The sequence below is a fragment of the Dendronephthya gigantea genome, unplaced genomic scaffold (genome assembly GCF_004324835.1).
Source record: "Dendronephthya gigantea isolate DGI-Jeju-01 unplaced genomic scaffold, DenGig_1.0 000089F, whole genome shotgun sequence".
Classification (NCBI taxonomy): Eukaryota; Metazoa; Cnidaria; class Anthozoa; order Malacalcyonacea; family Nephtheidae; genus Dendronephthya; species Dendronephthya gigantea.
In genome coordinates this window covers 526,870-660,661 of record NW_021163099.1, presented here as the reverse complement: position 1 = coordinate 660,661, position 133,792 = coordinate 526,870, and the positions used below count along the sequence as shown (strand labels likewise).

Genomic DNA, 133,792 nt, shown 5'->3' with positions numbered 1-133,792 from the left:
TTATAATTCTAATGCCCATCACTAAGCTATATAAGCCTTTGGATGTGTAAAATGATCTCAGCTTTGAATATTACATATCTTTGCACAAAACCCTTTCTGCTCCTACGAATTTGACATATCTCCTAAAAGCAAAATTCTGCACAATAATTCCGCACAATAATAGCGTCCAGACTTATATCAAGACATAATGTGCAGCTGTGTACAAAACACGTTTTGAGAAAGGTTCTTGAAACGCACATCCGGTGCAAAATGAATGAGCTGTAATAATTCGTGTCATGCCATTAGATTTTATTCGATTGTGCATTTTTGCGCACCCGTGGGCTTGGAAATTTGATCACTCAGGCATTTAAATTATAACAATAGTTTAATTTCTAAAGGTTTAATTTCTTTTTTTATACGTTTAATATTTTTTTTATACGTCCTGCATAGCAAGTATCCTGTTGTTGTAATTGGTTGGCTGCATGAGCGCTTTCTAAAGAATTGCTATTACCATATAACATTAATTCAAAGTGCAAGGAATGATCATGTTTCAACTGACAAAGGAAAGAGTAATATATGTTGTAACACAGTTTTGAGGTAAAATTTCATGGAATGACAATGGTTTCATCAAATTACCTTGTGGATAATCACGCGTTGAAGAGTGGTGCAGGAACATGCAATAAGATAATTCTCTCGCGTTCTCAGTTTTTTATCAGTCAAAATGATTAAATATTAAATTTTACAAGTGATATTCCATATAGGCTGTCAATAAATTGCAAATGAAACAAAGTAAACAAGCTTTATTAAAATAATAAATTAATTAGACGGCACGCACATCAGACGCAAATAGGCAAAACAAAGCGGATTAATATATCTAATTTTGTATAAAAAACCTTCAAACCGTGTCGTGCTTTCAAAATGCATCCAATCTGAGTGCGTGCGTCTGAGGGGTTTTTTACAACATTTCTGTTGAAATGCTTACTAAAACGCTAATTTAGGGATGGCTATTATTCAGTTGTCCCCGACGAATTTCTTTTGTATAAGTCCAACAGCTTACGATAGAAATCCGTTGGGCCGAACTGAATATATCAGTGACTTTGATCGACGGAGTGCTTAATTTGTTATGCGTATGCAGTCGTCGATGTCAAAGTTCCGGCATATAGACAATCCAAATGTCATTCGGATTTCCTATGGTTTAAGTTAGTGATTCAAGATTTTTATAGTTTCAGTGGCGGATATTCAGGGTAAGTCTGAATAAACCAGACGCCTGTTCTGGCGTTAACTCCGGCGTGCCTTGCACGTGCCAGTCTTCAATAAAATTATAAAGCTTCGGAAGAGAGCTTCGGAAAATATCCTGTCTGGTATCCAATCAGAATCTGATTGGTTAAAAAAATAAACAAACGACGCATGTTTGTCAAACATCCGGGGGGGGGGTAAAGTTTAAGTTTAAGGCAAGTTGAAAAACCGGTTTAACCTTTGCAATCTTTTTAAAATTCTAGCCCATTTGCGTTTAAAACGTTCGCATAAAAATGGTACTTATAAATTTTCAACAGAAACAAACTTTAATTTTTTTGTGTCTTAACGTTTTTTTTTCAACTTGCCTTAAACTTTAACTTTACCCCCCGGATGCTTAACAATCAGACGTCATTTATTTTTTTAGCCAATCAGATTCGTTCCCCAAACCGCATTTCATGTCCCGCATGCTCCCACGATATTTTTCGGCAAATAGGCAAAAGTTTTGTACATTTTTTGCTTATTTTCATTTGTTTTTAAAAATATATTTTTAATGGAATCATGTTGTTGGAGTATCTAAAATGTATTTTTGATAATTTATTTGAGGGATTCTCGTTGTTTTGATGTGAAATTTTGCGAGTGAAATTGGTATGTATGTTTATATTATTACACGAGTTTCCATCCTTCCCAATAACAAGACGCCAATTCTGGCGGTTACTGCGTCGCGCGAATCGTTGCATGCAACTGTGCCCCATTTCCTGTCAATATTTATTCCTTTAGAAAAATGTTTCCTTCTTAGCGTTTCTAGTAAATAGAGCACTTCGTTCAGAATATAGGGGTAAAACTGCATTATTGGTGCTAGGCATATGTAGCTAACGATATACGTGAATAAGGCTGAGTTTGGAATCATGTACTCTAGCAATCTGTTTGTACTGAAATTCAATAGGATCGGTCTGGCCGTTTTTAATTTACTCTTGAAAGGAAGGTGCGGTTTGATTGAAAAATGGCATAGAATGGCATACAAGGCTTTCATAGCATACAAGGCTTTCATAGCATACAAGGCTTTCATGGCATACAAGGCTTTCACGATTCATGTATAAAGTTTAATAATAATGTGATCGTTGTCTGTAAACCCGTTTTAGTGTAGGTTTACCATGATCAGTGTGTGCTAGTGTATGCAGAGTGAGCATATCAAACAAGACAAGACGAGAATCCAGCATTATGATTACCTGTACGTATTTTCTCGAACGACAGACGTCTAGATTTCCTGCGCTATCGGCCATGCACAGCGACTCGTGTACGTGTTATTTTATATGACGTGTATCGTGCATGCAGTTTCCTGCTTTTGGTTCGCACGACCCGAGCTCGAATCCCGGCGACAACAAACTTTTTCAATTTTTGGTTTCAGTAAAATATTTCTTTTGTGGGGATTACTAGGCTTAGATTACTATTTGAAGTGTGTTTAGCACGAAGATATTTCCGGCGATACGAAATCAGACGAGTTCAAAATACGAGTATCTTAGTTGGCCTGCGCGGCCAGGAAGACCGGGTCGAAAACGTAAAAAACACGAAGAAAAAAAACAAAACACGTAGTAACGTAGTGCGCGACGCAGTAACTATATCTTATCAAACTGTGATCTTATTATTCGCGATCACTGACGTCACTGAACGCGCAACGTAACTGGACTATTTACTTATTATTTCAAAAAGATTTATTGAAAGTCAAGATTGTGCTTATCACAACATGGGGCGTCTTGAAATTGATTTTCAAACTACGTTTACCAATTCATAAAATGTCACATGCTTGTATATAAAAGTCTTACTGAGACTGAGCACTTGTAGCGAGAAGTGAATTGAAATTTAACCTATTGATGCAAATACAAGTCAACAGATGGGACTGACCACTGTTAAATATAGTGTTAACTCGTTTACACATGTCAGGACCGAAGAAGCAGCTCTGTTGCAACTCGAAAGGAAAGCAGTTGTTGGAGTTTGTATCAGAGAGTACTTCCTTGACGACTTTATTTTGGTATGAGGTTAAATGTTCCTTCTAGTTTTGCTGTATGTCATGAGTATAATGATATTAAGTGTATTTATACAGTATATAGTATATACTGATCATTTTTATATAAATACAGGTACTCCCCATACCCCATACCCGCGATTTAAGACTCATATTCAATTTCTAGCGCAAGCTTTGTCTCTTGCATACACATTTTATGTTTTATTTTAAAATATATACATTGGTTCAATAAGTGATAAATAAACCTATTCTTGATTAACATTCGTGGGGGACATTTCCTGCTCTTTTGTGTCTTCTTGTCATATGTACCTATCAATAATGGAGTAATCTAATCTTTGAAAAGTGATAAACATTAATTCTATTTATCAAAACATGAACCAGTTCTGCCAGGGTATTGACACAACTTTGGCTTGCTACTTATTTAATTCTTTCTTAACTAATATGAGCTATAGTTTATGTTTAGAAGGAATATTATGCATGCAACCTTAATTAAGCAACTTTGAAACTAAACTGCTCTTTGGTTTCTTTTTGTCAATGCCAAATACAATTAGGGCCATAGGAAACCAGGGGAAGAGAACAATAGCAATAATTTTAGATTTTGTCCAGCTAAAACTGACTGTCCCAGGCAACATACCTAAGGCACCCAATCTTTACCTGGGTATTTGCCCCTCGGTGAAATCTGATCATTGAAATGGAAAAGTTACATTAACATATTTTAAACTTTCAATTGTGTTTGTATTGTTTACAGTAAAAATACATTTATAAGGCATAGGAGGGTCAGTGGATTGGAACTTGAAAACTATCAAAGCATCATTAACCAGTTCTGTCAGAGTTATTGACACTGTTTTGGTTTGCTATTAAATTCTTTTATAAATTATATACAGTAGGTTATAGAATATGTTTAGAAGGAATACAGTATAAAGCATGCAACCTTATTTGAAGCAACTTTCAACCGAAATATTTCCCAATTGTTGTGAACAAGTTAAGTGTGATTTACCACCTTCTATATTTACCAACTGGACAAAATTTAATATTTAATCTTTGGTGATTTTATTTTAGACTGATATAGACATGTATACAGAACTTGTAAGGTAATTTGGGCTGTGATGTAGTTTGCTGGATTTCTGCGATTAAAATTTTGATATGGAGAGAATGGACATCCCAATTCAAGATGTGGAACATATATGTTAAGGAAAAGGTTTGAAACAAAATTATGGTACAATGTTTATGCTTCTAACTCATAGTTAATCACTTGGCAATGTTTGGTTGTGTTTGCCAATTGTTATTTTTTTACTCTTAAATTATAGCTTTTTGTCTTTATAATGTAAGTCCTGCTGTTTCTTCCATTCATATATTGACTTGTGTGCTGTCACTGTCAGTACCTATTGCATTTTGTATACTGTATATCCTGTTAAGTTTGTGTACTGTGTTATAAATATTTCCAGATGTGGATGAAAGTGGGTGATAGCTTTATTGCTGTGTTTGTTCGCTTGGTGTTCTTGGGTTTGATTCTTCATTGTGAACCTTGCTTCCCAATTAGAAGCTTCACTACTATTCCAGTAAACAATGAATCATGAATGTTATGAATCAATGTTTGCACATTGTGTTGTCAATCACAACCTTGCTTCCCATGCAATTTAAAGCTTCACTACATAGCTATTCTAGTAATCAATGAATCATCAATGTTATGAATCCATGTTTGCACAGTGTGTTGTCTATTGTTAATTTGTTATGGTACACAAAATTGACTTGTTTGACACAATCTTGTTTTGTCATTTCATTTTTTCTTATTTACCCTCAATATTAGATGCACTGTATTATATTGTGTGTCCTGTTGTTTCTTTTACCCTCTATTGACTTGTGTACTGTCACTGTCAGTATTATATATTGTGTTTGTATTTTATGTCCTGTTAACTGACTTATTTAACCATCCGTTTAGTTAGTGCACTGTATTAAATTTCTTGTTTAATGTTGTATGTCCTGTTGTATGTCCTTATGTATTCCATCCAGCTTCATTGTAATGTTATACTGGTAGCGAAAACTCCATCATTGCAAGCGAACAATTGTTATTAGTACTGCTTATAAAATTGCTTATTTTAAAACCTTTTACCACTTGGTGCCGTTCACAAGCATTATCTATAGGAAAGCGTCTATAATTGATATTTAAGCCGCTTATTGTTAAGAAATGTTCGAACAGTATCTCTGTGAACCATATACTGCACACAATTTAAATTATTGAATTAAGCTTTTTTAAACGTACAGTACCAATGCTTTTCACAAGAGCATACATCATGCCATTTATAATTTGTCTGCTGAAGGAATAAGTCAATTCCATATTTTTTCTTCAAAAGACTCTTATTGCATTTCCATTTTTTATTCTTAATTCAGACATGAGCTTTACAGCATGCCTCATTCTCTTTATCATTCAGAGGAGGTGCGCTGGTCATGGCACCTCTAGTCCTGAATTTAGACAAAGAAATGTGTGAATTGCATTTTTTCAACAATTCATATTTTATATCATAACAAACATATGCAGCTGGATTATATAACATACATATGTGGCTGGATTTGATTGATGAACTATTGAAATTTACTTATTTTCAGTGAGCATGTCATGAGAATTTCTTTGTATGTATACAGTAGTTACCAACATATATAACAAATGCGGACCTTGTAGATCGAATTGCCATTGCCTAGTCCTTTGTTTTGGAATTATTCTTCACATTCACTCTCAGTCTATAAGACAAGAAAAGGAAGATATTTTTATGTTTGTGCCAGACTCAAAAGTATCTCCAAAATGGAGCTCGATAAAGCGCAGTTTTTTAGTTAGGTATGATTTTTCTGCGTGTTCTCTATTAGGATTTAAAAATCAAATTAAATCTAGGAATGCTACCGCTAGAAGTAAAAGAAAAAAATTATAACAGTGCAAACAGCATTTACGGGCAAACTGGCTTCTTCAATATCTTATATTAACAATGTTGGGATTTTCTCCAAATTACAAAAGTTATTTACATTTCGTAAATGAGCGGCGAATTCTTCTTAGCTAATGTTGTCTACAAGTGCTACTTCGCGGGGAAGATGATCACACATATTATTGTACCTCAAGCATAATATCGTCAGAAGTTGAAGAAGCCTTATAGGGCCTTCTGTCGCTTTGATGCAAGTTACGCTGCTGCTGGCACCAGATTCAACGAATGTAACAACTTGGAGTGTATTTTTTGACGTTTAATAAATAATAATAACTATGTACAGGTATATTTACACATGTAATGCACGCCCTGACTATAGCGCAGCTAGTAAGTCGATCATGTTCCTCGTTCTCTACTTTCGAACTAATGCTGCTGCTTTTTTTGGTGTCACTTCTCGCCTCACACTTTCAACATTCGCTTCATTCCCTTTTTCTAATATAAAGTATCTTACCATGCATCTTTATCGCTGACGCTGCCAACCCCTCATAGATTTCGAAGCCGTCTCTATCTCTGCTTGGACTTCTCCGTCATCTTCGGTGAGTCCTAAAATCTGTTCAACTTGCTTCTTAATGTTTCTCGATTGTCCGTTATGCTTAGCCTTATCGTATTAAGCTCCAATGCGCTTTCTCTCTTAACGTCTTCTACGACGATTTTGGCCCGTGCCAAACCCTTGGTAGCATAGGCTCTTCGAATCACGACTTCTTCTCGATTCTTGAATCTGCTTTGTTATCCGACTCGAAGGACCACGTGTCGCGCAACTTCGCTATCACAACTAAAACCGAATGAATTTATTATATTTTACATCGGCTTCCTTTGCGCAATTCATACACGTCCCAGGATTACGCCCCCCCCCCCCCCGCAACGGGCTCAACTCTCTAACCGTTCTTTCCCCTTTCTTCATTCGTTTACGTTAGAGTGTGGGGCAGGCCGTTCCCTATCTCGTGATTGAACGTTCGTATGTGTGCGCGCAATTATTGCTATGCATGTTTACAGATTTAGTATCCTTCAACATCAATGAATGTATATGTATAATACACCACAATTGTACAGACGAACATGACAGCTGAAATAAGGCAAACAGCCATGTAGGGCTTTTCTTTTAAATGAAGATAATAGAGGTGATGGAGAACTAGAAGCGCCCTTCATTGCTCATTGCGACAAATTAACACTTTCATTTGCAACAGTTCATCGTAGTTTTGAAGTGCCACTGTGACTACTTTTATAATGTCTTGCAAATATTAGCGCGTGAAGTCATTTTATGACTCCGTCATGCGCGCATAAATTTCGTAATTTTAAGATCGCCATTAAAATCCGCCATATTGACAAAGTTCATGCAGAAGGCCATGTGTGACGTCATAGTCTTCACTTGCTACACGCGATAATATACTATATTATACAAACACTACAGACACAAGTTAGAAAAATATATTTCACTTCAATAATTTCAAGTTATGACTAGAGGTCAAATATAGTCGGCAGAGGGGTCAAAAATATGCATGCAATAAATACGAATGCAAATTATTTATACTGCTCCAGAATTTGCCTTGTGGATGAAATTAGTTTATCCAGCGAAAAGGTTGTAAACACGAATATTTACCTAATATTCCAAGTTATAAGTCAGTTGATTCACAATACTCTGCTTTACCGATTATTATGTATTGCAGAACATGTGTGACGTCATAGTCTTCACTTGCGAAACTCCATACCATGTGTGACATTTGTGACGTCATAGTCTTCACTTGTGAAACTCCATGCCACAGCTGCAAAGCAAAAGAAATACAGTTAGATGAGCTCAACACCAAATTGACAAACGTACACGCAAAACTAGCCATCAACGAGACACAATGGATGCACACAATTAAATCAATAGAAAATACAAAAATTGTAACTGCAATATGTGTGTGATATTATGCATTGAATGACCAATTCTATCAATATTTTCCTTTCAGATGAAAAACGTCTCAGCAATTGGGTGACGCTATCACTGATAAAAACAATCCGGTTGTACTAGCAGAGAAAATTCAAGGTTGGCATTGGCATATGTATTATAAATCATAATGCAGTACCGGCATACCACGCACAGCTCATTTTTTAATTTAAGACAACTTAGATAATGTTGTTGAAGAACTTATGGAGGACATGGAAATGTCTACATCTGATGATGAGTACAATGACTCTGAAGTCGATCTGACACTGCTGACCCACTATTGGAGCTTGAGTAACTGCAACAAAATTATGAGAAAACTGCTGGTGATGATGATGCCGCAACTAAACTGTAATTTATAATGTTCAAATTTCAAGTTGTAAATGATTAGACCAATTACCTTGCTCACAATCTCTCCATTCATTTTTCAGAATAAGCCAATGGAAAAAGAAAAGAGCATTGTCTTTCTTTCTCAACTACTGCTTCTTGTACAACATGGTCACATTTGCTTTAGTTCTAAACCACAAGTAAAAAAAAGTCGCTGTGGAACCATGTTGTCAGCACACATTGCAAGAACTGCAAGAAAAAATTTATCTGGAAAAGCCAACCTACCATTCTAGGAAAGTTTCCAGCTGGGAATATCCTTCCTAGCTTTGCTATCCTTTCTGCAGGTGCTAGCACCCCCAGAAAAGTACTTCAAGTTTTCAATAATATGGGAGTTTTATGCTACAATGAAGTGACATATTACTACCATGAAAGACAATTTCTCTTCCCCTCCATTGTAATGTATTGGAATTTCTACCAGAAAAAGAACTTCGATTCTCTGAAAGAAAAAGAAGTAGTGTTAGCTGGAGATGGACGACTTGACAGCAGTGGGTACTAGTACTGCACATGCACTATATTTTCCTGCACAATTGGAGTCATAATTCACCTGGTAGTTAATCAGGTAATTGCAAAACCAAAATATTCATAAAAGTAAATAAAACATAGGGCAATTACCACAATGTTTCACGAGGTACACTTCTATTCCACAGGCAAACAAAGCAGGGAGTAGCACAGCAATGGAGGCTCTAGGTCACCAAAAAGCTTTGTCATTTCTTCTTTCATCTGCTATATATCATTACAACAACATTTGTATCAGACCGTCATGCGACAATTACCGAGTGATGAGAAAGATTTGTCCAGAAATTTAAAAGATTCTGATTAAACTTGCAAAAGAAAAATGTCGTGAAGTGCTTGGAAAATGGAGAAAAGCATGTGTGCGGCATTTCTAATGAGCAGCTACATCTACCTTGTCTGGAATTGGTAATGTGAAATGGGCTAAATTTGAGTCTTTAAATTTTTACCACATAATAAACCAACACAAAAACTTTGCAAATAAAATTTACAACAAGTGCATGCAGCCACAGTGACATTTTGAAACATCGTGTTCTGTTAGCTAAGGGTATAATTTTAAATTTATGTTGAAAACACCAGAAAGGGAAAAGTATTTCTAGCCGCCAGTTTCAACTAATATGTCTACAAGTTCTGTTTCATTCGAAAAATTGGTGGAAACACTTATTAAGAAATAGTAAATCAGTTTGCACCCAAAATGACCCATTACTCACACACTGGATTGCTTTGCAGGTAGATTACAGATAGCAAATTGCCAACTAAAACTCATTCTTGAAATAGTGGGAGAGGCGCAAACCCTGTTGCATGCAAGCACCACTGTTAGGGGATAGGTTGGTACGAGTTGTTTAAAATACATCAAAGGTGATGTTAACGTACATGTTATATTAACTTGAATTTTGACCTAGTAACGACCAATGCGCATATAAAATTACACTTAATTTCATGCATAAAACTATATATACATGCATGGTATTACAACAAATTTATTGACGAAAATGGCATTTTGACATCCGGCAGTTTTTTCGTGATTCATGTTTCTACTTAATATTCCAAAACTCATTATTCCCACACCCGGACTCTCAAGAAATTCAAGAGGCTTTAATTAAAGATTCCGTTTTCCAGTACCTCATCCCTGACCCTCATTTTTATAATGCTGCGCGGAAATATTAATATGTTTCCCTTAGATTTGACAAATAGGCATATTGTTGCAAAAATTGCCCATGCACTAAACTATTTTCAGCATGACTGTAAGTTCTAGAGTGAGCAATTTTATAATTTTAGATAAACGTATAACGTTTGGTTATTATCGTTTATTATTAATTTTATGTTTGTATGTTGTAGCCTATGTTTCGCGTGTCCTGCTATATTATTGTTCTCTGTTGCATTGCTAGTTGCGTTTGTTGTAAATGTTTAAATTGGAGGGTATGCTCGTTGTGTTGTTTTTTTTTTCATTGTGGCTATGATGCTTTTTTCCGTTTATGCATGCATGGTAACACATTTACTTTTTAAACATTGCCATTATGTGACTATTATGTTCAATTGCATGTGTGCATCTGTGCCGTATATCGTTCAAACCAAGAGCTAGGATTCAAAAGTATTTATGATTGGAGCATTGAGGCTTATCTGGCAGAATGTCTAATGGTGAATTGTGTCCGTAGAAGTGTAATAATTACAAGACGCCTGTTCTGGCGTTAACTCCGGCGTGCCGTGCACGTGCCAGCCTTCAATATATAGCTTCTAAGCATACCATAAACTATACAGTTCATACTCATTTAGATATATGCCTTGCCAACCTAAATGTTATTCGATCGCGAAATCGAGTAGTACATCGTACTTTAAAAACTAGTATATTTCGCGCCAAGAGACACTTGCGACGACGAAAAATAGAAAAAAACAAGGCGCATTTTCAACTCCGTCGCTCAATGCATCATTTCGAATGAATCATAAGGATTCAATGCATCACTCAGCATTCAGGTCTTTTAATTCTATTTCGGATTTTTTTACACATTTTATAACGTACGAATGAACTTCGCTAATCCAACTGCTCACATAATAAAGGAACTCATGGAGATGGACATTTTCTTCCTTTAAAGGTACGTATAAATTAAATTAAGTCACTTTAAGAAGAAATTAACGTAAAATTACATGGAAATTCATACTAACTAGATGACATCACGCTGTGCGTATATATAAACAGTTCGGCTTCGAATATCATGTCATGTATGTTATGTCTTGTACGCGAACAACGGTTTGTGCTTTATAGCTATTGAACTAAATCAAAAATCATCAATTCCTTTACCCGTAATAACTGTTATAATTGTTATCATTGATCAATTCTTCGAGGTAAGGCGAAATTACAAAAATACATTCAAGTGTTAATTTAAATACAATGTCAATGAAAATTTTATATGAAGCTGACGTGGCGTATTTCAATAGAATCGCGTAGTACGAATTATTTGTATACGTTACGGCAACTCTTTAGCTACGGCGACTTGAAATCATCCCAATGGTTAGAATTTTTCATTAATATACACAACACAGGACCCGATTTCGTACTTATTTAACGACAGCGGACAGCCAGTGCTTGAATGCATGTAAGAATGACGTCGTTTGTTATTGATATGCCGAGTACACTTACTGGCGAATATATAGACTTTATAGTTGAAAGTTCGACAGGACTTTATGTTCTTAAAAATCATATAAATCCTTGTCATCCTCGGTTTCTAACCTGAGTTCGTTTGATATATGTGTGCTTGGAGTTAATATAACTCATACACATAAAAGATGAGAATGTTTTATATCGTCTATATGATATGATAATTATACAAAGAAACGTAAAGTACAGTAACCTTGCCCTTAGAAACAGGAATGGATGTGTTTATATTGTCTATAGTCTGCTCTTAACAACGAAAAAACTGATCTTAGAAATGCTATATTAAAATTTTCATTTTAACCTGAAACTAAGAATGGGTTAAGTAGACAATATTATAAAATAAGCACTATTATACAGCCTGTTCTCACTCGAAGTTTGAAGTTCAAGTTTTTTAAATATATACCCCTAATTGAATTGTATGATTTTAATATTATGATAACGGCCGTCAAATATTTTCCACTCGACTACAAAAGGTTTGCATTTTTGATTAAATATCGCCAGAAAACACGTACATTTTTCTACTAAAATAGTATGTTTGGCATTTAAAGAGTAATAAAGATTACGTATACAAAATCAATACACAGTGAGGTTCATTGTTTTCATTTGCAGTTTGAATATTCTCAGGTGATTTTTATTTATTTAGGCTGGAATTTTAAATTTTAATACTGTATATATGATATATATACTACATTGATACATATGATATATATATATATATATATATATATAATTATATATATATATACTGTATATATGACAATATATTTTAGCAATTTTAGCACTTCCGCCGGCCAGAGAGGTGTTATTTTAGCACTTTGCAAGTTGTAATGGTGTTGAATTTTTAAGGTGTCATTCAGTTGTTTCTTTTAGCCTAATTTGTATTGTATTGTATTTCAAATACAATACAAATTAGGCTAAAAGTAACAACTGAATGACACCATAAAAATTAGCACTTTGCAAGTTGCAATAGTGCTGAATTTTTAAGGTGTCATTCAGTTGGTAGCTACTTTTAGCCTATAATGTCAAATTTGGTGGTGTTAAATTAGCATCCAAATTGGTACCAAAATAGTACTTTCTATTTAACACCACCGCATTGTGTTGATTTGGCACCTACGGTGGTGTTATTTTAGCACTTTAAAGTAACAGTGTACACGCACCGCGGAGCTGCGTTTTGGAACAGTGACGGATCCAGCGTTGCATGGTCAAAACTAACTACAGCTGCAGCACAATGTAAACTCCGGTGTCGAATAGGAATATTAAAAATTATTGACAAACACGCTGTTTCGAATATCTATCGAAACACATTCACCCGATTCAATGCTTTGCGTTCGTATGCGTAGAATTAGATTCCACTATAGCAAGGGAATAAATACCTTGAAATGAAATTCCGTTCATTTCATTTATATAGAAGGATCACTTTTTGACAATGACTTCATGTGGTAAAGTAATCACTATTTCATGCAAAGAAGTTAAATCGAGACTACTTCCAGCCGTGTGCGCGTTCCTAAACAGCGATGGAGGAATGATAAAAATCATCGAGACGAAGCAAGATTTCAGGTCAATCGAACAGACCATCATGCATATAATCACTAAAAGCGAATACAGTATTTACGTCGACATAAAAGAAGCAGAGCATTTTGAACCTGGTTTTAAATTTTTAATACTCGTGAAAAAGAGTAAACGATTTATCACGGTTAATTACAATCTTTGTAGTCCTTCTGAAAAACAAATAAATAAAGTGGAGCCAACAGATAATATTGACGCAATTAAACAAATTTTAGGCCGATCGGCTATTCTCGAAGACTTCATAGCGAAAGATTCGCACTTACGTGATTTTGTTATGAATAAAAGTTGTGGATTAAAAGAAAGCAAAGTAGTTCAGTTGAAAAAGCTAAAAGTAGAACCGTCCAATGAAACAAAAAAAGCTCTCACCTTCGCAAAAAGAACGGTGACCGATAAGAATAAGTTTTCTAACTATGTGTCAGGATTTGCAAACCACCGAGGCGGACATATTTATTTCGGAATTGACGACAAGGGCATTGTTACTGGCGAAACGCTGCAAGAGAAAGATAAAGCCGATGTTAAAAAAGAGGTGGTCACGGTTATAGAAAAAATGATTTGGACAAAGAACAAGATAAAACCTCTCAAAGGAACACACTGGGAGATATATTTTGAAAACGTTATAGACGAACATGGCGAAGTAATGAATTCAACTTACGTTGTAGTGGTTTATGTTTCATCTTTTCGCGGCGGGGTTTTCATTACAGAACCAGAAAGCTATTATTTTGATGACGAAGCTCAAAAGGTTAGTTTATTTGGATCTTTTCAGAGTTACTATGCGTACTTTTTTTATTTTGGTTTATACTGTGCAACTTATTTTTTAACAGAAAACCTCCCGCACCTGTCCTTATAATTTATGTCCTATACTCTGTTTCGTTCCATTCGTTCCCGTTTCCCATATATATAGGGGAAACCAATCCTTTTTTTCTACTTCTGCATTTTGAAAGTGATTATTCTAGAAAGTTCACAATTTCTCGATATGATTATAAGCATCTCGTCAGATATATATTAATATAATTTTGAATGATACATTTCTTACAAATAGGAGAAAAAAATGGATTTTTGTCTATGGTGTAATTCATTTTGGCGTGGAGCGTTTTCCTTGCACAAAGTTTCAATAGAACCATCTGAATTAGGATATGTAACTTGGAGCTCAGAAGAGAACAGGAATTTTTTTATTAAGCTAAGTGAAAAGCTAGTTGACCACAGAGACGCGGGCGACTATGACGGTTTTGAGAAATTGTGCAAACTTGCTGAGACGGAGCAGTTTGAAAAGAGAAATGCTGGACTGGTTGTGAAAGCTGGGCGCATCACAATTGCCTACAAAAGCGGAGACCTTAAACAGGCTAAGTTACTATTAAATGAGTTTGAAGAAAGTTTAACCACATCGAAAGACAGATTAATTTTTCATGTTCGCTTTTGCCTTTCGCAATCTCTTGTTGCAAGGCGCGAAAAAAACTATCTAGTTTGCTACGAAAAAGGTAAAGTAGGCTTACAGCTCGGGCAGAATATCCCCCCTGGTCTTTGTCTTTTGTGGTTGTATCTGGAGTGTGCTATGAATGCTACATGCTTGGGCTTTCAAAATAAAGACAATAGTAAAAAATATGACGAAATGAAGCAAGAGGCTTTAATATACTTAGAAAATGCTGCAAAAATTGCAAGTACTCTTATTCAAGATAATATTCCTTATAGAATGACAGACTTTAAGCACAAACTCAGTATTTATAAAGCTTGGGTATTAATCAATTACTCAGTGACGGGTGAGGCCGCGGCTATTGCACCAAATGAAGAAGACTTAAAAGCTGCGAGTAGAGAATTACATTCGGTTGAGTCTATGGAACGGGATGGGAAAACCTTAACTGAATTTCGCAAAATTGAGCACCTTTTGGTAAAATGTGACTACTTTACAAGAAAATCAGAAGTTGTTCAAAATAAAACGGAGAAAATGAAGATATTACAGAGCGCTGTACTTGAAGCTACCGCAGCTAAAGCTCTGACCGAAAATAAATTTGATAACTTATTTGAATATTCTAAAGAAAGATGTGTAACTTTAGAAGAAAAACTAAATCATTGTAAAGAAAAAACATGCGGCGAACGAAAATTTGAAGGCTTGGAATACTAGCCTCATAGCATTATCTATGTATGGAACTTTCTTTTTATGCATGATAGTGGATACATATTTGCGTCATATATGAGCTTGTATATACAAACTTCTATCTGGTATAAGAATCTTTAAAACAGTTGCAATCTCCTCAGCATTGTATCATATTACTGCAATATATAATCCTTCAAAACCCATCTTAATAATGACTCGACTTAAATTTACGAGGCATCCTGGATTATCTGTCACAACTGTGATCCTATTTATTGACAGCTCTCGTATTCATACTTTGATAGTTTCTAATAATTTTTTTCATGTTATTTTAGAATATTTATGTATCAAGGGGGGGTGGCTGGGCCTTAATGAGCACGCGCATAATGATACCATAATTCTAGGTTTCCTCGATATTATAAACTGATATATGTTCAACTGATGTTGCATGAGTACTCCCGCGGCGACAGAAACGCACTACATTTATTTTCTTATCCATCGTAATGATCATAATTAACATTTCGCATACAAGTGTGGTTTCTACAACATTAATACAGATTTAACATTATAATTATACGAACATCTCAGATAAACTAATAATAAAATCCAGGGGTTAAAGATATTTCACCAAAATGTGAACGGATTGCTTAGCAAGATTGACCATATTCGTCTCTTGCTTCAGGAAACGCATAAAAAAATTCATATATTGGGTATTAGTGAAAGTCATTTGAATAAATATGTCACGAACTCGGAAATTGCAGTTGATGGCTATATGACGATAAGATCAGATCGTACATCTGGAATAGGCGGCGGAGTCTGTATGTATATTAGGAATGATCTTAACTGGCAAGAACGGGCAGATTTACAAGTTAGCGGCATTGAGGCATCATGGATTGAAATATTTATCCAAAAATCTAGATCAATTCTGTTATGTACGCTATACCGCCCACCTGATTCATCTAAGCATTTAATTAGTGACTTTGACTCAAAGTTTAACGACATGGTCAGTACCGCTGTTGCCGAGGACAAAGAAGTAATAATAACAGGAGATCTAAATTGTGACTATCTATCCCCATCTGACCACAACTCAATTAAGAATTATATTAGATTAAATGGCCTAAAGCAGGTAATAAAGCAAGCAACTAGAACGACGCCAAATTCAAAAACACTTATTGACATTATTGTAACTACACATGAGCAATACTTGTTAAAACAAATTGTTTACCCTAACTCATTAAGCGATCACGATCTCATTGGAACAATAAGGAAAATGAACTGTCGCAGATTTCAGCCTCGTAAGATTTACACTAGAAACTTTTCAAGATATAATAAAGAAAGTTTTAAATCTGATCTCAGCCAGATATCATGGGAAAACATCATTGGAGGTCACATAGATATAAATGATGCCTGGAACTCATTTAAATGCTCCCTGACAGCAATTATTGATAAACATGCACCTATATTGGAAAAAATGGTCAGAGGTCGAGATTGTCCGTGGTTAACCTCCGAGATCAAATCCAAAATACGGAACCGTGATTTCCTCCTGAAGAAAGCAAAAACAAGTGGAAAGGCTGCTGACTGGTTAGCATACAAAAAATTACGTAATAGTATCACATGTGCGATAAGGAAAAGTAAAGCAAACCATAATAGATCTCTTCTCAACGAAAACGTAAACACTCCTACAGTATTCTGGAACCAAATCAAACGGTCTTATCCTGTAAAAGAAGAGAAAACGATGACCACCAAGATTTTTGACATAAATGGATTTAAAACATCTGATAAAAATGCTATTGCCAACGGTTTCAGCACGTATTTCACGAATGTAGGAAAAACGCTACAGGCGTCCTTAGTCACCCTTGGAAACACTGTTTGGGAAAGTCACGATCATGCCAATTTATCGAAAATAATTAACCCAAAGGAATCACAATTCAATTTTGAAAAGATATCTGCCCACGACTTAGTTAACATTTTGAGGCAACTAAAACGATCCAAAGCTGCGGGTTATGATAATATCCCAACATCAATGATTAAGGACTGTGCTGAAGAAATTGCAGTTCCTTTAACCTATCTTATAAATTCGTGCTTAGAAGAATCTGTCTTTCCTCAAGCTGAAAAATGTGCAAAAATTACTCCAGTTTTTAAATCAGGTAACCGATCTTCCATGGACAACTACAGGCCCATATCGGTTCTTCCAGTCTTATCTAAGGTGTTCGAAAGAGTTGTTCAAAATCAATTGTACCAATACCTTGAGAAGAATTCACTCTTATCTAAAAACCAATTCGCTTTTAGAAGAAATAGGTCAACACAACATCCTGTGACTTATTTTTCGGACTACATCAGAAAACATATGGATCAGGGCGAGTTAACCGGGGCAGTATTTATCGACCTAAAAAAAGCTTTCGATACAATAGATCATGGGCGTCTTCTTTCAAAACTTCCATGCTATGGTATCAGTGGAAGAGAGCTTATATGGTTTGAAAACTACTTGTTTAAAAGGGAACAATTTGTTTCGTATGATTCGGCAAGCTCTGTAAGACAAACAGTTCTTACTGGTGTCCCACAAGGGTCAGTGCTTGGCCCTCTGCTCTTTGTGTTACTTATCAACGATATCGACATGCAATTACAGAGCTGCAAAATCCTTCTTTACGCTGATGATACGGTAATTTTCACATCCAATAAATCGTGTGAAACTATTCAATCAAATCTAAATGCAGATCTTACCAAACTTACTTACTGGTTTTCGGTCAATAAGCTCGTTGTAAACCTCAAGAAAGGAAAAACCGAATTTGTGTTGTTTGGAACAAATAAAAAGTTAAGTAAATCAACACAAGTTGAAGTAATGATGAATGGAACCAGCGTAAATGAAGTCGATTCGTATGACTACTTGGGTGTCCTATTGGACAAGTCTTTAAATTACAATAAACACATTCACAGAATTATTAAAAAAGCCTCAGGGAGAGTCAAGCTCTTGTCACGCATTCGACAAAATATTAGCCCATATGTTGCTGAGATGATTTATAAAGTGATGATAGAACCAACCATTTGTTATTGCAGCAATCTGTTTCTTAGTATATCTAACACTGCAAATTCCCGGATTCAACAAATTCAAGATCGTGCTTTTAAAATCGTTCACAGGAAAAATGAAACCGTAAACCGCTGGTGCTCTATAAGAAATGTGATGAAACAACATTGTGTACAAGAAGTCTTTAAAAGTTTAAATGGTCTCGCACCTGAGGTCTTTAACGGCACCTTTGAAAAAATTTCCCATCAAAAGGAAACAAGAGGGAACAATTCAAAATTGCGATTACCAAAAGTAAAAACTGAATCTGGACGAAAAATGTTTTCATTTCAAGGTGCTCTAGTTTTTAATGACTTACCGGAAGAACTAAGGAATGAGATATCTATTTTAAATTTTAGGCAGAAATGTAAATCGTTTTTTATGGATTCGTAGGATATTAAACAACCACGTCTATAATTGATAAGGACTTTTCTAATATCTACTTTATAAACTCTATTTAGACAATATATTAATATTTTATAATTTTATTATAGTTTTTTAATACTTAGTTTAACAGGTCCTTGAATGATAGCAGCTATACTCTGGTTAGCTGATCAAGTAAACCTGTATAAATATTGTATATTATTATTATTATTATTATTAATATTGCACCAAGCAATCCATCATACCTGACGGGGTTTTTTTCCAAGTTAACAATAAATATGAATGAATATGATATCTAATAATAGCCTCCAAAATGTCTTTAAACTTGAGCAATAGCTAAATAGCTAAAATAGCATAATAGCTAAAACCAGGGCGCTTATATATATAAGCGCCCTGCTAAAACCCAATATTCACCGGTTCTATAACCGGTTTTTGTCTTCCTGCGTACAGGCTGTACACATTTGCGGGCCTAGATCCTGCATATATGAAGAGTCTTTCCAATTCACCCCAATATAAAAAAGTATAAGAAACCTGAATTTCACGTCAAGCGTTATTGCAGAAGTGACCGCGTAAAACAACTGTGTTTCGAATTTATATGTTCCAAATAATGAAAACACTGAATGTTTACTGAATGGAGTGCAATTCGAACTAATCATCAAATATATACACTGCATTTGTGTGTTCCCTCCCAACTCCTTCCCAGCAGTTTTCTGAAGCGACAAATTTGTCGATTTGAACCAATTCTCGCGAGCCCCAACATTCTCCGTAGTACTGCAGTGCAAAAACCTAAATAAAAATTGAATGTTGCTTGATTATAGTTCGCATATTCAAATAATTATAGTGCTAAAACTGAGCAATCAAATTTATGTCACACGACTTCTTGAAAAAAAAAACATCGCGCAAGTCTATTTAATGTTATTGCAGATGTTTATATAAAGATGATCACCTGTGATCATCGTGGTTATGCGAGGCAAATTGTAATGGATTCGTAGCTATCATATTGCACCTAAAGGAATGAAATAAAGGTACGCGTAAATGAAATTAGCTAGATGTATTTTCTGCCAGGGAAAACAATTTACCTATTTTAATCATAGAACATAATAAGTTCCTGTTTCGTATGATTCTGTATTAATTTGAAAATTTGGGATGTAAATTAGTTTATCCGTATATGTTTCTGTAAAATTTTCCGTGGTAATAACAAATAACGTTTTTAATTAACGTGGCTGAATGGCGGAAGTTTATCTTCTTATAGCACGGTTGTAATTCTTGTCGATGCTTAATCGATTACTAAGAAACCACTAGCGTGAATTTTTTAATGGCTAAGGTAAATTACCTTGTAGCCTCCTTCCTTGGCTGCACGTGAACAATCCCTCACAGTTTTGCTCATATCGTGCCAATCTATTTCGTTCCGAAGATTCACGATCAATTTAGGAAAAGAATACTTGAAACATCCCACATATGCAATACCTGAAAGAAGAAATTCATATGCTCAATTTCTGCATTTACATCATTTATTCTCTTTGGTGGTATCCAAACAGAATTTTACAAAGCTCAGTTAGAAAAAGCATCGCCTTTTTGAAAACCAATATACATGCATAATTGTTCATTACTATTTTGGTCTAATTTCTAACTACTGGTTGCCGCAAAAGATATGGAGATTTGTTTCTCAAGTTGTATAAGCGCAGCAAGTAGATTTAAGATTGATAATATAAAGGCTTTTTTTTTCAATATACCTTTTTTATTTATTTACTCGATCACTGGCGTTTTCCTTTGAAATTCATGTAATCCGAGATGCGTATCTTAGTATATTTTGTTTTTGGAACATGCACATGCACATGTACGCAAAATTCAATTTAACAGTTGAAAATATTAAAATTATATGGAAATAAATCCAATACCGAATCCCATTTTAAGAAATCATGTTTAGTTTTTGTAAGTGCAACCTTCAGAAAAGTAAAATATAGAATACATAAAACACTATTGTCCCAACATAAAATTATATAGAAGCATGCAAGAATGACATATATCAATCTAAGGGGCTGTTTACATGAGTCCGGTTAACCGAGATTCAACGAAGCGTGCATGAGAGGACTTTGAGGTATTGAAATAAGTCTTAATATGACACCAAACAAGCACATGCTATTATTGTGGTGATTATACGACTGCCAGGATCATGTTATCTGCTCATTTCAATACCTTAAAATTATCTCATGCTTCGTTGAATCTCGGGTAACCGGGCTGATGTAAACTCCCCTAACGAATCACATGCATGTTGACATCTATGAAGGACAAGTCGCAGTGCTCGGGAGCTTTCGTCCAATTGGATAATGCTTTTCTATGATTTCTAAAGAACGAAGCTATGCTATTGATTGAAACAGAAATGTATTGTAAAGTTTAGCCAATGAAAATCATTCTTCCGAGGAGCTGCGACACAATACCCTCTATGAGTGAACTTTGAATCAACCTTTGAACTCACGACCTTAGAGTAGGATCATTACATGCACATGCAATGCTCTAACTTAGATTATCTAAAATAGCACTTCTTACAAAAAATTATATAATATCCATAATTATATAATATCCGATGTCTATGGCTGGGGACCTAGTCAATAATCGCACATGTGTTATTAACGCTTTTCAAAATGGCGGATTGGTCAATAAAACATTGCATAATTTGTTATATATTAAAAACAATTATACTATAGACATGTTGATGTACTGATTTAAAACATTTCAATAGCGTTATATAGAGTACAAATTGTTCCTTTTTCGCTTTTAAATCTTGAAAAGCAACCCTTTTATTTTAACAACTTTGGCTTGCGCTATGTTCTGTCACAATACCCTGGTGTAATTTCTAAACCCCAGGTGGAATTAGTACCCTCGCACGCTGCTCTGCACCGGCTCGGGGATTACTCGCTCAATAATCGTGGCTGTAACACATACCGATGAGACTGAGAAAACTTTCTTTTTTTGTTGTTTTCTGCAACAAAATGTATAGTTTTTGTTAGGAAATAATGTTGAAGCTAGTTAAGGCAGCTTATTATTTTATGGATTAAGGTTTGATTGAAAAAGGAAAAACATATGGATTTTCCGTAGCTAGTGGAAAGTCATATAACCACAATGCTGTGAAACGAAATATTGAATAAATTGTCAAGGAATGAGTATGTATGCATGTAGCTAACATTTACAATTAATGTGTGTTTATACCAGCTGCAATGTGTGTAAGAATCTACTGAATTATGTTCACAACTAAATTATATTATATGAGAATACCACTTCAAGCAGTTCATAATAATCGTAGTCCTTATCAGCCAGCAAACTTTGAGGATGTGATGTTTTTGTAGCATTGTTGAGTTGGCAATTTCTTGCGTACGATTCATTATCCTTTCTCCTGTAACTTATTGATTTACACCCAGAGAAATTTTCGAGGCAGAAAAAAGTGCATTCAAAGAGGTCCAATGTGTCATATTCACTTATCACAAACTTGGTTAAGCGACCGCCTGCGAAAAAATTATAAGAAGTATTAAACTTAATTCAACGAGTCTGACAAACGACATGTCATTCCTACATGCAGGCGTCCGGGAAAATACAGGATGTCTCAAAGAGCAGTAGTTACTTAGCTTTCTGCATTTATGATACCTTTCTAATTTGATGATCACAAGATATGCGTGGATAATTTTAGTGAAGTTAAAAATTAATTAGTGACGCGATTCAAACGTTTCAAAATATCTAAATTCATTATAACCTTGACGGGCAGGGGAGGAGGCATTGATTTTCGTGGGGTAAGCGAGTTTAAGGGGTTTCGAGCGGCAAAATTAAAAATTTTTGTGTTTCTAAAATTATTAAAAATAGGATTTTGCCCATGCTAAAGGCTTGAGGAAGATTGGAGGTTTGTTTTTTTCTCGTAAACTGAACTTCTTTTACCGGAGATAAAACCCGCGGCAATTTTCTATCTACGATTTCAACGTTTTTGAGAAATGAGTCCCCTCCCCCCTCTATTGGTTACGCCCTTATTGATGGGTGTATGCGCCAATAGGAATGTCTGGCCATTCCATTTCAACGGTTAAAGAATGCGGTTTTCTACCGCCAGATTTAAACACACTGTAGTTTGGTTACTTCTATGGTGCTATGACATTTTGTTTAATATTTATAGATCTTCTCTATAAGCCTCGGAATGCACGTTTTGTATTTTAAAATATTTTGCCGGAAAGGTTAAGGTAGGAATTACAGTTAATTTTTTGTGTGTTTTATGTTATTTAAGTTTAATAGTGTAAATTAATGTGGTATACGTTTGTCATATTACACTTGATTGTATTATTTGTGGTAAAAATAATTATTAATCTTGAAATAAACTTGCCTGAAACAGATTTTTTGAATAAGACACTGGACTCCCGAAAGTCAGCGTTCTCTACGGATCGTAACATCAGACAGATGTACATAATTTGGTGATAATCCATCCTCTGCACCCTTAAGATAAAAACTGTCGTATTCCTCACTGATTCAGTTCCCTACAATATATGTACGAGTCAATGAAAGAAGTTTGAGTCTACCCGGCCGGTCAACAATTTCAGATGCCATTTTTGCTTGCGCTTTTGCTTTTGGGGATGAAATTCGATTTATCACATGGGATATTAACAAGGGATATACTATGATATTGACGGGTCCGCAGAAGATCGTTATTGGGGGGTTGGGGGAAAATATCCATGCATGTTAGCAACCTGGCATTTCTGTGTCTTAATTTCCATACAAATTTATATAACTATACTCTTGTTCTTGTCAGCTACATTTAAAGCTCATGCAATGGCAAGAGCACTGCACTGGCATCGCAAAAGCGTAGCTAGATTGGATTCCTGCAGAAGGACCTATATAGTTGACTCATTTTTCCATCAACTGTTCCTGGCTTAAATTTGAAGCATGTATATAATTCCACTCGAAATTAAGACCCTTAAATCCTGTAGAATTTACCTGCATCGCCTGAAGTGCCAAAAATCAAACGTGTATGCTATATAGCTTAACTGTAAATCAATGTCACTTGCAATACCAAATAAAATTAAAACGTGCTTCAAAAATGTCTTCTAAATTGTCCCTTAACTGCATAATTCATACTGTCAGAATTTCAAAGAATGTTGTAAATTCTCTGCTTGCATGGGTGTTACAACAATATAGTTGATACTCGTCGTGTTCTCAATCTTATTCCCAGGGCCTTTTACTTGATCATATTCTAGCATTTTTGCATTAATGATTATATAAGTAAAGAAAATAAAGTTCGTTCTCGCTCATTACTCTTTCAAAGTAGGACGAACAATTCCAATGGAGTAGGAATTTCTACATTGGAAGACAACAGGAAAGACGTGTTGATTAAAACAGCGAATTCCGAATGATGTAACTACATATACATATCCTACTTTCTCTCTTACTCGTGGACGTACATAAAAAAAGCGGTTACGTTATCATTTAATGATCAAAACAAGAATCGCACTCTTCCGAATATTTTGTATAAGTAAGAACACAATTGATACTGACCGTCACGACGCGCAACCACCAAAAGTGAATTAACGAAACCTATACGAAACGTTTCTTTGTTTCATCAAATTGAAATAAAAAGTCTGCCTTTATTATAGTTCAGTTAGAAGTCCGAGTTTAAACAGAATTTAATTTATTTTTATGAATTTTTTCGTATATAATAGTGTTGTATTAATTGCATTTTTTATCATGCCCAGCACGAGATCAAATATCAAGCAATTTCAGGGTTTATTATAGGATAGCAGATTTCTTATTCAGGAACTTGCCGGTTCAATATACTGCAAAGCCTGCTTTCATGAAAAAATATGCAAATATTTCTTCTAGAATAATACATATTTTAATCCTATCGAGCTATTGACATTATTAGCAGACGTCCTTAATTCTTAATTTTCTCTTTAATTTCAATGAATCGCGGTATTTTTCATTGAGTATATCATGCTGTTTCTCTACATTTTGCAATATTTTCACAAATTTCCAGCTTGAACGCATCACAACCTTTCCAAATATAATACCTCTGTTAATCTGTTTAACGAACTATGAATTCAGTACCAGTTCGTCTGCACCAAAGGGAAATATATAGGGAGGTGTTGCTAAATTTCCTTCGTGATGAATCTGCTTTTTGAAAGATGATACTGTTGTAACACAGATTTCTCATAACGATATTGATTACTTGTACCGGGAGCCATGCAGATTGACGAAATATTTTAACAACACTAAAATTTCTTGGGAAAATAACATAGAAGTGCGTGAATATTTTATTGCTTCAAAATATTGCATGTATAGCTTGCGATATTAAAGATTTTTTAATTAACTTGTGGGCGTTTAAATTTTCCGATAACAGATAAAGAAGATTTCCAACCCACGCTAGGATATCTAGTAATTAATATAGTATAGCCGGTTTTAGATATTTGAAGCTAGCGACGGGTTTTATTACAAGTGCTTTGAAATAGCTACCAATAAACTTTGGATCTAAAAATAACTGTGTTATAATTAATTTTCGATTTCTCAATTTCGTTTACAGTTTTGAAAGATTGTGATGCGGCGGAAAATCTCCCCCGACAATTACAATATCAAGGCTGTGTTTCAAGTTTGATTTCCAGAAGTGAAATAAATTTTGTTTTGGGGCGGTATGATCCAAACATGTTCTTCGACCAATCAGAAACCACGTTTTAGACGCCGTGTTGTATTGAATATACTCACACGCGCATATGCAAATCGGTTACAAACACTAGCAGGCTCTGAGTACTCCGAATTTCAGGAGCAGTAATGGAGTGGAACAGAAAAATGTCACGTGAAAGTTCGGAACTGTTCTGATTACCCGTAGTTTTAAGTAGAGGCACCTAGAACACGACACGTGACACGTGCAATTTTCACGTGTTTAAAGTGACGGTAATTGATAATATGTTTAACCTTGATGCTAGGGCTTGGGAGCAGCCCTAAGTGTTTTTTACAACGACTATATAATTATAGTGTTTGTAACTGATTTGCATAATATCTATTCAAACTAATTTGTATGGGGGTATACAGGGTGTGCATGTGACCGAATTCACATAATTTGGTTATCGTAATACGTAATCACGTAATTTCACAAAAGTTATTTTATAATGTAGCTATCTTCAGGGGTCGGTTCTAGGCCGTATCAATCCCGTTTAGCTTAAACGATTGGTAATTCAAATTTAAATAACACCCTTAGGTCTCTCTTAAATGAGTCAATCTAAATACTATGCACTGAATATGTAGTTGTAAACAGTATCGTTGTATTAAGGTTAAAAACATTTATAGTTTGCTTGTTGAATAAAACGATATAGACTTTCTTTCTATTTTGAACTTAAGCACGATTTAAGCTAAACGGGCTTGATACAACCGGCCTCAGAGCCGTACCTAGACCGCTTACTTGAGAAGGGGAAGGTGTATATTCATATATTCTCGTTTAAGTATGATTTGAAAAATAGTGTCCAAAGGAAATCAATCGGACATAGAACGAATATATGAATATGCACCCCCCCCCCCGGATTTTAGCTTCCACCTATGCACCTGTTGTAATACATGATTATACCATATTTATTATAATTATACCACCGTTGTTTAAGAAAAACCAAACAACGAGGTAAACAACGAAATATCTAATCATAAACGACACAATTTCAAATGGATAAAAATTATTATTCCAATGAGATAACACGTTGTCTCACTCTGCAGGGGGTCGCGCTGGCGACATCAAAATTTCGTCACTCTCGCGTGATTCGCTCTCGACCAATGAAAAGCTACGAATACCAAACTTTGAAAAGTGGTATATAATAATATATTTCATCGAATATATTATAGGTATTAATGTTTCCATCATTCAGTACAAAAATAATCAGAAACTAGTGTAAACATTGACCGTTCTATTTTGCTCCATTATATATTATGGCAGCAATTAAGTGATGGCTTAAAATTGAAGTTTCAAACGATTAAAACAGTAAAAATCTTCAGAGACAAAGAAAAAACCTGAGTTGTTATTCTATTCTGTGATATGCAGTCGAGGGCTAAAACTTTTATACTTATATAGGGTGTATTTTGTAGATTTTTACTTTTTTAGAGTTTATTTGTGATATCAAAATGCAATTACACTTTCAAAAACACTTTTAAAGTGAAAGTAAAGGTGTAATAGCTTTTCACAGTTGGTTTATGCGTTTGTATAAAAAGCTGAAAATTATACAAACAAACGGCATACCAAGCTAAAAATGATACAAATACAGCTTATCCTTACAGCGAAACAAATACGATATAAACAAAGTAAACACACACCCCTTAAAACACTTATAAGCTTGCAGATTATGAGTTATTTCTCTCATACCGCTTTGTCTTGACTGTATCCATGTTCTTCTTTGCTATCTGCTTTGCTTCATCTTGTTTCTTCTCGCTTTATTTTGCACAATGTTTATGAAACGTCAAACGGTTTTACAAAAGAGTTTACGAAATAACAGTTAAATTGTTGTCGTTCTCATTAAGATACAAACTTTTTGTTTTAGTCAATAAGAACGCTGTTGATTACCAGTGGTTATCGCGCATGCCGGCATGTGCATAACTTACAAAACCACCCAACGTCGACCGTCCGTGACATACATTTTGGACAACTTTGGATTCCGCTATGACAATGTTCTCCCGGGTTCCGCGTGTAATTCTTATAATATCCGAGCAGAATTAATATCCTCGTAGGCGCTCTGCGCCGCTCCGGGAGTAGAGAACTTAAGCTTCGACTTTTAAAAGGCTGCGGCAACGCCAATGTCGATAAAAAGTGGAAACGAAATTTAAATCATTAAGCTCTATGCATATGATCAATGGCGACGGCAGCTCTTTGCAGCGTACACTAAAATAATCTTATAGTAAAAAATGGAAAAATGCAAGATGTTAAGACCGTAAGGGATATGATACAAATCGTATATAATATCTGTGATTCATCGGACAAAGAATTTCTGGCTTTATAGATATCAGTCAAAAAATCCTGAATTCCCTTACGCGATTTACGGAAGATTTTCACTTGAAGATGTTGACGAAGCAGTGTGTTTGGCAAATTCTCGTGTTATATAGAAAGCAATATATTCCTGTGCTTATACAAAACCTATATATAAGAATACCTGGCCAGTTTGGAAGCATTTTGTATGCTTCTTAAACGGCTGGTGTATCCATGCCGGTACTCTGAGTCTGATATGATACTGCATTTAGGTAGACCAGTGTCGGAACTCTGAATGATAACAAACACCATGCTGGGCTGGAATTTCGACAACCACATGCAGCCATCGAATTTTAGATTGCAACTTGATGTCTCAGTCTTCAGTTACTCGAAGTTTACGCGATTCACAGAAAAGGTGCACCACTGACTAACTGTTTTGGTTTTGTTGACGCTACAGAACCATTTCACGCCTAGTTAAAAATTAAAAATATGTTTACAATGGCAAAAGTGTGTACATTTTCAATCTGTGGCTCAACCATATGGACTAAAAGGGCATAAATGTATGCATGGCCCTGTCTTTGAGTATATTTTTAACACGTACATAACATTCTTAATTGCAATAATGAATTTTAGGTCTTCTTAGGTTTTAGCAATGCAAACCAATCAATTTTTTTTTATCTTTCTAACTTGTTTTTTTTATTTACAGAGGGCAAGAGACATGATACAGGAATGATGGCAGATTCCAGCTGCTTCAGCGCCTGGAGGCTTATGATATCTCAAGCACTGGTCAAGTTATGCCAATATATGGTGACCTTGCACACCCTCTAAGAGTAACCTTCAGGCACCATATATATATATATATATATATATATATATATATATATATAATATATATAATATATAATATATATATATATAATATTATATATATTATATTAATTATATATATATATATATTATATATATATCGTCGTTGTTGACCGACCTTGTACTAAGGGTGGTATACTTCTGTGACCTTGAAGATTAACAATGGACATGAAAAGAGAATAAAATCATAGTGAACTACGGTAATTCGCAAATCCCAAACGAATCGAAGTATTCAGAAAATGGAGATCTTAAATGCCCAAATTTACTGCATATTATATAGGATGGAGTAAGTATATGATTGACGTTCACCTCAGCCTGTCAAGTATGAGATTGGCTATATTGTTACTGTATTGATTATCAGCAAAGCGGATATAGAAAGTATAGTTCACTTTTGTCGATCTCACTATTTTAAATATCAAATTGCCTATGCAGATATAGTTACTACACTGATTATCGAATAAATAATGATAATTGCACTGAGTGGAGTGCAATTTGGTTTGAAATCAAACTTGTGATTACAAAATCGCCTGACCGCGAAACGGAAAAGAGATTTGTAATCGCAAGCTTGATTTCACACCAAAATTGCACGACCCGAAGTGCAATTTCCACTTTATTATATTCATTCTGAAATCATAAAAAAAATTAAATTCAAATAAAACGATTTATTTGCTGAAAGAACCGTAAACGGTGTAAAATGTAAGTAATTTTATTAACTATTATTTAATTAACTATTTTTGCCAAGACATTTTGCGGGGCATTTAAAAATTCAAAATAATAAAATTTTGTGCCATTTTCCCTGGAAATTGATTGGATAGTTACACTGAAATACTAAATTTGATTAGTTATTGTGGTGCAGCTAGAGCTTCGATCTTATTAGCTTAAAAATGACGTGATTAATTAATGCTCAAAAATAATCAGATTGCAAGAAACACCATTGATTTCTAAATAAATATCTAATTGTTTTAAATACATTCCGCATGGCGTATCAAACTTATACGCATTGTAGAATGTAACTTCTTAGTCAATTTTGTCTTACCAGTATCAGTGTTATGATTGTTAAACTGAATTTGTTAAATTTTGTAATAACTTTCATTTATGTTTACATAGAAAAGTGTCACTTATAATCATGGCAAGTAATATTAATTAATTGTATACTACTGTTCTTAATTTTTCCAGTTAAATTATGTTCGTGCACGGTGCTTCTTGTTATTTTGCCTTCGAATTCATTATAATGAATTATATTATACCTGCACTACAATGTCACACTGTTGCCCAGGGGATGGTTGTATGAAAGCCGGATTACGCTTTACGAAAAAAACACATGTGAAAACCACATGTGGAATCACATGTGACTCACATGTGAAATTGGAACAGTTTAATCACATGTGGTTCACATGTGGTTGTATCACATGTGGTTCACATATGAATCACATGTGCTTCAACACATGTGAAACACGTGTGGATCAGGAGAAGCCACATGCAATTCACATGTTACTCAGTTTCGAGATAAAATTAAAATAAAATTGCAATCTCCTCGTAGAACCGCCTAGAATGTCGTTGTAAAAAGTTTGAATTTTGAAACGAATGCGCAACCTCGTTCCCAGGGATTTCGCCTAATGTGGCGTCACACTTGTCGGTCGTTGGGTTATTACACCGGTCGGAGATTGGCCTTAGATTTATAAATATTTGGCGAATGTATTATTATAACGAGGGCGAGTTTACTATTAGCTCATAGCCAACGAGGCTGAGTTATATTATTGTTTTATTGTAAACTATAGCATTTAATAAGAAGCAGAATTTTGATATACTGTAAATAACCTTATATGTCGGCGTATATAGACAATCAAATGAATCCACAAGACATCTTCTGGATTGTCTATGATGTCGATTAGCAAATACGCCATACATTCATATTACCATGGGTAATAAAATCAATATTATTGGTTAACAAAATCACTATAATTGAAGTCTTTTAACTATCCATGATATTGTACATGTGAGCCGCATATATACCTTGGTATATTTTCACATGTGAAGTACTTGTGATCACATATGAACCATATGTGTTGACAGATATTCCCCATGTATCTACATACGCATCACATTTGGTTCACATATGTATCACATGTAACCACATATGCATTACATGTGGTTCACATGTGTATCCCATGTAAGGTATGCGCATCACATGTGGTTCACATGTAGACTCCAAATAACCACGTATATTCACATGTGAATCACATATGATCACATGTGAACCACATGTGATCACACGTACCCACATGTGAATCACATGGGAAACACATATGGTTTGCATGTGTTTTTCTCGTAAGGGTATATACCGTGCATATAGTTGTTTTTCAATTGTTAGCCTTAAAATCAGGTTCCTCTTTAATAAATTTGGTTCCAAAGCTGAAATTTTATTGCTTTTCAAGCATTTTTAGAACGGTTGAAAAAAATATTATTCAGTGGATAGTACTATCCGGTTTTCATGCAGTTCTACCAAAAATATATGAATAAATTAAAATTGTCATCCCTAAAGTAAAGTAGTAAAGATTTTAATTTGAACTTCTAGATAGTCACTAATTTACAACGTTTGAACGAATTGATGTGTAATATAAATCATTATGCGAATTTATAGACAAAATTTGTGTTTTCTTTTCCAACTTCCTTCCAACAATCTTTCGAAGGGCCATATTTGTCGTATTGAACCATTTCTCGCGAACCCCAACATTCTCCGTAGTATTGCACAGCAAAAACCTAAATAGAATAATTATTTAAAATTGCAATAAATGAGAAACTGTTCGAACTATTTTTTCTTCTGAATATCAAACTAAATTTATCGCTACCTATACATTACATTTTACAATGTAAAGAGTTAAAGTAGGCATATCCAGGCACTTTATCATGCAGTCATACATCAGGCTTTTGTACGTATACCAAAAATTTGCAACACAACAATCAGGTTTTTTACTTTTTTATCATATTTGACTGATAAAAACTCTCAACGATTCATAAAATAGCATTCACCTTTGCGGAGAGGGTTTCTGAGGCGTGTCAGTGCATGGTTTTGTTTAAAATGATATGACATTTAATTAGCAACTATGTACCAGCATAAAAAACCCAAAGGTTGACAATATTATTTTTGTATATTTATTGTACCTTGTATCCTCCTTCATGAGCTGCGCAGGAACATTGCCTGACAGTTTTGTCCATATTATTCCAGTCAATTTGATTTCGAAAATTCCCAATCAACTTTGGAAAGACCTCATTTTTACGATCTTTAAAGCATCCCACACGCTGTACAACTATATAGACAGAGGAACGCAACGCTTTTAGATTAACTGGTTGATCGTACGTACCTCACAGCATATTGAAGATGCCGAACGTACTATACCGAAACAAAAAATTCCAACAGTTATACTATAATGATTTTTTACGAACGCCTGAACGCGTATTCTAAAACTCAACCGCGGTTGTCCAATACTGTTGCTAGCATACGGGTCGTTCGTTTCGTAAAATTTTTTATACGGATGGTAAAGTGGTTTAGGCCTTTCTATTCGTTAGAAGTAAGCAACCATTCGCACCATTGGTATCGAATAGACTTTTAGTTTACGATCCGTAAATAGACTATGTCGATTCGTAAACGCATTTTGTCGACTAGAACATGAGGCATGGAAACTAGCGTGTGTCTAAGGCGTAAACAGCCGTATCCCCAAACAGACTGTGTCCATTTGTAAATAGGGCAAGTTGTGTCTATAGGATAAGGCGATGAAGAGATTGTCGATCCGTACCATTGGTATCAAATGGACCGTTGGTTTACGATCCCTAAACAGATTTTGTCTATTGGTAAAAAGGAGATGTGCCAATCTACAGACCCCTTTAAATCTTGTCGATCCGTACCATTGGTGTCGAATGGACAGTTAGTTTACGATCCGTAAACAGACCGTGTCAATTCGTAAATATAGGGCATGATGTGTCTAGGACAGGGTTCTCAAAAGCTTGTCGATCCGTACTATTGGTATCGAATGGACTGTTCGTTTACGATCCGTAAACAAACTGTGTCGATTCGTAAATAGGGCATGATGTGTCTAGGACAGGGCCCTGAAAAAGTTGTCGATCCGTACCATTGGTGTCGAATGGACGGTTCGTTTACGATCCGTAAACAGACTGTGTCGATTCGTAAATATAGGGAAGATGTGTCTAGGACAGGGCTCTCAAAAGCTTGTCGATCCGTACCATTGGTATCGAATGGAATTCGTTTACGATCCATAAACAAAGTGTGTCGATTCGTAAATAGGGCATGATGTGTCTAGGACAGAGCTCTCAAAAGCTTGTCGATCAGTACCATTGGTATCGAATGGACTGTTCGTTTACGATCCGTAAACAGAGTGTGTCGATTCGTAAATAGGACAAGATGTGTCTAGGATAGGGCTTTAAAAAAGTTGTCGATTCGTACCATTGGTGTCGAATGGACTGTTCGTTTACGATCCGTAAACAGATTTTGTTCATTGGTAAATATAGGGAAGATGTGTCTAGGATAGGCCTCGGAAAAGCTTGTCGATCCGTACCATTGGTATCAAATGGACAGTTCATTTACGATCCGTAAACAGGTTGTGTCGATTCGTAAATAGGGCATGATATGTCTAGGACAGGGCTCTCAAAAGCTTGTCGATCCGTACCATTGGTATCAAATGGACTGTTCGTTTACGATCGGTAAACAGATTTTTGTCCATTTGTAAATAAAGTAATTTAACACCATGCGAGTGATGCGACTAAGGTTTGTCCCCGAAAAGGTGTCGATCGAAAACAATTTGTGATAAACATACGTTTAAATTAACGCTGTTCCTTTTCAATAACGGCTGCGCCCTCCTTATGTCATTGTCGAATGGATTGTTTCGTCGCTATAGTAGCTACATATAACAAGTCTATTTTAATATCGTAGCTAGAGATTTGCCAGGCGGAAAACGACTTCTTATGATAAATATGAGAGCCCAACATAATTAGAAAATTATGAAAGCCATCAAAACAATTCAGAGTTTAAAAAAAGACATAATCATTTCTAACGTTTTGTCTTTAACTTAAAGACATCTCTATTTTATTAATAGACATATCTTGTGAAGTTGTGTGCTATATATAATGCATTAACATTCTGCGGATTTTAATAACAACGCATGTTATATTGCTCGTATTTTTCTTGAGAACGAAGGAATATCATATATAATTAGACTATTGTATTGATAGGAATATCTAGGGTACCATAATATTACATTGAAGTGATATCTAGCGGGGTTTTTTAGCAATGCGTGTTTTGATTTCATACTCAAAGGGAATCTATGACTATGTCTATGCGTATAGCGGTTGGTAAATGAAAGTTTTCTACTAAAAAAATATACATGCACTATTTCATCGTTGCTGGGGTTTTTTGAGAACGAGGAATGTTAGCTACATATAAAAATTAACACTCATATACAGGCAAATACAGGCAGTTATCTTGAGTGCTGCATGCATGTATTTAGTAAAGTAAAGCTTTGTGATGTAGACGCATATACAGTTATTGCATGCAGGGGAACATTGCATGCATGCAGGTTTTATAGAGCATGCTTGTGTTTGGTCGCTTTTATCGAGAATGCGCGTATATCGCTCGTTTTTGTCTTGAGAACGAGGAATGCTACATATACCTATATAGTGTTCTATTTTACTGATAGATATGCATGCATATCTTGTGCGCTATATATATATTGCAGTGATATACCTTGCGGCTTTTAATAACAACATGTTATATATTGCTCGTGTTTTTCTTGAGAACGAGGAATATTATATATCAGTAAATAGTCTATTTAATTGATAAGGCCGCATATCTTGGGTAAAATATATTGAAGCGATATCTAGCGAGTTATTTTAAAAACTCGTGTATTGGTATCGTCCTGAAAAGGGATCTAAGCGTATAGCGGAAACGGTGTTATTTACGATTGGTAAATGCACGTTTTCCATTCGCACGGTTGGTACGGATGGTACGAATCGACAGTCGTTTCGTGTATGGGGATATCGTACTCCACAGGGGGTTGAACGTATAGCGGAAACGATGCTGTGATGAATTTTTTACGATTGGTATATGAACGTTTTTCTTTCGTACGGTTGGTACGGATTGAACGAATCGACAGTCGTTTCGTGCGTGTATGCGGATATCGTACTCCAAAGGAGCGCACTCGTTAATAAGTTTACAAATGGTAACTGGATTTTTTCCATTCGTACGGTTCGTACGTCAGTCGGGGTTCAGTCCGTTTGTATGTCCCGTTTTACCATCAGTATCGATCCGTGAAAAGTGTCACGAAACGAAAATTTAGTTTACGAATGGTGAAAAAGGTTGTCGATCCGTATGCATGCGACAGTATTGGACATGTATGGATGCACTCTAGCTAACTGATATAACCAGGAAGCAGCGTGATGTGGTATGTTATACCTTTCCTGACGAAGGCCCTCAGTTCGAAACGTCAAGAAGTTTTTTTTTCTATTTTTGGCAGTTGTTATACCACATTTGACATTCTAACTGATTTTCATTGATCAACAGGAGTAATGACAAGGAAAATATAAAAAATATTAGTAGTTTGGATAGGTGCAATTCCTGACGGTCGAAAACAAAGTTTCATTAATATCAGTGCATTCTCAAAATCAGTTTGAAGCTGACTTCAAAGACCTATATATTCAGAGGAATTTAAGGTTAAAATTTAATCGCTACAAAAATTCGCATTCATTGCTGAACATTGAGCATCAAAACAGGAATTGGCCAACTACACGCCAAAATATAAGCCCTAGCTGGCACTGCCGACTACCTCCCAATCATGAACAGCAGCAACTTTTATATTACATATATATATATATATATATTTTCTTATTTTATTGTCCTGAATTTAAATGGACCTTTGCAAATCCCATAATTTTATTTTAATGCTGGCAAATAAAATGCACCTGGATTTCAATTAAACATTATGACGGATTACACTGAAAAATATAACGTCTTACCGCATGGGTTTTTTACAAAGAATATATTATCCAATGCCATTTTAGAAAAGCTTGAAGAATTATGCTTGGTTTCAAATTCAATCTAAACATCAATAATGGTAATTAATTTTAAGTAAAGGATTTTCATTCAATCGTGTATGGAGGGGAAAATGTGTGGTTTAGAATGGGCCATAAAGCTTCAGTCAAAACAAATCCATGTATATTATAGTTTTTAAAATCAAACTTTGTTTTAAAATCAGAACTTTTGAATTGAATACGCTGGCTACTAACTATTAAAATCCTGACATGAAAGAACTTTAAGGACATTCAAAAGTACATATTTGTAATAAACATCGAGCTTTAGCAGTATATTTTATTTCTTTATCTGAAAGAATTTCATATTTGCCTATTTTTCTAGCTCTTCTGCTAGCTAGTAATATACTTTTTGACCGCGTATATACTAAAGTTGAGAAATGCAATTTGATAGGTTAAAAACTGCATGTGCATGATAAGACGATTCTTCAAAAGAAATTTGGTGCATGGGATGCACTCCTGGCCTGGCACTCCTGCAAACCAAGCTATTTGATATTATGCCATTAATGACCTAAAGAAGAAGAGTCTTACGAGACGTTCTTAGGATAAATCAATCACGCTTTTGCACTTTTAAATATTTTTATGTCATTACCTGCAGTTTTAGCACACAAGTGCTATGCAGCGTTTAAATTTGCGGTTGGGATTTGCGGATGATTTAATTAATATCGTTCGATCTCAGTTTAAAGTGGCTGTATTTTTTTATTTTTTACCCGAAACATTTGGAGACGACCCCTTTCCTTATGAGGACTATTTTTCAATAGCGATAATTTTCCCAAAAATCGACATTTTGCTTTTTTTTGAGAGTTTTCAGATAAATTAACCAGAAACAAATTGCTAAAATACAAATGAATAAATTGGCTTCACGCGAAGTATATCGAAAACACAGCCCCGACCCGTAAATGTACAGATTATTAGTTTTAAAGTGTTAGTTTTAGAACATTAGAATATAAATCAGAACTAACCCAGTAATTTGTTTGAGAAACATTGGCTATTGTTGCACTCGCGAAAATCCATTTATTTTTCTGTAGTCCATCTTTTGAAGTCCAAATCATTCTTCTATATCCTTGTTTATCTTTGACGTACAATTTAAGGTTTCCTGCTTCCTGTCCCTCGAAACGATATTTCCAAGAAATGCAGCGGCATTGCGAGGAGAGAAATTCCTTGCTCCTCAGGACAGCTTTGACGTGCAACTCAGTTGTATTATCTGTCTCAGCAAAAACGTAGTAATCTAAAGATTGAGTACAGTATGTCCCAATATAACCAATTATTACATTTTAGTATACAGCAATCAGGTACCAGGTAGGATGTTTGAAAGCAACACGATAATCTGAAAAATGTCCTAAACACAAACCCAGGACCGAAAATGAAAACGGCTGCTATAAAAATTGTATTACTTCGCCATCATATATTATTAATGGTTGCAGGTTTCGTTGCGCACAATGAATATTTAAATACTATGCATACTCCCAATTTGGGGTGTGTTCCAGTAAAGGGATCATGTCGGATTGATAATAAATGCATGTATGTCCGGGGGCTGACCTGAATCCAGTGTGTCATCTTTCCGCGGCACTGTTTTCCATCTGTAGCCATGCGATTCGTTAGGAACCCAATGACAAAAATTGCCTGCTGTGAACTTGCAATCATCTAGAACGAATACGAAAATTTTAATAATATATAATGGTTTTTATCAAAAAGTCACATTATAAATTGTATTCTGTGGTTGGGGGTATTTTACTCAGAACTAAAACACTCGTAGAACTCATACGCCACTACATCTCGGGTACTGTGCCGTATTTTTATATGTCACGTTTATAGGTATGACATAATGCGGGTTTCAAAAATTTCCCGCCATTTTCATCGTTGTGGTGAAAATACAAATGGTCTTTGGTTCGTATAGAGAACGAAATGAACGCTGGAAAGACAAACGAGAACACTTAAACGACATCTGTGGTTAAGTAAAATTCGTTTTGCCTTAATGTTTTGGCTATATGATTTCCTCTTTGTCATTATGAGAACGGAGTTTATAAATGAAAGTAAATTTTCGTCTATCACAGAACACATTCAGATTTAGAGTGAAATACATTTGAGAATATTAAAGAGTTGTGTCTTACATGCAAAAATTTAAAGCTGTGCCAGGTGAAATATTATCAACTGTAAAATCTTCCAACTTCATTAAATACGGAATATTCAGTCGAAAATTAGGTCTTGTGTAACTAAAAAAAAACTTTTTTAAACCGAAAAAAGTCCTGAACACATTCGAGTTTCCCTCGAATGTGATTAAAAAAAGAATATAATTATGTGGGTGTGAATAAACACATCGTGAGTGTAAATATCCAAGCGGTAATAGTACTCTCGCACGGTGCTCCGCACCTGCTTGGCTGTTATAGCAAAATATTCGCTTCACATATATTATATTCACTGTTATTTTCAGGGTGTTATTTTAACACCAAAAACAGGGGTTACGAGATTTAATCGAAAATAATCCTTTTTTTGGGGTTACAAATAACACCGTTTCTGGAGTTAAATTTTAATCCCCATTTTGGGGTTACATTTAACTCCAATTTTGGGGTTAAAATAACCCCGTTTTCAGGATCACGCTATAATACCCGGAAAGAAATAAAGAATCATACAAAAATTTGAGCAAAATTTTATTACTTTATATCCAATCTACAATATTTACAACATAAATACAACTTCATATTAAAGTTTCCTGATAAATCATCAGAAATCTAAACATTTTTCTTTTAAAGAACAAACAAATGCATTGTAAAAACTTTACAAATTATATCCTAAGGTAGGCAACTTCAATCACAATATCGAGATGTACACATGAAAACAATCCGAAAATACGTCAATTAATACCTAAAACTAATCTAAAATAACAAGTGAAATGAAATCTACAATATTTTTACTATATACTTCCTATGTTTCAACTTTGAAAACAAGTTATAGAAGCGAGAAAAATGCGAAAAGTTTTTGATATTTTACTTATTTTTGGAATAGGCCGATGCTGGACCCGCGCTGTAGACTTTTAAGAACGTTTGAAAATGACGAATTCGTAACCTCATTGGCTGTTTTTTATTCTTGCTGTTGTGACAGCCAATGAGATTACGAATCGATTACGAATCAATGAGATTGGGAACGCACGCGCACTATGGCGTAAAGACGCTAAAAAATAGTGCTCCGTGACATTTGAAATTTTTACACAATTACTGCTAAATTTTTAGAAACATTATTGCGTTATTACTTAAGTAAGGATATCTTTAAAACAACGTTGGTGTTATTTTTTGTTAACTTGGTGTTTTCGCGCATTTTGTGACTTTATCAAGATTTGGACATCGAACATTGGTCATTGGAGTGGTTACGCGTTCATTGCTTTTAGCGTGAATAATTTCCAGTGCTACTTCAACTGTGAATTCTGTGAGTTCGAATTGGTTATATTATATATATTTTTGGAACTTTTACGCAAATATTTTGCTATTCCTCGAGTTTGGACCGTTAAATTATATTTGCGAACGTTATTCCGTTAACCGCGTGCTACGTGATTTGGTAAATTGGTTGGTGACGAAGCACGCTAATTAGAAACTATGCCGCAAGAAAGCAAAGACGGAGAGCGCGCATTTCAATGTAATTTGTGCCCGAGACAATTTGGTTCGGAACGAGGACGGTCGCTACATTTAAATTCATGCAGGAAAAAACACGCAACTGGTGGAGCGAGTCAACAAGATGGACAAACATCAAGTATGCCTGGTTCTATTGTTGTCGATCCGGTTACTCCCTCAAGTTCTCAAAATAGCGGATCACCATGTGTTTGGGGCAGCCTCACTAAAGACGATCTAAAGCAAGTTGTTAACGCAGCCTATGAAGAGGTGGTTATTTGGCGCAAAAATCTGTTTATGTTGCCGAGTGGAGCTGCTGGAAAGTCATACGTCAGGGAACTGGAGAGACTTGTTAACGCTTGGAACAGTAACTCGGAGATCTTGCATGATATTTCTTTAAAACTTACTATGATCATGCCTGCTCTTCTCTTACAAAAACCGAGTTTCAAATCGAGATCGAAAGACCATGTGACTTGTCTGTCTCGGCGCATGGCTTTGTGGCAACAAGGTAACTTTGATGGGTTACTTCGGGAATGCAGAACCATCCAGTCGACACTACTGGCTACTAGAAAGGTTTCGAATGAACAGCTTTCCAAGACCTTCGCTAGCCTCATGTTTCGTGGCAAAGTGAACGCAGCTCTACGTTTGTTGGATGAACAATCATGTGGTGGAGTTCTTCCTCTTAATGACGCTGTGTACAAGGACCTCTTGCAGAAACATCCACCTGCACAACCTGAGGATCATTCCGTCATGATTGATGGTGAAATTCCATATGTCGATCCATCGTTATTCGCCAACATCGACGAGGCAGCCATAGCAAAAGCAGCATTGAGGACTCAAGGTGCTGCTGGTCCTTCAGGTCTTGACGCACTTGGATGGCGGCATATTTTGGTGTCTCGCAACTATGGAGATGCCGGCAAAGATCTACGATCCGCAATAGCGTTAATGGCGAGAACACTTGCAACCCAGAAGGTCGTTATCGGAGCAGATCAGACCACCAGCTTAGAGACCTTCTTAGCGTGTCGCTTAATACCTCTGGACAAGAACCCTGGTGTCAGACCGATTGGGATTGGAGAGGTTCTACGACGGATAATTGGAAAATCAATTGTCTTTGCCATTAAACCACAAATCATGGATAGCGCAGGAGACTTGCAGCTATGTGCAGGACAACAATCAGGCTGCGAGGCTGCTGTTCACGCCATGTCGAAGATTTTTGAAGAAGAAGAAACAGACGCTGTCTTACTGGTAGACGCCACCAATGCGTTCAATTCCATCAACCGCAAGATCATGTTACATAACATTCAGTACATTTGTCCTGCAATGGCTGTTTATACGTTCAATTGTTATGTAACAGCTTCAAGATTGTTCGTGCAAGGTGGTAAAGAAATTGCATCAGCTGAAGGTACCACGCAAGGTGATCCGTTAGCCATGCCGTTATACGCCGTCGCCATTACTCCACTCCTGCTCATGATTAAATCTGGTGAAGCTAGTGATGTAAGGCATGTTGCGTACGCGGATGACCTTAGTGGGGCAGGTAAGCTAATGCAACTGCGTGCCTGGTGGGAGAAGATTGCCGTGCATGGTCCGAGTCTTGGTTACTACCCGCGAGCTGATAAATCCTGGTTGATTGTGAAGCCACACCTGGAGCAGACTGCCATTGAGATCTTCGCTGGAACTAATGTACGAATTTCAAGTGAAGGGCATAAGTACCTTGGAGGATATCTTGGATCGAATGACGGAAAAGATAAGTATATTAGTTCTTTAGTTAGTAAATGGTGCCAGCAACTTCACGTTTTGAGTGAAATTGCCAAATTCCAACCCCAAGCAGCATACACGGCGTTTGTCTCGGGTTTTCGGCACAGATTTACTTACCACATTCGTGCCGTTCCAGGTATCAAGACCGCGATGCAGCTTGTTGACGACACCATCAACCTGAAGCTCCTTCCTGCGCTCCTCGATAACCGTAGCTTGTCCATCCATGAGCGACAATTGGTTTCGCTTCCAGCTCGTATGGGAGGTCTTGGTATTCCGATCTTTAACGACATCTGCGATGAAGAACATTTGAACTCCACAACCATCTGTCATCTTCTCTCAAGTAGAATCATCCACCAGAATGGTACACCATCAGCAGAACATGGAGATTCCATCCACGATCTTCGCCGTGAGATTGCAAAACAACGTCAAGCTAGGAACTCGTTGCTGCTACAGAACTTGAGATCGAGCATGAGTGAAGAGCAGATTCGAGCAAATGACCTCGCCCAGTTGAAAGGATCCTCAGCTTGGCTAACTGCTCTGCCACTTGCTGAAGAGGGCTACATCTTGACCAAGCGTGAGTTCTTTGATGCAATCTACATGCGTTATCGATGGCCTTTGAAACGCCTTCCATCTTTCTGCGCTTGTGGAAAATCGTTCACGGTAGATCATGCCCTGTCGTGCCTGAAAGGAGGTTTTATCCATCGAAGACATAATGAGATCCGTGATCTACTTGCTGCTGCTATCGATGACGTTGCTTACGATGTTTCAATTGAACCTGCTCTTGCTCCTTTGACTGGCGAGGTTCTTCCATCCAGTGCTAACTCAGCCGATGACGCCAGAGTGGACATTGCTGCGAGAGGTTTCTGGCAGAGATGTGAAAAGGCATTTTTTGATGTAAGGGTGTTTAACCCATACGCCTCTACACATCGACGCCAGACGTTGAGCAGCTCGTTTAAAGCCAACGAACGGGAAAAGAAGCGACATTACAACCAACGGATTGTTGAGGTCGAGCATGGCTCCTTCACACCGGTCGTCTTCAGCGCCTTTGGCGGATGCGGAAGAGAGACCCAACATTTTCTTTCCTTCCTGGGTGCGAAGCTGGCTGACAAGAAGAATCATTCTCCATCTATGGTGGTTAGCTGGTTACGACGAAAGATCGCCTTTGCTTTGCTTAGAGCTCGCGTGGTGTGTGTTCGTGGCAGTCGAAGTTGGAGGACTGCGTCCATCACATCAACTAACGACATTACGTTGTCGGAATGGAACTCCAACATTAGCGAGTAGTCTAGTTAAGTTGTTTTTGTAAATAGTCTGTAGAACTATTATACTTAATTTTAATGCATGATTGATTATTGTAAATTTCCCTAGTACTAATAATGTGAATAAATTATCACTTTCATGAGATTACGAATTCGTCATTTTCAAACGTCAACATGCAGCGCGGGTCCAGCAACGGCCCATTTAAAAAATGAGTAAAATATCAAAAACTTCGCATTTTTCTCGCTTCTATAACTTGTTTTCAAAGTTAAAACATAGGCAGTATATAGTAAAAATATTGTAGATTTCATTTCACTTGTTATTTTAGATTAGTTTTAGGTATTAATTGACGTATTTTCGGATTGTTTTCATGTGTACATCTCGATATTGTGATTGAAGTTGCCTACGTTAGGATATATTATACTATATATAATTATAATACCTTTTCATCCTATTATTAAATATATTTAACTCATATATAAGTCCTTATTTTCCTTTAGACTATGAGAATATGAAAAATGTTTTTCATGTCTACTGTTCCATATCAAGATATTTTTAGCGACCTACATTAATAGTTTTGTATTGAATTATTTTGTCGACACTTGCTGAAGGTTTTCTGTTGAAATATTGAAAATATATTACACACCAGCGCAATTGTGTTTGTATCCTGGATGGCTGAGCAACTGTGCACTTTCTTCCAACAGAGAATTACAGACAATTTAGCTCACGAACTGCAGTTTAATTTATATCCACAATCGGCAGGTAAACAGTCGCACTCCGAGAGGCATGAAAATGATATTCAAGTACGTACATTGCCGTTTTTAACTGCATACAGCAAATCTGCCAACCTTTCTTTGACTTTTCCTCGTTCAATTCGGTTTTAGTCGTAATTTATCTTTAAAAATACAGGCAATTCTCCCGTGGAACCAGCAGTGCTTGCGAAGGTTTTGAAAAATAGCTCGTTTTGCATGATTGCATCAGCTTGATCACGTGGTATAATGTACTTATTTTAACCCCCAAAATGGTGTTACATTGCGCGTAACCCCCTTACGTGGTGTTATTTTAAGTCCAACTATGGAGTTATTAAGCTGGAATTTTGTAACTCCCCTATTACACCCCTAGAATCCCTTAAAAGTGGTGTTAAAATAACACCCTGAAAATAACAGTGTTGAATACAGTCAGTTCGCTCGCGGAAGGTAGAAAATAACCAAGGTAAGTTAATTGATCGTCAAAACGTTGCGAAACGGCCGTTCTAATGATCCAGAGGTTGGCAAACAGTGGGGAAGTAGCAGGGTAACGGCAATTTTAAGTTTTGTACTTTTACTGTATGTACTTTAGAGTAAAAGTTGTTATCCCGTTAGGCATGGGTAAAATGCCAATACGTATACACATGCGCCACTCCAATATCTGGCAATGATCTAAAAATACATCTAAATATTGGATAGTTAGATACCTTCTCCAGATTCGCACATGGTATTGAAATCCTGCGAGAAAAATGGTAATAAGAAGTCAAATAATCATGATAAGAAACGTTTTTCATGTCGTAAAAGAGAAATTTCGGGCAACCCTTATTTGCCTTATTAAGCTTGTCTGGGAAGGCAATTCGGCAAAGCAGCACTGATAGCAGCGCTATTGGCTATCAACTCTTGTCAAATATATAATCTCAAAATGTAAAAAATGAATCCTGAACACAATTCATACTTAAATCAAGACTTACAGTATATAATAGCATCGAAAATAGATTTTACTCACCTTTTCCGGGTTGACCAGGTGAACATGATCATAGGATGTGTTTTCCACCAGCTTTTTAGGCTTCTCGCTCACCACATAGTGCAACATTTCGCAGTTTGATTTATCCTCAGTCTTTTTGTAGTTAATTGATCTGCAACAAGGTTTCGTGGCACATTCTAATATGCAATCTATCTTTTCCAAAACGCCCTTAGTCTGCCAAACTGTGGTATTCAGCCTGAAACCTGAACATGTTGGCGGAATTGTAAAGGCCCGTTTACACTTACGATTTTTGGTGCGATTTTATGGGCGATTTTCTTCTTTTGATGGATGTGAACGAGTAAATTATTTACTGATGTTGAAGTAAGAGCTCTTATACATCACAGCATTGGTAACTAATTACTCGCTCATATATGTTAAAAGAAGAAAATCGCACATAAAATCACTCCAAAAATCGCAAGTGTAAATGGGCCTTAAAGTTCACTCCCAAATGTAAGTTAAAAGTTGTTCCGTTGATTATGGCTGACGGGGTTACGGACAGGCATTGGAATAGGCAGAGGTGTGTAGGTGTGGGCCGCTGTTCCAACATTTGTTTGGACAGGGTTAGGGTTAGGGTAAAATATTTTTCAATTTTAATGGATTTTGCTTTTGGTCAACGTCCATGTCAATCCACATCAATTCTGAATTTTGTGTTCTCGTTATTTAGTTAGCCGTTACCTTACCGAAAATGCTTTACTTTGATTTTGATGCCGGGCCATATTACAAGCAAAGTTACTCTGAGGAATAGTGAATAATTGCACACTTTTTTAAAATGACGAATGATAACAAAATTTCTATGAAAAAACACGGAATTGCTTTTAATTAGATATAGAAATATCTGTCTATAAAGCAGGTGAACTAGAACTATCAAGAATGGTGCAATATTAAACGTCTGACATGCCATAAACATCAAACGCCTATTTGACAAAAATTGCCAGTATTGACAATCTGACAAAAATGTCACCATTTTACCACAACTCAACAAAATGCAATTATTTTATTTCTGCTATAAGAAAAATTTGTGTGTATTCGGCCCTGGAATCTCATGAGTTTTCTTGTTCGAGAGTCGAAGAACAGGGATTTTTTGTTTGCTTAAATAAAAAAACGATATAAAAGTTTTCGCATATATTCATACGGAATAATTATTATGCAGAACAATACAATACATGCAGTAGAACAATGAAACAATAGAATAAGCTATAATGAATAACTTTCCTTGCTTGCGGTAGAATCCTGCTATATATAGCAATTCTGTGAGTTTTTCGCATTTGTCATCATATAGTTGTGACATGATGTATTAATTATTGTATACGCCGAATATATGAACAATTCTATAGTAGTGACGAGCACATCGGGTATAGATGGGAAAAGTAGGCTACAGACGAGAATAAGTATTCGACTTCTTTAGATGGGTATTCAATAATTATATTAAATTAACGCGTTGCAGTGTAATTTTATTTCAAAACACTTTCTTTTGATTAAAAAGTATTTCAGAGTATACGACCTTTCTCAAGATAAGATAAACAATTTTCGACGTTGGGCGGTTGGGGTATATATTGTAAATGTAAATTAAAAATGGGAAAGTCTGGCATCACTTTTCCCTACTCGCTCCTATATTCTGTTATGTAAATTGTATATGTTATACAGCGTGTCTCAAAAAACCCGAAAACTATTGAAATCACTAATTGTTAAAATTTGAATGCCGTGTTCACGAATTTTAGCCCGTGGGGATTTAATGCAACTTATAAAATGCTAAATAAGAAAAATTTGAAATTGTGAATAAAAATTATGATTAAATCTAAATTAGCCTTGTTATTGCTTCGAAAGAAATGGATCAGCTGACCGTGGAACAACGAGTATTTATTATTATATTATTATCCCAACAGAGTGCTTAGGTATTCAGACTCTAACAATTAACAATTACTGACAATTACAATGTTATGGGTGATTTCATTAGTTTTCGGGTTTTTTTGAGACAGCTTGTAGTGTTCGTGTTATTACTGAAAAAGGCTTTTGTAGCAATGTTATTGCAATGCGAATCATATTTCATAAATTTCATTTCCCTATCAATGACGTCTTAAGCATCGATAACTGGGGTGAACATAATTATATATTCATTATATACATCTTCGTTGTACAAAAGTATCGATAGCGGGAAACCGCGGCTTAAGAATCAGAAGCGTCGATAGACCTGCGCTTGCATGTGTGGTATAGAAAATTATCTGGCTTTACATTTGGACAGAAGTGACAGAATATTCCGATATTTATGCGGTATTAACACAATGGGACATTACCTTCAAGAGTTGAGTTATAACAAATTGTGGTTGTGTTTTCTTGGCCTTGTGAGTTTGACAGATTCATCAGAAGTGTATATAACACCAGCGAACTTATGAAATTATTCATTTTGTTGGTCGTCAAATCCGCTCATGAATCGATATGATTGTCTCTGAAATAAAGAATAAACACTTATTTACTGACGCCAAGGGAATTAGGGAAACAGTGCATGTGCTTTGTTGACCCGAGACCGCCGTTGTTGAGCAAAGAGCGTTCGAGGGTGAATAAAACACGCTACTTTCCCGAGGTATCAGTATTATATCTAGTGTCAAATGAAAATAAAAGACCAAAGGCCAAAGAAGAGCCAATTCCCAGACATTAACTGTATAGATTAGAAAATAATACAATATAAATTCAACTTTTTTGCTTTATATATTTATATAAATGGTTTACGAAATGGGCTTGATTTTTCGGTACCATGCAGCACTTTTATTTGCTGATGATACTAATATTACAATTAGTGGCGTTACCACAAGCGAGATTCAAGATAAGTTAGAAAAGGGAACTGAATAAGAGAAGGGAGTTGATATGTGTCTTTCAGCCAACAAATTAACGTTGAGTAGATGAATGCATCCCCTGGAAAGATCAAGTTGATAAAGTGACAAAAAAAAGCTGCAGAGGGGATAGGAATGCCTTGCGCATGATGATACGTTTAAAACCATTTATAATGCTTTTGTGTAACCTCATTTTCATTATTGTGCGCTTGTTTGGAATAATTATTCGAAAACCTTGCAAACAAAATTGCAAAAGCTTCAAAACAAAGCTGGTCGAATAATTGCTGCAGAACTCCCTCAGATATTGTTAGAAGCTTTCATGGGACACCCTAGAGGCTAGGAGAGAGAATCAGTTAGAAAATTGTGAAAGGTAATCTAGATAATTATTAATAATGAAAGGTAATCTAGATAATTATTAATTACCTCCTTCTTCACTTGTCTAAGCCAGACACTAACATATGCTTTAAAAAGCAGTTCTAGGTAATGGGGCTATTACTTGGAGCATTATCGAAAAGAGAAAATAGAAATCTTAATGATGTCTTAACCGGCATAGTATTCACATTTTTGTAAATAATTAATGTCTTAAAGTGCTTATATCACTTGTGGGATCTTTACGGATTTGAATAGAGCTTCAAAAATTAGTTTATAAGTCCCACAACCCTTTTTGATATGGTTAAATAGTTTCGGAAATATTTACATCTAAACATGACGATTTGCCTAAATCTCCGTGGTGCTCGAGGGCCTGGGACTCAAAAACCGAGTTCTTTTCAAACATAATATAATCAATTGTAATTTTATTTCAATCTTCCAAGACGTAAAATATATTGAGAAAAACTCGCCCAGTTGCTACAGCCATACACAACGCACCGTTCCCGCATTTTTTTTCTTGAAAAGCGCAAACTATATCGCCAGTGAAACTCTTTATGTTTACATTATAAAAGACGGCGTGTTTGCAAATCATTCCTGAGTCCCAGTCCCCACAACCGACGTATTTTCGAAACTATTTAATTATATCAAAAAACGTTGTAGAACAACAAATTTTTCAAGCCCTATTTAAATCCGTAAAGATCCCACAAGTGATATAGGCACTTTAACACACGGCCATCTATAATTGAAAATCAACCTTTGTGTCTTTAAATTTCATTTTATTTAATGTTGTATAATTTTGACCTTCCACGGGGAAACATAAAAGCCTGAAGGCTTGATGCGCGTGATATGATTGACGCAAGATGAATTATTAGATCTATATACTCACTAAATCACATTATTTTATACTTTATATGCATTTTGCGAGCTGCGACAAGATTCGGGTTAAGCGTTAGAATCCTTCAGCCCCCACAGACAAAATCAATGTATGAGTGAAGCCGTAAACATAGACGTAAACATGCAACACGGCTGTGAACCGGGACCAGCTGTAAACGAAGATTGACGATAAATGGCCGACCTTCGATAATAATATCATAGGCTAAGGCGATGTGATCGATCACCGTCTCAGTTTGGTTGAATTTCAGCAACTGGATACATATTCTTTGTTAAACTAAACACAAGAGATTCCATTGTATACTTTTGCTTTTACTCTTTGACCCGCAAACGATTGAATTAATTAGCGCAAGGATCAAGTTGTTTACAGATGATAACTGACATTAATACAGAATATCACATACGCAAAGTTTGTTTGAATGCGAACCAACGTAGAAACATGTTTTCATGCTGTCAAAACTACTTTGATGTAAATACTGCATGTTTGTTTCGATGTTCATTTAATTTAATTGGCAGGGATTCGTTCAAGTGTCTATTAACAAGTATGTCAAATATTCACACCTATATATGTATACACGTGAAAATCCACATTTAATTTCAATCCCAGTAATGATTGCGCAGTAATATATAATTAAAATATTTAATAAAACGTAATCTCGGATATTCGAGCTAGCATACAATATTCATTTTAATATCGGGTTTTCTCTGTTTTCATACATTAGGGAGGTTAAGATCTACTTCCACTACCAGTACCGATACGAAAATACTTGACGTATTACAGTTTGGCAGGACGGAAATTTTAAAGCGTTAAGATTGTGACTTCCGTTAGAAGTAAATAAACACGGCGGAGTATAGCGGCTGTATTCACATCAAAAACTCTAATCACAATCCTTAAGTCTCACCAAACAAAGCAGAAACATTATGCAACTAAAAACTAAATAATATTATTAGAAAACTACTGCAGAAAATTACAATAATACAGTAAATATAATTCAGTACTTCGCCTACCTATACACTTCCATTTTCAGCGCCAAAACGATACTCGCGACTTCCAGTGTTGTCACATTTTGAACGATTGTTACATCTGCGCATGCGCGTGACTGATTACAGAAATATTAAAGCACAGGTATTAATCATTGCATTACCGGCGTTCAAAAAACGATACATTTTGGAAAGAAAGCTTTTTGCATTTGAGTTTCTGACGTGAAATTTGACGTTAATAATAAAATAATAGCATGCAATGGATATGGTAATTTATCCTTTCATGTCTGCATGACGCTCAGACGAAATCATGAAGCGCACGAAATAGCATTTGATTCAGCTAAAATTATATAACCCCATTACAAGCCTACTATTCTAGGATTATTTCTGTGTAACACATTCTGCGCTTCTTCTATAAAGTTGTAACGTTGCAAATGTTCAATTAATGTTGAGCCAAGTCCAATGAGATTAAACGAAATTCCGGCAAACGTTTTAACGAACGGTACATCAAACCGATGAACGCTTTTGGAACAATTTTCGACGTTTTTTCTATGCGTTCGAACGGGCAATTTCGAACGATAAACGATTTCGAAAATCGTTTCAACGAACGCTTGAAGCGTTTGAACGGCAAACGAACGGATAACGAACGATATTTTTCAACGAACGAAATAGCGTTAACGTATGTTTTCCCGTGGAAGGTCACCATTAGGTTCTTATCTGATTGGTTGAGATGCTACCGTGTATAAAAATTTGTAATTTCAAAAACGGTAGAAAATACTTTATTCTCAAAAATATTCATCAACAAATTTTAGAAAAAAAACAAGTATTGGCTACTTGGGAGATAAGCAACGTCAACGACAAAAGATTACTAGCTTATTAACTCGCATTGCGCAATGCGCAAGCGAGTTCTTAAAATGGGAAGCGTTCTTATTAATATTTTTATGGTCGAGAATTTCGCGACCCGCAAGGTGCGATAAAGTGCGCTGACCTGTAAGCCACGAGCTACGCAGGCGTGGTTGCTAAGCTAACGTGCATGCTGCACTGCTGAGTGCATTCGTTCATGACGTTCATCGTTTTCTTGTGGACAAAAGACGATAAAAATTCAAGATATTTCAAAATGTGGCTTCCAAGTGCCATATTTATCTTAACGCTCACCTTACATACAACTGCACACGCCGAGCACAGTAGCTACACTAAAAGATGCCGAGCGTTTTCGAAACGGGGTGTTCTGTTGCTCTCATGCTTTTCAACTTCATGTTGAACCAAAGTTGTTTAATATCGCTATGAATTCCCTGATCAAACTGAATACAATCTCAAATCAATCTCACGAGTTCTCACGAGTTTTCACGCCCGTTCCGTTGCATAGCTGAACAACTATGGCAAGCCCAAACACACGCCTGAGTAAGCGTCTTTTTTGTCATAGCCCTAGCTCGACTCAAGCAATGCGAGTTTAATGCCTAGTGGGCATCTTGTTGTATTTAAAATTCAAAGTCGCATTACAGATGGCATTAGAGACACCACAACGGATGGAAAAAAGCGTATTTTTTATTTTATTGTAAAACGAACCGTTTTGTTTCCTTGAATTAGCGCAAAACGAAACTTCGCTACGTTTTGCGCTAATATATCGACTTTTCTTCAATAGATAAAATGTACGGTACTCGTTTACAATTTTCAATGTATGTTTTGTAGCATTATTTGTGGATATAGAGTTCTTTTCTTGTCGCAGCATTTCAATATCGTCTTCCGATTTCAAAAAAACATGTACGTTTCAGGGGCAGTTTACATGAGCCCGGTTACCCGAGATTCAACGAAGCGTGAGATGATTTTGAGGTATTAAAATGAGCAGTGATCTTGAAAGTCGTATTACTCGTATAATCACCACAACAATAGCATGTCCTTGTTTGGTGTCATAAAAACTTATTTCAATACCCCAAAGTCCTCTCACGCTTCGTTGAATCTCGGGTAACCGGGCTCATGTAAACAGCCCCTTAAGGGTGTTGGCCACTCTCTGTGATTTCCAGAGTTGCGTTGCTAGGGAAAAAAACAAAACAAGACCTAGGTGTATTTTTAACTCCGTCGCTCAGTAATAATTTTTATAAGTAATAATCTGGGATCAAGATCAAACCCATCTTAGCAAGACACAACATTTGCCGGGTACATATGTTGCCATCCATAGAAATATTTTCGAGAACTAACTACGTAAGAATAGAAACAAAAGAGTTACGATAACCATACCTTTGTCTCTTCGACATTCAAAGAATACGGCCTCAGTGTTTGATGAGCATTCTTCTCGCTTGAAACGTCGTGGACAAATTTAATGTACATCCATTACAGTCAAACCCATATTTTTCGCAAAGCATGACGGTTAATTTGAGCCTAGGTTTTTCAATTTTTAAATAATCTCCTCTTAAACATGATTCATGTTTCGAGAGCTAGGCTACTTTGGTTGACTTTAACGTTAGCCTATGGCAGCTTTCATAATATTGGCTTTAATTCTTTCTCGAGTTGTCCGTTTAGCGCATTGTGATGAATCATCACGTACGTATATAGCCTACATTGTCACAGCCAGACGTTCTGCATACGATGTAAAAAAGCGACGTTTTGCAGTTGTATAAACAGAACGTAGACCACGTCTAGAACTCCCATATGTTTTAACTCCCATATCTATTTTCAATGACCCATTGTAGTGTATTTATGGCCGCCGCCGTCGTCGTCTTGTCCTCCGCTCTACATGCTTAAGGTCCCCAATTGCAATGTGTGGTGAAATATGTGTGGCGAGAAAAAAACTTATACCTTTCCTTATGGACAACAAACTTCTGTTCGAAATTAAGTAACGTTATAGTGTTAAGTTTATCCCTCATTAATTATATACAAACATGCTGTATCTATGGCGTTAAAAACATTGAGGTATACATAACCTTAGAGGACTTTTATAAGGTTATCTATATATTAACAACAGTTCATGGATTACATCTCAAAACCGACAAAGCAAAATACGTTTTAATATGAATTTAGCCGTTGTTGATGCATCACATAATTAATCCCGTCACTCCGGAAAATTTACTAATATACTAATATATCAAATTACTTGAACTATTTTGAGGCTCTCACACATCCAATATTTAACCCACACAAATTAAGTTATACAACAATGCACGCGAATGCGTTAACAAGTACGAATAAACTTAAATACAAGAAAAATCTATTATAATCGTATTAAGATCAGTCGTTCTATAAGACTTGCTATGATACATATTTTTGGTTTTCAAAGTAATCAGCCAACAGTGAAAATTTTGATAAATTTACAAAACAGTATATGCAACTTACGGTATAATGCAACATTCAATATACGGTATCTCCAGTTCTCTGCTATAGCTTGTATGGGCAAGTTGTGTTCGTCTATCATCAGTATACTAAAAGCATGCAGGTGATTAATTAAACTGACATGTCTAATTAGCTACTAAATAATTTATCTAATAGTCATTATGCATTTGCTCATTCAAACTTGTCATTTTTTTGAGTTTTAGTGTTCATGCTAAAACCTCCCGCCATCGATCATATCTTGCCAGGAATAATTGCATACAGCGTGCATGACAAAACCTCTATAAACATTGTTTGCATCCAAACTTATTTAAAAAATTAAACCATCTTATATATATATAGCCGGATCGATCGCACACTATATGAGAATTATTATATGTTTTCTATATATATTCATATCCTGAAAACCGTCCTGAATATATATATATATTATGCAGGAGCGTACAATAATTATGCAAATCAAAGGCGCAGAGCGGTTGCGATAAGCTGTGGTTATTTCTTTTACTGTCTCACTAAACGGATATTAATAATTATGATATCTAGACTCGAAGTCACGTTGTTGAGGACGCTGCCGATTATCAGTTATTATCAAGTGGCGTCGTCGCTTCGATCTTTGCGTCTAAAATGTTGGCACCCAAAGAGCCGGATATGTTCTTTTTTTGTGCACAATAGAATTTTTCATTGATCTTCTAAAGTCAAAAGGCATCCCAGCTCTCTCTGCGTAAAACACCACAGTCAAAATATAGCGTACATACATAAAAGCGATATCGAAGCGGGATGGCGATAAAGGTTGTTGTCTTTGAAGCATCTGTTTCGATATCAGGCCAAGGGAAAAACATGCGGGGATATTTGGCTATATATATCTACAAATTTGCCCTGATGTTCAAATTTCTTGCTGCAATCAGTGTAAACTGAGTTGCTTTTCTCGCCTTCTTGCAGAATCTCTTGTAATCCCAATTTGGTCCTCGCAATTCTATAGTAATACGTGTAAGTCGTGCATATTTATCAAGAGTGATGTGCGTGCGTGCAAAGTGCTTCAGTGCAGGCGTGATTAGGCACTGCATGACATGAATTAATAATTCAAGACTGACACACTACGCGGTCAACTCTTTGACACAAAGTTTCCTAACGTGTCATCTGGCTTTCGGAGATTTTTTATTATTTGCTTATTGTGTCGTGAAAAGGTTCGGAGATTTTTTGTTTGCCAAAACTGGTCTCCGGCTTTATATGTCATTAAATAACCAAGCAGGGTTGAATGCATTCGAGGATCGTTTTAATTTCCTAACGCAAACATCTGGAACAAATTATCTAAAGGCACATTTTCTGTTTCCTTAGCAGCGAGAAACCTACTAAACACAGTCAAATTATAGATAATTAAAGCCGCAATTTTAACTAGGAATAATTTCGCAGTTTTCATTTGTGGTATCTTTTAACACCTTTTTATTAATTTTACTCCGTGGTTGACTCCTTTTCTTTGTCCGGAATCGTTGCCGTTCGATCTATACATATAAACTTGAATTGATTTACGCAGTATTTTTCCACGATTAAATTCCGGCTATTTATTCAAAGTTTAGTTGCGAAAATTTGTAAAAGAAGAAAAATATAGGCTATATAGCCATGCGAAGCTTAAGTTGGCAAATTTTGTATACTTTTGTACTATGTGGGCGTAACTAGACTAGCAGCAATCAAATTTTAGGCAAGTGCGTTCTGTTTTTTAATACCAAATGATTTTTGTACTGTAAATTTTCTATGGACATTTTCTTGCTAATATACGGCGAAATATGCACACTCTAGTCTAGTGCATAATTATGGCAATTAGCAGTGACAATGAATTTAAAGTGCCTATATCACTTTTGGGATCTTTACGGATTTGAATAGAGCTTGAAAAATTAGTTTATAAGCTCTACAACCCTTTTCGATATAGTTAAATAGTTTCGGAAATATTTACATCTAAACATGACGATTTGCTTAAATTTCCGTCGTGCTCGAGGGCCTGGGACTCAGGAACCGAGTTCTTGTCAAACATAATCTGATCAATTGTAATTTTACTTCGATCTTCTAATAACGTAAAATATTTTGAGAAAAACTCGCCCAGATGCTACAACTATACACAACGCACCGTTCCTGCATTTTTTTCTTGAAAAAAGCAAACTATATCGCCATTGAAACCCTTCATGTTTACATTATAAAAGACGGCGTGTTTGCAAATCATTCCTGAGTCCCAGTCCCCCTAACCGACGTATTTTCGAAACTATTTAATTTTATCAAAAAAGGTTGTAGAACTTATAAACAAATTTTTCAAGCCCTATTCAAATCCGTTAAGATCCCACAAGTGATATAGGCACTTTAAGAATAAACGAGACAAATTGACATACGATTGCAGAAAGACAGTAGAACAAAATTTGAACAACTTGTGCTAGAGTTAAAGTTCATAAATAGCAAAACTCGAGTGGTCGCATCCATAAGAATTTGACATTGTACAGTAATACGATTCCAAAATCGAGTACGTCACACACGAGATCGAGGCGTGAGACATAGTCCATCCAAGATGGCGTCAAAGTTTAAAATCGAATGGTATGCAAAACCACGCGGGACACCACGCCAGTCAGAATTACAATGCCTTCTTCTTCGTGGAAATTAAGCAACTGACCATAAAGAAAAAGATAGCGGATGTACATTAAACTAGAATGCATTGCGGTGGAAAATCCTTAAAAAAGCGAGTTGAACACGAGGAATTATTTTCCTCATTGTGATAAATTTCTATGTCTTTAAGTGCTTTTCTTACCATCTTTTTTGTGTTATTTATTCTTGATGCCTGCAATGCATTCGGGTCAAATGTACATGCGGCCATCTTTTTCGCTCTGGTCATGAGCAGCTATGAGCAGATATAAGCGGATTGAAGTTTTTATTATAATTATAAGTTATATTAATGTTATTATTGATAGAGTCCCTCCTTTTTGTCTTAAGTTGCAGACAGACTGTTGCAGATAGTTGCAGGAATGTCGATATGTCTGTTAATAGTATTATCATCTGTACTAAAGCAATCTTCTTTGAATTCACGCGAGTGTTTGTTTGTGCTCGTCCCAATATTTCAGTTTTTGTCCAGGCGAAGGTGTGAAAGTCGTCGTATTTGTGTAGCGCGGGTAGGGATTCATGGTCGTGTCGTTTTGTAGCGTTCTTGTGTTCAGTTATTCGGATTTTCTTTATGGCACGCGGTCTTGTGACTAAAATGGCGTGCGCTGATTGATTCTTTGCCAGCCTGGAATCCCCCAGTATTAGACCGTTGCTGTAGTAACGGTCCAACTCTCATTTTTGTGAACAAAAACAAGCTTGCACTTTTACTTTTTGACACGAAAAATATCGCCAGATAATGGACGAATAAGAGCATTATTTGGTACATGGGAATATTATATTCATTCATCTTTGATTTTTGTTTATATTACTGTAACATTCTTATTTAACGAGTAAAAAACAAAGTTTTGAAAGCCACTTCAGTGCACGTGTATGCTTGGCGACTGGCTGGTGAAAGAGTCAGCAAGAATGCTGCAGCGCATTGTATAAATAAATAAACTAAATACTGTATGCCATATAATAAATCCCTTATTAACCGAATACGTTCTGTCCATGCTGAAAAAATATCAGACCTCGGTCTTTTATGTACGGACCTTGACATCGCTCGGTCCGTACTGTCAAGACCTCGGGCTGATATTTTTCTATGGTATGGACCTCAAATTCGGTTAATAATTGGTATATATATATAATTAATATATATATTTATCACATACTTGTGCCTTTATCAGGGCGATAACAGGGTGACATAAAAACGATATCGTTACTGATATCGCTTTTTGTCACTGATATCGCTTTTTGTCCCGCTGCATTTGCCGCTGTCAAAACAAAGATGGCTGACTCGAGCAGTTCGAGGTTTGTTTCAGTCAATGTCGATTGCTTTATAGATCAAAAAGAAGTATGTGATAAACAGGTTATCACAATCGAGACGAGGTGATATCAGTTTTATCGCTTTCAGGACGATATCATAAATGTCCCTCGTTCGCTGCGCTCACTCGTGACATTTATGATATCGTCCCTCAAGCGATAAAACTGATATCACCTCCCCCCTCACGTGATAACCTATACATATATATATATATATATATATATATATATATATATATATATATATATATATATATATATGTTATTTACCGGCTGCGAGGTCTCGAAATTTTTTTAATTTTTAACCTTGACTTTTTTGACTTTATTAAACACAAAAAATACAACAAATTTAATGAATAAACTATAAAAATTTTAAATTCTGCAAGCAATTTTAGAATTTTAATACGTCAACAACTCCTTATAAGGATATCCTAGTCGGGAAACAGCCAATGAAATGGCAAATATTGTTACCATTACAACTAAATCACGGCGAATCGATTAAAAAAACAACGTATTGACAAGCGAAAAAAGGCGTAAAAAATCCAAAAAAAGAGGTTTTTCGGGTATGTTTTTTATTTTTAACACTCATTTAGCCTTTTCCAGAAAGGTTTTCACACATTTTAGCCGTACGTTGCTTTGGTTTTGTCGTTTTGCTTGCATTTTTCACAGCGGGCCGGATGCAAAATTCCGGCCCGCTGTGAAACGCTTCTCAGCCAATCAGATTGCTTTATTTACAGAGTTAAAAAATAAATAAATATATATATATATATATATATATATATATATATATGTATATATACATATATATATTTATATATATATATATATATATATATATATATATATATATATATATATATATATATATATAGTCTTTTGCAAACACTCTATTAAATTTATTGTTACACCTTTTGGAAACACTTTTATTAAATATTATGTTAATACGCTTTGCATTTTGGATTACAGTTCTCTTTAGTAAAATAATATAAATGATAAAAATATTAAATTGACATTACTATAATTGTGTATGCTCTTCATTTTAACCAGTGGCGGATCTAGGGTTAGGCAGAATAAATTACAAGGCTTAATTCTAAATTCAAAATACCTTAAAAACAACGCAATTGGTCATGGATTTCTAAAGAATATTTTTAAATAAAAATCTACCAATGCGATACCGATTTTGAGCTGCAGTAATTTATTCTACCTAACCCTGAATCCGCCACTGATTTTAACACTGTATGCGTGTACCAGTGAACTCTATATATTATATGGAAGGCTCGCTCTAGTACATTGCGTAATCTAAAAGTGAAGCCGAACATGGCGGATCATCAAGGCTGCTTGGGTACCGAACCAGACCTCCGCGCACGAAAGGTTAAAATTCAATATGGCAGCAACGTGTAGGAGTTGAACTCGGTTAGTTTTATAAACACAACACAATTATATGGCATAAGTTACCTCTCTAGAAAGAATAACATTGCTATAGGTAAGGTTGTAAAAATTGTATGTATTCATTTTTAAAAACGTCGTTTTAAAAACTTTGTAACGTCCGAAATGTGAGTTTTTTTATTTTTCGTCAAGTTTTATAATTCGTGTTTTGAATTTCCACGCGCGGTTTGCGCATTTTACGCTTCGTGGAGGCCTGGTTCGGTACCCAAGCAGCCTTCATGATCCGCCATGCTTGGCTTCACACTTTGAACTGGAGCGAGCTTTCCGTGTTTAAACTAAATCACTTTTTCAGCAACATTTTTTAAGAGTTGCACACATTGAATTTAAAGTTCACATTAATTTTTGTGTAGCACAGCGTATTAAGAAAACCCCAACGAGTATAGCATTATAGTATAAGAAATACTATTATCATTCCTTCTGGCCTGGTATAGGATAATGAAAATGTAAGATGTTCATTTAAAGGTGGGAACAGATCTACAAAATTTGAAGTTGCACCAATATAAATATTACGATTTTACCTCGTCACCTTTGTATGTCTCACTCCTCTCTTTTAGAAGAAGCGCGATTGATTCCATATCCCTTTTTAATTCTGACAAATCATTTTTTATTATCTTCAATTCTGACTTCATCTCGTCATTGTCTGTTTCCTCTTCTATTTGAGGAACCCACTCTATATTTGTGACGCTTTTGATCTGTTCAGGTCTGAAAAACTTTGGAAGTTTTAATAGCGATTCTTCAAACTCAATGTACAATCGTGCCTGAAACGTAAAATTAGAATTTAGAAACTCAACAAAAATAACAAACTCTACTTGCAAAAAAGGAACGCAAATGGTATTCGTAGCTTATAGTAGTTGCAGAAATTGAATCCCACCAAATCCCAGGACATGGAAGTAGGAAGGAATAAAAATTAATAAATGACCGAAAAAGGAAACCCCAAAACGCAGGAAATAGCAAGTACTGTGATGTTCCAAAGTGGTCACATTCTGTCGAGCCATAATGTCTTTTATATAATTTTGTAAAATAATTTTCAACTTAGTTTTCGCTCAAATTGAATATCTGAAATGGGGACGAAGTGGGGACGTTTTTAACACAGATATAACTATAATAACTTTAGGCTGCTTAAAAGAAGAGTGAGTGACTTTAATGCTTTCCGTTCCGAGACTTTTAAACCTACTCGATGAAGACGTTTCTCTTCTTCACTTCTTCTCATCATTTCTCCGATGTCCCCAACTGCTAATCCAACAAACACATTCATGACGACAATGCTCATAACAAGAAAGAACAACACCAGGAACATGCATTGAATTACATAAACGGGCGATTGGTCATCCACAAAAACGTCACGGTAATCAATCTCTCCGCCCATCATGATCAAGGTTGTTAGAGCAGACCAAGGTATAGTACTAAATGCATGATCCTTGCTTCTTAGCAACAAGAACGTCATCGCAAAAGCAACAATAAATAGAATTACAACTGGCAAAACCTAAAAAAGAAGCAGAGTAGAATAATAATGGCATGAAATTAGTTAATAACATATTTCTAATGACCCAGCAAGTACAATTAACTACAGGGTAAACAAAAACTGAACTAATCAATTTAGCAATCGCGTTTGTCATCAACCACTAGATTTACTCCTTATAGACTTGTTATTTATGGTTGATGGTTGATGTTTCAAAATGGCCCATACATTACACGCAGTACAGCTCGGCCAATTGGAGGATCTCAAAAATACTAAAATTAGGAAGCTTGTTCTACGAATCGTAGAATGAGAAATCCTCACCGTGCGAAGTCGATAATTTTGTACAATTGTGACATTGGTATGAGGTCCAAAAAACGTTAGGACATTTATATACAAATTTGAACGAAAATTTGAACGACTTTCTTTTCTTCTGTTTTCCAAATTTAAAAACCAAACTCTCCAACTTTAACTAACACAGGTAACCGATACCAGGCGCTCACGCCATAGTATATGAATCATCATAAGGTTGGCAACTCTCGCCCAATTTTTTACATTATTTTACGAACTAAACTTTTACTGTACACACAAACTAACACATGAAAATTCTCACTTCATTGCAAAAATATAAAGAAAAAACTAAATTTACGTGAGGGGTGACTTCACTTAGGCATTTGATAAACAATTTTTGTTTTAAAAGCCATTGCAAATATGATAAATTTGCGAAAGTAGAGCCGTCAGGATACCATCCGCTATACCATGTCACAGCTAGCAAATACGCGATATGATCAGTTGCAGTCAGTTATTTTGAAATTTACGTTAATCAGCTAGCTAATTAGTCAGGTAGCAAACCTCGTTGAATTCAAAGCTCCTGAGTAACAATTCTATTGGTAATGGAACCTATCAACCATATTATATTAAAAAATTTAAAAATTGTAATATACCTAATGCAAGTAATTCTGAGCTAACAGATGCTAAATGTGATAATGAATAAAATCCGCTGTCTGCCATACCTTTATCAAAGATAAGAAAACTTTCTTTGTTAAAACGACGTATATACCAAAAATTGGTAGCCGTTTTAAAAACCAAATAAAATTAATCCAGGCAAGGAAAATAGAAATTGCGCCAGCCTCGATTTGTGATTTGGTTTTGATCTCATTAATTGGCAAGAGAAACACGAAAGTGCAAATATACAATATCCATTCCAGCATGTTGTTGAGACCATATTCTTTTATGTAAGTTGGCAGGTTAGTTAACAGCTAAAACATATATGGCAATATAATTATATTATTAAGAGCTCGTGCAATATTGTAAGATATATTTCAATAATACGCGATATAATGATTAAACTAAAGCAAAAAACTCGTGATTTTACGAAAAAAATGAATGTGACTACTTGACGCATAGGGTCATGTCGCAGTCCTCGGAAGCTTTTGTCCAATTGAATAATGCTTTTCTATGCATTGCTATTGGTTGAAACATAAATGTATTGTAATAAATGTATTGGCAATAAAAATCATTCTTGCGAGAAGCTAGGACACTACCCGTCGCATAATTCCTAATGAGAAAGAATGTGATAAACATGGAACCGCCTAAAAATAATCCTATATAAACAAAACCCTTACACATATTCCATCAACCCAAGTTAACAGTAGCATAGAAGTGGGTGTTGGCAACTAGGGGAGGAAGGTAGGTGGTGCTATGACCTATATCTCTTTCGAACGAGCGGTTAACAACTATAGGTATATAATTATATGTAGAAAGCAAGCCATAGTCACACTGAACCATGCAGTAATCAAATACCAGCATTTAATCGACTTTAACATCCTTCCTTATAAATAATAATTTGACTACATTTATTTTAGCTTTCCATGCATGGCCAGTGACCAAATTCATTAACCAGTCAAATAAACGAACATAACTTTAAATGTGGAAAGGGTGTAGATTTTAACTGTGGAAAGGCTGTAGCATGTAAACAATTGTAACTTGGTCACACCTGAAATGATTCCTTAATTAGATTTGCCGAACACAACAGCAAAATCACCACAGTAAGAAAGATCATTCCCGGTGAGTGCATACTAAAGGTATCTGAAATTTTGAAAGCATTGGGTTGTTTAAGACGCGTCAGTATCTGCAATAAGGCGTGCCATCAGTGGGAAATAATGTCGACGTATTTAGGAAAACACGCTCATTTTAATAATTTTTAAAATTATACCTTGTGCGTACAATCCCACGTGTGTTGTAAGAAGTACCAGGAAGACAAAATAAAGAAAAGCATTCAGAAAATACGTTCCTCGCCCCACTGAAAAATTCAGCTTTTGACGCAAAAATTCGCGAACAAGTGGATGTTGTAGGCATTTATGGCGTTTTTGACGAACGAACGAGTGTATGACAGCAATATAACTCCCTGTAGACCCTGTTGGTTTAATATAAAAGAATCAGTAATAAGCTAATCTACCTTAACGTAATATACGGATAACTTAAACTACAGTATCTAAGTTTTCATCAAAAGTTCCAAAATGAAAAAATGATCATGGGTGAAACTTTGATTCTATATACTCCCAACATGACGTCGGGGGAAATAACTCGGGGGAAAAAAGCCTGACAAAAGCTTGGCATATTGATGCGAGGCTTGATGCCCTAAATATGAAGAGAAAATGGAGATGACGGAAACTATTGACGAAAGTTAGAGCTGCTGTAATTTATTCTTGCTCACCCTACATCTGCCACTAACTTACTTGTTGACCCCTTGCATGGGCACCACTGACTGATCTGAGATGGGCACCCCTTTCATTTTGATAAAGTATAGCTGCATTGTAGCTTTATCTTGCACCAAATGACTTTTTGTATGCTTGATCATGTATCGGGAGACGTAAATTAACAATTGTAAATTGTAGTTAAATAATAAAAAGAATGAAGCGTACCTTCTAAAGGAGTAAAATCGTATGTGTAGCCAAATGATTTACTATCGTATATATACGCATTGAAAACATGTGTAACTCAGTGCCACAGTCGATTCTCGCCAGCTATTCATACCAAAATTTTCGTCCGAGCGAATAGCCTGAAGAGAATTAAAACAGCGTTATGTTCATTAATAACTGAAATTTCCCCTGTTAGTTGCTAAATAAAGAACACTACTAATCAAACATATTGAATCTGATTAAAAAATTATGACACCAGGAATAATGATATTGGGTAATGTAACATTAATATAACAATAAAACATTATATTGTTATAACAATATAAGATTAATTTTATTGTTATAATTGTGGAAATCCTCCGCATCACTAAATTTAATTACTTGATTAACGATATTACACTATGCGTAAGGTTTTTGTCCTTAATTTCGTCGTGGATAAATAAAAAATTGTTCTTAACAACCAGCAAATTTGAGACCATGATGCCTGAACCGCCTCGACAAAGGCTTTATCATGATTTATCATCTTAAAAATATCTAGTCAACGATTTTATCCTCAATATTTTAGAAAGTTCGATTAATAATAATAAATCTTCCTAACCTTTGTGAGTCCATCCCTGCCACAAGTTTTCAAGATCCCATCCACGATAATTTTGTACACATCATCACTGCAATTTGTGTTCCTTAGCAAGTTTACCCCATTGTACTCATCGAATGGTTTTACTCCAACTTCAAATAGGTAGTTCAACAATTGTTTATGACCATGAATTGCTGCTATTTCTGCAGGAGTACTATCATCTCTATTTTTCACATTCAAAAGACACGGAAGACGCTGAAAGACAAGCTTAACCGAAGACAATGAACCAGAAGCCACTGCTGAATGAAGAGCAGTCCAACCTCTGCTGTCACTGGAAAAGCATGCAAAATAAATCAACGTTAACAAACGTAAACGTGAATTTGGGAGCAATTGTTAACATTGATTTATTAAGAAAATAAAATTTGATTAATTTGGCAAATAGAATAAGTAAGTAAAATAATTCGACCTTAATTAAACAAAATAATTCGACTGAATGAAAGTGGTTGGAATGCTTTGCAATAATAAGTTCACTGCGTTTAAACTTGTGTTACGTCTGCTTGTTTTCTAGCTCTTTTTAATAGGAGCTAAAGCTACAACTTTCTCAATATAAATCTATACCACACCCTTTTTTACACAAACCATCATTACCAACTTTTTATATGCGTGGTAAGATACATATTTACATATACATATATTAATTTACATTAGCCTGGAATGTCTACAGGTCGTATTGTCTGCGTTTACTCAACTAGGACAGTTAATTTTCTTTTCCTAGCGCTTTTTTGCAGCAATTTAATCATGAAAGCAAACCTATCATTTAAAGTACGTACCACATTTTGCTCCCTGGTACTTTCTTTTCAAACAAATATTCCAGTATATCATTTCTTCCCTTTGCAGCTGCTGCATGGAATGATACCATCTTCGTAGGTTTTTCTGGAAGTTTTTCATCAAAATTCGAGCGTACTTCTCTCGTGGCGAATTCAATAGCTTCGAGGGAGATTTTTTCGATGCATCTTTCACACGACACGCATGACAGTATATAGTCGCATTCTGATTTTTTCTCATGGTAATTATAACGAGCACTCCATTTGGCCAAAAGAGCTAAAGACTGAAATGGCAGATATAATATTACATGATTAATTTTAAGGAAACTTTAAAAAGATACATGCAAGGTAATACGACAGGGAAGGAAGTTAGAGTTAACAAGCACATCTTTTTCGGTATTATTTTTTTTTGCTTATGTCCATATAATCCGTTGTTCGAAATAGATGTTGTTCAATGCAAACCCAGTAGATAATAATTGATTATAAGCCTTCTTATTAACTTAACGGTTAATTAAAGATTGTTTGATGATAACACAATTTATCCGCGTTTTCTACCATTATCCGCATGCAGGGATTCTCCCATGTTTTCTATCTTTATATCAGCAAGAATCTATCTGCATCCGCCTATCCGCACCCGTGTTTTCTACTAAACCATTATATCATAAAAAGCCCATCATTCGCAATATCATAACATATAATAATTATAAGGTGAGTAGCTCGACCAATCACATTGCAGAATATCTCATGCATGCATATAGAGTGAGCAGCTATATTATAATCTTATAAATATACATATTACATACTGTCAAAATCAATACTGAACTGAAATTCCATACCTCGCCTTCATTTGAAATAGCAGCATAGTGTAATGCAGTACAGTTATTTTGGTCAACTTTATTCAAAACGTCACAAAATTGGTTTTTCTACACGGATAATGGAAATGGAAAAATCTATAGCAAATTTTCAGAAGTTTGTATAAACATCCGAATGAATGCATGATGAAACCTTAATTTACCTTGTCAAGTAAATTTTCAGCTGCATTTAACACGTATTTCAAAAGTTTAGGATGTTTCGCTGCATAATGGAGAACACCTCGGTCCAAACTGTCAACAGACTTTAATGACGTGCATCCGAATTTCGTTTTCAAAATCATTGAAGTTAGATCGAGATTGTTTTCTTCCACAGCGCTATAATATTTAAAAAATAAACTAAATTAAAGTAACATAAAACGATTGTACCTAGTACAATAAATTAATAAATACTTCTGTGAAAAAGCAGGTAAATTTTAGGAATGTAAGAGTCATGCAGTATTTCAGTCGTATTTTTGAGAATTATGCCTTTATGTTGACGGCATACAGAACGGACTACAAGCCAAAAGCATTGGGTTCCCACATGTTGCGAGTGATCTGACAGTTCTGGTAAAACATATTTATTATTAAATTATTCCTGAATAGACTTTTTAATTTCAAATTTCAAAATGGCGACTGGCCATTTCTCACAAAGCGATAAGAGAACAAATGCCGTCCTTGTGTCAATTCACTTGTGCAAAAATACTAAAACTTGATTCTCCGATAATCTCCTCGCTTTCGGCTAATAATCGCTAAATATTAATACTAGCTTTTTAACCTGATAAATATCCCTGAAATAATGGATTCATCACTCGTGTTTTCCATTGTACTATCTTTCAGATTCAGGAGGAAATTCAGCAGGTTTGCCATGTTATTTCTTACGATGTGACTTTTTAAAATATGGCTGTCGTCTTTCTCCAGCTCGATTGATAAATGCTCTGTTGAATTTTGAATGTATCCGTGAATATATCTTATCATTTCCGTATTGCTGCTCAAGATTGCTGGATAGAATATTGAATGACCTTTACTACGGTATAAATGATCCTTCGTATCGAATAATTCCGTCTTACCTAAAATGCATTTCCGTGATTAGAATACTTCTACATAACAATGAAAATTGAAAGTTATGACTAGTTGAAGACGAAGAAATCCATATGTTCATATTGCAAATAGGGTGAAAATCATTTTTACTGATAAAGAACCATAATAATTATAGCTAGCTAGTCTATTTTTGTACACCCGTGGCCCTATATGACATTAGACAAAGTGGTACAGTTTCGTTTTTTCATACTATTTTTCACTCTGACGCCAATTTTGTAAACGATACCAGTGATTTTGATACTCTATTCTTATACGATTAATTACATAGAGAGTAATTTCATAATAATATATGCATGTAAACTAAGGCCAAGCTCAAGTCTTTTTCAATGTTTTCTTAGCTTAAAATGGCGAGGGGTTACTTTATGCATGTATTATAGTGTACGAGTAATAGTTCCAGAAAATGTTGGTTCATGCATGCAACATACCAATCGTCAGCATTTTCTTAACCAGATCAAGATGGCCACGACTAACGGCTTGACTGAATGGCGTTTCTTTATCATTACTCTCACTGTCGATATATGCGCCCAGTTCTACCATTCTCTCTGCCAGATCCACTTCATCAAACATTATTGCCATAAGCAGTGGTGTAACACCGTGAAGATTTTTGTGGTTAATTAGCAGGTTAAACGTGGAAGACTTGCTTAGAATTTCTAACTTAATAATGGCATCTTCCCCCTCCAGGTAGTGAAGTAGATTTCCATTAACGCCACTTATGCGAAATGGTAGTAAGGTTAAAGAATCGATGCGGTATTTTTCCCAGTTTTCCTTTGGCTGCATTTCTTCCAACGTTGATTTTAAGCTTTCGTAAAGTTCAAGCAAGTACCGGAAACAATCAAGATCGTAGAACATCGCCTGAGCAATAAGGCATTCCTCTCTGAATGTTGAGAAATAAAACCCAGGACAATGTAAAAGCATTTTCGCTTTTCTGCGTTTGCCTATACCTGCAAAGAAATACGTAGCTATATTTAGCATAAGTGTATAAAATTTAAAAAAGTTTCATTGACAACCAATTATACTACAACCGGGATCTTCTAATTAAAAAGCTTGAGGTGATTGACAAAAATCAAGACCGATATCTATAATAAACATATAAGTTTTAAATACCTACGTGGTGTCCTGCAAGCTAAAAAACTGATAATCCACAGTGTTAGTAGTATAGCTTCTCACAGACAGCAAGTTTTCTATTGCAAATTATTATATGACAAGTTTTAATTGCCAATTGCACGTGTGTATGTAAAACAAAATCTCTGTGACATGCTTTCCTTTGAAAACTTTTATTTGCTTGTGTGAACCTGCCGACAAGTTTACTTTGACAATTTAGTTTGCAGCCAGCGATGTAATCGTATAGCGGACAACGTGAGCGCGCCATTGCAAAATAGTATACAGTCCGCTGATCAGTGCTCACATTATGTGACAAGTTTTCTTTGTTGACGCATACAGAAATTTGAACTTGAACAATTTTTTCTATAAAAGCTTGTCATAGAAAACTGGCTCATCAGTAAGAGGCTTCGCTACCTTTTTGTTAGCTCATACCAAGGTATAATAATATAATCATGTAGTTTTAAACTTACAAAATTCATCGAAGTAGTTTTGAAGGCTTTTCAAATCCTGGTCTTGAATAGCCTTACTCAGCTTATTAAACACTGGGTTGCTGCTGTTGACGTATCCAATGCATGTGTAATTGAATTTTACAATTTGAGGACCTCCGATTTTTTCCTTGTTATCTGCTTCAAGTTGATTAGCGTTTTTCTCAGCGTTTTGTGTAAGCAAAAGCAAGGAAGGGTCCTCAATTTCCTGGCTTGAATTTTTTTCCAACGCCATTTTCTTTTCAGTTTCAAAATGCTAATGTACAGGAAGGGAATAGAGAAAGTCAAAAAAGCTCACTGTTAATTTAACTGGGAGAAGCAGTTAAAAAAACCAAGCTTGGTAGCAAAATAAAAAACAAATTCCGAATAAACCGGACATCTGTAGTCGAAAGTCAAAATATGAATCAAGCAAGAAACATTTTTCGACAGTAAATTTTCGATTTTATTTAAAAATCATCTTTAGGACTCTTAAGATCTCCTGTTTATTCGGAATTTGTTTTTACTTTACCTTTGTAAATTGTCGGCTGGTCTAGTAGATTAGCTACATGAACAATTAAACAAAATACCGTCGCACACACTTTCTGTTTTCAATTTTCGGTTAGACCTTGTTTTCTCGTGGTACAATAATAACGATTTGGCCTTACAATACTAGGAGGACATTGGCAGACTCAAATATGACCATGCAACCACGCGTTTGGAGACTAAGATCGAGAGGTAGCTACATACATAAAGCATGCCATATTATATAAAGTCTGTTTATTGACCGGTAAAAATTGTCTGTGGAAATTATAGTTGGTGAAAAATAGTGACTGTGCATAAAAGCTATAGTAAATGTGAAAAGGCAGGCTAGGCAACACCTGAAACATATTCATTAAAGCCTTCAACGAAATCTTGAGCAATTTTTATACTCTTATAACAGTACACTGTAAACCAAAGGTTATATATTATTATATATTAACATATATATAACATATATATATATATAGCTAGTATACATACATATATAATACATATTTATTATAGTACATATAGTTACTTAATTACCTTTGTTGAAATGCATGCTTGAACCATTGTGTGATTCATATACATACATGCATTTATATCATTCATTTTTATATAATTATCATATATACACCTCTAACATTTATTTCAACACGATATAGAGTTACAGCAAAAGCTGATGTGCAATGGTCGTGTGTTAAAATTACAAATTACTTATAATAATAATTAATTCTAAGTATGTTACCATTATTTAAAGAACTATCAGTTAAAATATCAGCGAATTAATTCTGAGCAGATAGACGTTAATTATTGAAGCCATATTAATATACGATAGCCCAAAATATAAAAGTCTAAATTGAATCCTCTTGAAATATCTTTTGGAGCCCCCCTTTGTTCGATTTAGTCAAGAATTCCAACAAAGGTTTTCATTTTAACGTATTTCATGATCGGAAACAGTGAAAAATGCATCTTAATAATTATCAAGCAAACAATCAATTCATGTTGGCGTTATGCATACATAACACAAAAAGTCTTTGCATATACTAAATGTAATAACAGATGGTTGGCGTTTCTGTGGTCAATTCCTTAGGTCTAAATCGTAAAACTTTACGACTATACATTATAATGATATAGCTAGGATATATTATGAACACAAATGCGACGGCAAATCTAAGACGTAAACCCCACTTCGGGCAAACATTGATCAATGTACGGCCACGACAATTTTCATAAAATTAGACATCATGATGCATTGCATAACTTACCAGAATGTAGATGATGAGATGAAGCTTCCTTACATTGATGTTAAGGTTGTATTTGCCTGGTTTAAACATGAAATAGGAACAAAGTTCTGCTGATAGCAGTTTTTCAGATGAAGAGTCATTATATACATCGTTACACCTTAAACAATAACTTCATTGAATAAGATTATGCAAAACCTTGTAAGTATACATAATAGCTCATCTATATTCCGGTCCAACAAAGATTTTTTAATCAAGAAATGGTTAGTTGACGTAAAATTTTTGTTCGTTGTTTGTTTTTGGGCCTACTCAATACTAAAGAGCTATTTCAACTGTAAGGCCATACTGTATGTGCAGACGGTGACGATCTGCTGTTTTACGATCAGCGAGATGATTTTTACGACTGAGTTTTACGATCGGCGAGACGACTTTGGGATATCAGTCAAAAAAGGTCTTTATCATACCAAAAAAGCGCACCAATGGCAGCATATTCTATGATTATAATCATTTCAATACCTCAAATTTACTTCGTGCTTCGTTTGACGTCGCATGTAGCAGCGATCATGAAAGCAATTGAACTTGAATCACGAGTTGTCTGAATGCTACAGACTTTATTATTGTTATATAAGACGTGTATAATACTTTCTGCAGAATATATTAACTGAAATATTCTGATTGATCATGTTGGAAACTGCCTTCTAGTATAATGTTGGTCACTGCATGCATATATACATCCTGTATTTGTAAATACGGGAATATTGGAGTGCTTATGCGCGTGCGCAGTACCAGTTTGGCTGACAACCGCATGCCAATCTCGTACCCAGAGCCCGCGTTCCTTTTGGAAGGAAGCTCAGGGCTCTGGCATAATCCATTTTATTCTCCACAAATCGTGGGGAAAATAGCAAGTGCGCATGTGCAACGTATTTCAATATGGAGGACATGAGTAAATTTCACAGTTCAATCGACAACGCGTTATTAAAACTTGGTAAAGCCGAAATATCACTAAAAGAAGCACAATACGAAGCTTTAAAAGCCATAGTCATCAACAGAAATGACTCATTAGTAATATTGCCAACTGGTTACGGAAAGTCACTGATTTATCAAACCCTGCCATTCATATTCGACTATTTAGATCCCTCGCCATCATTGCCTGCTATCATTATTGTTGTTTCGCCATTAAATGCACTCATGCAAGAACAAGTGGAAAAGCTAAGTGAGAGAGTGAATACGATTGTTCTGCAGGCGAACGATAATATTAAAGAAATACATGCCAATTGCCAAATAGTGTTCGCTCATCCAGAAGTATTTGTTTGTGGGTACTTTCGTTCGTTTGCTGCTGCCATGAAAAAGAGAGTTAAAGCGATTGTCATTGATGAAGCCCATCTTGTTGTGGAATGGTAAATAATTTTTTTTTTACTCATGCTTTCGTTTTGCAATAATAAAGTAATGTGTGCTATCTTTTCCAAAATACTGAAATGCAATCTTTTTTGTGTCATATAGGAAATCCTTTCGCCCAGCATACACCAAAGTCTCAATACCCTTACAAAAATGTTCTATAGAATATTCCATTAAAATTTTTTACTGAATATCCTATAGAATATTCTAAGGGATTTTGGAACCTATTCTATGGAACGTTCTACAACACGTTCTATAGCACCTTTAATAGAATATTCTATAACATATGCCATGTTTTATAGAATACTCAATAGAATATCCTTCAGAACATTCATTAGAATGTTCTATAGAATACTGGTATTCTATGGAACATTCTAACACATATTCTATGACATCCTATATGAAATGTTCCATAAAATATTTTCAATCTATGGAATATTCCATTAATGATCCTATTGAATATGTGATGAAATGTTCCATAGAATATGTATTCTATAGTATATTTTATAGGATAATCTATTAAATATGCTATTGGATGATAAATGGTATATTCAACATTCGTCCATGTTTCGACTTTGAAATATATCACTTTATAACAACATAATCAAAACTTCTTTCTGCCAAGAGTGAGACATACAAACAAATAAAATATTCCCAATTATATGTAACAAATTTATTTATTTAAAGTTCAATTGATGCAAAGATTTAATGAAAATGCCTTGCTTAAATTACATATAAATAAATCTAGAGATTAAAGAAATTGAAATACATATATACAACAAAGAATAAAAAACAAGTCCTATAAGTGTCCATATAACTTTAATCTGCATGTAGAACTCTAGTTCTGGTAATTAAGTCTGTCAAATAACCATTTTGTTTCGTGGATAAAACAACTGCAGCCGGTTGTTTGAAGGCTGTTTAGCTTAAATTGTAGTTAAGTAAAATTATATACATTTCACACATTTTGAGGAGGATTCAATTGAAATATTATGCACTAAGTAATTGAAAACAATATGGTGTTACTGAAATTGAAATATTTTAGCTTGGTTTTTTTATGAATGTATAAATTTATTCAATATTTTCTAGATAAAATTATTACCATACTGCAGTTTTCCCACCAAATAAAATGACTGTGCAAGAAAATAGCAAAAATATAACTAGGCTATTATACTAAATATATTTACATGTACAGAACATGTAAATAGTAGAAAATGGAATGTCATATAGTTACTGATGTCCAGATGCTTTCAACTTGGTTTTCTCAACTTGCACAATATTATTAATCTTTGGTGCCATAACTTGTCATATGTCTGCCTCTTTTCCCTCAAACCTTTTTGCACTATACTTTAGACACAGCTAGAAAAGGTAAAACTCATCAATAACTGAACCAAGATATGTATATAAGATATATTAACTTAGACCAGACATAATTACTAACAATTATACTGCTTACCATATATACTCTTAACTTTCTCTGGCTTTGGTTTTGCATCCTTTTCTTTGAATTAAGCTAGGCATTTGAAGCCTTTCCAGTGATGGAAAGTTGTTCTTGCATCCACGGCACTGCATAAACAAAACCTTTCACATTTAGTATTGCTTTAATAGAGCTCCATTTTGACCTTTGGTTAGTGTGATGCTTGGACAAAAGGAAATCTGTAAATTTTAACAGTAAACACACAATTAAACACTTGAGACCTAGCTTATATTTAATTCAATTTTAATGATATATAAAATTTATCTAGAGCTAGTGCAAATGTCTTGACAGAAATAATTTTTAGTTGGAATGGCTCTATTTATGGTGGTATAAATAAAAGGTGTAAATAAAATGTTCAAATAAAAAGTTTAATCTAAAGGTGAATAAAAATTTATGAGATTAATTATAATGGTATACAGTACATATGTTGCCTATACAAACATATAGCATTTATAGCATATACAAAGCACACTCACCACTGAATTCCAATACTTTAGATACACATGTTGTTGTAGATGGGTCAATGAACTTTTGATTTTTTTTTAACTTTAGAAATTTCTCATTGCCATAGCCTTTCTTTCTCACGATCCTGGTCACCTTTCACGCATTTACAAAATTATCCATATCTTCTGATTCTCCTCGCATACTAAAGCGCGTTTCACCACCCTCCTATGATTCCTCTTTGACAAATTCAAAGAATGCGTATTTTATGTTAAAATACGAAAGAAAAACGCACTAAATTCTACCAGTATCAGTTATAAAACGTTGAATCAACGGATGAAAAACTACAGACAAATACGCGCTCAAAATTTGAAAATAATGCGTGGCGGTTAAACAAGTCCCACATAACCTTGCAGCCTTGTTTGGGCAAAACGCCCGCCATCTAAGCTGCGAACGGGCATATTATGAAACAGATTTGACTCATATGAGATATGTCATATGTGTGAAATATTCGTGAATTGTCTTTACAAAACGAATGATTTCTGCTGAGAATTTTAACTTTAAGACTTTAAAAGTATGTCGAGAGAACCTTACAAAAAATGCGAATATAATTCTCGACCAATGAATAGTGTAGTAAAAATGTTATATTTTAAATTGCATAAAGGTCTGATTCTGTATAACATATATTCTATAGAATATTGTGTACAGCATATTCTATAGAATATATTATTGGATATTTAATGTGAATGTGCAATAGAATATTCTATAGCATCTCTAAATTCTATAGAATATTGTGTACAGCATGTTCTATAGAATATATTTTACTGTGAATGTGCCATAGAATATTCTATAGCATCTCTAAATTCTATAGAATATGGCAATGGAATATGCTATAGGATAAGAAGTCCTATAGAATATTCTATGGGATTTAGAATATGTTATAGCATATTCTATAGGATTCTATAGAACATTTTCGTAAGGGTATTGTCGAGCTATTTCCCACATGCATCAGTTGTAGCACTGACTGCCACTGCTACTTTAAGCATGCAAAAGGAAATAAAGGAGTGCCTTGGAATGTCTCAGCCAGCTGTTATCACCGTAAATCCAGATCGCCCCAACATTAATTTTGCCTCATTTTCTAGACCAAGCAGAGGCAGTGATAAATTGCTTGAGATCCTTGAACCACTTGCTCAAGAACTTCAAACCAAGAGACATGACTTCCCATTAACTCTTATCTATGGTTCTCTTGACACAATTAGTGAGTGCTATTTGTACTTCAGTCAAACATTGGGTACTAGTCAATATGATCCACCTGGTGCTGCTGCCTTGGCAAAAAACAGATTGTTCACACAGTTTCATGCTCAGTACCCAAAATTTGAGAGAGAAAGAATTGTTTCAGAGCTAGTGAATGGGGAGTCCAGATTAAGATTGTTATTTGTTACCGTGTCATTTGGAATAGGAATCGATATTAATAACATAAGGCGGGTTATACACATTGGTGTACCATATACCATCGAAGAGTACTTTCAAGAGGCTGGACGATGTGGAAGAGATGGCTTACTATCACAAGCATTGATCTATTTCAATAGTTTTGATTTATCAGCTGCAAAAAAGGAGATGTCAGATGTCATGCGGAAATTTGTGCAGGAACCCAAGTGCAAGAGAGAGATGATCTTACATCATTTTGGCCACAAAATGCCCAAACGAGACTTACCAGATCACACCTGTTGTGACTTCCACTGGAGATATTGTGAGTGTGATGACTGTGTGGTTAATAGTGCACAAAATAATGAAGACACCCCTATGAAAAGCAAATATGAAAGGAATGTTAATGACAAACATTTATCTATATGTACATGTAGTAAAACATCATTGACTGACATTGAAAAAGTAGCATTACATGATGCCTTGGTAAATTATCGATTAAGTCTACATGGATCTGGGCCTTCTTGTGTTGGTGGAGTGAGCTTGGCCACTGGTTTCAGTGTTGATCTTATTGACATGATTGTACAAAATGCCAAAGAACTCACATCTATTGAAGAGATAAAAGAAAAATTACCAATATTTGATGATGAACATGCCAAGAACATTTTTGCTATTCTTTCTGAACTTAACAGAGGTAAATTTCCCCCTTTATAAATAACTCTATTCACATTTATATAAGAGCATATTGTTCCTTAATAAGTTACTGTATATATAAACAACGAGTTTGATCCAACACAAGAAAAACAGTATGAAAAACAAGGACAAAGTGCAAGTTTTTTTTATCATTTTGAAGGTTTGGAACACCTAATGAGACACTACAAACGAGTTGTTTACACAACATCTCAAACTAATATGTATTTTGAAAGAAAACTGAGGTGAAAGTTGGCTTAATTTATGTAAGTTCTTCCTAGCTAGGGTATTCAAACAACAATTTTCTTTGTGTTTTTCTCATGAATTACTATAAGTTTTAGATATATAATTATATATATCAAATATTGCACACATGCTGAATAAATGTAATGAATTATTAATAACCTCATTGAAATCTTAATCATCTGTTGCTCTGTTGAATTTTGAATGTATCCGTGAATATATCTTATCATTTCCGTATTGCTGCTCAAGATTGCTGGATAGAATATTGAATGACCTTTACTACGGTATAAATGATCCTTCGTATCGAATAATTCCGTCTTACCTAAAATGCATTTCCGTGATTAGAATACTTCTACATAACAATGAAAATTGAAAGTTATGACTAGTTGAAGACGAAGAAATCCATATGTTCATATTGCAAATAGGGTGAAAATCATTTTTACTGATAAAGAACCATAATAATTATAGCTAGCTAGTCTATTTTTGTACACCCGTGGCCCTATATGACATTAGACAAAGTGGTACAGTTTCGTTTTTTCATACTATTTTTCACTCTGACGCCAATTTTGTAAACGATACCAGTGATTTTGATACTCTATTCTTATACGATTAATTACATAGAGAGTAATTTCATAATAATATATGCATGTAAACTAAGGCCAAGCTCAAGTCTTTTTCAATGTTTTCTTAGCTTAAAATGGCGAGGGGTTACTTTATGCATGTATTATAGTGTACGAGTAATATAGTTCCAGAAAATGTTGGTTCATGCATGCAACATACCAATCGTCAGCATTTTCTTAACCAGATCAAGATGGCCACGACTAACGGCTTGACTGAATGGCGTTTCTTTATCATTACTCTCACTGTCGATATATGCGCCCAGTTCTACCATTCTCTCTGCCAGATCCACTTCATCAAACATTATTGCCATAAGCAGTGGTGTAACACCGTGAAGATTTTTGTGGTTAATTAGCAGGTTAAACGTGGAAGACTTGCTTAGAATTTCTAACTTAATAATGGCATCTTCCCCCTCCAGGTAGTGAAGTAGATTTCCATTAACGCCACTTATGCGAAATGGTAGTAAGGTTAAAGAATCGATGCGGTATTTTTCCCAGTTTTCCTTTGGCTGCATTTCTTCCAACGTTGATTTTAAGCTTTCGTAAAGTTCAAGCAAGTACCGGAAACAATCAAGATCGTAGAACATCGCCTGAGCAATAAGGCATTCCTCTCGAATGTTGTGAGAAATAAAACCCAGGACAATGTAAAAGCATTTTCGCTTTTCTGCGTTTGCCTATACCTGCAAAGAAATACGTAGCTATATTAGCATAAGTGTATAAAATTTAAAAAAGTTTCATTGACAACCAATTATACTACAACCGGGATCTTCTAATTAAAAAGCTTGAGGTGATTGACAAAAATCAAGACCGATATCTATAATAAACATATAAGTTTTAAATACCTACGTGGTGTCCTGCAAGCTAAAAAACTGATAATCCACAGTGTTAGTAGTATAGCTTCTCACAGACAGCAAGTTTTCTATTGCAAATTATTATTATGACAAGTTTTAATTGCCAATTGCACGTGTGTATGTAAAACAAAATCTCTGTGACATGCTTTCCTTTGAAAACTTTTATTTGCTTGTGTGAACCTGCCGACAAGTTTACTTTGACAATTTAGTTTGCAGCCAGCGATGTAATCGTATAGCGGACAACGTGAGCGCGCCATTGCAAAATAGTATACAGTCCGCTGATCAGTGCTCACATTATGTGACAAGTTTTCTTTGTTGACGCATACAGAAATTTGAACTTGAACAATTTTTTCTATAAAAGCTTGTCATAGAAAACTGGCTCATCAGTAAGAGGCTTCGCTACCTTTTTGTTAGCTCATACCAAGGTATAATAATATCATGTAGTTTTAAACTTACAAAATTCATCGAAGTAGTTTTGAAGGCTTTTCAAATCCTGGTCTTGAATAGCCTTACTCAGCTTATTAAAACTGGGTTGCTGCTGTTGACGTATCCAATGCATGTGTAATTGAATTTTACAATTTGAGGACCTCCGATTTTTTCCTTGTTATCTGCTTCAAGTTGATTAGCGTTTTTCTCAGCGTTTTGTGTAAGCAAAAGCAAGGAAGGGTCCTCAATTTCCTGGCTTGAATTTTTTTCCAACGCCATTTTCTTTTCAGTTTCAAAATGCTAATGTACAGGAAGGGAATAGAGAAAGTCAAAAAAGCTCACTGTTAATTTAACTGGGAGAAGCAGTTAAGGAAAAACCAAGCTTGGTAGCAAAATAAAAAACAAATTCCGAATAAACCGGACATCTGTAGTCGAAAGTCAAAATATGAATCAAGCAAGAAACATTTTTCGACAGTAAATTTTCGATTTTATTTAAAAATCATCTTTAGGACTCTTAAGATCTCCTGTTTATTCGGAATTTGTTTTTTACTTTACCTTTGTAAATTGTCGGCTGGTCAAAGCTAGTAGATTAGCTACATGAACAATTAAACAAAATACCGTCGCACACACTTTCTGTTTTCAATTTTCGGTTAGACCTTGTTTTCTCGTGGTACAATAATAACGATTTGGCCTTACAATACTAGGAGGACATTGGCAGACTCAAATATGACCATGCAACCACGCGTTTGGAGACTAAGATCGAGAGGTAGCTACATACATAAAGCATGCCATATTATATAAAGTCTGTTTATTGACCGGTAAAAATTGTCTGTGGAAATTATAGTTGGTGAAAAATAGTGACTGTGCATAAAAGCTATAGTAAATGTGAAAAGGCAGGCTAGGCAACACCTGAAACATATTCATTAAAGCCTTCAACGAAATCTTGAGCAATTTTTATACTCTTATAACAGTACACTGTAAACCAAAGGTTATTTTAATAATATTATTATTATATATTAACATATATATAACATATATATATATATAGCTAGTATACATACATATATAATACATATTTATTATAGTACATATAGTTACTTAATTACCTTTGTTGAAATGCATGCTTGAACCATTGTGTGATTCATATACATACATGCATTTATATCATTCATTTTTATATAATTATCATATATACACCTCTAACATTTATTTCAACACGATATAGAGTTACAGCAAAAGCTGATGTGCAATGGTCGTGTGTTAAAATTACAAATTACTTATAATAATAATTAATTCTAAGTATGTTACCATTATTTAAAGAACTATCAGTTAAAATATCAGCGAATTAATTCTGAGCAGATAGACGTTAATTATTGAAGCCATATTAATATACGATAGCCCAAAATATAAAAGTCTAAATTGAATCCTCTTGAAATATCTTTTGGAGCCCCCTTTGTTCGATTTAGTCAAGAATTCCAACAAAGGTTTTCATTTTAACGTATTTCATGATCGGAAACAGTGAAAAATGCATCTTAATAATTATCAAGCAAACAATCAATTCATGTTGGCGTTATGCATACATAACACAAAAAGTCTTTGCATATACTAAATGTAATAACAGATGGTTGGCGTTTCTGTGGTCAATTCCTTAGGTCTAAATCGTAAAACTTTACGACTATACATTATAATGATATAGCTAGGATATATTATGAACACAAATGCGACGGCAAATCTAAGACGTAAACCCCACTTCGGGCAAACATTGATCAATGTACGGCCACGACAATTTTCATAAAATTAGACATCATGATGCATTGCATAACTTACCAGAATGTAGATGATGAGATGAAGCTTCCTTACATTGATGTTAAGGTTGTATTTGCCTGGTTTAAACATGAAATAGGAACAAAGTTCTGCTGATAGCAGTTTTTCAGATGAAGAGTCATTATATACATCGTTACACCTTAAACAATAACTTCATTGAATAAGATTATGCAAAACCTTGTAAGTATACATAATAGCTCATCTATATTCCGGTCCAACAAAGATTTTTTAATCAAGAAATGGTTAGTTGACGTAAAATTTTTGTTCGTTGTTTGTTTTTGGGCCTACTCAATACTAAAGAGCTATTTCAACTGTAAGGCCATACTGTATGTGCAGACGGTGACGATCTGCTGTTTTACGATCAGCGAGATGATTTTTACGACTGAGTTTTACGATCGGCGAGACGACTTTGGGATATCAGTCAAAAAAGGTCTTTATCATACCAAAAAAGCGCACCAATGGCAGCATATTCTATGATTATAATCATTTCAATACCTCAAATTTACTTCGTGCTTCGTTTGACGTCGCATGTAGCAGCGATCATGAAAGCAATTGAACTTGAATCACGAGTTGTCTGAATGCTACAGACTTTATTATTGTTATATAAGACGTGTATAATACTTTCTGCAGAATATATTAACTGAAATATTCTGATTGATCATGTTGGAAACTGCCTTCTAGTATAATGTTGGTCACTGCATGCATATATACATCCTGTATTTGTAAATACGGGAATATTGGAGTGCTTATGCGCGTGCGCAGTACCAGTTTGGCTGACAACCGCATGCCAATCTCGTACCCAGAGCCCGCGTTCCTTTTGGAAGGAAGCTCAGGGCTCTGGCATAATCCATTTTATTCTCCACAAATCGTGGGGAAAATAGCAAGTGCGCATGTGCAACGTATTTCAATATGGAGGACATGAGTAAATTTCACAGTTCAATCGACAACGCGTTATTAAAACTTGGTAAAGCCGAAATATCACTAAAAGAAGCACAATACGAAGCTTTAAAAGCCATAGTCATCAACAGAAATGACTCATTAGTAATATTGCCAACTGGTTACGGAAAGTCACTGATTTATCAAACCCTGCCATTCATATTCGACTATTTAGATCCCTCGCCATCATTGCCTGCTATCATTATTGTTGTTTCGCCATTAAATGCACTCATGCAAGAACAAGTGGAAAAGCTAAGTGAGAGAGTGAATACGATTGTTCTGCAGGCGAACGATAATATTAAAGAAATACATGCCAATTGCCAAATAGTGTTCGCTCATCCAGAAGTATTTGTTTTGTGGGTACTTTCGTTCGTTTGCTGCTGCCATGAAAAAGAGAGTTAAAGCGATTGTCATTGATGAAGCCCATCTTGTTGTGGAATGGTAAATAATTTTTTTTTTACTCATGCTTTCGTTTTGCAATAATAAAGTAATGTGTGCTATCTTTTCCAAAATACTGAAATGCAATCTTTTTTGTGTCATATAGGAAATCCTTTCGCCCAGCATACACCAAAGTCTCAATACCCTTACAAAAATGTTCTATAGAATATTCCATTAAAATTTTTTACTGAATATCCTATAGAATATTCTAAGGGATTTTGGAACCTATTCTATGGAACGTTCTACAACACGTTCTATAGCACCTTTAATAGAATATTCTATAACATATGCCATGTTTTATAGAATACTCAATAGAATATCCTTCAGAACATTCATTAGAATGTTCTATAGAATACTGGTATTCTATGGAACATTCTAACACATATTCTATGACATCCTATATGAAATGTTCCATAAAATATTTTCAATCTATGGAATATTCCATTAATGATCCTATTGAATATGTGATGAAATGTTCCATAGAATATGTATTCTATAGTATATTTTATAGGATAATCTATTAAATATGCTATTGGATGATAAATGGTATATTCAACATTCGTCCATGTTTCGACTTTGAAATATATCACTTTATAACAACATAATCAAAACTTCTTTCTGCCAAGAGTGAGACATACAAACAAATAAAATATTCCCAATTATATGTAACAAATTTATTTATTTAAAGTTCAATTGATGCAAAGATTTAATGAAAATGCCTTGCTTAAATTACATATAAATAAATCTAGAGATTAAAGAAATTGAAATACATATATTATACAACAAAGAATAAAAAACAAGTCCTATAAGTGTCCATATAACTTTAATCTGCATGTAGAACTCTAGTTCTGGTAATTAAGTCTGTCAAATAACCATTTTGTTTCGTGGATAAAACAACTGCAGCCGGTTGTTTGAAGGCTGTTTAGCTTAAATTGTAGTTAAGTAAAATTATATACATTTCACACATTTTGAGGAGGATTCAATTGAAATATTATGCACTAAGTAATTGAAAACAATATGGTGTTACTGAAATTGAAATATTTTAGCTTGGTTTTTTTATGAATGTATAAATTTATTCAATATTTTCTAGATAAAATTATTACCATACTGCAGTTTTCCCACCAAATAAAATGACTGTGCAAGAAAATAGCAAAAATATAACTAGGCTATTATACTAAATATATTTACATGTACAGAACATGTAAATAGTAGAAAATGGAATGTCATATAGTTACTGATGTCCAGATGCTTTCAACTTGGTTTTCTCAACTTGCACAATATTATTAATCTTTGGTGCCATAACTTGTCATATGTCTGCCTCTTTTCCCTCAAACCTTTTTGCACTATACTTTAGACACAGCTAGAAAAGGTAAAACTCATCAATAACTGAACCAAGATATGTATATAAGATATATTAACTTAGACCAGACATAATTACTAACAATTATACTGCTTACCATATATACTCTTAACTTTCTCTGGCTTTGGTTTTGCATCCTTTTCTTTGAATTAAGCTAGGCATTTGAAGCCTTTCCAGTGATGGAAAGTTGTTCTTGCATCCACGGCACTGCATAAACAAAACCTTTCACATTTAGTATTGCTTTAATAGAGCTCCATTTTGACCTTTGGTTAGTGTGATGCTTGGACAAAAGGAAATCTGTAAATTTTAACAGTAAACACACAATTAAACACTTGAGACCTAGCTTATATTTAATTCAATTTTAATGATATATAAAATTTATCTAGAGCTAGTGCAAATGTCTTGACAGAAATAATTTTTAGTTGGAATGGCTCTATTTATGGTGGTATAAATAAAAGGTGTAAATAAAATGTTCAAATAAAAAGTTTAATCTAAAGGTGAATAAAAATTTATGAGATTAATTATAATGGTATACAGAACATATGTTGCCTATACAAACATATAGCATTTATAGCATATACAAAGCACACTCACCACTGAATTCCAATACTTTAGATACACATGTTGTTGTAGATGGGTCAATGAACTTTTGATTATTTTTTTAACTTTAGAAATTTCTCATTGCCATAGCCTTTCTTTCTCACGATCCTGGTCACCTTTCACGCATTTACAAAATTATCCATATCTTCTGATTCTCCTCGCATACTAAAGCGCGTTTCACCACCCTCCTATGATTCCTCTTTGACAAATTCAAAGAATGCGTATTTTATGTTAAAATACGAAAGAAAAACGCACTAAATTCTACCAGTATCAGTTATAAAACGTTGAATCAACGGATGAAAAACTACAGACAAATACGCGCTCAAAATTTGAAAATAATGCGTGGCGGTTAAACAAGTCCCACATAACCTTGCAGCCTTGTTTGGGCAAAACGCCCGCCATCTAAGCTGCGAACGGGCATATTATGAAACAGATTTGACTCATATGAGATATGTCATATGTGTGAAATATTCGTGAATTGTCTTTACAAAACGAATGATTTCTGCTGAGAATTTTAACTTTAAGACTTTAAAAGTATGTCGAGAGAACCTTACAAAAAATGCGAATATAATTCTCGACCAATGAATAGTGTAGTAAAAATGTTATATTTTAAATTGCATAAAGGTCTGATTCTGTATAACATATATTCTATAGAATATTGTGTACAGCATATTCTATAGAATATATTATTGGATTTTAATGTGAATGTGCAATAGAATATTCTATAGCATCTCTAAATTCTATAGAATATTGTGTACAGCATGTTCTATAGAATATATTTTACTGTGAATGTGCCATAGAATATTCTATAGCATCTCTAAATTCTATAGAATATGGCAATGGAATATGCTATAGGATAAGAAGTCCTATAGAATATTCTATGGGATTTAGAATATGTTATAGCATATTCTATAGGATTCTATAGAACATTTTCGTAAGGGTATTGTCGAGCTATTTCCCACATGCATCAGTTGTAGCACTGACTGCCACTGCTACTTTAAGCATGCAAAAGGAAATAAAGGAGTGCCTTGGAATGTCTCAGCCAGCTGTTATCACCGTAAATCCAGATCGCCCCAACATTAATTTTGCCTCATTTTCTAGACCAAGCAGAGGCAGTGATAAATTGCTTGAGATCCTTGAACCACTTGCTCAAGAACTTCAAACCAAGAGACATGACTTCCCATTAACTCTTATCTATGGTTCTCTTGACACAATTAGTGAGTGCTATTTGTACTTCAGTCAAACATTGGGTACTAGTCAATATGATCCACCTGGTGCTGCTGCCTTGGCAAAAAACAGATTGTTCACACAGTTTCATGCTCAGTACCCAAAATTTGAGAGAGAAAGAATTGTTTCAGAGCTAGTGAATGGGGAGTCCAGATTAAGATTGTTATTTGTTACCGTGTCATTTGGAATAGGAATCGATATTAATAACATAAGGCGGGTTATACACATTGGTGTACCATATACCATCGAAGAGTACTTTCAAGAGGCTGGACGATGTGGAAGAGATGGCTTACTATCACAAGCATTGATCTATTTCAATAGTTTTGATTTATCAGCTGCAAAAAAGGAGATGTCAGATGTCATGCGGAAATTTGTGCAGGAACCCAAGTGCAAGAGAGAGATGATCTTACATCATTTTGGCCACAAAATGCCCAAACGAGACTTACCAGATCACACCTGTTGTGACTTCCACTGGAGATATTGTGAGTGTGATGACTGTGTGGTTAATAGTGCACAAAATAATGAAGACACCCCTATGAAAAGCAAATATGAAAGGAATGTTAATGACAAACATTTATCTATATGTACATGTAGTAAAACATCATTGACTGACATTGAAAAAGTAGCATTACATGATGCCTTGGTAAATTATCGATTAAGTCTACATGGATCTGGGCCTTCTTGTGTTGGTGGAGTGAGCTTGGCCACTGGTTTCAGTGTTGATCTTATTGACATGATTGTACAAAATGCCAAAGAACTCACATCTATTGAAGAGATAAAAGAAAAATTACCAATATTTGATGATGAACATGCCAAGAACATTTTTGCTATTCTTTCTGAACTTAACAGAGGTAAATTTCCCCCTTTATAAATAACTCTATTCACATTTATATAAGAGCATATTGTTCCTTAATAAGTTACTGTATATATAAACAACGAGTTTGATCCAACACAAGAAAAACAGTATGAAAAACAAGGACAAAGTGCAAGTTTTTTTTATTCATTTTGAAGGTTTGGAACACCTAATGAGACACTACAAACGGTTGTTTACACAACATCTCAAAACTAATATGTTTTGAAAGACACTGAGGTGAAAGTTGGCTTAATTTATGTAAGTTCTTCCTAGCTGGGTATTCAAACAACAATTTTCTTTGTGTTTTTCTCATGAATTACTATAAGTTTTAGATATATAATATATATATATCAATATTGCACACATGCCGAATAAATGTAATGTTTTTAATAACCTCATTGAAATCTTAATCATCTGTTGCTCTGTTGAATTTTGAATGTATCCGTGAATATATCTTATCATTTCCGTATTGCTGCTCAGATTGCTGGATAAATATTGAATGACCTTTACTACGGTATAAATGATCCTTCGTATCGAATAATTCCGTCTTACCTAAAATGCATTTCCGTGATTAGAATACTTCTACATAACAATGAAAATTGAAAGTTATGACTAGTTGAAGACGAAGAAATCCATATGTTCATATTGCAAATAGGGTGAAAATCATTTTTACTGATAAAGAACCATAATATATAGCTAGCTAGTCTATTTTGTACACCCGTGGCCCTATATGACATTAGACAAAGTGGTACAGTTTCGTTTTTTCATACTATTTTTCACTCTGACGCCAATTTTGTAAACGATACCAGTGATTTTGATACTCTATTCTTATACGATTAATTACATAGAGAGTAATTTCATAATAATATATGCATGTAAACTAAGGCCAAGCTCAAGTCTTTTTCAATGTTTTCTTAGCTTAAATGGCGAGGGGTTACTTTATGCATGTATTATAGTGTACGAGTAATATAGTTCCAGAAAATGTTGGTTCATGCATGCAACATACCAATCGTCAGCATTTTCTTAACCAGATCAAGATGGCCACGACTAACGGCTTGACTGAATGGCGTTTCTTTATCATTACTCTCACTGTCGATATATGCGCCCAGTTCTACCATTCTCTCTGCCAGATCCACTTCATCAAACATTATTGCCATAAGCAGTGGTGTAACACCGTGAAGATTTTTGTGGTTAATTAGCAGGTTAAACGTGGAAGACTTGCTTAGAATTTCTAACTTAATAATGGCATCTTCCCCCTCCAGGTAGTGAAGTAGATTTCCATTAACGCCACTTATGCGAAATGGTAGTAAGGTTAAAGAATCGATGCGGTATTTTTCCCAGTTTTCCTTTGGCTGCATTTCTTCCAACGTTGATTTTAAGCTTTCGTAAAGTTCAAGCAAGTACCGGAAACAATCAAGATCGTAGAACATCGCCTGAGCAATAAGGCATTCCTCTCTGAATGTTGAGAAATAAAACCCAGGACAATGTAAAAGCATTTTCGCTTTTCTGCGTTTGCCTATACCTGCAAAGAAATACGTAGCTATATTTAGCATAAGTGTATAAAATTTAAAAAAGTTTCATTGACAACCAATATACTACAACCGGGATCTTCTAATTAAAAAGCTTGAGGTGATTGACAAAAATCAAGACCGATATCTATAATAAACATATAAGTTTTAAATACCTACGTGGTGTCCTGCAAGCTAAAAAACTGATAATCCACAGTGTTAGTAGTATAGCTTCTCACAGACAGCAAGTTTTCTATTGCAAATTATTATATGACAAGTTTTAATTGCCAATTGCACGTGTGTATGTAAAACAAAATCTCTGTGACATGCTTTCCTTTGAAAACTTTTATTTGCTTGTGTGAACCTGCCGACAAGTTTACTTTGACAATTTAGTTTGCAGCCAGCGATGTAATCGTATAGCGGACAACGTGAGCGCGCCATTGCAAAATAGTATACAGTCCGCTGATCAGTGCTCACATTATGTGACAAGTTTTCTTTGTTGACGCATACAGAAATTTGAACTTGAACAATTTTTTCTATAAAAGCTTGTCATAGAAAACTGGCTCATCAGTAAGAGGCTTCGCTACCTTTTTGTTAGCTCATACCAAGGTATAATAATATAATCATGTAGTTTTAAACTTACAAAATTCATCGAAGTAGTTTTGAAGGCTTTTCAAATCCTGGTCTTGAATAGCCTTACTCAGCTTATTAAACACTGGGTTGCTGCTGTTGACGTATCCAATGCATGTGTAATTGAATTTTACAATTTGAGGACCTCCGATTTTTTCCTTGTTATCTGCTTCAAGTTGATTAGCGTTTTTCTCAGCGTTTTGTGTAAGCAAAAGCAAGGAAGGGTCCTCAATTTCCTGGCTTGAATTTTTTTCCAACGCCATTTTCTTTTCAGTTTCAAAATGCTAATGTACACAGGAAAATAGAGAAAGTCAAAAAAGCTCACTGTTAATTTAACTGGGAGAAGCAGTTAAGGAAAAACCAAGCTTGGTAGCAAAATAAAAAACAAATTCCGAATAAACCGGACATCTGTAGTCGAAAGTCAAAATATGAATCAAGCAAGAAACATTTTTCGACAGTAAATTTTCGATTTTATTTAAAAATCATCTTTAGGACTCTTAAGATCTCCTGTTTATTCGGAATTTGTTTTTTACTTTACCTTTGTAAATTGTCGGCTGGTCAAAGCTAGTAGATTAGCTACATGAACAATTAAACAAAATACCGTCGCACACACTTTCTGTTTTCAATTTTCGGTTAGACCTTGTTTTCTCGTGGTACAATAATAACGATTTGGCCTTACAATACTAGGAGGACATTGGCAGACTCAAATATGACCATGCAACCACGCGTTTGGAGACTAAGATCGAGAGGTAGCTACATACATAAAGCATGCCATATTATATAAAGTCTGTTTATTGACCGGTAAAAATTGTCTGTGGAAATTATAGTTGGTGAAAAATAGTGACTGTGCATAAAAGCTATAGTAAATGTGAAAAGGCAGGCTAGGCAACACCTGAAACATATTCATTAAAGCCTTCAACGAAATCTTGAGCAATTTTTATACTCTTATAACAGTACACTGTAAACCAAAGGTTATTATTATATATTAACATATATATAACATATATATATATAGCTAGTATACATACATATATAATACATATTTATTATAGTACATATAGTTACTTAATTACCTTTGTTGAAATGCATGCTTGAACCATTGTGTGATTCATATACATACATGCATTTATATCATTCATTTTTATATAATTATCATATATACACCTCTAACATTTATTTCAACACGATATAGAGTTACAGCAAAAGCTGATGTGCAATGGTCGTGTGTTAAAATTACAAATTACTTATAATAATTAATTCTAAGTATGTTACCATTATTTAAAGAACTATCAGTTAAAATATCAGCGAATTAATTCTGAGCAGATAGACGTTAATTATTGAAGCCATATTAATATACGATAGCCCAAAATATAAAAGTCTAAATTGAATCCTCTTGAAATATCTTTTGGAGCCCCCCTTTGTTCGATTTAGTCAAGAATTCCAACAAAGGTTTTCATTTTAACGTATTTCATGATCGGAAACAGTGAAAAATGCATCTTAATAATTATCAAGCAAACAATCAATTCATGTTGGCGTTATGCATACATAACACAAAAAGTCTTTGCATATACTAAATGTAATAACAGATGGTTGGCGTTTCTGTGGTCAATTCCTTAGGTCTAAATCGTAAAACTTTACGACTATACATTATAATGATATAGCTAGGATATATTATGAACACAAATGCGACGGCAAATCTAAGACGTAAACCCCACTTCGGGCAAACATTGATCAATGTACGGCCACGACAATTTTCATAAAATTAGACATCATGATGCATTGCATAACTTACCAGAATGTAGATGATGAGATGAAGCTTCCTTACATTGATGTTAAGGTTGTATTTGCCTGGTTTAAACATGAAATAGGAACAAAGTTCTGCTGATAGCAGTTTTTCAGATGAAGAGTCATTATATACATCGTTACACCTTAAACAATAACTTCATTGAATAAGATTATGCAAAACCTTGTAAGTATACATAATAGCTCATCTATATTCCGGTCCAACAAAGATTTTTTAATCAAGAAATGGTTAGTTGACGTAAAATTTTTGTTCGTTGTTTGTTTTTGGGCCTACTCAATACTAAAGAGCTATTTCAACTGTAAGGCCATACTGTATGTGCAGACGGTGACGATCTGCTGTTTTACGATCAGCGAGATGATTTTTACGACTGAGTTTTACGATCGGCGAGACGACTTTGGGATATCAGTCAAAAAAGGTCTTTATCATACCAAAAAAGCGCACCAATGGCAGCATATTCTATGATTATAATCATTTCAATACCTCAAATTTACTTCGTGCTTCGTTTGACGTCGCATGTAGCAGCGATCATGAAAGCAATTGAACTTGAATCACGAGTTGTCTGAATGCTACAGACTTTATTATTGTTATATAAGACGTGTATAATACTTTCTGCAGAATATATTAACTGAAATATTCTGATTGATCATGTTGGAAACTGCCTTCTAGTATAATGTTGGTCACTGCATGCATATATACATCCTGTATTTGTAAATACGGGAATATTGGAGTGCTTATGCGCGTGCGCAGTACCAGTTTGGCTGACAACCGCATGCCAATCTCGTACCCAGAGCCCGCGTTCCTTTTGGAAGGAAGCTCAGGGCTCTGGCATAATCCATTTTATTCTCCACAAATCGTGGGGAAAATAGCAAGTGCGCATGTGCAACGTATTTCAATATGGAGGACATGAGTAAATTTCACAGTTCAATCGACAACGCGTTATTAAAACTTGGTAAAGCCGAAATATCACTAAAAGAAGCACAATACGAAGCTTTAAAAGCCATAGTCATCAACAGAAATGACTCATTAGTAATATTGCCAACTGGTTACGGAAAGTCACTGATTTATCAAACCCTGCCATTCATATTCGACTATTTAGATCCCTCGCCATCATTGCCTGCTATCATTATTGTTGTTTCGCCATTAAATGCACTCATGCAAGAACAAGTGGAAAAGCTAAGTGAGAGAGTGAATACGATTGTTCTGCAGGCGAACGATAATATTAAAGAAATACATGCCAATTGCCAAATAGTGTTCGCTCATCCAGAAGTATTTGTTTGTGGGTACTTTCGTTCGTTTGCTGCTGCCATGAAAAAGAGAGTTAAAGCGATTGTCATTGATGAAGCCCATCTTGTTGTGGAATGGTAAATAATTTTTTTTTTACTCATGCTTTCGTTTTGCAATAATAAAGTAATGTGTGCTATCTTTTCCAAAATACTGAAATGCAATCTTTTTTGTGTCATATAGGAAATCCTTTCGCCCAGCATACACCAAAGTCTCAATACCCTTACAAAAATGTTCTATAGAATATTCCATTAAAATTTTTTACTGAATATCCTATAGAATATTCTAAGGGATTTTGGAACCTATTCTATGGAACGTTCTACAACACGTTCTATAGCACCTTTAATAGAATATTCTATAACATATGCCATGTTTTATAGAATACTCAATAGAATATCCTTCAGAACATTCATTAGAATGTTCTATAGAATACTGGTATTCTATGGAACATTCTAACACATATTCTATGACATCCTATATGAAATGTTCCATAAAATATTTTCAATCTATGGAATATTCCATTAATGATCCTATTGAATATGTGATGAAATGTTCCATAGAATATGTATTCTATAGTATATTTTATAGGATAATCTATTAAATATGCTATTGGATGATAAATGGTATATTCAACATTCGTCCATGTTTCGACTTTGAAATATATCACTTTATAACAACATAATCAAAACTTCTTTCTGCCAAGAGTGAGACATACAAACAAATAAAATATTCCCAATTATATGTAACAAATTTATTTATTTAAAGTTCAATTGATGCAAAGATTTAATGAAAATGCCTTGCTTAAATTACATATAAATAAATCTAGAGATTAAAGAAATTGAAATACATATATTATACAACAAAGAATAAAAAACAAGTCCTATAAGTGTCCATATAACTTTAATCTGCATGTAGAACTCTAGTTCTGGTAATTAAGTCTGTCAAATAACCATTTTGTTTCGTGGATAAAACAACTGCAGCCGGTTGTTTGAAGGCTGTTTAGCTTAAATTGTAGTTAAGTAAAATTATATACATTTCACACATTTTGAGGAGGATTCAATTGAAATATTATGCACTAAGTAATTGAAAACAATATGGTGTTACTGAAATTGAAATATTTTAGCTTGGTTTTTTTATGAATGTATAAATTTATTCAATATTTTCTAGATAAAATTATTACCATACTGCAGTTTTCCCACCAAATAAAATGACTGTGCAAGAAAATAGCAAAAATATAACTAGGCTATTATACTAAATATATTTACATGTACAGAACATGTAAATAGTAGAAAATGGAATGTCATATAGTTACTGATGTCCAGATGCTTTCAACTTGGTTTTCTCAACTTGCACAATATTATTAATCTTTGGTGCCATAACTTGTCATATGTCTGCCTCTTTTCCCTCAAACCTTTTTGCACTATACTTTAGACACAGCTAGAAAAGGTAAAACTCATCAATAACTGAACCAAGATATGTATATAAGATATATTAACTTAGACCAGACATAATTACTAACAATTATACTGCTTACCATATATACTCTTAACTTTCTCTGGCTTTGGTTTTGCATCCTTTTCTTTGAATTAAGCTAGGCATTTGAAGCCTTTCCAGTGATGGAAAGTTGTTCTTGCATCCACGGCACTGCATAAACAAAACCTTTCACATTTAGTATTGCTTTAATAGAGCTCCATTTTGACCTTTGGTTAGTGTGATGCTTGGACAAAAGGAAATCTGTAAATTTTAACAGTAAACACACAATTAAACACTTGAGACCTAGCTTATATTTAATTCAATTTTAATGATATATAAAATTTATCTAGAGCTAGTGCAAATGTCTTGACAGAAATAATTTTTAGTTGGAATGGCTCTATTTATGGTGGTATAAATAAAAGGTGTAAATAAAATGTTCAAATAAAAAGTTTAATCTAAAGGTGAATAAAAATTTATGAGATTAATTATAATGGTATACAGAACATATGTTGCCTATACAAACATATAGCATTTATAGCATATACAAAGCACACTCACCACTGAATTCCAATACTTTAGATACACATGTTGTTGTAGATGGGTCAATGAACTTTTGATTATTTTTTTAACTTTAGAAATTTCTCATTGCCATAGCCTTTCTTTCTCACGATCCTGGTCACCTTTCACGCATTTACAAAATTATCCATATCTTCTGATTCTCCTCGCATACTAAAGCGCGTTTCACCACCCTCCTATGATTCCTCTTTGACAAATTCAAAGAATGCGTATTTTATGTTAAAATACGAAAGAAAAACGCACTAAATTCTACCAGTATCAGTTATAAAACGTTGAATCAACGGATGAAAAACTACAGACAAATACGCGCTCAAAATTTGAAAATAATGCGTGGCGGTTAAACAAGTCCCACATAACCTTGCAGCCTTGTTTGGGCAAAACGCCCGCCATCTAAGCTGCGAACGGGCATATTATGAAACAGATTTGACTCATATGAGATATGTCATATGTGTGAAATATTCGTGAATTGTCTTTACAAAACGAATGATTTCTGCTGAGAATTTTAACTTTAAGACTTTAAAAGTATGTCGAGAGAACCTTACAAAAAATGCGAATATAATTCTCGACCAATGAATAGTGTAGTAAAAATGTTATATTTTAAATTGCATAAAGGTCTGATTCTGTATAACATATATTCTATAGAATATTGTGTACAGCATATTCTATAGAATATATTATTGGATATTTAATGTGAATGTGCAATAGAATATTCTATAGCATCTCTAAATTCTATAGAATATTGTGTACAGCATGTTCTATAGAATATTTTACTGTGAATGTGCCATAGAATATTCTATAGCATCTCTAAATTCTATAGAATATGGCAATGGAATATGCTATAGGATAAGAAGTCCTATAGAATATTCTATGGGATTTAGAATATGTTATAGCATATTCTATAGGATTCTATAGAACATTTTCGTAAGGGTATTGTCGAGCTATTTCCCACATGCATCAGTTGTAGCACTGACTGCCACTGCTACTTTAAGCATGCAAAAGGAAATAAAGGAGTGCCTTGGAATGTCTCAGCCAGCTGTTATCACCGTAAATCCAGATCGCCCCAACATTAATTTTGCCTCATTTTCTAGACCAAGCAGAGGCAGTGATAAATTGCTTGAGATCCTTGAACCACTTGCTCAAGAACTTCAAACCAAGAGACATGACTTCCCATTAACTCTTATCTATGGTTCTCTTGACACAATTAGTGAGTGCTATTTGTACTTCAGTCAAACATTGGGTACTAGTCAATATGATCCACCTGGTGCTGCTGCCTTGGCAAAAAACAGATTGTTCACACAGTTTCATGCTCAGTACCCAAAATTTGAGAGAGAAAGAATTGTTTCAGAGCTAGTGAATGGGGAGTCCAGATTAAGATTGTTATTTGTTACCGTGTCATTTGGAATAGGAATCGATATTAATAACATAAGGCGGGTTATACACATTGGTGTACCATATACCATCGAAGAGTACTTTCAAGAGGCTGGACGATGTGGAAGAGATGGCTTACTATCACAAGCATTGATCTATTTCAATAGTTTTGATTTATCAGCTGCAAAAAAGGAGATGTCAGATGTCATGCGGAAATTTGTGCAGGAACCCAAGTGCAAGAGAGAGATGATCTTACATCATTTTGGCCACAAAATGCCCAAACGAGACTTACCAGATCACACCTGTTGTGACTTCCACTGGAGATATTGTGAGTGTGATGACTGTGTGGTTAATAGTGCACAAAATAATGAAGACACCCCTATGAAAAGCAAATATGAAAGGAATGTTAATGACAAACATTTATCTATATGTACATGTAGTAAAACATCATTGACTGACATTGAAAAAGTAGCATTACATGATGCCTTGGTAAATTATCGATTAAGTCTACATGGATCTGGGCCTTCTTGTGTTGGTGGAGTGAGCTTGGCCACTGGTTTCAGTGTTGATCTTATTGACATGATTGTACAAAATGCCAAAGAACTCACATCTATTGAAGAGATAAAAGAAAAATTACCAATATTTGATGATGAACATGCCAAGAACATTTTTGCTATTCTTTCTGAACTTAACAGAGGTAAATTTCCCCCTTTATAAATAACTCTATTCACATTTATATAAGAGCATATTGTTCCTTAATAAGTTACTGTATATATAAACAACGAGTTTGATCCAACACAAGAAAAACAGTATGAAAAACAAGGACAAAGTGCAAGTTTTTTTATTATCATTTTGAAGGTTTGGAACACCTAATGAGACACTACAAACGAGTTGTTTACACAACATCTCAAACTAATATGTATTTTGAAAGAAAACTGAGGTGAAAGTTGGCTTAATTTATGTAAGTTCTTCCTAGCTAGGGTATTCAAACAACAATTTTCTTTGTGTTTTTCTCATGAATTACTATAAGTTTTAGATATATAATTATATATATCAAATATTGCACACATGCTGAATAAATGTAATGAATTATTAATAACCTCATTGAAATCTTAATCATCTTCAACATCATTCTCCAAATCTAAATCTTCATCCATACTGTCATCATCAACATCATCATCACAATTTGATAACGTATCCCTTGCCAAACGTTTCTTATGTCTTGTTAGCCACGTGTGTAACAAAGATGTATCAAGATTATTAAGCGGACTTTGTTGTATACTTGAAAATGCCTGTAAATTTCTTTTTGGAGTATGTTTGAATGGATTGAGAGGTTTAATTATCCTGACCATCTCTATTATGTCTTCTTTGGTAGAGGCATGGGTATGGCTGGTTGAATCTGGTGGAACACTGTTCATTTCATCATAAGCATCAACAATCTTTTTTATGCCATGTGAAGCCTTTGTACTTCTTTCAACAGCCTTGAGGGTCTTGTTTCCACACATCCCTTTAAGCATCACTTTGTGATTCTTGATCATCATTTCCATTGCAAGGTCATTTGCACAATTTTTTCCCAATCCACCTTTAAGATTGACAAATTGACCATGAATGAGACGATGAGCTGTTCTCTCTGTACAAAGAGCTTTGATGAGTGTTATCACACGCATTGCCTCAAAAGCATATTTAGTGCCTCTCTTTCGGGCACGAAAGTACAACATCAATAGTTTCCAGTTAATGATACTTCGCTCACCATCCCCTTCTTTTTCGTATCATTTAATTGCATTAGCATTATGCCCAGTTGGATGCACTGGGAAGCATAATTAAAAAGTCTGTCTTCATCAGGTGCACAATCAGTTGATGACTGACATGTTTTATCTTCTGTATTTGATGTGGTTTCCTTATAGGGCATGTTGGGAATGGCAATTAGCTTTCGTGGCCACAGGATAATTTCATTGATTCTTAGTCCTACATTTTGAGCATCTGGTTCAATAGAAATTACAAGCACTGAAACATTCATAGTGTCTTGGTTTACAACATTAACAACTTTACCAACTCCAATAACTTTGTACCCAGATGTAGTGTTTTGGAGGACCAATATTACAACTTGACCTTTTCAAAGAAAAGAAAAATACATTTTATGTTTGCATGCAGGTTAAGAATACAACTTTGTACTATAGTTAAAGTTCTGTACCTGATAAAAGCTCTGGTAACGAAGATGGGACTGTACAAGTTCTTGGGAGCTTTTCCTTGGCTTGAAGTCGTTTTTTCTGTTGTGTTTGCCATGATTTTTCAGCAGGAAGCTCAACCATAACATATTCATCAACAAATTGGCCAACGGTATTCTTCAAAAATGTTTCCTTCAAAATATTACTAGCATTCTCTGCTGGCAGCTCAATCTTGGATGGAGTACTATCTTCCAAACTATTCAAACCCGCAAACTTCATGAATGAACAGCAAATGTAGGCTTTGGTGGCAGATAGCATCAGATTTTCTGCACTTTTGTAGTTCTTTTTTACAGAGGAATACACATTGGTCATATGAAACAACTGGCGGAGATGGTACAGCTAGAGTTCCTATCTCTCTCCCACTCACAGGACTGGGTTTGTATAGTTGTTCCCAAATGTACTTTAAAGAGAGTATAAAGTGAAATAAGTACAATTTTGACTATATAGCTTTGAACTTTGACCATGCACTATATATAAATCTCTTCTTAAAAATTTTTCTTTGCATGTATATATTAACCTACCCCTAGAAAAGATTGCTTTGTGTGCCAAAGTGCTGGAAATTCAGTAATGTTTTGAAACTTGTCAAATTGTTGATCACATCCAAGTCTAGTTTTCTTAGCTCCTGTCACTCTTTCTCTACCCAATAAGTCGCCACACAATGGTACATTTACCCCCTTGAGAATCTTTTCCTTTTCTTCTGTACTGCACTTCTTGTCAGTACTGGATGACTGATATTTTGGAGAGTGAACATTAAGCAGAAATTCTTGCATATGATCCAAATACTTGCATACATCAGAATGCTTTGATTGATTAAATGGAAGAATTGGCAAGCTAATGACTGTAGATTTTACGGCCATTTCATTAGAGTACCTGCATGTAAAAAGCACATTTACTATATATTAAATACAGTGTATACATATTTCTAAATGATCATGCATTCAAAAATTTTGAAAAATCTCTATCAAACCTAGAACAATTTTTGGGAAAAATTTTGTTCAATTATAAGCTGTTGGAAATGTAATTAAATGGTTGAATTGCAATAACCCACTGGGAAGGCTATAACCAGCATTTAAATGAATATACATGCAACTCCTGCAATATCCTGGCATATAATATTTCAAAATAATTAAACAGTGAAGGGACTATAATTCTTTTTTAATCACAGTTCCTAAATGCAGTTTATGCAATTTGGAACTGCCTTAATTGATATGGCAAAAACCAACATATTAACCATATAATATTTGATTTCTAGTCATATGTTGGTTGATGTTTGGATGAATTATGCCACTTTTAACCTGACATTATAATGCTAACTTTGTATAAATACCTATACCTGTGAGGTATATGGATGCAGACATTCTTTTGCAAATAATACAAGCAAGGAAAGAATTCCACTAATACTCTGGATACCAGTACTGTGAAGTCACACTTTAGTTTATTTAGTTCTTCTTGAGATAACAGATATTCTTTGTTTTCAAAACTTTCAATATTGCTAACCAGTGGTGTTGTGTCATCTAGATTTTCAGATGCAAATCTGTCAAATGTGCAATACTGTGCCATCCAATGAATATCTGAGTTCTGGTGATTTTTCAGGATGATATTAGCCAGGATTTTAAAGTCTATATTATCAAAAACAATCCTCAGATTCTTTTTCTTCAACAAAATCAGATCACGAATGGTTGACTCACAATCACTTCCAACATCATCCATAAGGTTGCGAAGATTGTCCCTTGATTGTGTGACACCAAGTTTACCCAATCGCCTGAAAGTCTATTGCCAAAAATAAGAAAAATATTCTAACATTAGTTAGTTAATCAATGCTTATAACCTGCAACTACAGTATTAAGCTAATTAATTTATGTTCATATATTTTCACAAGTCCTTAATTTGACAAAATCTATATGTACCAGGCTAACAGTTATATAGCTATATATTTATCATTTTTAATTTACAGATACCTTCTCTGTTGCATGACCAGCTCCAATGACTACAGTATTCATTTTTTGAACCATTGACAACTCTCTGTTTCTGGTATTCATCAGAAGTGCATAAGCCATACAAATTGGTGGTACTTGTCGGCCATCAAGCATTAGATTGGGAGCAGCAATTGTAGTTAATACATTTAAAATATCAGGAGCTCTTTCCTTCATCTCATTCAAAATACCTGACCAACAAAATATTTTCGCCAGCTGAGAATGCTCTGATCTTGGTGTACGAAGAATTGATGCAAATTTTTTTGAGCAGAGGCTTTTGCAATCCTTATCGATTTTCTCCAGTATAATTGCTTTCACACATCGCTCGATAACTGGTATGCCCATGATCGCACTGGCTATTTCTTTTGGCGTTGTCTTCATGACAGCTGCACATAACTCTTGTTGTTTGGAAGGAGTTAATAGGGCCACTGTCTCATTCTGTGAGAATGAAATAAACATGAACATAGCCAATAATAGTAGCCTATGTATAAATTTAGTAGAAAATAGAAAATTAGTTGTATATGTACAAAATATATATTGCATTTACCTTATGCAGCACCATTTCATTTAGAATTTCTACTCCTTTTTCCATATCAGTAGACCGATCTTTCTTTTGAAATAAGTTTGGGAGTACCCTTTTCGTCTTGGTTAGAGTCCGATTGGAAGGAGAGGACGGCGTTTGTAGTGGTATATTAAAATTCGGTGCAAGCCTGGATGTGATCTTGGACTTGGACGGCGAACAAGCCGGTGAGGCAGGCTTTAGACTGGAAAATCTCGACATCAGATCAATTCTACAGGACGGTGGCTTATAATTAAACTTAGGTGCAAGTGTAATTTTTGCAGCACTCTGTGGCCTGGCTGTATTCTTTGATTTTTTTAGAGGAAGGCCAACAACAAGTGACTGATCACTGTTTACAATGTTCATATTATTTTCCCCGCTTCCTCGACCTCTTTTAAATCGTTCCCTATCGCAAGCTGATCGATTCGCACTTTCAGTTGCCATGAATAAGCTTTTAAGCTCATGCTCTTTCTTGAGTATTGCCAAAACTTTCAGTTCACATGATCTGCAAACGTACCTTGCAAGCCCATCGTCTTCATGTAACATTTCACTTGGTGAAAATCTTTGCAGACATTTAAGTATGCCTTCTCTGCGAGATTTTGCACCAAACAAGTCGACACGGTGTTTGTCTTGACTAATGTCATTGTTGCAAACACGGCATTTGCTCTGAAAAGAAGCTGACCCTTTCCTTACAATTTTTCGCGGGGTATTCATCCCTTTTTGACAGTAGTTGTTATAATTCCAGGTTTGTTTTTATTTTGAAAGCGCGCGAAGAACGAAAATTTCAACTTTAATCTGATTGGTCACTTTTCAAATCTGGAATCTTGAGTATGCGCAGTTCAAACATTGCAACGACCAATCAAATGAAAGAATAAAATGGATTATGCCAGAGCCCTAAGCTTCCTTCCAAAAGGAACGCGGGCTCTGGGTACGAGATTGACCGCATGCGTATTTGCCACTAAAACAATAGCGGTACGAATATTTCGAAGCGCGAAAATAGTAAACTTTGCAGGGATTGTTTTCCCAATTGTGCACCTGTTTCGCTTGGGGAACAACGGATTCTGATAAAGTAGGTTTTTATCTATTGATTCATGTAATTCTACGAGGGGTGCAACGGAATCCGTTTTCTAAACACCTTTTGGATGCTCATCCTACGGCCTGTTTTGCTTTCCACGGTTTAAGCCAAACGCCCTGGCAGCATGAATCTTAAAACTGCATGTATTCTTTGTAGGAATGACGCACTCTAATTTATTTATAGTAAAAGCCTTACGACAAACATAAACATCACTAAGCTTTTATTTCGCTCATACTGCACAAAAATCTCCGTGTGAACCGGGATAATCTACTCGGTATTAAGTAATAAAAATAAACTTATAAAGTGATTATATTGGATAGCAATATGACTTCTTTGCGAATGGGCGCGCGTCATTATGAAGAATTTTTTTGATGAATAAACTTTTGAGTTCTCAAAACAAATTCTGCAGCAAGGAGCCGGCAGGTTTACTAAAGTTCCGAGCAATTCGCATGCAAACGCACGAAGTTTAAAGACTGTGTATTTTAGCGTTTTATCTGTTTAACTTGTTTTTCTAATAAAATAAAGCTCTTTAAATTCAGTTGCAACAGTTTAAAATCGGCCCTGTTGCAATATTTTATTGATCTAAGCCTGTAGCTAAGTGTTAATAACTGAAATGATTTCATTTGGTTGTACGATCATCAACAATTTCCTGGAAAAATTTAACTCGATATTTGCATGTACAAGGGAGAGCTTTAGCGGTGTAATAAACAGACACTCAAATATTGATATCAATTATTAATAATTGATTTACTAATGTATAATTATTTATATTGACATTGCAGTTACACACGTGCATGCTGTATTTAGAGGTGATTGACAAATTTTGCTCTGAAATCTAAGTGAAAGAAGAGAACAATTGCTAAGGTTTAAACACTTCTTATTTTTATATTTTTTGTTGTTCACCAACTTTACCGTTATGCGTTCTTCGACGTCGTATACCTACTTTCTTTTAAGGTGCTTTTTGTTACTGCAAATCTAACAGTGGCGTAGCCAGCCTGACGATTTAGTCATGCTATGCAAATTTTAGGTTATTATCATTATTCATTTCTTTAGAAATTCATTGTTTTCAAAGTCAATGATCACCAAAATATTAGCATAGCGTGACTAAATTGTCGGGCTAGCTACGCCACTGAAATCTAATCGGTAGATGAATTCCAATAATTTGCGTCTATGTGAATAGATATTCCAAGAAAAGCAATCCAAACGTGAGCGTTACTCCCAGGATGTGAAAAATCAGCGAGAAATTGTTGAGTACCTCAGCTGCTTTTTTCCACTCTTCATCTCTCGCTGCCATTTCTCGTTTTGTTTCGAAGAAATGCTTGATTGGTTTGTCAAAATTATTTAATATAGTAATTTCGTCGAGATTTCGCTTTGTCTTTTTTTTTACCATTTTTGAACAAAAGCCTGAAGAAGAAAAGCGTATATAGCTACAATATTTAGTATATATTCGAATTCATCGATCCCATCAAAAAGTTTAAGTGAAATAGTCAACTAAAAGGGTTTGATTAGGGAAGATTATGTACGTTTTTTTTCCACGAAATCGAATATTTGCAATATTATTATTTAAAAAGTGATGTCCAAAAAACCCAAAGAAAATAGAAGGACCCGCGGGACATTGTTTGAAGTTCCCGCATTGTCCGAAAAATGACATCTAAGCTTCGGCGGTTGCATTACTGTAATACAGAATTGCATGGAATTTTTTTTGACAATTTTCTACGGGAATAGGGCCCCTAACAGGATATTTGCTCCTGTTTTGGTGCTATATGGAACTGTTTTTGTTAAATTCACATTTCGGAAATATTCTTACGTGAAAAGTAGGAACCCGACTATCTTCACAGCTTAAAGAAGAAAGGGCATGTACGTAGGCTTTTATTGACAATTTGATAGAAGGATAATATACAAGTACATCATTTTTCTTTAAGCAACGTAGGGCAAAAACTAATAATTGAAATGTATGGACATACGTTCCATTAATCCCGACCATTTAATTCGCCCTTTCAGATTTTCTTTTCCATCATTCTTGGGTCGAAATTTCATTCGAAGGAGTTTGGCTCCATGATGCAAGATGTATTTCTGGGAAAAAAATTCACGTACATATGATAGAGTTGTACAGAATACAATTGCAACTACAAAAATCTAGGTTGTGTACGTCTAATTTTCCCAAAAGGGATATTTTTGTATTTAAGGTGTCTCCGTGAAATTTTAAGAATATTGAAACTTGTGATTTAGATTAAAAATTTTAGTACATTTCTTGCTAAAGGAAAAAAAATTTCCAGATATAATAACCAACATTCTAACACTCAGAAATTGTCCATAAGTATGACGTCATTACCGTTGTTATAGTAACAATGGTGATTCAATATGGGCAACATTTCATCTATTAACGCATTTTATTCGAAAAGAAGTTCAGTTATATTGCCCCCATTTTTATTTTATGAAATTCGAGGAAGATTAAAAAAAATTCTGTCGAGCAAAAAAATGTTTATCACGAAAAATCACGTCTTTAGATTTTTCGGTTTTTTAATATGTAATGATATTGCCTCAACAGAATTTTTTCAAACATGTTCAAATTTTCCATTTTTTTGTAAGAAATGTTTTTATAAAATAAAAAAAATTCGGGAAACCGAACTGGTTTTTGAGCAAAATGCCATACTGAGTCGCCATTATTAACATAACAACGGCAATGACGTCATACTTATGGACAATTTCTTATTATTCGAATGTTGGTGAATAATCTGGGAAACTTCATTTTTTTTAGCAAGAAACTTGCTCAAAAAATTTTAATTCTAAATCATGAGTTTTCAATATCTTTAAAATTGTTGGGAGCCACCTTGAAAAAAATACTGACCACCTATAGAGGAAGAAGGGTATTGTCTTCCTATTTCATACAATGTTTGAATGGTGAATATTGGTTTCAAAATTATGATTTGTATATTAGCTATTTCCCAATCGAGCAGGGTACTGGATCTAGTTGCTAACCGCAAAGCATCTATGGACTATTTCGAGGGACAGGAAATATAAGTCTGAAATAATTTGTCCCTCCAAACAGTCCATAGTTGCTTTGCGGTTCACGACTAGACCCAGTACCCTGCTCGATTGGGAAATGGCAAATTCAAGTCAGTCTCTTATTCCAAGTTTTTTTGGAGCAAACTAGAATACTGGCTTTCCAGTTACATATATCATGCAATCCACGTAAGATGATTTCTCTCATATAATAATAACTAGTAAAACGGATTCTTTGCAAATATGTCTATCTAAGCGATTGTGAAATTTTGGAGACCCATGCATCGTGCATGGTCACAATTATTATTTTTTTCAATAAATTCTGTGCATTATTGGAGAAATTCTGGTCGAATTTAGCCAAGTATTACGCCACTTGATGAGACGTGGGGTAGGAAAAGAGTGAAAAAGGTTGTAGTACAAATAATATACTTTCAAATATGTTTTGGGTAATATTTTACGTAATTGTTTTATTCACTATCAAAACTATAAACACTTATCCTCACCTTGATCCAATTTGGAACTTTTTCCTCGGTCATGTGATGGAATCGTAAAATAAGAACGTTAAGGAAGAAAGATATAGCCATTTGAACCATTGTTACGGCATAATATCCTGCAATGGCTGAAATGCTTCCTGTTGCTGGCATGTTTTCTGACACCAACAAGAAGAAAAACGACAGGGCGACAAGAATTGCCATTCCTATCATTATAAAATATTATTTTTAACTTCGAAATAGACTCAATAGACACTTTCCGAATTTACTTTAGTGAAAACAGAACAAAAGCTTAAAAACGAGGCAGGCTATGTAATATATTGTTAGTGGGATGGTTCTCATTGCCCGAGAACAAAATCGGGAAGTGTCTATTGCAAGCTCGTGATCTTTTGGTATACATGCATATACGATATCTTTAAGAGTTAATATAGTAATGATCCTACTATGTACAAGCTACCATACAGAAATTTTTTTAAATTGGCAGCCCATTTTCGCTTTTATAATAACTAATTTAATACAAACATTTTCAACATTTTGAATATTTCACAACCTAACTTCCCAGTTTTACTAGCTTTGTAATGTTCTTTCTAGCTAAGGCTATGAATACACGTAGTTTAAAATTACCTTTAGGGGGATATTGCATTTTTTCCGCTCAACAATTATCTGATAATATACAGTACAATAATGTCCGCAATTATTTTTACAGTTTGAAAAAGCCGACGCATCAATGCATGCAGTAATTACTCCGTTTTCCCATGTCACTTCGCTTTTTATTCTGATTGTAAATTTACTTTCGAAATAGATATAAGAATTCTCACTCACCGACAGTGATCCGTTCACTACAATCTTGAGGAAGGACAAATATGATTGAAGCTAAGAGAGCAATCAAGGTGCCAGGTATGATCAAGTACATCATGTAGTACAGAACACGGCGGCGAAGATTAAGAGTGAATACTACTTGGTAAAAGTTCTCTGAACTGTTATGTAACGGCGCCAATTTCTCTTCCAACGAAGTCCCAATAATTTTCCATTGACCATTTATTATGTATGATTTCAGATCAAATTTCTTCTTCTGAAAAACAATGGATTTCATTAAACCGTTACAGTAGAGAACTTGAGATTAATACTGCATGCGTGCCCAAAAACATTTACTTCGAGTGTTAGAAAAGTAATAAACGCTTACACAGAAAAATAAATAACACTCAAGACAATAAAAACCACTCGGCCGTACCGGCCTCGTGTTTTCATTGCCTTTCGTGTTTTACAAACTCTCGAGAACAATAAAAATCGCTTGGTGAACAGTCTTGTGAATTCAATTATTTTCACGTGTTTGGAAACCCCGGTAAAACACTCGCACTCGTTTATGAAATATTAAAACGCGAAAACTACATAGAAAGAAGGGATGGAAAGGATGATTTCCATCAACACGGAAAGTAATGATGCGTCTAACCACAAATGATGCGACTCACTGTGTCTGCTACGGTTTCTACCCACTCAGCAATACTGTCATTCATGCAAAAACTTAACCATTGTAACGCTACACTTTTGATTAAATATACCAATTGCTTAAACCCAGTTAACGAAAATTTTAAATTTATTCATTTTGTATTACTTCCTTACGACATCAATCAATTGCTTTTATATGCTGAACTTAGAATAATGTCGTTTAAATTTCAAAATACGGCCTTATGATTCAAGATAATTTCCCTCCATTGTGTATAACGGAAAATTTTATGCAGTTGGTGAAAAAATATTATTGGTAATCATCTTCTATTGATAATGCCTACCAAGCTCTTTATTCGTATCTCTATCGAATGATGTGTCAGCGAACCAAATACCATGTTACATTTCTGTGTGTCCATCGGATAATCTTCTACGTTAACTTTGCATGTGGTTTTTGGCATAATAGGAATACTACCAGAAACGTCTCCATCATAATATACTGTTGGTCGAACAACACTCAGTTTCAAGGGACGAAACTGGTGATCACTAAATTAGGCGAAGAATATTTATTATAGTTAAAGACCTGAGGAATAAAATATCGCGAGGATGAAAACTATACCGAACCCCATTTAACAATTAGACAACGAGTCCGATTAGCGAATGGTTAACTCAGGCTATGAGCGAATAGTTAACTCAGGCTTCGCCTTCGTTGACTATTCGCTCATAGACAACGAAGGCGAGTTGTCTAATTGTTTTAGTATGCACCCCTTACCTAAATATATTAATTTCGAGAAAATAATCGATACACCGCAATTACACCGAAAAATAATTCAATTTTATACGGTCGCGCGAGCGAAATTTTCCCAAGCGTGCACCATCACGAATAGACAATGGTTGAGTAGCCAATCAGAATGTAGGATTTGTGATAGACAATGGTAGGGTGTATACTAAATGACTACAGACCATTTTTATATATGCAGTCTTTCCCAAAAAAGTTCAGACAATATATATTTGTGTGGACCTTTTTTCGGGAAGGACTATATCAATATAGATATATATATACCTGTTATAAAGTGCAATGTCAGGTAGCCATATATTTTTGGCACTTATTACAATTTCTTTAATTCCACCAAACTCTAGGGGTTTCCATTTTAAATGCGGATCTTTCCAGGTCTATAAATAAATAACACTGAACCGTTTTTTGTTCACTTATGTATACACAGTATGATGTCACTTCTGATAAGAACAAAAAATTGGCAACGAGCCACCGGGGCGAAAAATTATCCGAAATTAACCAGAAAAATAGTTCGTTTTTGTTCTCTCGAACACTTTGGAAATTGTTAAAGCAAATTGTTAAAATAAACAAGCGATAACTGATCAAATTCGTTAACATTTTCCGTGACGTCATTCCCTGCGTCTGTCTTATTATAGAAGATAGCTCTCGACCAATGAAATTGCTTTAATTTTTAACGTTATTATATAACTTATTTTTCTTAATAAATTATACAACGAAGAAACACTAGTCAGTAGTTAACAATGGTTACCAAGTGAAGTACTGCGTGTGTGACAAGTTCTTGGTTCTTTTCCACCTATATCAAAAAGAATAACAAGAATATTTCCGGTCTATAATTGGTGGAGAGAGAGAATAAAAACATACACACTACCTCACTCATAGATTTTGACAATTCAAGGTTTTTCAATTGTCGAGTAAGACCATGATACATAACAAAAAAGTATAGCGGTGTGATTATATAATTACAAGTCATGTATCAGATGTCCTATAAATATATAACATTTAAACTTTGCAAACTTAATGAGCTTTTCTAAGATATTTATGTATAAAAGAAAAAAATTCGTGTGGAATATGAAATAAAAATCGTACGCACAAAGAAATTCTATACACAGAAAACTTAAATGACTATATCTAAGCGTCATAATTAATAGCTTACCAAATCCTCAATTCGATATATTGTCAAGCTAACGCTGACATTTGTTGGCGAATTTAAGCCAATAGAAGGTAGTATTCGTTTATCATAGCGACTTTGGTTAAACAAAAAGTCAACCAGCTTGAATTCTTCGTCGTTGGCTGAAAAAAATAAGAAATTTTTATTCCAATTTAAAAAGTTTGTTATAAACAATTTTGTGTTTACGGTCGGTTTTTGCGGCATCAGGTGCTGATGCACAAAATGTCCATAATAAAAAAATGATATAAAAAATGATCAGGCGAGACAAAATTGGTACCATAGTCCGTATGTCTGTCAGCGACTAAGTTCAACTTCTTTTTGAAGTTATTTTCAAGTTCAAGATATTTTTTCAAAGGTAACTTCAGAATGATATAATGAATAATTATATATTATTGAGTGTTGTGACTTATTTTATGATTCATATCTCGTTTCAGATGCTCCAAATAGCCTTTGAATTTATACATACTTTGACTTTATAATAATACACCTTTTTACTAAAGGCTGATTTCCAGTACGAAAAACGATACTCCGAGCCCAATATTGAGCGGAAAAGATTCTTTTATCCACGGCAATTCTTAACAAAGTCTAATTGTTGATCTTAAGCACGAGAAGTTGGAACTCCGCTGTTGAACTTAACTTTTCCAGTTGTGATTATCAGTTTTTTCTTTGTTTCCAGGATTAAAATAATTTTTTTTCATGCAGATTCGAAACAATAATTGGTATGAAAAAGACCCAAAGTTCGTGCCCAAAAACCTGAGATATCGGTATGTTGTTTTAAGCAGAACTCGTGCGCAGCTTGACTGTATAATATCATACCTGAAAAAAGTTCACAACCTAATTGCTCTGTGAAACACAAGCCATTTCCGTCATTAATTCGAGCATTTGGAAACACACCTTATATACAGTTGCAGTAAAATCATCATAATTTTTAGAGTAAGTATTTTATGCCACCACTTACTCGGCCGTGCGTCCTAAACACGTGAGCACCAACATGGCTGTGTGGTTCCTGCAAAGCATGCGCGACTTGGCGCTAACTTTGGGTTACCTCTTAGATAAGAATACTAGGGAATCATTAAAATTTTTTTCTATGTAACTCACAATTGAGAAGTCATGTTTTTCCACGTCCAAAACTGACATCATGAATTTTATCGATGTTAAACCATCGAAAATTTGGTACTAGGTACCTCACCTAGATATTAGGTACCTTACAGTTCACGTATTGCGGTTGCAGGCGGGTATCGGCAAAATAATGTCTACATCAGATCTGGCTCGAAAAGGTTCTAACTTGCTTTTTTACATCGCATTTTACAAGCTTAAAAATACATGAAAATGTGTTCTCCCATGCATGCAACGCGATAATTTTTTATTTACCAATGGTAATTTTCAATCACCATTATTTTCTTTTAGCTATTGCTATAATACAATGCTGTTCTTATGATGCAAAACTTAAATATTAAATATTCAACAACTATATATTTTTATTATTTGAACAGCTAAGTGGCGTCGTCTGCATCGATAAGTGTGTCATTTTTTTATATTACTATCCATTTTATTAGTTTTTGTATAGTTGTGTTTGTTCATGATCGAGCTGTATCTGTATTAGATTGTGTAGTTGTTTCATAAAATAAAAACAATCGCCATGTTGTCTTTGTCGAATAGAGCGACACTGACCTAAATAATGAATTGAAAACTGAACCTCGTTGAGCCCACATCTTGAAATCACCACTTACCGACCTGCATTTCATGAGTCATGACTTGCCCGGTACCTGTTTCATGTATTTTGTGTATCCTGTACACTACAGGGTGTCTCAAAAAAAACGCAACCACTTATTAAATATGCAAGAACATTAATACAGCTCTAAAGCGCAATGGATAAGCACCTCTGGGAATTGAAAATGGCTCTTAATCCTTCATTTAAAAATTAATGCTAAAAGTCATTTTAGCCGAACTATGGTGCAAACCAGAACAATATTAATATTTTTGCATATTTAAGTGTTACGTTTTTTTAGACACCCTGTATATGCATGCATGTAAATAAGTTCAGTTATCCCTGCAAATTGTTTAATTATTCATTCAACATTAAAATTATTGTTCGGATCTGTTGTTGGTTATCGGCTAAACCGTTTCAAATATTTACTTTACTTTAAAATGCATTTTTGTTTTCAACTTATATACGCTGATTCGCAGTTGATTAAGACCTCTAGGCGTAGTGCATCCTGCACGCTATACGTTAAGTGCAAACAAATATAAATTAGAAGAAATGCATGTGTTTTGACTAATACTCCTTTCTTTACAATATATTATATTATACAAAGCGATTTGACAAAGATCGATGTTCAAAATTCCAAAGTTTGTGGTAATTTTACCAAGCGGCGGATCTAGGGTTAGGCAGAATATTAATAACAACGCAATAAGTTACTTCTACAGAATATCTTAAATAAAAAATTGCCAATCCGATTACGATTTTGAGCTGTAGTAATTTATTCTGACTAACCCTGAATCCGCCACTCGCTTCGCCTTGATAACATACGCTGAGTTATTGCATCTTTACCAGGCAAAAAATCGAGCTGTTCTCTCTATAAACTATGCCGCGATAACAGTCATTATAAATTGACATCAAAGTCAGCTCACAGCCAAGTATATTATCTCAACGCATGATAACATTTTCTGCATTTCACTTCTTTCACATGTATGCGTTCATTCTGTTTCTTGGTCGATTAATTTCAGGTAAATGACAATGCGATAACTTGCGGTCTAATTGACAAATTTCTGGCGATAACTCAAGGTCCAATTTCCAACGGGAAAATCCACACATCGAGTGAACTCGTAAAATGTAAATTCTACTCATTATTAAATAGTTAAAAAGATGCTGGTCATAGACAGCAAGAACGTTACAGCATTAAAACCTCATTATAATATGAATAACATTAGTATACATGTCTATAGGGTTAGAAATTAGTTTAGAGAAGGGCAACCATCAACGAGAAGCGTTTATTGACGCGGCAGTCTACCTAATAACCTTACTACGATATAAACTTCGCTAAAATGTTATTGCACATATTGCTCATGCAATAATAAATTACCTTTTGACACAGCCGCTCTACTGAAAGTAAGCATGAAGAGACACAGTATGGTAAATAGCGATATTTCCCTGACTGTCATAGTCTTCTTGACCAAATTTCAAACTCTGCAATTCGCAACGAATATGAATACAATCAGCTAGCTTTAACACGGTCAATTGTAATTTCGTCTAGCGTCGTTTAAAATAGAATTAACGAAATAGGCGATTACATTTGTCATGGAGACTGAGCGGATCTAGGAGCATTGGCAGATGTACATTTATGCTAATTTCAGTGTTATTTTTATTATCGAGCTTGTAAATTAGGATAACATTGAATTGTTAATAACTCCAGCACGAAATAATCATAATTTATTTACGTTCATCGGTAACCAGTACCGTAGCCAGCCTGTCGATTTGTCCCGCTATGTTAATATTTCGGTGTTCACTGACAGTAAAAACAGTAGATTTCTATAAAGACATGAATAATCATAATAACTCGAAATTTACATACCGGGACAAAATCGTCAGGCTGGCTACGCCCCTTCCGGTAACGGAAGCGCGAAATAACATACGCAATTGCAAGTTGTTATCTTCTTTATAAAAGCTATACAAATTATTACACTAGCCTCTTGAGAAAATTGTTAACGATAATTAGGAAACGCTTCATGCAACAATTGCAAAAATAGAGCACTTTAAGTGGACTTGCACAAAAATGTTTTTTATTTTTATCTTGAAAAATATAAAAATATTTTTATCCCAGATTGCAAGCCGACTTGTTCTGAGTGAAAAAACACTCTTGTAGGAGTCTTCAATCACTACAGTTAAAAAGACCAGACATATCGAATGGTGGAAATTAAAATAGTAGATTTTTAAGAACACGATAACAAACTAGGTTTTAACTATAAAAGGATGGAATTGGTTTTATTTTGTTCTAAATTTTCTTGCCTCGTAACTGAACTAGAATGATTAAAAAACTTCTCGATCCGATCTATCTGAATTGAGCAGTCACTATTTTACTTACACTAAACGGAATACAAGACTTTTAGGTTCGCGTCCGAGCCAATTGTCCGAGCAAAAAGTCAAACATGAAAATTTTATCAAGTTGGCTTTATTGCTTTTTTAGATATCTTACTTTCGTAAGGGGAATGAGAATTTAAGTTTGCTAAGAAAAGTGACGAAAAAAGTTTCCCATATATTCAAAGTTATGGAGAGCAATACAATAGAACAATGAATTGCTCGGGTTTAAATCCAAATTAATATAAAAACTTTTCGTTTATTTCCCGTGTTTTTATATATATTTTAAAATATTAAGGATCGATTAGGGAGACATTAACTTTAGTTTTGCATCGCTTGAAATTTCAGAATAAACCCGCCTTAACACATCTTCAGAACAATGAAAAAAACATGAAATTTGACGCCACGTTTGCATGCCGCGTGAACATTTTGGAGAATATTTGAGGACACAAAAATAATCTCAATTACACTTGTGATAAAATAATATGCATTCTGTAGAGTATACCGCTTTTCGGTATATTGGACCATGGCCAAGTATAGCATTTTTCGGTATATTTGACTGTGGTAATGTTGAGACTCACGAGAAAAGCCACTGAGTGAAATACCAGTAGCTAAAGGGCTGTTCAAATGAGAGCCGGAACGGGATGTTTGCAGGGAAGGGAAGTTTTTAATCCCAACTTTATATAGAACTTTTTCCACTAGGACATTTTCACCGGCTCCATTGCTTTTGGTAAGAAAAGTTTACGCATGCAAGGCCTCGTAATGCGGGATCATTTGTCTTCAGCTGCAGATTTTCTTAACCTTCCATATACTATCAGACGGGAAGAATTTAAAATTGACATTGAGGGTTACATCAAAACTTCCTTTGAGGATGTAATGTATTTGTGTGTGCATCGTGCTTAAATTATTATAAAATATACCATGCAAAAAGGTCTATATTAATACAAGCTAGAACCGTCCATATTCATGAAACATATTATCCTCTCCCAATTGTCTAATAATCAACATTAAAGTTGTCTGGGTATAAGATTCGCTTTTTTGTGCAATTAATTACTATACCGAAACCTATTTTTCCCAGGTTTTAGGCTTCACATTGCAAAATTAATTTAATGACCAAAGACGTTTTTTAAAATAGATTGCGTGATGCAATGTGCAACAGTGCAATGTTGCAGATCAATTAATTACAAAAATATATTGAATTCCTCAAAAGGAAAGTGTGAAATGCTGTATGGTTTACAATAAATCAATTAATTAATTAATTAATCAATTAGTTGGATAAACATGCTAACAGCTGATGTCCACAAGCAATAGACCTTTTCAGCTTGTATGCAAATTAACCCATTTCAAATCACATGGTCTGAAATGACAAATAGTTAAGTTTCATTGATCTAGGCTTAAGTTAAATTAATTTGCATGCATGCTGAAAAGGTTTATTTGAAAGATCGTTTATGTACAATAAAAATAGTAATGGCCCGAGATTTGAGCCCTGTGGTACGCCACGTTTTACGATTCTTTTATCGGATAATGTTTGATATAACTTTACAAATTTTTGCCATATTAGAGAGATAAGACTGGAACAATTTGAAAGGTTTTCCTCTTATTCCATAATGGTAAAGTTTCCTTAGCAAAATACTATGATCAACACATTCATGTTGAAAAACCATTGATTTGTTATATTGAGGTGGGAGTCTGAGTGCAGTGTGATTTTCTAAAACCAGGTTGTTGTTGTACCAGTATTTCTTTTTTTTCTTGATACGTTCAGCTGTTGAGTGATAAGCTTTTTGATCATAATTATTTTAGCGATCCTTGATAAGATTGAAATTAGTCTGTAGTTACTGCAATCAGTCGGAAATCATTTGGAAATATGTTTGTATTTATAGACGTTTTGAATATTATTGAGAGTGAATATCCTATTATATCAGGTGAGCCTTTTTTAAAAGTTTGTAAGATTTATTTCATATCCTGTTGATTTAGAAACATCAATAGAGGATAGGATTTTGTGAAAGTCTATTACAGTAACATTTTGCATCTGGAAATGTGAGTTACAGTTGGCGAGATATGCCTCCAGATTTTTCCAGATTACTAGCTAAATTGGTTCCAATTTCGTTGAAATAAGTATTGAAGGTATTTGATATGGATGGAGCATCTGTAAACTTTGGCTTAACGTCAGAAATAATGGTCGATTTTGTATTTTCATTAGTAATTTCATTGATTGTTTTCCACATCTGCTTTGTTTAGTTTTCGCAGTTGTTAATATAGTGTTTGTAAAATAGTTGCCTTTACTCCTTTTTTCGTATTGTTAAGCTCGTTTCTTGCATTCTGAAAGGATTATGTGGATTTGTTTTGATCCAGTTTTTACTGCCTTTCTTTTCAAAGAGCCCTACGATGCATCAAGTTTTTAATTTCCGTTGTGACCCCTGGGCCATGTTCACTTCTTACTTTCCTAGTTATCGGCGGTGCATGCCTGTTGGCCACCGTAACAAATACATGTCTCCTCCATTCATCCTACATCTACATTTTATCCGGGTCATTCGTTAATGAGATTGTTTTAAAATTAATTGCCAAAATAATCTCGTTTGAATTTGTCAACTTTGTTGTTTTTAAATTGCCTCGTTTTGACGGCAATGATGTAGACCTTACCCTATTTATGGACGATACAACACTTTCAGAAGTCATTATCGTAAGTGCCCATATCTTAGGATCGCAAATTGGAAGTACACCTGAAAATGTTATTAAAATTATGGATAGTTTGCCCCTACACAAAAAATGGAATTAAATCTTAAGAAATGCTGTTAGACTTCCGTAAGAATAGGACTTTCCTGTACTCGTCTACAATGATACAACCTTGGAAAAGTCGCTTCATTTAAATTACTTGGTGTATGGATCGATGACCATCTTAAGTGGAGAGAAAAACTGACCATATTGAACCTTTGTGAAAACAATGAATTTCTAACAAAAACAATAACGATAATAGCATAAAATTTGCATACCATGACTAAATCACCAGGCTGGCTACGCCACTGTATGTAACAAGTATGACATGGGCATGCAGAGAGAAACAGAATGGAAAAGGTACAAAAAAGAGTATTAATGACAATTTACTCCGAAAAAGACTATGATTGTGTATTGTCGAAAGCTGGGTTGCAAACACTTCCAGTTGCGATGTGCATTAATGTCATACTTAACATGTCTAACTCTCAACACACTAAATTAGCATCAAAATTAATGTGGTATAGCAACTGCCTAAGATAGACAAAACACTTCTCGACGCGTACGTTACGACCTGTGGCCTTCGTCAGGAGAGTTAGTATGAAAATAAATAGGTGTGAACACAATGTCATGTTTTTGTATGGGAACAAAAAGAATAATATACAGTGATAAAAATAGGCCAATAGAAAAAAAATCAAAACAAATTAGAATAAAAGACCCCTGATCGGAAATAAAACTGGATAACGCAGCTATATAGAAGGCAAAAGTGAAGCCGGTAGTGATCGGAAAGGAAGTGATCCGGCCGCCGCCTGATTCAAAGGCCCCACTTTCGTATCATTTAATATAGATTTCTATTACAAAACCGTATTTTTTTGCATTTTTTGCTTTGTTCACGTCTCTATTCGGGCCAATTTTACAATCACAAACATAGAAGCATACGAGAAGAAATTTGAGCAAAAGAATTTGGAATATATTTCAAATTTCTTCTCGTATGCTTCTATGTTTGTGATTGTAAAATTGGCTGGGACAGAAACGTGGGCATGGCAAAAAACGCAAAAAAACTACGGTTCTGTTTTAGAAATCTATATTAAATGATACCAAAGTGGGGCATTTGAATCGGGTGGCGGCTGGATCACTTCCGGCTTCACTTTTGCCTTATAGATGCGTTATCCAGTCTTATTTCAGATCAGTGTAAGAGACACGTTGCTAAAAGAGACGCCTGATTGTTGGCTAAGAATAGCCCCCTTTGAGAGAAGCCTGATGAGCAACGAAAATATATTATAACCAACTTATTGGTAAACAAAGAAATGGAAATCATTTTACTCTAGGTAAATAAAGTTGTATCATCTCCCAAACAAACTTTTCCAGACAAGGCAAAGAGTCATGACTTACGCGGCATAATAGTGAATTGTTTTATAATTAATAGTTGTCAAACTGAACGGTTTAGGAACAATCGGATTGTTTTATTAATTGAACTTTTTAATCACTCTCTCAAGATACGGCTGATTAATTTTTATAATATTTTTTTATTATCTTACTATTTTAATACTATATATTATAGTCTAATTATTCTATTTGTTTAGTAATATACATCAAATTCAGTTTTTATCAAATATTTGATGTACAAATTCTGCTATTAAACTTTATTAAACATCAATAATTATTATTAAACATTCCCGCTCCCTTGAGACGTTGATTTTTCGCCATTGATGTGACGTCAAGCGTGGGATACGACAATAATTTTATCATCTTACCACACGTTATGACGTAATAGTGTGCGTCAATGGATAAAATTTAAAGACAGTGCTTTGAATAAAACAATGTCTTCATACTGGTGGCCAACAGCGGGCGTGTATCCAGGGGGCGTGAATGTGTTGTCTTGCGCCTGTTTTTTTTGACCGGGAGTGAAATATTATTAATGGAAGTAATTTACCACTGTTTTTTTAAAGTGTTGACACAGATATTGCGGTTGAATTTTTTTTTCCATAGGTTTGACAAAAAAACAGTTTGCGACGAACGTTCAACTGAAAAACTTTTTTATGTTCTCCCAAAATATATGCCGTAATGTTTCCTGAAAGTTTTGCCGTGACCCTTCTGGGCCGCCATAAAAAATTCGGTGCCTCGTTTCCTCATTTTTTTTTGCCGTGGCCGTTGTGGGCCACCGTAGAGGCGTTTACATGTAATCGATATACACTTAAAATTGAAACTGTCTGGTATTTTCTCGAAAAGAAATTTGCCTCGTCGAGCCAGTTTTGAAACCCCTTTTGTCGGGGAGAGAACTTTAACTGCAACAGCTAATGAAAATTAACGCAAAAGTACAACAGAAGTATCACAAGGCATGCGCAATAAATATTAATCCGGCGGAAATATTAATTTTGTGAATGCACAAAAAAGTGTACTTTTAATGCATGCAAAAGTAAACATTTAAGAAGCTCGCAGCTAATGAAAAATTTATGCGTTTTGTCTCGCATGAAGAAAGACGTAGTTCTAAATTCTTTCGCATTCTCCGTTATTAAAACATATACATGCGGGACATTTTCGGTGATTTCTATAATATGTATTTCGACGAACTCGCGAGAACATTACTGCCTGTCGCAATTAACTTTCAGATCTGACAAGTCATCAGTACTGCGATAACGCGCTAAATGAATATTACATGAATGCCAATGAATGTCAAGTCCTTCACACTGTCACCTGCTCTGTGTTAATGAACACTTTTTGAGGCCGCACACAACCTGGCAACAAAGATAGCTATAGAGAAAAAAAACACGTACGCTACGGTGAGTTTTAATAACCTTGTTTCTTACAAAATACAGGAATATATGTATTGCTTAAATACGAATACGCATTACGGTGTAAGAACATAATTATCAAGTTCATGATCATGCTAATGCTCATTGGACTATAAAATCATTGAGGTGTTTTAAAGTTATATCCTAAATTTCAGACGACAGTTATTCCAGTGATTGCCTTAGTCACAAATAGTAAAAAATGTGCAGAGTAAGTGCAGCTTTTTTGTGGAGAGAATTAATACGATTCTTGTAGGAGCGCACGCAACTATGGAAAATCGACGCACGCGAGATTTTGAGCGGGAATTGTTAGGAGCAATTTCTCTTTTTGGCACATGCAAACACTTTGGCACTTGCGCACAATAATATGTGAGTATGGAGCCGTCCGGAAACCAAATAATATGCGCGAAAAGTTATTTGGTGCCAAGGCGCTACACATTATTTTTGAGGCAACAAATTAGTTTACTCCGCAATAACTAATATGAAATCGTATAATATTACGTAATGTGTCATAACTTCTCTCGCTTTTTTCAGGCTTGAGAACTTAATTAAATTGATGCTAATAAACTAACTACACTGTTAACGTTTAGCGGCGTTTCCCGCTGGGTGATTAGAGCCCTGAAGAGTATGAAGTTCTATGTGCGGCCAAATGTGCATATAGCATGTAAATATTAAAATACCCACACTCATATTAATAGAAGAAAAAGTACCGCGAAGAGCGTAGTGTGATTGTCGTAAAACTAGGTGGTATATTGAGCATATAATTATACAATCGCCAAATAAAATTAACTTGAATTAATCACCAACGATTCCGTGTTTTAGGCTGGGTAGCTGGCTAATTTTTAAACAAATCCTCAGTTGGTTTACTCCAGCCAGATACCTCTACTTTGCAGGTGGCAGAACAGTGGCCATATAGAAGCTGTATAATTATTATGAGTGTAGATTTTTCCAAGGAAATTTTTAATCCTTGCGCAAATATAAAAGCGCAAGAAATGGCAAAATTCATGAAAAGGTTTTTTCACGATAGTGAAGGATTAGTCTCTGCATGTGATATGATTCTAATAATACGAATGAAAGTGATTTAGAGCGTGCACACAATGCAGCTACAAACAATTGAATAATAAAATTAATTCTAATCTAAAAACTTACATATGTTTTAATTGCGGTGTCGAGTGGCATTCATGACGCATTGAAATTGTTCGTTTTCATAACATAAAACTTTAGCAAAATTTATACAGAAGTTTTTTTTTGCATATTTCGCTTTTTGCTGAACACTTTTTAAAGGAACCGTTCTCGCTAATGTTTAAAAGTCAATTATTCCAAATTTAATAGATGCTAAATATTGCATTTTAAAACAGCACAAAATCTCTTTTATCGATCATTTCACAAATTGGTGATCACTGCATGCACCTTAAAATAATCCATGGTGTAGTTGTGCAGTGTGTTGTAACTTTTTTTATACTTTGTTTTACAAACATGCATTTATTAACACAGTTATTACAATTGCCGCAAGCAAAGGTACATATACGTTTAACAACAATATTTGTATAATTCTTTTGGGATATAACCTCGCCTAGATTATAGTTTATAATTCTGTTAGGAAATAGACTCGCCTATTTTAATCTGTACGCCGCAAATATTATTTACCTTATATTTCCTTTTGGCACCAACACTTGTACATATTCATAGCTCATTATCACTTCTTCTTAACACTCCTTAATTAGCTTGACACTAATCTTAATTGCTTTTCCGCCTCGCCTTTACTAACTATAGTATAAAATAACTTGTAACATTTGTGTAAGCATATACAGTCTCGCTTTATGCTCTCAAGAGAACATCTCTTCAAACTTTTGATTGTATCGACGAATTTCCATGTGAAACAAATTATATTATATCAAAATTATATTAGCGTCCTGAGAATTTCATACTAACTCACACGGCAACAGGTCATATACGGATACTCGCGCTAAAAATGTATAGCTAGTAGACCAAATTAAATCACGCTTTGCTACAAATTAACTTTATTACTCATTTTACAGAGCGATCTATTTCCTATAATCGGACTGGGCATATAAAAAATGAGTCAATTGCTGTATCTATTCCTGTTGAGTATTCTCCTGGTAAAACCAGGACTTTTGCGTGGCGAAGATAGCACGACTATGATTTGTTACAATTCAACTCTTCAAGGTAGGAATCTACCTATATTAATGGGGAAATAAAAATTTGGGGGGGAAATGATTACCTATCAGCAATCTGTGATATTGCCAGTGAATATATAAGCATGATAATTCCTATAAGTCAGGCATTATAGTTCATGTTTAAACTTTCTAAATTCCTTAATTCGGGTTTTCTAACTTCCTTAACTTTTAAGAGGGTTTTTTATATAAATGCGTTTGAAACCTTGCTTGCTATTCAAATCCTCTTGATGGTAATTTTGGAATTAACGCACATGCATAATTATGGGCGCAATAATTGCCTAAAATTTTACATAATAAAGATTATATGTAAATTTCAAGCCCGAATTGCTTGTCCTCATTCCTGTCATATTGAATTATAAAACATAAAACTTTGAACCCTTCATTGGGAATGATTATTTCCAAATTCTATACAAAAGCCGTTCAATAATAATAATGATAATATGCATACAAAAAAAGTTCATATGTAAATATTTATTGCATAGAGAAAATTCATATAGAAAAGTTATCCATATAGAAAGGGAACATAGAAAGGCAGTTGCGACAAAGTTTGTTAAAACTTTTCACACAAAAAAATCAAACAAATCCTTGAGGATTTAGGGATATCATAATTTTGTGATTCGGCACCGCATCCCCGTTTAAGTCATTGTAAAGTATAATTATATTTTAAACATGAATTGAAAGAGTTTGACAGAACTTCCGAAGCTTTCAAAAATTTCAGAAAACGGTATACGAAGCTTATAGCCAAGTTTGGCTGCGACGTTAACAAATCGGTCGGCTGATTTTGTAACCACTGTCGCAATTAATTTGTCCTAGATTACAGGCTTGACGCTGCAGTATTCGCAACTAGAGACGTTTTGGAAAAGATTGATTGCGTAATTGAATGTGCCATGGAACCATGTTGCAGATCAATTAACTACAAGAAGTCGTTGAGCTTTGAAAGCGAATCGAACTGCGAATTGTTGCACGATGTCGGCTATAAAAATCCTGAGAAGCTGCTGGGAAATTTCTCGTACGATCATGTTTATCTGATTAACCCGCAAAAGGTATGTAATGAATTCAAATGATTATTTCAAAGTCATGCATCCATAAACCCAACATCGAATGTCTCTTTTCCTATTGCAATTATTGAAATGGTTAGCAAGCAAGTTTCTTCTTCATGTCTTCTCCGCATTGTCTGTCTTTGTTTTATGAAAATTGGTATTTTAGTTACAGTTTTCTTCTTGTTTCATGCGCTTTCCTATAATGCTCATATTTTGAATTCAAATAGACTATTTGTCAAGGATGTCCTTGTTTTAGCGATGACACTGCACAATATATGCTTATATGCAAAGTTCTTGAAACAAAATCCCAGTATCTATTTCTCCTGAAATACAACAGGCCCAGTCTGTCCGCTTTACTGTATTAAGAAAAGCACCCTTCGATATTTTAAATCTCCGGCGCGTGAGATTTCTTCAAGAATTGAAAAACGAATCGCGGACCACTATAATTATGTGGAATCAGATTGTCAAGTGGTCATGCAAAAGTATGATTCTATGGCATGTTTGCGTAAGTGAGTTGCATGTGGATTTCCATACAAACTGCCCAAAAATGTTTGTTATGGACCTGTTTTAATTCATATCATTCATTTCTCTTGAGTGTTTTGGCAATTCATTTTCAACAATTATTTGCCAAAGGCAAGGGGAATATCACTCAATAAAATCAAAACAAAGTCGAGGTTTTTATTCCACGATATTCACCGAACCTGCATGAGGTGAATCATTGTTTTAGCATAATTAAAAAGGTATATTCTGAACAAACGAATCTCTTGTAGAAATTACATGTTTTACAAATGTAAACAAATAAAAGTTTTAGGGCGATTTAAATAGACAATGTTTTTCGCAAAATAAAGTTGAAAAGCGTTCTTAAAAGTAGTTTTTACCTTGAAAACAATTTTATGCCTTTTCAATAATCACCTTTTTAATTATACTGAAGACTATTATAGACTCGACTGTGTTGTTGTTCTGGCAACTGATCGCATTTTTTCCCCCTGCGTTCCGGCAACCGATCGCATTTTTCCCCTTGCGGTGTTTGCGGTTTTTGCATCGGTCGACCGCAACCGAACCGCGAACAAACCGCAATCTATAGGTTATATTTCTGGAGAGCACTGCATGTATTCTTGATATTTTACTTGGTTACTATACTTCTATAATGTAAAAAATACACACTCCTTATGGGTGTCTATTCGTTGATGTTGTCTATAAATTATATAGATATAGCTACGCGAGTTTTGAGCTTTCAAAACATGACAGCAACATGTATAGCTTTTGTTTTCAAGCTGTAAAAACTGTTTATAAAACGTTCTTAAAACATATTGTTCCGTAACAATGTTAAAAGGTTTGTTGAACTTCTACACTTTTAAAAATACCATGTCCTGGCATATATTAAGGCCTCGCAATGCATGGATATAATATGCGTCAACCATTTTTTTCCTCTTAGGATTTTAACAAAAGCTGCATTTTGGAAGAGAAAAGAAAAGGTATATGCATGGTAAATAAGTGTTTATATAAACATCGGTAGCTCAGAAATCAGTTTGTACTCAGCCTTCGACTGCATTGTTTACGCGCGCGGTCAAGTTCTACTGTCTGTACTAATTACTGTATTATAATTTATATTGATAAGTTTGGCAACTTAATTTCAAAGCGGACACGTACCTTGGGAGAAACAGTAAAAAAACTTTGGAACTGCACAGCAAGGAACACAAAAAATTACATAGAGGTAAATTAAGATACCTTTACTAAACTACTAGCCATTTTTTTGCAGTAAGCGGCGACACTGGAGGGATCGAAAAACCGGCATTTTTTTTACAAATTTGCTGAATTTTTCGCCGTGACTATGCGGGATGCAAGTTGCCTGATACCGGTTTTTGGTTTGAATCACGAATGCATTTTTTCATTTGCTTTTTAGAAGTTCGTAAATTGTAAAAGCCAATGAAATAATGCATTCGTGGTTTAAACTAAAAACCGGTGTCAGGCAATTTGCATCCTGCATAGTTATAGCGAAAAATTCAGCAAATTGGTAAAAAATTTGCCGGTTTTTCGATACTTCCAGTGTCGCACAACAAAAAATGGCTAGTAGTTTAGTAAAGGTATCTTAATTTACCTCTATGTAATTTTTTGTGTTCCTTGCAGTGTAGTTCCAAAGTTTTTTTACTTTTTTTGCCAGGTACGTGTCGGCTTGGAAATTAAATTGCCAACCTTATCAATATATAATAAGTAATTGGTACAGACAGTAGAAGCTAGCCGCGCGCGTAAACAATGTAGTCGAAGGCTGAGTACAAACAGATTTCTGGGCTACATATCATGGCCAGAAATTGCGGACATGGAATATGCAGATTGCCGCAGCAAATTTGCATATCTGTTCAAATATTATTCGTTTGCAGAACTATAAATTATATTGCGCATTCTTAAATTTAGCAAAATTTAAGAAAATCATTGCATCTTTGCTATTTGCCCTGGTTGTTTCTTTTAATTCGTGTCATATTAAAGATCCTGAGGTAATATTTTGCTGGTAAAGGTTTATGTCGGCTCTGCATTTTCATTTTATTTCTACGCTATTACGGTTTTCGTTTTATATGGTATTGAACGTGATAAATGACCAAAGCTTTGTTTTGAAAATGCAGGACGAATACTGCATGATAAAACATTTTGAAATACTATATAAAAATATTAAGATTAACTTGCTTTGCAACGAGCAATTAAGGCAAATTATAATCGACCTGCCTGAAGGTGTATTTTTAGCGTTTAGTACTGTGCACATTAGAGTTTACTATAAACTCACGAAGCTTTATTTTGACACCATATGCAAATTTAGGCGGAAGTAGAATGTTAACTATGTCCGAATTTTCTGGCTATGGGTTTAGACATATAAATTTACCGATAGACCTTTTTCATGATGACGTCAAACGCGAAAATTCTGATGTTACACTAAATTTGATTGACTCGATTATTTTGTAGAGAACATATTTTGTTGCCTTTTGTTAGCATCAATATTTGTTGCTAGCACCATAGTCTCTGGTGAGGCGGCAAATCAAAATAAATTTTATTTTGATATAGAGAACAAAATTTTTTACGCGACTTTTACAAATCTTGGTGCTACTGGTCGTTTGGGTCCACTTTCGCTCGGTTCTTATTATATAGATAAGGATCATGAGAAAATGGTAACAATTCAAAATGGTATACAGTACTGCATGGACAGTTCCCTACGATGGTACATACGAAATTACGGCAGTTGGAGCATCCGGAGGATATGACACATTTGGGTCGTCTAGTGCGCGGGGTCGGGGGGCTTACATGAGAGGAGAATTTGATCTGAACAAAGGAGTTGTGCTAAAAATATTAGTTGGACAAGAAGGTGTTAAAAATATTAAAAAACCTTCCTCAGGAGGAGGTGGAGGGACGTTTGTAGTTACAGCATCTAACACTCCTCTAATTATCGCCGGTGGTGGTGGTGGGACACAGAGGCTAGAAAACAGATTGTCAAACTGCGATGCAAGTACAAGTACTTCAGGAAAGAAAAATGCTTGCAATGTTGCATGCTCCACTTGGTCTGGCGGTGTAAATGGGAGCGGTGCTTTGGAGGCTGACGATCATTTCTCAGGTAATAAAATTTGATTGTCTGCAAATTATTATGAAACTTTCTACAAAATTTATACACACGTCATGTTTGCTTGAACAAAAATGTGTCATTACATATTATTATTTATTGAAAATGAGTCAAGAGTTTTGATTGGCCAGCAGCTGTTGGCGAAATCGTCATATCCGCTCGGCAGCTGCCCAAATTTGGACAGTGACGTCACTTCGTCGGATATGAAAAAAATTATTGCACGTTTGACGTCACTTCGTCAGATATGAAAAAAATTATTGCACGGTATGACGTCACGCTAATTTATGCGGCTTGTGCCAAAACCTAAAAGCGGGAAAATACGAATGGCTTCATCAAAGGAAAGGTTCAATTTTTGCAAATAAATAATAAAACAATTATTGAATTCGGTTCTCGCAGGATATGAGGAATTATCAAGGCCTCGGTTTGTGTTATCCGCCTCAGCCTTCGGCTTCGGCAGATAACACAAACCTCGGCCTTAATAATTCCTCATATCCTGCTCAACCTCATTCAATAATTGTTTAATCATGCAATCTTTCATATGTTAAGTTTAGTGTTTTTTTATTGTGCATTCTATGGGGAAAACTAAACCATTTTTCAAATAAAAATAAACTCATTAATTCAGAAATACGCGAGAATGGCCAATTCTGTCACTAACTTCAATCAAATAGGTAGTCTTTTATCGGTTGAAAGACGATATTATAGGCAGTCTTAGTTTGTTGAAAGACGATATTATTTTACAGAGGAGATTATTATTACATTTACAATACTTTGCGAAATATAAATCCAAAAACTGGGGGAAATAAGTGAACTTAATTTTAATCAGTTATACTTCGGAGTTTTTCGAACAGGATTAGTAAATCATAAGCATAATGAAAACGATTCTAACCAAACAATGGTCATGCTTTTATAACTCACTATTTTCCAGGAGGTGGAGGCGGTGGCTTTTACAGCAACGGACGCAGCGGAAAAGATTTTGGCGGGGTTTCTGGAGAGGGCGGAGAAGGAGGAAGAGCATTTCTTCAAGGAGGAGCAGGTGGTCGTGCAAAACACAATAATGCTGTCGGAGGATTTGGCGGGGGAGGGGGTGCATGGGGAAATGGAAGAGGAGGTGGAGGTGGCGGTGGATATTCAGGAGGAGCATCTGGTGATAATAAATGGCAATCATGTGGAGGAGGAGGTGGATCATTTAATAGCGGAAAGAATCGTTTGAATAAAGAAGGACATCTTGTTAGTGGCCATGGTTTTGTGGATATTAAACTTTCACCTTAAATTTGTACAAGATAATCATGTGCACGTGTGTTTGCTATGAAGCTACAATCATGTTCCGTCGAGTTTTTATGGCGATGCGTGTAAACAGCACTGCTCAAACGGAGTTGGTTAAAGGCTAAGAAGAATAATTTAACTTTTTTACGTTGACAATGAAGTTTTAGTTAAAATTACAAAAAATAGCTAAAATTGTTAAAAAAAGACCTTTTTAATATTTCTGGTTCAACTTTGGGTGAAATAAAATCATGTTAATTCTCGTTCTCTTAGCAGTTTATGTCCTTTTAGGTGGAAGTAATTTGTAAAAAAGGGTGGTCCGGGTTAATACTGTTACATAAGCAATTATGCACGGGCGTTGCACAACTAAACAATGAAACCATTGTGAAACAATGAACAATTCTTAATTGTTAGACACTTGACACTTGACACTCGGAAACGGTGAATAGTGATTATAATATAGTCATTAGTTGAAGTTAGTGTGGCAACTGCACGAGCGGGAGGCATAGTTTTAATACATTTCTATAAAAAGAAGAAGTTATTGTTGTGGTTCTAATCTATGATATATGTTACTGGGCTATTCCCCTTATGGCCCGACGATTCCGCTGAAAGATACAAGGATTAGGGAAAATTCGCGTCGCGTTGTGTACATACCAGGTTAATATTTTTCTAAACATCAGATATATACCAGTCTGCTTTAATGCGTGGCGAGTTGTGGCCGTAATATGAAGAACCATTTTCCGAAAAGCACATTTCTCGTTCTTGGCAGTATTTTTTTCTTTGTCTTCACAATCTATGACTAGATCAAGATATATACGGCTACTCCCACTTTCTTGCTTGCCCTAGCTCTATGGTATTACTTTAATATTTTTACGACTCATGACAGTGCTCATGACTAACGATAATTATATAAACTTCTACTCAGCAATGCATGTATCAACACGCAGTTTTCTTGTTCTGGGGCCGGTGGTATTAGAAGATTTTATAAAAGAGCTTAAAAACAAAGGAAAAGCAAGAGCTAAAACGTAAAATGGAGAGCTAAAGGACTAAAATAAAAATCTTCTGCAATCGTTGACAAGCGCAACAGCGAAAGTCTTTCAGCTCCCGGATGAAAAATCGAGTCTGCTAGTAGCGTTTAAGCTGATTCAACCAGTGGCGTACGGGAGATGATAATTGGGGGCACATGTTCGTGTATTCATGTTATGCTAGATTAATTTCTTTTGAAATCCATTGTCTTTACAGGTCTGTTAACATGACTATATGAATATGTGCCCCCCAATTGTCGTCTTTCGTACGCTACTGGATCCAACGGGAGCAGGCAACACCTGCCGAGGAAAGGATAATAGAATAAAAGCTGAAAACAAAAACTTAAAAGCTTCCGCAAGAACGTTGCAAGAGGATATTGTTAAAACAAGGAAAGGAAAGCAAGAGTTCACCGATACGAAGGAACAGTGCAGAGGCACACCTAAAACACCTGAAACCTCAAAATCTTACGACAGTCTGAATTTTGAAAGTGAAAGTGACCAAGACGATGATGTTATGTTGTTACCACCTACAGCTGTAGGAGAGCCAGCAGTTCGTCAATACGAATATATGGCACCCCAGCACAACCCCTACAGATGAAATGACCAAAAATAAAATCTTATTCATAGGTGATTTAATGATCAAAAATATAGATCCTCATAAACTGTAAAAGCTCAGTAGTTCGAAAATTAACATTTCGATTAAAAAATTAAGAAAAATCAGCTATGGTAAACGGGATGAAGAAATGGCAAATGATGTTCAAGCGGTTCACATAAACTGCTCCGGCCCCCACAGAGGCAATCATCATACACGCAGGCATGAACAATCTAATAACAGACACAAGTAACGAATGCTGTAAAAACATCAAGCGCTGTTTAAATTTACCTCATCCAAGACGAGTGATATATTCAGGGCCGTAGCTAGAAAATTAATTTAGGGGGGGGTTGTATATTCATATATTCTCCCTATGCCCGACTGATTTCTACTATACGCTATTGTTCCTACGGTATATAAACATGAATATTATGAATATACACCCCCCCCCCCCAATTAAGCGGTCTATATATATAGCTACGGCCTTGATAACATAACCGTCTAGCGATTGTCAACAAGAAATAATATAGTGCATGGAGAAAAACAATTATAGTAAGCAACAGGTACATGCGTGCATGTAAGGCAGTCAAATTTAGCTTTGACTTTTTAGCTTTGGAGTTGCGTAGCCGTAGTCTAAAGCTAGAAGGCCAAATAGACTACAGGTGTTTCCACATAATCTTCATAATATATAATCATTAGCATATACAATAACAGCGCTGTCGTTTAATTATAAATCTTCATTAGGATATAAAATGTTAGCTATAGAATGACATTTTATATCACTTGGTTTTAAAACTATAGTAATATACAACTGCGATATATGCATTCATATGTGGCCATGTTTAAAATTATTATCCCTTTGGCATTACTTGATTTGCTAGCCTTTGGAAGAACTGACGCTACTCTTTGTAAACCGAAAAACTATAGGATCATTATCACAGGTTAGTGCATGTACTAAGTGTTGCTCGAAATGTTTAAGAGAATGTATTATCAGAAAATACTTATGTATTTAGGTGGTCCATCATTACCCGCTGATGCGATAATATCAAGACACAACGTTACGTCATCGGTGGTGATGTTAGGATGTCATGCTTACTGCATAAGCGAAGCTGGGTGTGTTGGGTTTAACTACAGGACACTAAAAAGGGTAGAAAATTGCCAACTGACTAACGTTACAGACCACGGCGACAGCTTAAACCGGGGAGATTGGATATTATTGCGTTCTTCTGAAGCGGTATGTTAAAAGATCTATTACTGAAGTATTATATACATGTTGTGATGTAATAATATTGCTCCCATCTGTTTTTCTTCTGTGTTCTTTTAACTCGTGTCGGCAATTGCTGTTTGTAATTTTGACCACAAATATTATTAATTTCTTGTTAATTTCGCTTCTTAACGTTCATTAATAATTTTATTTGACATTTTTATGATCATATTGTTGGAAAATATTACCAATGCAATAATCGACATGCAGGTTCGATCCTCATATCAAAAATCCAAAATCGAGGCAAAAATTTATTTAAAGACAATATTATAAAGTCGTATTTTGTTTGCAAAAATACGATTTGGTTATAGGTAAACGGTTACCTTGATCATCTTATGCGGCAGCAACTCATTGCATTCACTTTGGGAAAGATTTTTATAGTAATTTTTTTCGGCATGTAGCTATGTTGCGTCTATGCGTCCACATTGTATCCTACAGATTGAGAAGAGCAAACTTGACGTAGGACGCTAAATTACGATTTCATGTTAAATACGAATATCGCGGCAAATCTTTATATTCATCTATTTAAAGATCATGAACTTTCTAAGATATAAAACTAATACAACTAACGACATCGCCCGGCATCGCGTAAATTAGATTGAGTTCATATAGCGTGTTAATTATAGATGCAAACATTCGCCGCAGGGTGCGAGTTGATTTTGTGATGAGTGTACGAAAGCCTTTGAACTTAAAATTTTGCTAGCAAAATGAACTACAAATGCCCTAAAAATGAACTAAAAATTTGAAGCCAGCACTCGGTAAGAAAAAATCGTCTTAATTAAACAACCTTGTGTACATACTTATAAGTCCTGAAAATTATCATTTCACAGCTGCCATGCAGATGTTTTAGAATTAAAGCGGCAGCAAAACAGAAATCTAAGAATGTGAACCAGTGATGCGTTTTTCATAATAATTTTATTACCAATTTCTGCGTTATCAAATCACATCGCGCTTTCATGTGACGAATCATAATGAGCTTTTAGAAAACATCAGTTACATTGCAGAATAACTTAAAATATCATCTGAAAATTACTCTTGTATACAATACATTCACAACAGGTTATTAAAATATAAACCAACAAACATTAACATTACTTTCTATTTGAACTCTTTATGCAGTGTGATGTCACATGTTTTATATAAGTCAGTCAATAGCTTGAGAAGGAAGAGGGTTAACAAACTTGTACAAAATAAGTTATTCAGTCAATTTTATCATGATTCGTCTTCTCACTGCAACCCAATAAAAAATTTGCATGGGGTGCAACAACAGCCCCTCGCAATTTCAAAAGAGTCACACGATTTCCTGAGTTTGTCATACCTGACCTTACTGTATTATCATGAAATTACACAAAGCTCAAATTCCTGCTTGTAACAATCTGAACAGATCAAAATCTTCAAAAGACAAAGACTAAAATTATTTTAAAGATTTATTTTTGGTAGGCTGCCTCATTTCCGAAGTGCATGCAGATTAGCTGGGAAATCCAACACACGTAAAATAAAAATACTTTTTATCAGCGTGTCAATACGATTTTGCCGTGCGTCGAATATTATTATTCTACTGAACACTTTTTTATATGTAATAAAACATGCAAAACTCATATTAATTATGGAACAGAAATAAATCATATCCCCTAAAGGCTAAAACTAAGCTAAGCGGATTTTTTCCTCTAGGAGTTGAACAACAATCATTCACCGAGCAAGGAAGGAAAAGGTATAAAATAAAACATTTGTTTAAAACTTTGATTAAAACTTTGATAAATGCAAAATTTTCAAATTTTAAGGTTCGTGCGTTCTTCCATTGAAGTTAGATAAATGTTGGAAATAGTATAATGGGCTGTTTTGAAAGAACATGCGGTCATACAAGCGAACCCAAAGCGAAACTCTATGTCACATATTAAATCTGCACATTTGATCATATAATTTTTATCATGTTAATTTGCGCATTATAAATTTTTATACTTATTATTACTGTTGTTTAGCACAGTATTTTGTCAAGATGTTTTGTAAACTGAAATAAAAAGGCAATATGAATAAGTAAATTAAACAACGGGAAAGGATTATCAAACTCCTGTACAAACTCTCCCCCTTTGTAAACGAACGGTCGCATTGCACATGGATTATTTTAACCTTGATTCTCGTTTGGGGTAAAAAGCTTTAGGATTGCAAGCCGTTTCTGACTTCTCATTTGTTTAATTAATGATTTTTCCTAATTTATGTGTATATAGCAGAATATTTTGTAATTATTCCAAACCGAGCAAACAATTGGGGGTGCGATCAAAGGGTGCGGTAAATGGCATAAAACAAGACTCGAACAACCTGGATTCTGTACCTTGATTCTGTTCATTATATGTTTATTCAAAATATCCGCGAAATGCGGGTATTTTTAACGGTTGATCCCAGGGCCTTTCCTCGTCTCACCTCCCTCCAGCCCAAAACTAGCCCAAAAGTCCCTAAAGGCTCTGGGAACGAGGTTGTTTGCACATGGCCTTATATAACTATATGCCTGCGGAATTGTTGAAATGTTATATTTTATGCCGGAAAATTTTTTTTAAAACCACTCAGCTATTTCAAAAAATAGGCAAAGGCCTTCCGTGACATGGGTTTTTAAGAAAATAATTTTTAACCCCTGAAGCTAACATAACTACTGCCTTTTGACAATCAGCAAAAATCAGCAGAACTACCTCTCACTTTGATAATAAATAATCCTGGGATTGATTAACTTCATCATTGCTTTAACCTATAAGTGGATGAAAAATAGCGGCGATGCAGAGATTTTCTATAGCTAAAATATTTGCCTCTGATAACAGAAAATTTGCATTTTATAGTAATGAATACGTTTAACGCAACTTTCTGCAATCTTGGAGCCACTGGCCGTTTGGGTCCAACTTTACTCGGTTCTTATTATATTGGTAAGGATCATGAGAAAATGGTAACCATTCAAAATGGTATACAATACTGGACAGTTCCCTACGATGGTACATACGAAATTACAGCAGTTGGAGCATCCGGAGGATATGACAAATTTGGGTCGTCTAGTGCGCGGGGTCGGGGGGCTTACATGAGAGGAGAATTTCATCTTAACAGTGGCGATGTGTTAAAAATATTAGTTGGGCAAGAAGGTGTTAAAAATATTAAAAGATATTCTTCAGGAGGAGGTGGAGGGACGTTTGTAGTTACAGCATCGAACACTCCTCTAATTATCGCCGGTGGTGGTGGTGGGACACAGAAACTAGACAACAGATTGCCAAACTGCGATGCAAGTATAAATACTTCAGGAAAGAAAAATGCGTGCAATGATTCATGTTCCACTTGGTCTGGCGGTGTTAATGGGAGCGGTGCTTTGGAGGCAGACGATCATTACTCAGGTATAATACCATGATCGTATTGAACCTCTTTTTTCTCACATGGGATGTAAACTTCGTATTTTTGTAAAATCAATTTTTTGTCTGCTAAATCTTGCCCATTAGGATGCATTGGAGGATTGGTATAGACAAAGAAATCCTGTGTTTTTTACTTTCCGCTTTCATAACTAACCTACGACACTTACATACCGCGAAAATTACGATTTTACTATCAATGCATATGAATTTCTGCGAACGCTAATCAATATCAACATTCGGACTACAAATATTGAATAAATGTGGAAATATAGCGTGTGCGTATCAGCGCCGAAATCCTTGTTCGATAATTTATTTGTCGAAATAATTCATTTGCAATTTGATACAGCTTGCTTCCGCCAATGCGGAAATTATGTGTGAAATTATGCGTCATCGGAATTTGTGTAGATCATTGTATAATTGTGATGTCAGCGAGTTCGCAGTTTTGTGTCAGTACACGTTTAGCCAAGCGAAAGATATATATTTAGTTCTAGGAAGGAGTAAGAAAAATATACATTCTGAACTTGAGAGCTTGCCGTTCACTGTCGACTTAGAACGGAGCCAGTTTTATATCACCAATATCTGACATTGAAGCAGTGGCGTAGCCAGCCTGACGATTTACTCATGCTATGCAAATTTTATGTTATTATCATTATTTATTTCTTTAGAAATTCGTTGTTTTCGCAGTCAATGAACACCAAAATATTGCCATAGCATGACTAGATTGTCGGGCTGGCTACGCCACTGCAATGAAGAACGCCTGAAAGAGAACCACGACTGTAGACAAATGACTTGATGCCTTCGATCTGTCCAGGCAAGAAGTTTTTTATGTTAATAAAACTTATTCTTAAACTCCGTAAGAGCACGTTGCCAAAGCTCCTCACTAAATACTGCCATCTTATTTGTAGTAGATGGTTATGAAAGACTGATGAGACGATTATTATGATCCATGTTGCATAATTGCATATCGATTTATTTTCCGCTAGATAATCACAATCATTATTTATCGCACTAACCAATCACAATCTATTAATACATATGTAGCTAATTAAGGCGCTGTTTACATGAGCCCGGTTACCCGAGATTCAACGAAGCGTGAGATGATTTTGAGGTATTGAAATGAGCAGATAACATGATCCTGGCAGTCGTATAATAACAACAACAATAGCATGTGCTTGTTTGGTGTCATAAAGACTTATTTCAATACCTCAAAGTCCTCTCACGCTTCGTTGAATCTCGGGTAACCGGGCTCATGTAAACAGCCCCTAAATAGCGTCGCCGTGATTCGTGCTGGCTAGAACAAGCTTTTGGGCGCTGGTGCATAGACGTTGCATCGTTTTTTTCAATGTCCGTCTATGTTACGTAGGCTACGCGTTATAAGCCTGCACGCGGAATGGGCAGAAGCGGTACGCCCAAAGCGTACGTACGGCAGGCACAGAAAATAAACACAGAGTGTTCAAAGTTAAGACTGGACATACTCACGGACGCAAGTTGGTCAGGGGCCGGTTGTACGAAAACTGGATTGCGCTTTTCACCGGATGGTAGTTTTTTCAATCGCTCTCTAATTTTTCGTCGCTCAATATAGCTTTGATTAAACTTGAGCATTCCTAAATTGCTGACCCTCTTTCATAACTGTCCGCTCCAAATCTATAATTTAATTGCCTTTAAGGTATATATACATGGGTTAAAAAATTGCTGTCCGGTGGATAGCGCTCGATAGCTAATTAGCCGTAATTCACCTAAAGAAATTGCACTCAGCCCCAAAAAACAGCAAATCGAATTGCCGACAATTCTTGTTTGATAATAATTATTAAATTAGTTTATTGCGACTGATGACATTAGCACGCAAACAAACAACTACCCCTTTAACAATTTACGTTTATCAAGGAGGTGGCGGCGGAGGGTTTTACAGCAATGGACGTAGTGGAAAAGATTTTGGCGGGGTATCTGGGGAGGGCGGAGAAGGAGGAAGAGCTTTTCTACAAGGAGGAGCAGGTGGTCGTGCACACTACTACAATGCTGTCGGAGGATTTGGTGGAGGAGGAGGTGCATGGGGATGGGGAAGAGGTGGTGGAGGTGGCGGTGGATATTCGGGAGGAGCATCTGGTGATAATAAATGGCATTCATGTGGAGGAGGAGGTGGATCATTTAATAGCGGAAAGAATCGTTTGAATAAAGAAGGATATCTTGCCACTGGTCATGGTTTTGTCGTTATCAAACTCTCACCTTAATTAAGTTTGTACAAATTAACTGGCGTCAATATTTGTCGATTAGATTACACTTTTCCATTCAACAACTACCACCTAAATAGGTTATTCAAATGAATGTATATCAATATAGAATGTTGATACTTTAATTTGGTTGTTTTCCATGATAATTGGTTCATGGTTTGAAATAACTTCAAGTGTACGGTCTCAGAGAATCACCACTACAACTATAGGAAAGTAATCCGGCAATTATATACTTGGCCGCAGCCCTCTTATATTCCCTCTTCATAGGCTTGCCAAATTGCCTCGAATTAACTCACATGCAACACTCAGAATGTTTGCGGATGACACTAACTTAACAACTGCATATGGAGTGGAAATGACGGCAAAATAAATAAAAACCAAAATAATGTCGGAATCGTTTTCGATAAATAAGCTAAATTTAAATATTGCTATAAAACTGAGACGTCGACGTTCTAATTGGATCAACTTATAAGATTTTTTTTGCATTTTTAAGCAATAATAATAATTTGTCATGGATGGATGCTGGTACATGACATGGCGAACCATGCGATCGAGCTAGGCCCCGTTGATGTGAACATCCTACGTGCTTTTCCTTCGCCTTGATCACATCTTGGATCTAAACGGCACCTCAGTCTCCTTCTTGTGCAAAAAAAGCAAACAAACACCCGAGGAGAGCATCCTGAAAAGCTTGTCTCGAAGGAAGAAACTCGTACCTTACATGCTCAATAGACCGCCATAAACCAGCGACAACAAGGCCATAATGATCTAGAAAAAAGGGGAAATCGGTTGCATTGCATAACGCTTTTCTAGATCTCATAACTGGTTGGTAGAACGGCTAAAAGTCTAAAACATGCTTCCCAAGGAGCAAATCTTTAACAGGTATCTCTTGCCGCGTATCGGAATCAGTTTGCATTTCGATTTTTCGAAAAGTATTTAGATATAGAAGCCGAGTAGAGCGAACGCAATCATGAATGAATTCCACCAAGACAAGACGCCTCGAACTGCATGGTAGATATTTGAGCGTTCTATATTTCAACATAATATTTACTTATGATTTAATTTTTTACAGCGACTTATAGACGCACAGCCAATCTTCAATCCCCGTCGATGTCTTCACTAGTGGACGGGTATTTAAAATACATAACCAAGTTAATATAAATATATAAAATACATAACAAGACTGTAAAGCATCTGGGGGTTAATAAAGTTTAAGGCAGGTTGAAAAAAAAACGTGAAGACATAAAGAATTTAAAGTTTGTATAAATATCTGTTGAAAATTTATAAATACCATCTTTATGCGAACGTTTTAAACGCAACTGGGCTAGAATTTTAAAAAGACTGCAAAGGCCAAACCGGTTTTTCAACTTGTCTTAAACTTTAACTCTACCCCCCGGATGCTTGACAAGCACACGTCGTCTGTTTGTTTTTCTGACCAATCAGATTCGTCCCTCAAACCACATTTCATGTCCCGCATGGTCCCACGATATTTTTGGGTAAATAGGCAAAAGTTTTGTACATTTTTTGTGCCTTTCATTTCTTTTTTAAAATATTTTTAATGGAATAATGTTGTTCGAGTATCTTAAATGTATTTTATTTGAGGTATTTTTGTTGTTTTGATATGAAATATATCGTTTCTGCTGAATATCGTTTCTGCTAAATGATCGAAGCCGTATAAGTAAAATCCTATATCTTGGTACAATTATATTGTCGCGTTTCGCCGCGATATATCTCAATCAGCTTTCACAAACAGACTCAGGAAAAATATCACAGTTTATTTACAAAACACAGCCTTATATACATTAACGCCCACACTATACTATACAATACATTTACAAACACAATACAAAACTGGGGTATCTTGCGTTCGTTTAATCATGCGTTCATGTTCACAACATCGCCCCCACCCAAACCATCAAATTGTCCCAATGATGGTGCACTCTCTAACTGTCCGTTTCCGAATTCCAAAGTTCTGACTGATCACCACGATAGGCCCATAGACGATTCCGATGAACCACTTTAAGTTTTCCCTTCGGGTTTCGTTGAATTCTATAAACAAGATCATTCAACCGTGTGATAACAACGTATGGTCCCTTCCAAGGCCGCATTAATTTAACGCTTCTTCCTCTCTTCTTGCGAGGATTGTACAACCAAACTTGATCACCCTCGTTAAATACATTTGTCGAACTGTCCACATCGTAACGTTTTCTCATCGACTCAAAGCTTTGTTCAAGATACTTTCTCGCGAACTCGTGTGTCACTTGCAAATTTTCTTGCAGTTCTTGAACGTAGGCAGAATAACTTTCAACAGTTTCCGGATCAGGTCGTCCACAAACTAAATCGACTGGAGTTCTAATTTCTCGTCCCATCATTAATCGTGCGGGGGTAAAATGGGTAGAAGCATGGGTTGCTGTTCGATACGCCATGAGCAGTAAGGAAACATACTTGTCCCAGTCTTTTTGGTGTTCAGCAACAAACAGGGAAAGTTGAGTTTTCAATGTTCTATTGTAACGTTCAACCATTCCATCGGACTCTGGGTGCAGAGGCGTAGTCCGAGTTTTCTTTATGCTGA

The 133,792-nt window shown here is 35.1% G+C and overlaps 15 protein-coding genes, 4 long non-coding RNA genes and 1 pseudogene across 19 annotated transcripts; 9 read left to right on the top strand and 11 right to left on the bottom strand.

Annotated features, from left to right (window-relative positions):
* The first annotated feature begins 2,939 nt into the window (after positions 1-2,939).
* On the top strand, positions 2,940-9,839 carry LOC114533342. Its single transcript, XR_003688043.1, has 4 exons — positions 2,940-3,241; positions 4,295-4,433; positions 8,154-8,479; positions 8,560-9,839. It is a non-coding gene; the product is annotated as an uncharacterized LOC114533342 (long non-coding RNA).
* Positions 9,840-11,307: 1,468 nt separating this feature from the next.
* Positions 11,308-15,375, top strand: LOC114533346. Its single transcript, XM_028554857.1, has 3 exons — positions 11,308-11,365; positions 13,084-13,980; positions 14,281-15,375. Exons 2-3 carry the CDS (start codon positions 13,102-13,104, stop codon positions 15,355-15,357), a joined length of 1,956 nt encoding a protein of 651 aa, XP_028410658.1. The 5' UTR covers positions 11,308-11,365; positions 13,084-13,101; the 3' UTR covers positions 15,358-15,375.
* A 15,845-nt stretch (positions 15,376-31,220) lies between these two features.
* LOC114533323 lies at positions 31,221-35,686 on the bottom strand. Its single transcript, XM_028554831.1, has 3 exons — positions 35,619-35,686; positions 31,758-31,903; positions 31,221-31,355 (listed from the first exon to the last, which is right to left on the bottom strand). Exons 1-3 carry the CDS (start codon positions 35,656-35,658, stop codon positions 31,221-31,223), a joined length of 321 nt encoding a protein of 106 aa, XP_028410632.1. The 5' UTR covers positions 35,659-35,686.
* An 8,057-nt stretch (positions 35,687-43,743) lies between these two features.
* On the bottom strand, positions 43,744-46,497 carry LOC114533321. Its single transcript, XM_028554830.1, has 3 exons — positions 46,360-46,497; positions 44,051-44,271; positions 43,744-43,782 (listed from the first exon to the last, which is right to left on the bottom strand). The coding sequence occupies exons 1-3, from the start codon at positions 46,466-46,468 to the stop codon at positions 43,744-43,746; spliced, it is 369 nt and encodes a 122-aa protein (XP_028410631.1). The 5' UTR covers positions 46,469-46,497.
* A 10,944-nt stretch (positions 46,498-57,441) lies between these two features.
* On the bottom strand, positions 57,442-61,705 carry LOC114533371 (transient receptor potential cation channel subfamily A member 1-like). Its single transcript, XM_028554880.1, has 5 exons — positions 61,509-61,705; positions 61,290-61,381; positions 60,307-60,552; positions 59,012-59,320; positions 57,442-58,595 (listed from the first exon to the last, which is right to left on the bottom strand). The coding sequence occupies exons 2-5, from the start codon at positions 61,368-61,370 to the stop codon at positions 58,344-58,346; spliced, it is 888 nt and encodes a 295-aa protein (XP_028410681.1). The 5' UTR covers positions 61,371-61,381; positions 61,509-61,705; the 3' UTR covers positions 57,442-58,343.
* Positions 61,623-69,167, bottom strand: LOC114533370 (serine/threonine-protein phosphatase 6 regulatory ankyrin repeat subunit A-like). The gene is made up of 10 exons (XM_028554879.1): positions 68,914-69,167; positions 67,133-67,403; positions 65,987-66,502; positions 65,239-65,530; positions 64,628-64,799; positions 64,449-64,535; positions 63,619-63,896; positions 62,813-63,119; positions 62,218-62,354; positions 61,623-61,709 (listed from the first exon to the last, which is right to left on the bottom strand). The coding sequence occupies exons 1-9, from the start codon at positions 68,980-68,982 to the stop codon at positions 62,259-62,261; spliced, it is 2,088 nt and encodes a 695-aa protein (XP_028410680.1). The 5' UTR covers positions 68,983-69,167; the 3' UTR covers positions 61,623-61,709; positions 62,218-62,258.
* A 552-nt stretch (positions 69,168-69,719) lies between these two features.
* LOC114533320 (ATP-dependent DNA helicase RecQ-like) lies at positions 69,720-70,799 on the top strand. The gene is made up of 3 exons (XM_028554829.1): positions 69,720-70,286; positions 70,390-70,439; positions 70,783-70,799. The coding sequence occupies exons 1-3, from the start codon at positions 69,820-69,822 to the stop codon at positions 70,797-70,799; spliced, it is 534 nt and encodes a 177-aa protein (XP_028410630.1). The 5' UTR covers positions 69,720-69,819.
* A 513-nt stretch (positions 70,800-71,312) lies between these two features.
* LOC114533354 lies at positions 71,313-72,289 on the bottom strand. Its single transcript, XR_003688046.1, has 3 exons — positions 72,235-72,289; positions 71,738-71,937; positions 71,313-71,640 (listed from the first exon to the last, which is right to left on the bottom strand). It is a non-coding gene; the product is annotated as an uncharacterized LOC114533354 (long non-coding RNA).
* A 1,479-nt stretch (positions 72,290-73,768) lies between these two features.
* Positions 73,769-74,698, top strand: LOC114533357. Its single transcript, XM_028554868.1, has 2 exons — positions 73,769-74,318; positions 74,478-74,698. The coding sequence occupies exons 1-2, from the start codon at positions 73,817-73,819 to the stop codon at positions 74,561-74,563; spliced, it is 588 nt and encodes a 195-aa protein (XP_028410669.1). The 5' UTR covers positions 73,769-73,816; the 3' UTR covers positions 74,564-74,698.
* A 181-nt stretch (positions 74,699-74,879) lies between these two features.
* On the bottom strand, positions 74,880-75,779 carry LOC114533374 (ankyrin repeat and SOCS box protein 3-like). Its single transcript, XM_028554884.1, has 2 exons — positions 75,338-75,779; positions 74,880-74,909 (listed from the first exon to the last, which is right to left on the bottom strand). Exons 1-2 carry the CDS (start codon positions 75,759-75,761, stop codon positions 74,899-74,901), a joined length of 435 nt encoding a protein of 144 aa, XP_028410685.1. The 5' UTR covers positions 75,762-75,779; the 3' UTR covers positions 74,880-74,898.
* Positions 75,780-80,681: 4,902 nt separating this feature from the next.
* On the bottom strand, positions 80,682-81,898 carry LOC114533350. Its single transcript, XR_003688045.1, has 3 exons — positions 81,604-81,898; positions 81,107-81,306; positions 80,682-81,009 (listed from the first exon to the last, which is right to left on the bottom strand). It is a non-coding gene; the product is annotated as an uncharacterized LOC114533350 (long non-coding RNA).
* A 714-nt stretch (positions 81,899-82,612) lies between these two features.
* On the top strand, positions 82,613-83,915 carry LOC114533319 (Werner syndrome ATP-dependent helicase homolog). The gene is made up of 2 exons (XM_028554828.1): positions 82,613-83,687; positions 83,848-83,915. Exons 1-2 carry the CDS (start codon positions 82,613-82,615, stop codon positions 83,913-83,915), a joined length of 1,143 nt encoding a protein of 380 aa, XP_028410629.1.
* A 326-nt stretch (positions 83,916-84,241) lies between these two features.
* LOC114533372 lies at positions 84,242-87,860 on the bottom strand. The gene is made up of 4 exons (XM_028554881.1): positions 87,620-87,860; positions 85,841-86,111; positions 84,696-85,211; positions 84,242-84,271 (listed from the first exon to the last, which is right to left on the bottom strand). The coding sequence occupies exons 1-4, from the start codon at positions 87,686-87,688 to the stop codon at positions 84,261-84,263; spliced, it is 867 nt and encodes a 288-aa protein (XP_028410682.1). The 5' UTR covers positions 87,689-87,860; the 3' UTR covers positions 84,242-84,260.
* Positions 87,861-88,425: 565 nt separating this feature from the next.
* Positions 88,426-89,505, top strand: LOC114533318 (ATP-dependent DNA helicase RecQ-like). The gene is made up of 3 exons (XM_028554827.1): positions 88,426-88,992; positions 89,096-89,145; positions 89,489-89,505. Exons 1-3 carry the CDS (start codon positions 88,526-88,528, stop codon positions 89,503-89,505), a joined length of 534 nt encoding a protein of 177 aa, XP_028410628.1. The 5' UTR covers positions 88,426-88,525.
* Positions 89,506-90,021: 516 nt separating this feature from the next.
* On the bottom strand, positions 90,022-91,238 carry LOC114533348. Its single transcript, XR_003688044.1, has 3 exons — positions 90,944-91,238; positions 90,447-90,646; positions 90,022-90,349 (listed from the first exon to the last, which is right to left on the bottom strand). It is a non-coding gene; the product is annotated as an uncharacterized LOC114533348 (long non-coding RNA).
* A 1,238-nt stretch (positions 91,239-92,476) lies between these two features.
* Positions 92,477-93,408, top strand: LOC114533377. Its single transcript, XM_028554888.1, has 2 exons — positions 92,477-93,026; positions 93,188-93,408. Exons 1-2 carry the CDS (start codon positions 92,525-92,527, stop codon positions 93,271-93,273), a joined length of 588 nt encoding a protein of 195 aa, XP_028410689.1. The 5' UTR covers positions 92,477-92,524; the 3' UTR covers positions 93,274-93,408.
* Positions 93,409-94,046: 638 nt separating this feature from the next.
* LOC114533317 lies at positions 94,047-98,014 on the bottom strand. Its single transcript, XM_028554826.1, has 7 exons — positions 97,075-98,014; positions 96,513-96,965; positions 95,888-96,324; positions 95,076-95,424; positions 94,856-94,954; positions 94,521-94,767; positions 94,047-94,438 (listed from the first exon to the last, which is right to left on the bottom strand). The coding sequence occupies exons 1-7, from the start codon at positions 97,798-97,800 to the stop codon at positions 94,047-94,049; spliced, it is 2,703 nt and encodes a 900-aa protein (XP_028410627.1). The 5' UTR covers positions 97,801-98,014.
* A 1,289-nt stretch (positions 98,015-99,303) lies between these two features.
* On the bottom strand, positions 99,304-104,506 carry LOC114533316 (neuronal acetylcholine receptor subunit alpha-10-like). Its single transcript, XM_028554825.1, has 7 exons — positions 104,426-104,506; positions 104,162-104,271; positions 103,443-103,644; positions 102,478-102,727; positions 101,668-101,861; positions 100,126-100,234; positions 99,304-99,565 (listed from the first exon to the last, which is right to left on the bottom strand). The coding sequence occupies exons 1-7, from the start codon at positions 104,504-104,506 to the stop codon at positions 99,330-99,332; spliced, it is 1,182 nt and encodes a 393-aa protein (XP_028410626.1). The 3' UTR covers positions 99,304-99,329.
* A 10,034-nt stretch (positions 104,507-114,540) lies between these two features.
* Positions 114,541-123,232, top strand: LOC114533380 (annotated as a pseudogene).
* A 5,210-nt stretch (positions 123,233-128,442) lies between these two features.
* On the top strand, positions 128,443-131,248 carry LOC114533315 (glycine-rich cell wall structural protein 2-like). Its single transcript, XM_028554823.1, has 2 exons — positions 128,443-128,980; positions 130,880-131,248. Exons 1-2 carry the CDS (start codon positions 128,443-128,445, stop codon positions 131,221-131,223), a joined length of 882 nt encoding a protein of 293 aa, XP_028410624.1. The 3' UTR covers positions 131,224-131,248.
* Positions 131,249-133,792: the final 2,544 nt, after the last annotated feature.

Excerpts from the sequence above, each read along its gene's own strand:
- LOC114533346 (XM_028554857.1), top strand. The coding sequence starts at position 13,102 with ATGACTTCATGTGGTAAAGTAATCACTATTTCATGCAAAGAAGTTAAA. Across the intron at positions 13,981-14,280 it reads TTGATGACGAAGCTCAAAAG|GAGAAAAAAATGGATTTTTG; the intron begins GTTAGTTTATTT and ends TCTTACAAATAG.
- LOC114533323 (XM_028554831.1), bottom strand. The coding sequence starts at position 35,658 with ATGGCATTGGATAATATATTCTTTGTAAAAAACCCATGCG. Across the intron at positions 31,904-35,618 it reads CTTTGTAAAAAACCCATGCG|TTGTACAGCGTGTGGGATGC; the intron begins GTAAGACGTTAT and ends CTGTCTATATAG. Across the intron at positions 31,356-31,757 it reads CTCATGAAGGAGGATACAAG|GTTTTTGCTGTGCAATACTA; the intron begins GTACAATAAATA and ends TATTCTATTTAG.
- LOC114533321 (XM_028554830.1), bottom strand. The coding sequence starts at position 46,468 with ATGAATAATTTCATAAGTTCGCTGGTGTTATATACACTTCTGATGAAT. Across the intron at positions 44,272-46,359 it reads TTATAACTCAACTCTTGAAG|GTTTCAGGCTGAATACCACA; the intron begins GTAATGTCCCAT and ends CAACATGTTCAG. Across the intron at positions 43,783-44,050 it reads ACCTGGTCAACCCGGAAAAG|GATTTCAATACCATGTGCGA; the intron begins GTGAGTAAAATC and ends TTTTTCTCGCAG.
- LOC114533371 (XM_028554880.1), bottom strand. The coding sequence starts at position 61,370 with ATGCACTCACCGGGAATGATCTTTCTTACTGTGGTGATTTTGCTGTTG. Across the intron at positions 60,553-61,289 it reads TAATTAAGGAATCATTTCAG|CTGTTAACTAACCTGCCAAC; the intron begins GTGTGACCAAGT and ends TATATGTTTTAG. Across the intron at positions 59,321-60,306 it reads TTTTCTTATCTTTGATAAAG|GTTTTGCCAGTTGTAATTCT; the intron begins GTATGGCAGACA and ends CTTCTTTTTTAG.
- LOC114533370 (XM_028554879.1), bottom strand. The coding sequence starts at position 68,982 with ATGTTTAAACCAGGCAAATACAACCTTAACATCAATGTAAGGAAGCTT. Across the intron at positions 66,503-67,132 it reads AAACTACTTCGATGAATTTT|GTATAGGCAAACGCAGAAAA; the intron begins GTAAGTTTAAAA and ends ATTTCTTTGCAG. Across the intron at positions 64,536-64,627 it reads CTGAAAATTTACTTGACAAG|AAAAACCAATTTTGTGACGT; the intron begins GTAAATTAAGGT and ends TTATCCGTGTAG.
- LOC114533320 (XM_028554829.1), top strand. The coding sequence starts at position 69,820 with ATGGAGGACATGAGTAAATTTCACAGTTCAATCGACAACGCGTTATTA. Across the intron at positions 70,287-70,389 it reads GCCCATCTTGTTGTGGAATG|GAAATCCTTTCGCCCAGCAT; the intron begins GTAAATAATTTT and ends TGTGTCATATAG.
- LOC114533357 (XM_028554868.1), top strand. The coding sequence starts at position 73,817 with ATGTCAGATGTCATGCGGAAATTTGTGCAGGAACCCAAGTGCAAGAGA. Across the intron at positions 74,319-74,477 it reads TCTTTCTGAACTTAACAGAG|GTTTGGAACACCTAATGAGA; the intron begins GTAAATTTCCCC and ends ATCATTTTGAAG.
- LOC114533374 (XM_028554884.1), bottom strand. The coding sequence starts at position 75,761 with ATGTTCTACGATCTTGATTGTTTCCGGTACTTGCTTGAACTTTACGAA.
- LOC114533319 (XM_028554828.1), top strand. The coding sequence starts at position 82,613 with ATGCAAAAGGAAATAAAGGAGTGCCTTGGAATGTCTCAGCCAGCTGTT. Across the intron at positions 83,688-83,847 it reads TCTTTCTGAACTTAACAGAG|GTTTGGAACACCTAATGAGA; the intron begins GTAAATTTCCCC and ends TTCATTTTGAAG.
- LOC114533372 (XM_028554881.1), bottom strand. The coding sequence starts at position 87,688 with ATGTTTAAACCAGGCAAATACAACCTTAACATCAATGTAAGGAAGCTT. Across the intron at positions 86,112-87,619 it reads ATCTCATCATCTACATTCTG|CATTTTGAAACTGAAAAGAA; the intron begins GTAAGTTATGCA and ends TGTGTACATTAG. Across the intron at positions 85,212-85,840 it reads AAACTACTTCGATGAATTTT|GTATAGGCAAACGCAGAAAA; the intron begins GTAAGTTTAAAA and ends ATTTCTTTGCAG.
- LOC114533318 (XM_028554827.1), top strand. The coding sequence starts at position 88,526 with ATGGAGGACATGAGTAAATTTCACAGTTCAATCGACAACGCGTTATTA. Across the intron at positions 88,993-89,095 it reads GCCCATCTTGTTGTGGAATG|GAAATCCTTTCGCCCAGCAT; the intron begins GTAAATAATTTT and ends TGTGTCATATAG.
- LOC114533377 (XM_028554888.1), top strand. The coding sequence starts at position 92,525 with ATGTCAGATGTCATGCGGAAATTTGTGCAGGAACCCAAGTGCAAGAGA. Across the intron at positions 93,027-93,187 it reads TCTTTCTGAACTTAACAGAG|GTTTGGAACACCTAATGAGA; the intron begins GTAAATTTCCCC and ends ATCATTTTGAAG.
- LOC114533317 (XM_028554826.1), bottom strand. The coding sequence starts at position 97,800 with ATGAATACCCCGCGAAAAATTGTAAGGAAAGGGTCAGCTTCTTTTCAG. Across the intron at positions 96,966-97,074 it reads ATGAAATGGTGCTGCATAAG|AATGAGACAGTGGCCCTATT; the intron begins GTAAATGCAATA and ends TCATTCTCACAG. Across the intron at positions 94,768-94,855 it reads TTGTTTCATATGACCAATGT|TTTGCGGGTTTGAATAGTTT; the intron begins GTATTCCTCTGT and ends TCATTCATGAAG.
- LOC114533316 (XM_028554825.1), bottom strand. The coding sequence starts at position 104,506 with ATGACGTCACGGAAAATGTTAACGAATTTGATCAGTTATCGCTTGTTT. Across the intron at positions 101,862-102,477 it reads TAGTGAACGGATCACTGTCG|GAATGGCAATTCTTGTCGCC; the intron begins GTGAGTGAGAAT and ends TTATAATGATAG. Across the intron at positions 100,235-101,667 it reads AAGTTCCAAATTGGATCAAG|AAATACATCTTGCATCATGG; the intron begins GTGAGGATAAGT and ends TTTTTTTCCCAG.
- LOC114533315 (XM_028554823.1), top strand. The coding sequence starts at position 128,443 with ATGAATACGTTTAACGCAACTTTCTGCAATCTTGGAGCCACTGGCCGT. Across the intron at positions 128,981-130,879 it reads GGCAGACGATCATTACTCAG|GAGGTGGCGGCGGAGGGTTT; the intron begins GTATAATACCAT and ends ACGTTTATCAAG.